General features: G+C 41.9%; 1 long non-coding RNA gene across 2 annotated transcripts; it reads right to left on the minus strand.

Annotated features, from left to right (window-relative positions):
- Positions 1-5,692: 5,692 nt before the first annotated feature.
- Positions 5,693-112,395, minus strand: LOC116595445. Of its 2 annotated transcripts, XR_004287684.1 has the most exons (5): positions 112,162-112,395; positions 38,456-38,598; positions 30,533-30,766; positions 19,349-19,477; positions 5,693-5,981 (listed from the first exon to the last, which is right to left on the minus strand). It is a non-coding gene; the product is annotated as an uncharacterized LOC116595445 (long non-coding RNA). The 2 variants fall into 2 exon arrangements; XR_004287683.1 differs by lacking the exon at positions 38,456-38,598.
- Between the last annotated feature and the right edge of the window lie 31,784 nt (positions 112,396-144,179).

The raw sequence follows: 144,179 nt of genomic DNA on the forward strand, positions 1-144,179 counted from the left end.
ATCTTCTGCGGGAGGGGCCTGGTGTAGTGATTCTCAAGTGTCTTTGCCCCAGGCGGAATTGCACCGCCCTTACCAGGGGCCGGGGTGAGTAATCTGCTCGGGTTTGCTTTCAGGAGCTTTTGTTCCCTGAGCGCTTTCCATAGAGTCTGGAGGACGGGAATACAAATGGCGGCCTCCCGGTCTCCAGCCCGGAGGAGCCGAGAGCCCAGGGCCCAACTCCTCAGTGCGCCCTCAGAGAACAGTGCCCAGTAACTCCCGTCTGCCTGACCTCAGGCTGCGCTCCGAGCTCACCGAGCCTGCGGCTGGTTCAAGGTCACCCCTAGCTGTGATCTTACTGTCGGCTCTGTCTCTGTAGACAGCTTTCCCGTTCTAATACCCGCAAGCTCTGCAACACTCAGACACCACGGATCCTTCTGTGACCCTGCGGGACCTGAGGCCACGCTGCCCCCGCGTGGGCTTGGCCCCGGTTTAGCCTCTGGAGCGATGTCCCTCAGCGGAACAGACTTTTAAAAGTCCTGATTTTGTGATCCGTTGCTCCGCCATTTGCCGGGAGCCGGCCCCTCCCCCCGGGGTCTATCTTCCCGTCGCTTTGGATTCACTTCTCCACCAGTCCTACCTTTCAGAAAGTGGTTGTTTTTCTGTTTCTAGAATTGATGTTCTTCTTCTCTTCAATCTATCGATGGATTTGCAGGTGTTTGCAATCTTTAGATAAGCTATCTAGCTGATCTCCTGTTAGCTGACGTAGTCTCAGCCTGCTACTTCTCCGCCATCTTGACTCCTCTCCTGCCCATTCATTTTTAAGAGATCTTGAAATTTTTTCTCTATGACCATATTTTGCAAGTTTAATTACAACATGTCTGAGTGTGGGTCTGCTTTTGTTGATTTTGTTGGGAGTTCTCTGTGCCTCCTGGGTATGGTTATCTGTTTTCTTCCCCAGATTGGAAAGTTTTCAGCTATTATTTCTTCAAATAAATTTTCTGTCCAAGTGTCCATCAATTGATGAATGGATAAAGAAGATGTGAGACACACACACACACACACACACACTGTAATATTATTTAGACAGAAAAAAAGAATGAAATCTTACCATTTACAATGACATGGATGAGTTAGAGAGTGTTATGCTAAATGAAATGTCAGTCAGAGAAAGACAAATATATTTCACTCATATATGTGAAATTTAAGAAACAAGACAAATAAAGGAAATAGAGAGAGAGAGAGACAAATCAAGTAAAAGACTCTTAATTCAAGAACAAACTGATGGTTACCAGAGGGGAGGTAATGTGGGGTTGGGTGAAATAGGTGATGGGGATTAAGGAGTATACCTGTGATGAGCACTGGGTGATGTGTGGTAGTGTTGAAGTAATATATTGTACACCTGAAACTAATATAATACTATATGTTAACTAATTGGAATTAAAATTAAAACTTAAAAAAATAAAATTAACATAAATAGGAAAAAATAAATACATATTAAATTTGCATAAAAATTTTGTTTACATTTCATTTACCAATATTTAATCACATAGCTACTTGTAGTTTCAAGGGAGTCTGGGGAAATAGATAGGGGGTAATGTGCCTTAGTGAAAATCAAGGTTCTATTACTAAAGAAGAAGAAGATGAAGTTTTTCAGAAAGCAGCTAGCTGTTTCTGCTACAAGGTCCTCCTTGGCATCCTTTAAAAATCACTGCACGGGTGGCCGGCTGCCTCAGTCTGTTGGGTGTCCTACACTTGGTTTTGGCTCAGGTCATGTTGTGAGCTGTGAAATTAAACCCTTCCTCTGGCTCCATGCTCAGTGAGGAGTTTGCTTGAAGATTCTCTCCCTCTTTCTCTCCCCCACTCACACTCTCTCTATCAAATGGATATATATATATATTTTAAATCACTGCATTATATTTAGATATAAGGCCACCTAAGGCAGGCCAGGAGACACTTTTTCTGAAAGTTACCAACCTTGAATTCTAATGCACTGGGGAAAACTAACACCAGAGACACAGAGACTAATAGCAGCACGTATTTATTGAAGGTCACTGTGCAATCAATAAACTGTACTAGGCATATGTCCACTCAATGCAAGCCAACCAGCAGACACTCAGAAATTTTGAAATGCATGAAAAAAATGGATGCTAAATAGATGATTTTCCCTCTCCCTTACAAAGATGATACTTGACTAAAGAGACATACAAGCAATAATGACAATCCAGTAGTCTGAATGTTAGAACAGAAGTAAGAATAAAGGGCTCTTGGTTGGGGGGAGGCAGTCACAGAAGAAGGGATTACCAATCCCTAAACCTGAAATGTGGAAAGAAGCTCAGTCCAGCTATTCTTAATCAGGGCTAAAGCTTGTCAAGGGTGATGAGTAGCCTGCCCAGACAGAACTAAACTGGGGAGATGGTTTTCTTAACTCAGTTTAAGCCACTTCTGACATCACCCTTCGATCACAGTTGTCCATCAAAGTGAACTTGACACAGAAACATATCTGCAGACAACTGGGTCAGAGTGGAATGCATCATCTTCAGTGGAGAATTTTATGAAGACCACATCATAACCTGGTTCAGACTGTCTGACCTCACTCAATGGCAGAAGAACTTCGTACAGCTTCAATTAAATCCATAAAATTTTATAAAAATTTGTATTTTTATTCCATAAATATCTGCTCTGGGCCAGTCACTGTATTAAGCCAACCAAAGAGAACCCTGAGCTTAGAGAGCTTATGTAATAGACCAGAAGACCCACAACTAAACAATCCATGACACAAACATGTGAAAAGTGCTGTGGAGAAGGAAACCCAGGTCCCAGAGTTGCACAGCCAAGGCACACCTACCCAGTCTAGAGTCAGGAGTAGATATAGCTTGGACAAAAGGCCCATTGAAGACCTATTTTTTTTTTAAATTGTGGTAAGAACAATTAATGTACATTCCACCCTCTTAGAAAGTTTTTGAGGGTACAACACAGTTTTGTTAACTATAGGAATGATGTACAGCAGACCTCTAGAATTTATTTATATTGCATAACTGAAACTTTGAAGCTGTTGATAATCGACTCCCCATTTCCCTCTCCTACCTAAGCCCCAGGCACCCACCATGTTATTTTCTGCTTCTATGAGTGGGACTATTTTAGATACCTCACATAAGTGGAATCATACAATATCTTAACCTTCTGTGACTACCTTATTTCAGTTAGCATAATATCCTCCAGGTTATCCATTTTGTATCAGATGATCAGATTTTCTTTTCTTTTACCTTAAATGAAATATGTTTTACTTGTCCATTCACCCATCTATCTTGTGCATATTTGTTTCCACATCTTGGCTATTGTGAATAAGGCAGCAATGAACATAGAAGTGCAAATATATCTTCAAGATTCCCGATTTCAGTTCTTTTAGGTAAACACTCAGATGTGGAACTGCTGGATCCTATGACATTTCTATTCTAATTTGGGGGGAAAGCTTTATATTGTTTTCCATAGTGGCTGCACCGTCTTACATCCTTACCAACAGCACACAAGGGTTCCAATTTCTCCATGTTCTCATGAACACTTATCTTTTGTTGTTGTTTTTAAAGGTTTTTTAAAAAATTATTTGAGAGGGGTGCCTGGGTGGTTCAATGGGTTAAAGCCTCTGCCTTTTGCTCAGGTCATGGTTCCAGCGTCCTGGGATTGAGCCGCATGTTGGGCTCTCTCCTCAGCCAGGAGCCTGCTTCCACCTCTCTCTCTCTGCCTGTCTCTGTGCCTACTTGTGATCTCTGCCTGTCAAATAAATGAATAAATAAAATATTTTTAAAAAGATTATTTGAGAGAGAGAGAGAGAGTCAACAAGCATGGAGGGAGGGGCAGAGGGAGAGGGAGAAGCAGACTCCCCACTGAGCACAGAGCTTGATGTGGGACTCAATCCCAGGATCCTGGGATTGTGACCTGAACTGAAGGCAGATGCTTAACTGACTGAGCCACCCAAGCGCCCTGTTGCTGTTTTTTATATTAGCCATCCTAAATGGTGTTTGAAGATTAATGGTGTTGAGCATCTTTTCATACACTGTTGGCCATTTGTAGGTCTTCTTTGGAGAAATGTCTGTTAAATCCTCTGTTCACTTAAACTTTTATTTGGTTGTTTTGCATTAATTTATAGGAGTTCCTTATTCTGGGTATTAACCCTTTATCAGATACATGGTTCACACGTATTTTCTCCCATCCTGTAGGTTCCTTTTTCACCGTTAATTATTCATTTTGCTGTACAGAAACTTTTCAGTCTGATGTAGTCTAACTTGTCTATTTTTGCTCTTTTTGCCAGTACTTTTGGTGTCATATCTAAGAAATCATTGCCAAGACCAATGTCATGAAGTTTTGCTTCTCTTCTAGGAGTTTTACAGTTTCAGGTCTGATGTATAAGCCTTTAATTCATTTTGAGTTCTATTTTTAAAAACTCAATTTCATCAAGGAATAATATATATAAAAATAATTTGCCCCCAGCAACCCTCAGTTTGTTTTGTGAGCTGGGGGGAGGGGGTTTGGGAGAAGGAGGTGTGATTATGGACATTGGGGAGGGTATGTGCTTTGGTGAGTGCTGTGAAGTGTGTAAACCTGGTGATTCACAGACCTGTACCCCTGGGGATAGAGTATTATGCCTCCATCAGAAAGGATGAATACCCAACTTTTGTAGCAACATGGACGGGACTGGAAGAGATTATGCTGAGTGAAATAAGTCAAGCAGAGAGAGTCAATTATCATATGGTTTCACTTATTTGTGGAGCATAACAAATAGCATGGAGGACATGGGGACTTAGAGTGGAGAAGGGAGTTGGGGGAAATTGGAAGGGGAGGTGAACCATGAGAGACTATGGACTCTGAAAAACAATCTGAGGGTTTTGAAGGGACGGGGGGGTGGGAGGTTGGGGTACCAGGTGGTGGGTATTATAGAGGGCACGGATTGCATGGAGCACGGGTTGTGGTGCAAAAATAATGAATACTGTTATGCTGGAAATAAAAAAAAAATAGAATAATTGAGTAATAAAATGTATGCAAATATGAAAAAAAAATAATTTGCCAATTTTAAGTGAACATCTCAATGAATTCTGACAACTCATTGTAACTACCGTCATCCCAAGATGTAGAACATGGCAATCACACCTAAAAGTCAGCCTTGTGAGCATTTTCTGTCCTAACTGAACACTCCCAGTTGTAGATAACCATTGATCTGTTTCTATTACCATAAATTAGGTTTATGTTTTCTGGAATCAATATAAATGGAATCATATATAATATATTCTTTTATGTCTAGCCTCTTTCTCCCAACATGATGTTTTGAGATTCATCAATGTTGTTACATGTATTAGTTCATTCCACTCTATGGCTGGCTAGTATTCCATTGTATGGATATTTCACATTTTATTCATTCATCTGTGGATGGGCATTTGGGTTATTTCAAGTTGTGGGCTCTTGTGTGTAAAGTTTCTATGAGTGTTCATGTACATTCCTTTGTTTGATCACATATTTTTATTCTTCATTGGTAAATACTTACAGTGCAATCGCTGGGTCTTAGGGTAAGTGCAGTGTTTATTTATCTTTATAAGAAATTGTCAAACTATTTTACAAGATGGTTATATCTTTTATACTCCTATCATAAATGTGTCACAGTTCCAATTGTTCCACCTACTAGTTATCTATTGAGGCATAAAAAGTTGCTACAAATGTAGAGGGTTAAAACAACACATATATATTATCACATAGTTGATGCAAGTCAGGAATTTTGGCAACATTACCTTGGTCCTTTGTTTCAAGGTCTCTTGTGAGGCTGCAATCGTAGTGTTGCCAGGGCTCTGGTTCATTGGAAGCTCAACTGGGTAAGATCCATTTCCAAGTTCATGTGTTGTTGGCAGGATTCATTTCCTTGTGGACTGTCAGGCTTCAGCAACTGTTGGATGCTGGCTAGTGGCCACACTCAGTTCTTTGACCCATGGGTCTCTTCATGTGGCAGCTTACTTCAACAACTATAGCAAGGGAGATAGCCATTAGAGATGGTGGGCCAGCAGGAGAGAAGCTGTAAGCTTATGTACTGCAAACACACGAGTGACATTCCATCACTTTTTAAAATTTTTTTATTTTTTTTAATTTCTTTTCAGTGTTCCAGAATTCATTGTTTATGCACCACACCCAGTGCACCATGCAATACGTGCCCTCCATAATACCCACCACCAGGCTCACCCACCTTCCCAGTCCCGCCCCTTCAAAACCCTCAGATTGTTTTTCAGAGTCCATAGTCTCTCATGGTTCATCTCCCCCTCCAATTTCCATCACCTCCCTTCTCTCCATCTCCCCGTGTCTTCCGTGTTATTTCTTATGCTCCACAAATAAGTGAAACCATATGATAATTGACTCTCTCTGTTTGACTTATTTCACTCAACATAATTTCTTCCAGTCCAGTCCATGTTGATACAAAAGTTGGGTATTCATCCTTTCTGATGGAGGCATAATACTCCATAGTGTATATGAACCACATCTTCCTTATCCATTTGTCCATTGAAGGGCATCTTGGTTCTTTCCACAGTTTGGCAACCATGGCCATTGCTGCTATGAACATTGGGGTACAGATGGCCCTTCTTTTCACTATGTCTGTATCTTTGGGGTAAATACCCAGTAGTGCAATGGCAGGGTCATAGGGAAGCTCTATTTTTAATTTCTTAAGGAATCTCCACACTCTTTTCCAAAGTGGCTGCACCAACTTGCATTCCCACCAACAGTGTAAGAGGGTTCCCCTTTCTCCACATCCTCTCCAACACACGTTGTTTACTGTCCTGTTAATACTGGCCATTCTAACTGGTGTAAGGTGATATCTCAATGTGGTTTTAATTTGAATCTCCCTGATGGCTAGTGACGATGAACATTTTTTCATGTGTCTGATAGCCATTTGCATGTCTTCATTAGAGAAGTGTCTGTTCATGTCTTCTGCCCATTTTTTGACATGATAATCTGTTTTGTGTGTGTTGAGTTTGAGAAGTTCTTTATAGATCCTGGATATCAGCCTTTTGTCTGTACTGTCGTTTGCAAATATCTTCTCCCATTCAGTGGGTTGTCTCTTTGTTTTGTTGACTGTTTCCTTTGCTGTGTAGGAGGTTTTGATCTTGATGAAGTCCCAAAAATTCATTTTTGCTTCTGTTTCCTTTGCCTTTGGAGACATATCTTGAAAGAAGTTTCTGTGGCTGATATCAAAGAGGTTACTGCCTATGTTCTCCTCTATGATTTTGATGGATTCCTGCCTCACGTTGATGAAATGGATGACTATAAACTTCCAGAATTGAACTAGTAAAAAATTGACAACCTGAATAGACTGATATCTAGTAACGAGATTGAAGCAGTGACCAAAAACCTCCCCCAAAACAAGAGTCCAGGACCTGATGGATTCCCTGGAAATTCTACGAAACTTTCAAAGAAGAAATAACACTTATTCTCCTGGAGCTGTTTCAAAAAATTGAAGCAGAAGGAAAACTTCCAGACTCTTTTTATGAAGCCAGCATTACCCTGATCCCCAAACCAGGCAAAGACCCCATCAAAAAGGAGAATTTCAGACCAATATCCCTGATGAATATGGATGCTAAGATTCTCAACAAGATCCTAGCAAATAGGATCCAACAGCACATTAAAAATATTATCCACCATGACCAGGTGGGATTCATCCTTGGGCTACAAGGATGGTTCAACATTTGCAAATCAATCAATGTGATAGAATAAATCAATAAGAGAAGAGAGAAGAACTACATGGTCCTCTCAATTGATGCAGAAAAAACATTTGACAAAATCCAGCATCTATTCCTGGTTAAAACACTTCAAAGTATAGGGATAGAGGGAACATTCCTCAGCTTCATAAAATCTGTCTATGAAAAACCCACAGCAAATATCATCCTCAATGGGAAAAAGCTTACAGCCTTCCCATTGAGACCAGGAACATAGCAAGGATGCCCACTCTCACCACACTTGTTCAACATAGTATTAGAAGTCTTAGCAACAGCAATCAGACAACAAAGAGAAATAAAAGGTATTCAAATTGGCAATGAAGAAGTCAAACTCTCTCTCTTCGCAGATGATATGATACTTTATATGGAAAACCCAAAAGACTCCACCCCCAAACTACTAGAACTCAAACAGCAATTCAGTAATGTGGCAGGATATAAAGTCAATGTACAGAAAACAGTTGCTTTCTTATACACTAACAATGAAAATACAGAAAGGGAAATTAGAGAATCGATTTCATTTACTATAGTACCAAGAACCAATAAAAACCTGGGAATAAACCTAACCAAAGAGGTAAAGGATCTGTACTCCAAGAATTACAGAACCCTCATGAAAGAAATCAAAGAAGACACAAAAAGATGGAAGGCCATTCCATGCTCATGGATCGGAAAAATAAATATTGCTAAAATGTCTATACTGCCTAGAGCAATCTATACCTTCAATGCCATTCTGATAAAAATTCCACCAGCATTTTTCAAAGAGCTGGAGCAAACAATCCTAAAATTTGTATGGAATCAGAAGAGACCCCAAATTACTAAGGAAATGTTGAAAAAGAAAAACAAAACTGGCGGCATCATGTTGCCTTATTTCAAGCTTTACTACAAAGCTGTGATCACCAAGACAGCGTGGTGCTGGCATAAAAACAGACACACAGATTATTTGACCACAGAGTAGAGAGCCCAGATATGGACCCTCAACTCTATGGTCAAATAATCTTCAACAAAGCAGGAAAAAATATACAGTGGAAAGAAAGACATTCTTTTCAATAAATAGTGCTGGGAAAACTGGATAGCTATACATAGAAGAATGAAATTCGACCTTTCTCTTACACCATACACAAAGATAAATGCAAAATGGACATTCCTTCACTTTTGCCATGTTCTGTTGGCTCATACACATAGGTCTCACCCACATTCAAAGGGGTGGATTACATAGGGCATGAACATCAGAAAGTAGGAATCATGGGGGTCCATGTTAGAGTCTGTCTGCCACACTCCATCTCCTCATCAACATTTGGTATTATCAACCTTTTTTATTTTAGCCTTTCTAGTGGATGTGTACTGCTATATCATTGTGATATTAATTTACATTTCCCTGATTATTGATGTATTAAACATCTTTTCATAAGCTTACTTGTCATTTGTATATCTTTTATTAAGATTTATTTATTTATTTGAGGGGGAGGGGCAAAGGGAGAGGGATAGAGAGTCTTTTAAGCAGACTCCACACTGAGCACAGAGCCCAATTGTGGGGACTCACAACCCTGAGTTCACAACCTGAGCTGAAACGGAGAGTCAGGTGCTTAAACAATTGTGCTACCCAGGCACTCCTGTATATCTTTTTTGATAAAATGTATATTCGTAATTTTGCTCTCACCCTTTAAAATTGAGTTCTTTTTATTTTATTTCTGAACTGCAGGGGTTTTTATTTATTTTGGATATAAGTCCTTTGTCAGATAAGATTCTATCATTATTTATGGTTTGTCTATTTATTTACTTTTTTACTGGTGACTTTTGGTGAAAAATTTCAGACTTTGATCAAGTATAATGTATAATTTTCCCCTTTTATGGTTATTGACCTCTGTGTCCTGTCTATGAAATCACTGTCTTCTCCCTAATGAGTAAGATATGCTCCAATATTTTCTCCTCAAAGCTCTAAGGTTTTAGTTTTTATATTTATGTCTGAGCTACATCATGAGTTTTATTTTGAGTTTATATGTTTACGCTAGGAGGAAGGTAATGAGTTCCTTTTCACACATACTCCCAATATGAATATCCAGTTGCTCTAATATTTTATGTTGGAAACACTCTTTTTCTTATTGCCTTACCTCATGTCCTTTGTTAAATATGCATTGATATGTGGGTCTATATCTACTCATTTTTTGGCTATATTGGCCTATTTAGCTATTCTTGTACCAATACCAAATGTCTTGGTCACTGTAAATTACACAGTAAGTCTTTAAATTGGGTAATATAAGTACTCTGGTATTCTTTTTCAAAGTTCTTGAGATAATCTAGATTCTTTGCATTTCCATATACATTTCAGAATTATCTAAGTTTTACAAAAGAAGTCTGTTGAGAATTTGATTGGGATTGTGTTGAGTCTATAGATCAATTTGAGAATTGCCATCTGAATTATATTGAGTCTTTTCTCCCATGGATATGGTACAACTATCCATTTATTTAGGTGTTCTTTAATTTCTGTCAGCAAATTTTTATAGGGTATACTGTATATATATTTGAAATATTTGCTTAAATTTATCCCTAACTGTCTCTGTTTTCTGGTGATACTCTAAATAGTCCTGTTTTAAAATTTCAATTTCCAATTGTTTGTTGCTACTATATGGAAATACAATTTACTTTGCTTATTGACCTGTAAATTTCATCCTGTGCCTTTGCTAAAATCAGTTATTTGGTTCTAATATCTTTTGTTTTTGTTTTTTTTTTCAGAGTCTAGTGATTTTCTTTGTATACAAATATATTATTTCCAAAAAATGAGTTATATTTCTTCCTTTCCAATCTATATATCTTTTGTATTTTTTTTTTGCTTTGTCTTATTACATTAACTATGATTTCTAGTACAATGTTGAATAAAAGCAGTGAACGAGGATACACTATCCAGTTCCTGAACTTAGGAAGGAAGCATACTCTTTATCCATCAGTAATCTCAAGATAGTATTAGTTGTCTTAAGTTTTTCATAGATGCATTTTATAAGGTTTAGGAAATTCTGTTCTATTTCTAGTTTGCTGAGAGATTTTTCATAACTGTGCTTTCAATTTTTTCAAGTGATTTTCCTAAATCTATTTGGTTTTTATTAATTTTTAGTTTGTTGATACAGTGAGTTACATTAATGGGTTTTCCAATGTTAAATGAAAATTGCATTCCTGTGATAAACCAAATTGGTCACGATGTGTTATTATTTTTATATATTGTTGGAATTGATTTTCTAAGATTCCTTAAGGATTTTTGAATCCATGTTCATGAATGATATTGGTCTGCAATTTTCTTTTCTGGCAATGCCTTTGTTTGGTTTTGGTATCAGGGTAATGCTGGCGCCATGAATAAGTTGAGAAGTGTTTTGTCCTCTAATTTCCAAAAAAAGAAAGAGGGGGTAGAATTGGGGTATTTCTTCCTTAAGTGTTTCAGAATACTTGCCAGTGAAGTCATCTGTGCCTATGATTTTCTTTGTGCAAACACTGCAATTATGCAATTGCAATTTCTTAAATACATATACAATTCTTCAGTTGTCTGTTTCTTTTGAAGACAGTTTTGACATATGTATTTTCAAGAAATTTGTCCATTTTATTTACCTTGTTTGAATTTATTGACATAAAATTGCTCATATATGTCCTTATCTTTTTTTTAAAGAGGCTTTATTGAGCTATAATTAATGTGCAATAATTGTGCACATTTTAAGTGTACAGTTTTTAAAGTTTTGACATCTGTATAGCCCTATGATCTCTGGAGTTCTCTCTTAATACAAGTCTCTCTTCTCTGGCATTCTGTCCTATGATCTCCAGCTGCTTTCATCATCCTGGACCATCAGCTCTGGGTTCTCCATTCAGTGAGTCACCAGGCTCCACCTGTGCTCCCCATCTCTGCACCAGAGCTTGTAGATGAAGCAGTTATTGGGTTCACCCCATTTGTTTCCTGTCTCTCAGGGAACCACAGTCTTTTGTTGCCTGCTGTCTAATGCCTTGAAGACCTCTGTTTCACATATTTTATCCAATTTTTCATGTTGTTTCATGCAGGAAGATATGTCTAGTGCAGTTCTGAATCTCTTACTGAGTACTAACATGTCTAGTATTTTTAAATCTTCTTTAATATTAAAGGTTGTTAAGTAAAATGAGTCCTTTACCCTTCTGAAATGTTCCCTTTCATCCTTGGTTGTGTGCCTTATTCAGAAGTCTGCTTTGTCTGACATTAATAGAACAACTCCAAATTTCTTATAATTCGTCTTTGCATGTTATATCTTTTTCCATCCTTGAACTTCTGACCCTCTTCATCACCACACATGTGCGCACACGCATGTGTGTCTGTGTTTTGTTTTGGAAAATAGCTCTTACTTTTCTATTCAGTTTCATAATTGCTTTTAATTGGAATATTTACATGAGTCTTTTCCAATAGACCTTTCTCTGATGATGCAAACATTATAAATTATCTGTTTGATACACTAGCCACTAACTAGCTGGTTACTGAGCACTTGAAACATTGCTAGTGTGACTGAAGAGCTAAATAGCTTATTTTAGTAAATTTTAAACTAACTTAAAGGACTGCATTTGGCCAGTGGTTAGGTGTTTGACAGCAAGGATTAGGCCACTTACATTTAAAGTAATTACTGATATATTTGGGTTGTTTACCACCTCATTATTTGTTTTCTATATTTTGTATGTTTAATTTCTCCTTTGTTCTTTTTTTCTTTTCCTCCTTATTTTATATTGAATGTATTTTATTATTCTTTGTTATCTCCATCATTAGCTTATTAGCTATACCTTTTTAGTGTGTAAGTTTGTTCTGAAGCTTATCATATTCATATCTAATGATCAAAATCTACATTTAGATAATGTCATATTTCCTCACACATAAGAAAAATACAGTTACACTTCCATTTCTTCATCCCATCTTTTGTACTACTGTTATGTATTTTACTCCTACTCAGATTATGAACTCTGGCTATATATATATTATCATTATGTTCACCTTAAATAGGTAACTATCTTTTAAGGAGTTTGTTTTTTAGAATAAGAAAAAGTATTTCATAGTTACCCAGATATTTAAAATTTCTGTTGTTTCTCATTTCTTTGTGAAGATCCAAGTTCCTATCTGCGATCGTGTCCCTTTACCACTTCTCATGGTACAGGTCTGTGAAGAATTATCTTAGCTTTTATTTGTCTGAAAAGTCTTCAATTTTTCTTCCTCTTAATGGGTATATAATTCTATGATGACCCTTTTTTATATTATTATGTTAAACATTTTGTTCCATTCTCTTATTTTTTTTTATAATCTCTTACTAGAAATCTATAGCCACTCTTTGTTTCTTTGTACTTAACACATCTTTTTTGTCTGGCTCTTAAGAGGCTCTTTTTATGACTTGGGCTCAGGAATTTATTTTTATATTTTGTCTGTTTTTCTTTAATCACACTTTCATTGAGATCTAATTCATTAACCGTAAAATTCATATGCTATAGTTTATAGTATATCCAGAGTGCACATCAGTCACCACTGTTGGATTCCAGAACATTTTCAACACACTGAAAAGAAATCCTATTCCGATTAGCAGTCATTCGCACTCTCTCACCCTCTAGTTCCTGGAAACCACTCATCAACTGTTTGTCTGTATTAATTTGCCTATCTGGACATTGTATGTAAAAGCAATCGGACAATCTGAACTTTATTTCTTTTTGTGGCCAAGTATTTCATTGTATAACTACACTACGTATTATTTATCCAGTCATCAGTTGATGGACACTTAGGTTGTTTTTACATTTTGGTTATTATGAATCCTGCCACAATGAACATTTGTGTATGAATTTTTGTGTGGATCTGTATTTTCAATTCTCTTGGATATGTACTTAGGAATGGAATTGCTGGATCATATGGTAAATCTATTTTATCTTTTTGAGAAATTGCTAAACTGTTCTCCATAGCAGCCACATTATTTCACTTTCCCACCAGCAATGTATGAGGGTTCCAATTTCTCCACATGCTTGTTATCGTCTATCTCTTCTATTAGGGCTCAGGAATTTAAATATGGTGTGATCCAGTGTGGTTTACTTTGTGTTTATCTTTTTTAGGCTTTCTGATCTTCACGGATCTCTGGGTTTATAAAGTCTTTATAGAATTTGGAAAAAAATTATTCCTTTATATATTTTCCCACTCTTCCTCCTCCCCCTTTTCTGAGAGTTCAAAGTGCATGTAAGTTGAACTGCCTGATTTGTCCTACAAATCATTGTTGTCTGGTTTCACTTTTTAAAGTTCTCCCCTCTCTGTTCTACATTTGGGTGGTTTATTTTGCTATGCCTTCATCTTCCAGGGCACACATCTTTTCTTTTGCAATGCCTACTCCATGGTTATTCCTACCTGGTGTAAGGTAGAGACCCAGCAAAGGCATAGTGACACAGCCAAGGGGAAATGTAGGAGTCCAGTGTGGTCTTGCCATGCTCAGCATCAACTGAGCATGCAGAAAGGAAGGCCTATGTTCTGGTCCACTGCATGGATCCCTTGCAGGAAACTGAGTGAGGATGTAGCTATTTCCCAACTGTGAAATCTTTCCTCAGAGGGTCAAATTCTCTTCCCTTTCATAGCGCAAAGGAAGTAGTCATCTTTCCATCTCTTTGGAGGCAGCCTGCTACTCTTGTCTAATTGAAAATATCTCCAGATCCACACAATGCTGCAGCTGGCAGCCCACCAGTTCCCTCTATGCATCAGAGCTGCTAAACTTGACTGCTGTGAATGATGAAGACATCTGAGCTGTGTGAGAGGAAAATCGGAAATGTCCCTTGCCAAATCTATTGTGCTGGAGTCTTTGGGATTTGAATGAAGTTGACTGAGTTCTGACAATTTCGATCAGTGCAGTTTAAAGTGATGGGATTCAAGAATGCGGCAAAAGGCAATGTTTTTTTATTCAATGTGCAAATCATCTGAATGTATCTTCCAGATGACTCTACCTCTAATTAATCATTTGTAATTTTCCTTCAAGAAAATGTGAAATTGATGGAGCTGAAGACCTTCCAGAAAAAGTGCCATGCTTCTATCCTGAGACCTTCCAGTACCCATACTAAATGAATGCCCATGCACAGGCTTGTGTGGGTAAAGGTGTGACCCCATGAAGGGTGTTGTTAAAGATGCAACAGCACCAAAACCCTCATGATTCCTGAATCTTCTGTGCTCACAGCAAATTATAGGGAAAGAGCAACTCAGCCCAGCCCACGTCCACATTGGCTCTCTAAATTAGAACTTAGCACTAAAGCTAGAAAAGTGTGCTTATTTTATGCAACCAATTGTCTCCAGAAAATGAATTTCAATTTGTTTTTGTAAATAGTGTAATTTAAAAATAGGTGCTAGGTGAACAATATATATTTAATAAATTCATTCAAATTGGGACTATAATGAATGAAACATTTTAACACAACAGAGAGGAAAACAAAATGTAATTTTTATGATCAAACACTTGGGAAGAATAAACCAACCACACTGACACCTACAGAAATAAAATGGACAGGTGTAACAGTACTGCCAATGGGAACCTGCTGTGTAGGGTAGGAATTGAGGGCACTTTGGAGGAAGGAGAACTGGGCTCCAGACCTGTTGGTTACAGGTTCAGGGGTTTTTGCACATCATTCAACATCTTAAATTTGTGGCTTCTCCCTTTGTAATATAGTTATTATAATATCTGCCTTATTGAGTGCTAAAAATGTTAAATGACATAATATATGCAATAGTACTCTATAAATTGTAAAGCCCTATTACTACTCATGGGCCAGATTTCAAAAAAAGTAGAGGCTGTTATGGGCTGCTGTCAACAGAGAGGAAGATTGGAAGCAAAAGGTCTGAAGGTTGGTCAGACTTAGAGAAGCCATGAAGAGTAGAAGAGCGAGTGTTGCAGGCTAGAGGGATAGCATGCCCAATGAAACCTGCACCACTGGGAAGCAGCCTGGTTCTGTGGGAGTGTTTCGAGTCCCTCCACCATCATGCCCATCCTTCTCTAACCTCCAGGGGCAGAAGTGGCAGGCTGGCTCAGAACCATTCCTGCCTGGGGGCAAGAAGTGGTTGGTGATTTTGTTTGAGGATGGGAGCTGGATCTTCAACCAGTGGTTCTGAATACTGAGGGCACATCTAGGTCATCAGGGAAAAAGAATTCCTGGTGGCCTTGGTGTTAGTTGTGATCTCTCCCTTTCATTCATAATTTTATTAATTTGGGCTTTCTCTCTTTTCTTTTGGATTAGTGTGGCCAATAGTTTATCAATCTTATTGATTCTTTCAAAAAACCAGCTTCTAGTTTCATTGATACGTTCTACTTTATCTCTGGTTTCTACCTCATTGATCTCAGCTCTAATCTTGATTATTTCCCTTCTTATGTGTGGAATTGGTTTGATTTGTTGTTGATTCTCCAGTTCTTTAAGGTGTAAAGACAGCTGGTGTGTTCTGGATTTTTCAATTTTTTTTGAGGGAGGCTTGGATGGCTATGTATTTCCCCCTTAGGACCACTTTTGCTGTATCCCATAGGTTTTGGACCGAAGTGTCTTCATTCTCATTGGTTTCCATGAATTGTTTCAGTTCTTCTTTGATCTCCTGGTTGATCCAAGCATTCTTAAGCAAGGTGGTTTTTAGCTTCCAGACATCTGAGTTCCTTCTGAACTTTTCCTTGTGATTGAGCTCCAGTTTCAAAGTATTGTGATCTGAGAATATGCAGGGAATAATCTCAGTCTTTTGGTATTGGTTAAGTTCTGATTGTGACCCAGTATGTGGAATATTCTTGAGAAGGTCTCCTTCCATGTGCACTTGGGAAGAATGAGTATTCTGTTGTTTTAGGGTGGAATGTTCTGTATATATCTATGAGGTCCATCTGGTCCAATGTGTCATTCAATGCTCTTGTTTCTTTATTGATTTTCTGCTTTGATGATCTATTTCTGAGAGAGGTGTGTTAAGATCTCCTACTATTAATGTATTCATATCAATATGACTCTTTATCTTGATTAACAGTTTTTTTAAGTAATTGGCTGCTCCCATATTGGGGGCATAGATATTTATAATTGTTAGATCATCTTGGTGGATAGTCCCTTTAAGAATTATGTAGTGTCCTTCTGTATCTCTGACTACAGTCTTTAGTTTAAAATCTAATTTATCTGATATGAGAATCACTACCCCAGCCTTCTTTTGAGGCCCATTGGCATGAAAGATGCTTCTCCATCCCTTCACTTTCAGTCTGGGTGTATCTTTAGGTTCAAAATGGGTCTCTTGTAGAAAACATATGGATGGGTCCTGTCATTTTATTCAATCTGCAACTCTGTGCCATTTTATGGGCGCATTTAGGCCATTCATCATCACTAGCCATCAGGGAGTTTCAAATTAAAGCCACATTGAGATATTACCTTACACCAGTTAGAATGGCCAAAATTAGCAAGACAGGAAACAACATGTGTTGGAGGGGATGTGGAGAAAGGGGAACCCTCTTACACTGTTGGTGGGAATGCAAGTTGGTGCAGCCTCTTTGGAGAACAGTGTGGAGATTCCTCAAGAAATTAAAAATAGAGCTTCCCTCTGACCCTGCCATTGCACTACTGGGTATTTACTCCAAAGATACAGATGTCGTGAAAAGAAGGGCCATCTGTACCCCAATGTTTATAGCAGCAATGGCCACGGTTGCCAAACTGTGGAAAGAACCAAGATGCCCTTCAACAGACGAATGGATAAGGAAGATGTGGTCCATATACACTATGGAGTATTATGCCTCCGTCAGAAAGGATGAATACCCAACTTTTGTAGCAACATGGACAGGACTGGAGGAGATTATGCTGAGTGAAACCAGTCAAGCAGAGAGAGTAAATTAACATATGGTTTCATTTATTTGGAGCATAACAAATAGCATGGAGGACATGGGGAGTTAGAGAGGAGAAGGGAGTTAGGGGAAATTGGAAGGGGAGGTGAACCATGAGAGACTATGGACTCTGAAAAACAATCTGAGGGGTCTGAAGTGGTGGGGGGTGGGAGGTTGGGGGAACAAGGTGGTGGATATTAGGGAGGGCACAGATTGCATGGAGCACTGGGTGTGGTGCAAAAATAATGAATACTGTTATGCTGAAAATAAATTAAAAAAAAAAAAAAAAAGAATCCCTGGTGGCCATCCCTGAGTTGTGCTGAAACAGACTTTCTGGGAATACAGTGGCTTCAGTGCTCTTTTGTTGTTGTTGTTGTTGTTGTTGTTGTTTTCTCTAATCTAGATGGGATTCTGATAAATAACAGAGTTCTGAGAACTGCTGTTTAGTTTTTGGTTCACAGATAGAGAAATTCTTTCTAAGTAGAAATAACCTGCCATCCATTCAGCTGGAAAAGTTAACTCTATTCTCTAGTGGCTCCCAAAGGGGGCTATCTGCGTTCTCAAGAGAGGGTCAGAAGATCTGAAACCTTGCTGGTGTACCAGAAACTTCTGCCTCTTGCCCCTGTCCTTAGAACACTAGGCTCATCCTCCTGCCCTGTAACTGAAGGACTCTGACAGTTGAAGGCTTCAGCTATTCTCAGCAATGGAGAACACTTCACACAGAGAGCAGGGCACCTACCATTGCCCACAAAGATATTCATTGCATGAGCTCTCCTGTTTAAGTCCTTTAATGTCCTCAGTGTCCATACCCACCCTGCCCAGTTCTGCGCAGACCCTGTGGAACTGAGGGAGGAAACTGGAGCCAAGCATCTTCACGTATGCCTGAGCTATTAGTGTTATTAACAATAAGCTGCTTTCCATCTTAATTTCATCAGATTTACTATCATTTTAAAATTTTGTTTATGGCCTGTCTCCTCCACTGGAAGGTAAGATCTAAGAAAGCAAAGAATTTGTGTGTATGTGTGTCACTCACTGCTATCTCCCCAGTGCCTAGAGATGTGCTTGGCATATTGTAGGTCCTCAACATATGGTGTATGAATAATGGAATAGCCCCCCATCTCTGAGAAGTTATTATGTGATAGGCCCAGTGCTATACCTTTATGTCTATCATATTTTATTCACACAATGGTAGGTGGTATTATTCATTCCCATTTTAGAGCAGAGTAAACTGAAATTCTGAGAAGTTAAGACACATATTTATGTTTACACACATAAATAAGAAGTGGAACTAAGCCTTGAACCCATGACTTTACAGCTCCAAAGACCAAGCTCTTAATGATTTGGAACTAATTTCTCTCATTCAGGCTACTACAGGAATATGTCTTCCACAAGAACTGGTTATAAATCTGGTTTCACTCTCACCCTGAGTAGTAATATGTTAATGGCACAATGTCCAGACAGTGGTATTTCCTGGGAAGGGGGGGTGGGTATTGAAATCTAAGGAGGAATTCTATCCCTATATCCCACCTCCCAAATCCAGGATTCCTCAAGAAATCTACACAATACCAGATGAGCTCATTCTCTTTGGAAGATTTCTTTTTTTAGTGTTACCCTGCCATATAGGAAGGGCCAACGTGAGATCGAAGTGTGTCTGTCTTGGAGAGTAAGACTCTGGATGACTTTTATTTTACCCTTTATATTTTTCTACAATGAATAATCTGTATTAACTATGGTAGGGAGTAAGCTGGTTCAACAAAGAGGCACCAAAATGCAACAGCCTACCTAACTTCAAAGTTTCTTTCTCTTACCTACCAGACCAGGACAGAAAGTTGGGTTCCACTTCATGCCATCACCCAGATTCCCAGCTGGCCCCACATGGGTCTAAGGTGCCTGCTCCAGTTGTCCTTGTCTTTGTGGTTGAGAGTAGCTCATCAGCACCACCTCCAGGAAAAGAGGAAGAAGTAAAGGGAGGGCATAAATAGTCTTTTTTTTTTTTTTTTTTTTTTCCCAAGGAGGTACTCCTACCTCACTTGGCAAAACCCAGTTACAGGGCTACATCTAGCTGCAAGGGAGGCTGGGAAACCAGTCTCTGGGCAGCCATGTGCACTCCCAACACTCACACGCAGAGAGAAGTCCATTATTAAAAGGAAGAAAGGGAGGATGGATATTAGGAGACAATAATAATTTCTGCCATCATGTGTGTTTATTTCTTCCAATTAAAAAAATCTGTCCCCCCAAGAAATTGACTTCTTAAAATTAACATACATCAAAATTGGCTTTTTTTTTTTTTTTTTTTTTTTTTTTGTATGGAAAGGTCCATGAGTTTAAGCACACCAACCGCAATCAAGGTACAGAACAGTTCCGTCACCCAAAAAGCTGTCTTATACTGCGTTGCCTTAGTCACACCCTCTTCACTCTTAACTCCCAATGAACACTTATTTGCTCTCTCTCACTATACTTCTTTTTGAGAATTTCAAATCTCATATAAATGGAATTATATAGCATGTAACCTTTCCAGAGTGGTTCCTTTCACTCAGCATAATGCCTTTGAGATTTATTCCACTGTTCTATGTATTAATAGTTTCTTGCCTCTTAATGTATAGATGTCCCACTTTGTTTATCCATCTACCCACTGAAGGACATTTAGAATGTTTCCAGCGTTTGGTAATTACTCATAGAACAGCCTTAAACATTTGTGGACAGGGTTCTGAATGAACATAAATTTTCATTTCTCCAGGGCAAACACCTAAAAATGGGATCACTGGGTGAGATGACACGTGTATATTTATTTTTATAAGAAACTACCAAACCATTCTAGACTAGCTGCACCAATTTACATTTCAGCTAGCAACGTACAAAGGAATTCTATACTGCTGAATCTTCACCAGTTGTGGCATGGTTCGTATTTCTTTTTCTACCATTCTAATAGGTATATGGTGATATTTCATTATAGTTTGAATTTACATTTCTCTACTGGCTGATAATGTTGGACATCCTTCATGTGCTTATTTGCCATCCATATCCTCTTTCTGGTGAAGGGTCTGTTTAAGTCTTTTGACAATTTTTCCACTGGGTTGTTTGTTGAGTAAGACAGTTTTTCTTTTTAACATATTTTGGATACAGGCCTTTTGTTAGATACTTGATTTGAAAATGTTTTCTCCAAGTTTTTAGCTTGTGTTTTCATTCTTTAACAATCTTTCACAGAACAAGCTTTCAGTTTTGATTAAGTCCAAATTATCAATTTTTTCTTTGATGAATTGGGCTTTTGCTGTCATGTCTAAGAACTCTTGGCCTAACCTCAGGTCACATAGATATTCTACATTTTCCTTGAAAAGTTTTAGAGCTGTATATTTTCTATTAGGATCTATGATCCATTTTGGGTTAATTTTTGTGTAAAGTATAAGGTTAAATTGAAGTTCTTTTTTTGTTTGTTTGTTTGTATGAATCCCAGTATCATTTGTTAAACATACTATCATATCTCCACTGAATTGCCTTTGCATGTTTGGTAAAAATCAGCCATTCATATTTATTTGTGTCTACATCTCTATTGTTTTCTGTTGATCTATGTATCTCTCCCTCTGCCAATACCACACTGTCTTGGTTATTTTAAAGTAAATCTTAAAACTGAATAACGGGACTCTTTCAAGGCCAATATTCTTTTGGCTGTTCTAGTTTCTTTGCCTTTCATATTGACTTTAGAATCAGCTTGTCAAATATCTATAAAAATTCTGCTAGGAGTTTGGGTGAAATTGTATCCAATCCATAGGTCAGTTTGGGGGGAAACTGGCATTTTTCCTATGTTGTATCTTCTAATCTATGAACATGGTACGGTTCTGCATATATTTAGGTCTTTGATTTATTTCATCAGCTTTTCAGAGTTTCAGCACATAGATTCTATGTATATTTTGTTAGAATTATACCTACATATTCCTTCTGAGAGGAGTTATTTTACATAGTACCTTTTTTTTGTTCTAATTACTCACTATTAGTATTTAGAAATATGATAGAGTTTTGTGTTTTGACTTTGTGTCCTAGGATGTGACTAAATTCATTCTTCTTTTTTAAAAAAATTATTTTTATTAACACATAATGCATTATTTGCCCCAGGGGTACAGGTCTGTGAATCATCAGGCTTACACATTTCACAGCACTCACCATAGCACATACCCTCCCCAATGTCCATAACCCAGCCACCCGCTCCCTACCTCCCTACCCCCGCCAGCAACCCTCAGCTTGTTTTGTAAGATTAATAGACTGAATTCTCTCCCTTCAAAATTCATATGTTGAAGCCAGTGTGAGTGTATTTGGAGAGAGGACCTTTTAGGAGGTAATTAAAACAAAATGAGATCATAAGAGCGGAGCCCTAATACATAAGAATGGTATCCTTATAAGAAGAGGAAGAGAAATACACACAGGAACCTGCACACAGAGGAAACGCCATGTGAGGACACAGTGAGAAGAATGACAGTCTGCAAGCCAGCAATCAATCTTGTTGATCTTAATCTTGGACTTCTAGCCTCCAGAACTTTGAGAAAGTAAATTCTCTTGTTTAAGCCACCCAGTCTGATATTTTCTTATGGCAGCACTAGTAGACTAATCCACTCACTTACCATTTATAGGAGTTTTTGGTAGATTACTTGGGATTTTCTATATAGATAATTGTGTTATCTGCAAATAGGGAAAATTTTATGTCTTTCTGTCTAATGTATATGCTTTTTATTTTAAATTTTTATCTTATTGCAGCACCTAGAACTTCCAGTAGTATATTGAATAAGTGTGGGGAAAGTAGACATCGTTGGCTTGAGTTGTTTCTGATTTTAGGGGGAAAGCATTCAGTCTTTCCCCATTAACTATGATGTCAGCTGAAGGGTTTTGGAGAGAGGACCTTTTAGGTGGAAGTGGTTCCCTTCTAGTCTTAATCTGCTGAGATTTTTTATCATGAGTTGGTTTGGGAGATTGTGAAATGTTTTTTCTATTTCAATTTACATGACCATATATTTCTTCTTAGCTTTTTGATATAGTAGATAAGTTTAAATTATTTTTTTTGAATGATGAACCAGCTTTTATGCCTAGAATAAATCCTACTTGGTCATGGTGTGTAATTCTTTTTATATATTCCTAGATCCAACTTGGTAATATTTTGTTGAGTATTTCTGCTTCTAAGTTCATGAGAGATGTTCATCTATATTTTTAATTTTTTGTACTTTGTCTGATTTTGGTATCAGGGTAAAATTGACCTCATAAAACTAGTTGGGACATTTTCCTTCTTCTGTGTCCTGAAAAAGATTGCGTATATTCAATTTTATTATCTGCTTGGTACAATTTGCCAGTGAAACTATCTTGGCCTAGAGATTTCTTTTGTGGAAAGTTTTTAATTGTACATTTAGTTGGTTTTTATAATTCTAAGACTATTCAGGTTAACTATTTGATCTTGGGTGAGGTTAGATTCTTTGTGGATTTCAAGGAATTGGAACATTCCAACTAAGTTGTTGAACTTGTGTATGTGGAGCTGTCCATAGTATTTCTTTATTATCCTTTCAATGGCTATGGGGTCTGTGGTTGGTTCTTTTTTAAACACGTTCCACAAGGAAGCATGTTCTATTGATTCTTACACTTCTCAATGTGTTAATAACATTCTTTTATAGTCTTTGGATTTTGCATGTCTTTAGGGATTATAAAATGGATTTGCAACAGGAATGGCATCTCCAGTCTAGATATAAAATAAAAGGTGATGATTGATTTCCCTGGTATGCGGGCTCTATTTCCCAGCCTTCCACTGGCTAGCTCCCAGGAAAAGATTGATACAAGCTCAACCACCAATTTATATTTCTCCCTCCACCCTCTGTTTTGAATCTCCCCCTCCCACCACAGGGAAGAGATGAAAGTACGATACTTCTTAGAAAATGTTCAATCCTGCCTTAATATTGTTTTCAAGTCCTCATTTACTAATTTGGAAGGAAGCTTGGAAGAAATTAAAAACTTGATTATCTGCTATTATTCCCCCTCTGGAGTTGATTACCAGAACAGTTAAGCCCACTTCCTACAGTGAGGGAAGACCTCAGGGATTGCCTTCCTGTTTCAGATCAAGAAGCTCTGTTCCTTTAAAGTAGGTGTCTTTTACAGAAAGTGTACAATATACCTGGCTACTATACATATTACCTTTATCAGTAATAATATCAGGGTGGGGTTTTATTTTCATTTCATAGGCAAGAACAATAAAGGTAAGAGATATTCAGTTCAAGAATGTTTCATGTTTCTCGCTGACCATATGACCCTGAGAAAAATAATTATTAGTAATTAGGCTTCAGTTTCTTTATTTGTAAGATTGGGATACCAATATAGCTTAACTCATAAGATTGGTTGAGGGTTGAATGTGTCTGGCACATTCTAAGCATTCAATAGATTTTGTCATCACTCTTGCTGCTATTACTATACCAAAAACCATGTACTGAATTTGTACTAAATATTATTCAAAATTTATAATCATTAAGTTAAAAAATTAATTTGTATTTAATTAGGGAGATCTTGACTAACCAGACCACACAAATTATTCCCTAAGTTGACTGTTTTCTTGGTTTTTGCTGCCTTCAGATTAGGTTCATAAGAAATGAGAGGGTATATTTAAAATAACAGCCTCCGCATTCTATGGAGAAGCAGCCGTCTCTGTGCCTGCTTACATTCTTGGTCCTAGAGAGCCGCTGACTGGTCAGAGACTTCATCAACCCAGACAGCCTTATGTAGGTTCATTAGGTTTACCAAGGCAGGAAAATGGGTTAAAGTGTTATGCAAAATTGGATTTCTGTTCCCATTTCTCCCTCTCCGACTTCTTCCGCCATGTGACCTTGCACTGCTTCTCAATAAAGTAGGTGGAACATACATCCACACCTAGCTGGACGTGGCCATGTGACTTGCTTCAGCCAATAAAATGTGAGCATATGTGATGCTAAGCCGAGGCTTTAAATGCCTGTGTAGTTTGGCTTGGATGCTTTGCTTCTGCCATCTGCCATCTGCAATGAGAGGGATGTGCCTTGGGGAGCTGCTGGTACTGTAATGAGGAGACACGTGGAAGAGACGTAAGCTCAAACTGTGGCTTGGGGTCAAGTCCAACTGATTCCTGCAGAGCCAGAGAGAGCCCGAGGTCCATGAACAAAGAAAAGCAGCATTTGTTGTTACAAGACACTAAGATCTTGAGTTTGTTATGCAGCAAAAAGCCGACTAATTGCAGATGTTTTGGTGAATTTTCAACAATAAATATTAAAATCTATTGAGTGTGGTGATGATAGGGAGTAGGTATTTCACACACGGTTTGTCAGGAAATCCATTTAATCAAGTAAAGACTATAAATTTCCTCCACAGTACTCAGGTTAAAGATATATCAGATTTCCTTACACTTTGTAAATCCACCAACTCTGCTTCAAGCCGTCACCTTTAGGGATGGGAAATTCCATTTCAGTGGTATTTTGGAGGTCCTCTCCCTCCCTTGGGTTGTTTGGAAACACTGACGCTTACAACATCCAGAAAATTGGGGAAAGGCTTGTGACTGCTGTGCCTGAAGTATCTTGTCCAAGGCCAGTGGGGAGTGTTCCAGGGTTGAAAGCCCACTCTCTTCCTTTGTGCTGAGTTTGTCTGGGCATCCCTGCTGAGGTTCCCAAGCAGAGCCTAGAGAAGTACTTCTTAAACTCCAGTATGCACACAAGTCACTCGGCAATCTTGCAAAACTGTAATTTTGGATCCAGTGGGTCTGTATTTCTGATGAGCTCCCAGGATGCTGACATTGCTGGCCACGTACCACATGTTGAGTCAGAAGACCCCAGACTGCAGCCTCTGCTGGCATTCTAAGAAGCCATCCTTCTTCATGAGCACTCTGAATACCTGGAGCTCTGGTTCCCCGCACATGTGGGCCACCTGTCCTCCCCGCTTCCCAACACCCTACTTAATCCCACCCTCCAAGGATGAGCCATTGCCTACCCTCTGCCCTTCATTCACTGGAAACATTCCCTTTTCAGATCATGAGCCTCACAGCTCTGAGTTAAATCTAAACTAGGATTTAGAAATTAAAGTCTGGATCCTTTTCTCCTTTGCCAAGTGCATCAGAGACCTCCAGGACTCAAAGGCCTGGCTGTTTGTCCAAAAAGGGAGTCAAAGGAGAAAATTAACTCGATTGGCACTAACAGTAATAAAACTGAATGAATATCTCAAGAAATCAGCTAGCCACGTTGGAACAGGACAGTTCCCTGGATTGCCAATGAGAGAATATTGTCCTGGAGACAGGTCTTTGGCTCAACGGGGTAACTGCACATGCCTTCTGTCAGCTCAGAATTCTTGGTCGTTTCACATTCAGGGCCTTGGAAATGCTGATTTTTAGACCAGGCAGTCAAAATAATTAGCATGTAAATGACACCTAAGGGTTGGAAGCAGGGCTGATAGGAACCCAGCCTTCAGGGCAGCCTTCCCAATTCTGCAAGTTTATGGCCAGAAATCTGTTCTGATTGGTTGCTTTATTTGCTAAATGCTTTCAGTATAACAGGTTACTTGGGGAATAACTTTGCAAACATGTATTTGCCGTGCCTATTCTTACATATCTCATTTTTTCCCTTACAATGAAAGTATTACAACACTTTTCAAATATGGGTTTAAGCACCCAACTCATGCATAAGGTAAAATATCCTACTATCAAGTCAGTCTGTGACTGGTTTGCCTGAGAATCCCAGGAAGCCAGCAGCCTTATTTTACCAAAACATTAGGGACACTCTATCCTGGTGGGATGGTGAGGCTGCTGAGTCCAGGCCCGTGGAGGAGAACAAATGATGGTTTCTCAAAGAGGATAGGACATGTTATAGAGATGTCAGGTACTACGTCAGGCTAGAGTAAGACCCTCAAATAGCTAAGGGTGCCTTTATCTCTTTTCTGGCTCTTTCTTTTTCTTTCCTCTCCTCTTGCCTTTTCTTTTTCCTCCTCCTCCTCCTCATTCTTTTTTCTTGGATTTCTGTTGGTTCCCCTTGAGAGGCAGATTTCAAAGACTGGGGCTGCTCACTGGGGCTCCAGATGGGGGCTAGTAACCTGAGTGCTGCAAATCATCCGAGTATAAAAAGGCTATTCCAGCAAGATGGCCTCCTTAGTCTGGAAAGGGTAGGAGGTGAGGAGTGCAAAGGGGGCTTGGAGATTATAGGCCTCTGGGGACATTATGGGAACTCCATGGGCTTTGTGTAACCCCCAGTCTCAGATTGCCTGTGGTGAACCCCCCAAAAGATGTTCTTATGCCTGACGGAATAGGTGGCAGAGAAGTGAGGTGCTGGGGAGACTGTCTTATACATATCCAGGCTTAGGGAGAGGAAGGAAGAAGCCAGGGAGTCTAGGATGTGGTGGAGAAGCTGAAAGAAGCTATGGAGACCTGGAACAAGGAGGAGAGGGTCACAGGAAGCTACCTGGGCCTGACCAAAGTTTCTGGGGCTGAGCAGTAGAAAGGCCAGTGTCCCTAACCCACAGCTTCCCACCTTAGCATCTGTACTCACAAGAAGTTTTCATGGGCAGAAGTTTTATTTTCACCCTTCCTGCTAGCTTTCTGCTAACCCACTTGTCTCATGTTAGTTAAGCCAGAACATGAGTCCGTGTATTGTGGTCACATGGGTGTGAGGCCTGGAAGCCATTCTTTAGTACACCTTCAGTTGTGAGGGAGGAAACCAAAGCCCACTGGTAATTCTCTTCCTTAGCATTTACTGAGCTCCTACACTTTCTAGGTACCAGGGTTCAGAGGTGAATTAGACATGAACTTGGCCACAGTGTTCGGTCTAATGGCCTCATTCATGTGACCTACTCCAAGTCACATAATAGTGACAAGGGTTAACCCAGAGGGTCTGGCTTCAGGCTCATTTCCTTTCCACCCATTACACTTCCACCTCTAAAGAGTGTTCCACTACTCTAAGCATAGTCTCTCTGTGTTAGCTGGGGAAGAAACCCCATTCTTCTCAAAGCTCAGTGTGCACGTGGATTGCCTAGAAACGTATCAAAGGGCAGATTCTGATTTGGTAGCTCTGGCCTGAGGCTGATGTTATGCATCACTAAGTGGCTCCAGGATGAGGCCACTGCTGCAGGTCCACAGATCACACTTTGATTATCAATGCCTTAATCGATTGTAATCCACTGGTACAAGCTCTTGGTTGAAAAGGATTCAGAACTGGTCCCTTCTCAGCAGTGATGGGGATGAGGAAAGAGGAGTAAAGGATCTGGGCGAGATCAGTCTGTCTTGCGAGGTGTGGGAGGGAGATGCATGGCAGAGTGCCCTGTGCTTGCCAGTCCATAATGAGACGGTCTCCAAGTACCCTTCCACATCAAGGATTACAAGAGGGTATCATTCCAGCCAGACCCTAAGGTGGTATGGTGGGTGAATTATTATGCAATTCAAGTCTATTAAGTAAACAGCTGAGCTGACAGCCTATGTAGTATGAACTGAGGAGAACCCAGAATGTTTTTCTTTAATCCTAATTTTAACCTCCTTTAACTCACCCTCTTGTGCCCTACTTGGCTAGTGGTTGACAATTTCCTTTTTCAGTAAAACTTGAGATACTCCAGGATGGCAGGATTAAGCCATTATTAGTCACTAACACCACAGTGTAAATGGATAAGCTCTTCTCAGCAAGGAGGAATCTTAGTGAAAGTAGGAGTGAAGTCATCTGGGTTCCAATCCTGACCCTGCTACTAACAAGCTGTGCAACTTTACATAGTTTTTATAGTCTCCTTGGGCCTCAGTTTCCTCTCTTATGCAATGAAGGGGGTAGACAAGGTCAGCACTAAAGTCCTCTGAGTTTTACCAGCTCAGTATTTTGTCAGAAACTGCAAAAAGGGAGCTATCATGGGCTATCATGGGCCACTGCGTTAGAGGCCGGTTGGAATCACTAGCTTGCCTGTCATACCTCCAGGCCTGGAGGGTGCGACTCTTAATTCCCAAGTGAGATGAGAGGTATTAAACCCTCCTGAGAGCGCAAGGCAAAGCACAATGACTGTGAGATAGCCTCATCATTTTGTAGGACTGTGTGAGGCTTCATTGGCCTGTCTGCCATAGGTCCTCAATGAGGAGGGTTCAGGGACACCAAGTGGGAAGGTCAGCTGCAGACAGGGCCTCTGAGCACAGGGGTTTGGGGGAAGGCCAGAGAATGACACCTGAGACCAGCTGCCAACTTCGGATGTTGCCCAGCCCAGCCCTGCTGTCCAGAGTTCCCACTCCAGGTGTTTACTTTTCTCTTTTCCAATCCAATTTTACCTCAGGTTAGAGCTACCCAAACAAGTTATTCAGATAATCAAGGCTAAAAAAACATGACTTTCACCAGGAATATCCAGCGAATGACGTCTAGTGCCTCTGTGTTGGTCCCAGGTAAGCGGCACCTTCACACTGCCCCGATCACCAGGGCTCTGAATGACATATCTCCAGCTCATTCTTTCTCCTGTTCTGGAGATCAGGACCAGAGTTTTCTGCTGCTCTGGGTCAGTAGCTCCCCTTCTCCTCTACAGCTCTCCCTCCCTCTTCACCTACCCCCTCTCTCCCTCTCCCCAGACTTGCTGGTAACAAGCCTCTTCCCAAACCCCCGCTTCCTCTACAGTTCCCCAAACGCCTTTGAACCTTTGTGATGGAAGCCCATCAGAGAGAACCGCTTTCCTATTTTATGCAGTGGTCTAGTATTTCCCATGGTTTCAAAGTGCTTGTCTTGCCTGTTGGACTTGCCACGGCTCTTCTGTCACACTGCTAGGATGATGGCTCAGGGAGATCAAGTTGACTGAGGGCAAAACCCTCAGAGTGTGTGGGTACAGATTAATCCAGAACTCTGGTCACTCTAAGGCTCTTTGTGGGTCTCCCTGGAAGATGGTGTGTGTGCTCCTACCTGTGTGCTAATGATGTTTTTGAGAGGATGGGGGTGTGTGGCATACACAAGTGGGGCCTGGGGCAGGATGTGTTTCATGGAGTAATACAACTCTCAAAAGTGCCACCTCTTCTCATACCTGTAGCAACAAGCGAGTTTGCTCAAACGCAGCTGGAAAGAATCAGCTCTCTCCCCAGAAGGCCACACTGACTCTTGACCCTGACTCTGACTGAGGTCAGAAGCAGGAATACTGTGGCTGCACCTCCGTCCTGTTTACCTCCCATCAAGTCTAGCTCAGCAACAAGCCTGTTTGTAAACACAGATACCCACCCCCATTTCTGGGTACTTCCCTGCCCAGCTGTGATTGTTAATTTTATGTGTCAACTTGGCTAGGCCATGGTATCTAGTTTTTGGACAAAGAGGAAGCTAGATATTGCTGTGAAGGCATTTTTAGATGAGATTATCATTCACATGTGTAGACTCTGAGTAAAGCAGATTACCTTCCATAATGGGTGTGGACCTCATCCAGTCCTGGATGTCCTGGAGGTCCTCCAGGAAGAGGGAATTCTGCCAGATGACAGCTTTCAAATTTAAACAGCAACACCAGCTCTTCCCCTAGGTCTCCAGCTAGCCAGGCTGCCCTGCAGAATTTGGACTTGGCCAGGCCCCACAATCGTGTGAGCCAATTTCTGAAATCTCTCTTTCCCCTACTATCCATCCATCTATCCATTCATCCATCCATCATCTACAGAGAGATAATAGTACACACACACACACACACACACACACACACACACACACACACACACACACCCTATTGGTTCTGTTTCTCTTGGGAACCTAACAGATATGCCATCTGAGGTGACCACAGAGTCCTGAGGGATAACCCAGAGGCAGAACCAATGGCAAACTGATGAGCATTACTCTCTTCATCTGTCTGAGGTGTGACTGGACACTGGTGGTTAAAATTCTGGACAGACTGGCACAGGGTACATCCCTAGTGTCCTAATAACATTTTGCTGCATCTAAGGGCTATTGGGGTGGGACTGTACTCTCATAAATTCCCAACTGGTGTATATCCTAGGTGTCATTTTTCACATCAAGATTAAAGACTTAATTTATCTTAAAAGGGGTAATTTATTACTTTACTTTTCCTTCAGAGGAGACCATCAGTATCTCTCCCAGGGTTCTGAAGAATCACACCAAGTCAGTGCAATATGGGCATTGCTCTTTGTTAAACAAGGTCTCCAGGTCTGCACGAGGAGGTGAGGGTAAGCATCTGTAAGTCCTTGTTTCTCCATTTGTAAAATGGACACAGTGATGACCGCCATCGTCGTCATCGTCATCATCATCACCCACTGGACTACTAGGAAGCCATCTATGGAGAGAGAGAAATTGATCACAGAAATGGTCTCCCTCCTCCTCATTCTTTATTCCTTCTTCCTCCCTTTTCGTTGTTTGCTTCTCAAGGGATGAATAAAGCTCCCCCAGGACTAAGCCAGGAGTTAAAAACCAATAGAGTACATCAGTTTAAGTAAAAGTGTGACACTTGTAGGCCAGTAGGTTTGAATACGCTTGTATCCATTCCCCTCCCCTCCAACTTCGCCAATGCCCCTTACAGGCTTTAGAAGAGACAGAGTGATTGTGCTAATACTGCAGCAGAGACCAAGGGAGACAAACAGGAGGTTTGGGCACTGCAGCAAGCCCAAGGTGGGGGTGGCTCTAAGGGGAATGGGGGCTCTTTGCATTTCTCAGATCACATCTTATAGGTCAAGGGTCAAGAGACTTGAATACCTACCCCAGCTCTGAAATTAAACTTCTGTGTGAACTTGCACATGCCAGTAAACAGATCTAAGGCTTAGAGCCTTAGTTTCCTTTTTGTACAACAGAGGTAATGTTACTGTTCTACACACACACACACACACACACACACACACGATTTTTTGATACCAACACTAAAATATCTTTTCCAGTTTTATTGATAAATAATTGACATATATCTCTGTATAAACTTAAGGCCGATAGCAGGATGGTTTGATTGACATATATTGTGAAATGATTATCACAACAGGTTTAGCTAACATCTGTCTTCTCCTATAGATTCAATGAAAAGAAAAGGAAGAAGAATAAAGGAAAACATTTTTCTATTATGATGAGAACTCTGAGGATCTACTCCCTTAACAGCTTTCTTATATATCATACAGCAGTGTTTGCTACAGTCATCTTGTCCTACATTGAATCCCTAGTACTTATGTATCCTATACCTAGAAGTTTGTACCTTTGACCACCTTCTTGCAATTCCCCCTCCTCCTGGTCCTCACCTCCAGTAACCACAAGTCTGATATTGTTTTCTATGTGTTTGATTTTTTTGTGATTTTTTTGTTTTGTTGTTGTTGTTGTTGTTGTTTTTTAACATTCCACATAAAAGTGAGATCATACCGTATTTGTCTCTCTGACATATGTCACTTAGCACAATGCCCTCTAGGTCCAACCATATTATCAGAATTGGTAGGATTTCCTTGTGGGTTTTTTTTTTTTTTAATGGCTGAAGATTATTCCATTGTACATATATACCACATCTTCTCTATCTATCTATTGAGGGACACTTAGGTTGTTTCCATGTCTCGGCTGTTGCAAATAATGCTGCTATGAACGTGGGACACCAACATTTTTCAAAGTGAGGTTATTAGAATCACCTGCACCAAGTCCCCTGAGGAAACTGCTAACATGCAGACTCTTGGACCTTATTCTGGGCTTTGCTGAATTAGATTTTCTGGGGCCAGGAATCTACATTTTAACAAGGGACCAAGTGTCATATTTTGTTCCCATTATTCACGTTTATGTTATTCTGCTGAGAGACTGGAATTCCATCAAATTCTAGTTTCACTAGTATAGTGAACTATCGACACAGGCCACCTTTTTTTTTTTAATTTAAAAAATATATATCTTTATTATGTCCATGTGGGAAAAACACGTTTTAGATAATTTACTCTTTTGAGCAGAAGAATGTTGTGGTAGAGGGGCTAGGCAATGTCTCTATTTCTCCACTGTTCTTTGTATCCACATCACTTGCAATGTGACATTGCTGTACTTTCCATCAAAATGTAGTCTATTTCTTTCTCCCACAAACCTGGGCTGCTCTGTGACTTGTTTTAGCCAATAGAGGGCGGGGAAAGTGATGTGTGTTCCTTCCATTGGAGGCTGGAAGAGGTCCCGCCCCTTTCTACTCTAATAGATCCTGCCACTGCCCTGTGACCCTCCCAGGCCCACCTGAAGGGGAATGAGAGTGCACAGGAGGGAGAGTCCAGCTGCCCAGTCGTGGACATATGACAAGTTCATAGTTATAAAGCAGACTGCCCCCAAACAAATGAGGCAGCACAGTGAAGACCAACAGAGCTGCCTGCTGGATCCATAGGTGACCACAGAATCTCTAAGTCCAGAAGAGCTGCCTGGCTGACTTGTAGACTGTAGCTTTAAAATATGGGTCTTGGGGTGCCTGGGTGGCTCAGTGGGTTGAAGCCTCTGCCTTCGGCTCAGGTCATGATCCCAGGGTCCTGGGATCGAGCCCGGCTTCCGGCTTTCTGCGCAGCGGGGAGACTGCTTTTCCCTCTCTCTGCCTACCTCTCTGACTACTTGTGATCTCTGTCTGTCAAATAAATAAATAAAATCTTTTTTAAAAATGTGGTAATTTTAGCAGGCTCTGGGGCATAAAGACTGTCCCTAGTTGTCTAATCCTGGTTCTGGCATGATTGGGGTGGTGGAAAGGGGTCCAAGTGTGAAAGCCAGGGAGGTGAAGGAGGAGGTTAAGGTGTGGGCTCTGGACTAGTCAGTTTGCATGTGAAAGTTGTAATCCTAGCTGAGACATTTTCTCTGTCTAGGAAATAGCTAACCTGGGAACGAGCAGTCCCTCCAGACTCAGCAAGGTCCCAAGATGTCCAAGCATCGGAAAAGACATGATTAGTTCAAATGTGAGTAATAGTTAAATAGACATTGTTTTAAGCCACTGAGTCTGGAGTGAGTTAGTGATGCAGCAACAGCTGATTCCTACGAATGTCCATGAGGAACAATGACAATGAGAAGGTTGCCATGAACACATTTAATAAGGACATATTTTCCAAAATTGAAACTCAGACAGGAGGAAGCAGTAGGACAGGCTGCAGTGACCACTGGCCATGGGTAACTTACTCTTGTTCTGATACAACAATTTGCTGAAGATTTTCCCAATTTGATTTTTCCAGGCAATTCTGGATGGAGCTGTCTTGGCTACTTCCCCATGTGGAGCCTGACTGTCTCCTAGCCCTTTTTTCTCCCTGCAGAAAGTGGAGGTAGCTTAGACTTAAGGTTTTGTAAAACCAGTAATAAAAACACTAAGCAGTTTGCTTTCAGGAAGTTATTTCTTAGAACAATGATTGTCTAGAAGGTGGGATCTACTAACATATGTCACCTCCAATCAGGGAGTCACATGCAATAGGAAAAAAAAAAAAGAAGCATATTTAACAATACAGAACATTTAGCACTTTATAGTGAGAAAAAGATACTAGTTTTTGTTTTGCAGTACAACTACCCAAAGTAAAGTTCAAAAGTAATTTTTTGGCCAAAGGAAACATGCAAAAGATACAGTGATTTTTAGATGGGACCTTTCAGGACTTGAGAGTGAGGTGGGAACAGTGTGAGATTTGTGCTTTCACAAGAAGGGTTCTGGTTAATAAAAGTTTAGATGCTTCATCTTAGAGGGCTAAATGGTGCCCAGTGTCCCCATCATGGTAAGGCTTGAGTGGCCTTCCAGTGAGAACATCGGAAGTAATGGAAATACACTTAGTAATGGAAATAACCGCTTTATATGCAGCATGTGGTTTCTGTGAACCCCAGCTCTTGCCTTAGTAATATCACTGAAATGCACTGAAATCCATTGAAAATCCCTTCTGCAGATTCCTAACTAAGAACATTTCTTTCAAGGCAGGAGATTTAATGGAACATAAAGCAAATACCAAACTTGGTCAAAATTAATCAAGTCCTTTGAACATCACTGGCAGAGCTCTCTGAAATGAATACATCATGATGCAAATGACAAATACGTCTCTAAAGGCAAAACTCAGTTCAGTCCCTAAGTAGGGAAAAACCCAGTCCTCCACCTCCTTCTGTGTTTCTCTTTCCTGTGTGTCTCCTTTTCTACTCACACAGAACACTCACAATACCGCTAATGCCAGATGTGTAGGGGTTTTCCTGCACATCAAGCAATTCTCTGGGACACCAGCAGGGGATCCTACAATGTGACTGGCACAATTCTGACACCATTTACATGGAGGTAGCATCACATCCTGCAGATTAAGAGCTCAATCCCATAAGACTGCTCCCACTGTGTTTCAGATGCCAATTGCAAGTAATATGTCCCCAGGTTACCCACAACTTCCATCATATTTGGTTATAAATCGGGGGTTCCCATGCATGGCCCTTCCTCAGACTTGATTAATTTGCTCACAGAGCTCAGGAAAACACTCACTTGTATCTGCCAGTTTATTAAAGGATGTAGTAAAGTATATAGCTGTACAGCCAGATGAAGAGGTACATAGAGTCAGTTCTGGAAGTGTCCCACGCATACTGCTGCTATCCCCATGGATATGGGTGTGTCATCCTCCTGGTGTGGGTATGTCCATTCACCTGGAGGCTCTCTGAACCTCCTAATATTAGGATTTTATAGAGGCTTCCTCATGTGGGCATGATCAATATTAGCTGTATTTACAGCCCTTCTCCCCTCTCTGAAAGTTTGAGGGTGGGGCTGAAAAGTCCAAGCTTCTAATCAGATCTTTCTGGTGACCAGCCCCCATCCAGGAGCCCACCCAGAGTCATCTCAGTAGAACAAAACACACTCCTAGTGTTCCTATCACTTAGACATTTACAAGGGTTTGGGGAGCTCTGTCTGGGGAACAGAGTGGCAGGACAAGCATACGTTTAGTGTTATCCAATAGCATCTCACTCAGCTCCTAACTACTACTCTGGGACAAGAGTTAACACTGCTTCCCAACTTTTCTGCACTAGGGACTGCAGTGGCTCAGGCAGTAAAAAGTTTGTCTCTAGTTTTCTGCAACCAGCTGGGAAAGCAACTCCTAGTAGCTGCAGAGCTTCCCATTATTTACCAAAGGTTGCAGTTGAAATCCATCCCATGAACCACTGCTGAACAAGTGGCAAGGAGGTGATGAAGAGGGTATCAGGAGAAGGAAAAATAATTGCTGGAGCACAGAAGGAAAGTGTAAATGAGCTAAACTACTCTCTTGAGAGGGCAAGAGCTGGGAAGGCAGCTATCCTGTGCCTATGATTCCTGGTAGGTGTTTCCACTGACAAAAATGCCACATGCCCAAGGATGCAGCCACTGTGCTGGGTGGGGGAGGGTTGTGGGGACAGGGATGGGGCTGCTGAAACACAGAAGATATGCATATGGCACTGAGAGTCCTTGCGTCAATCAGCTGATCCTAGGGTAGCATGGTTCTTTGGGGCCTGACTGTGCTGCTATGGAAAAATCCAATTCCATGGCAATGCCTAGGGACAAAGTAGCTATGTTCCATACCAGCAGCCCTGGGGCCCCTCCCTTCTTCCTCAGCACAGCACCTCCCTTCCCTCGGCTCAGTCAGTCCAGACCCAACAGTGACGTTCAAGTGGTGTGTTTGGAGAAGCAGTGAATGAGCATCTGGTCATGAGAAAGTGAGTGTGTAAAAGTAAAAAACACATGGTGTGGCCCACTCTCCATGTCTTGCTACAGGTCAGGAGCCGACAGTCTCCCTCTTCAGCACTTTCTAAACAGTTTGCCCTCTATGTTGAGTCCATTGTAAAAGTGACATCTTCCTAAACCCACATTGGTCGGGCTGTTTCTAATATCTGCCAATGTCCCTTGAGTAAACTTGATACAGTTGTTTTTCTGATAGAGGGAAGAGTTGGGAGTGTTTTCCAGTCACTCCCATGAGGCCTCCTTAAGGTTGCTGACAGCCTTCTTCGAGGTGGCAAAAATGGGGGAGGGGGAAGTGTATGGAAACTACATGAAAAAAATCTGACCTTTTGGGGCAGGCTTTTCAAAGAGTCAGTTACAGTTGAAATTAGGAGATGGAAGGAAGTTAAAAGACTAGAAGCAATAGCAAGGCATGACATTCATCCAGCCTCGAGATATATATTGAGCACCACCTCGAGCCAAGCACTATTCTAGGTCTTGAGATTACAGAATCTAAATTGGAATTTGAAACTGGATTCAAATGTACATAAAAACGGGCCAACGTAGATAATTGGTGTAGGGACCTAAGATATTTCCGCGGACTTTGAAGACCTCACGGGGTGGGGGGCAGGGGTGGTGGTAACTGTGGAGGTGGGGCTGGCAGTCTTTAATATGGATTTTGCCTTTGTCACTAGGGACACCCCCTGTGCCCTTGTCCTGAAGTGCCCAGAGAAAGACCTGTGCCATCTATTTTCAGAACACGAGGACATTTGGTGGGCTGCTCTGACGAATTTCCTCTGCTGTAGAAGGAGAGGGGCTGTTTATGGATTTCTGGAGGAGGGACTGTTGCCTGATTCTCTTTGCTTGCCCTACTCAGAAAAATGTTCAGATTTCTTTTTAAGGCGATACATGCAGGATCATTCTATTGCAAGCTATGCATATGTATCTGTTTAATTTTAACTCAAGCTCTTTACCAAAAAGCAAGTTCATTTACTCAGAGCCTAGACAGAAGGCTTTCCCAGTCCTGACACCTTGCTTATTTGCTACTTAAAGTCTTTTGGAAGAAAAGAACAGATTTTTGCATTTTGTTCCCTTTCTTACTTCAGAATTTTTTTTTTTTTAAACCCACACAACTGTCCTAATTGGAAAGGATTCTTGATCTATTTCATTGCAGTCTGTTTATTTCTGGTAAGTGTCCAGAACACTTGGCCCCTACCCCTGCCAAGGCTGCTCTCCAACAACATTTCAACTTTGTTCCAGAGCAGTTGGAGTTTCACAGCAGCCCAGAACTCTCAACAGAGAGCCCCAGGTGATATGCTGGGGCATAGGTCTCCCCTCTGGGTCCTATCCTCAGCTTCCCTTTAGGCCCACCCAAGTTGCTTGTCACAATGGCATTCCTGTCTTCTCCCTTCTGCTCCCCTTTCCACATAGGGCTGCCCCACCCAGCTGCTGCCACACTCCGGATGCAAGCATGGAAACTGGGGGGGTTGTGGAGATCAAAATCTAAATCCGAAATCAACTAGAGTCCTTGGCATATTGCACAAGCCTAGGACAATTCCAGCCTGCACAGATCTGCATTGGGTTAAGGCTGTACATGGTAAGGAGGTATTTATTAAAGGCAAGAGATCAGATTGGAACAGGGCAAAAGGTGGGGTTGTAGGAAACAGGCAAAAAAACAAGTCGTCTCCATAAACACATGTGACACAAATGAAGTCATCATCAGGAATAGCCTTAGGGATTGGTGGAGGGCTGGAAAATCCACCAAGATAATAAGCAGTTGTGATGGGGATCCTTACTATAAAGCACCAGAGAAGGACCGTAGAGCTGATTTAGAGTGGAGGTGGTGCACCAGGAGCCTGCAGATATGCTCTATTTGGTCCACAAAGTGTGTGTGTACATGTACATTTTGCACGTGTGTGTGCGTGTTTTCCCCTTAGTTAATGTAGCATGTTTTTGGTTGACATGTACTCTCTACTTCTCTTCACTAATGTCTATTACCATATTTCCTGCTGGAATAGTCACACAGGGGCCAGAGAAGGGGATGGAAATTGATTCAGGAAGAATGTACCTCCATCATGCCTCAAACTGCACCCTGCTGAAAGTCTCTCGGAGGACAGCACAGAAGCTTAGTATTAATTCCTCCAAATTATCCGACTTGGCAATGAGCGTAGTGGTAGTGCTTCCTTCTCCTCATGGGGATCATAGCTTCAAGGAGTTTCATATGCTATAGACTCCAAAACATATGTATGAGTTGTCAGGAGGATAACCCTCACAGGAAGAAATACAGGTGTGTCTAGGGGCCAGTGGCAGCAGGGCTTAGAAAATGCAAAAAAAAAAAAAAATTGCACTTCTTGAAGGTGATCTGCTCACCTGCCCCTTGTTGCACTGGCTGGTGAAGGAACTAGAGGTTCAAGGGTTGGCCACAGAAGCCCTGTGAACCCAGCTTGATTCAGAGAAGTCGAGGAGGCAGAGTTCTATAAAGAATCACACTATTTTCAGGAAGCAGTCCGTCTCTGTGGAAACAGAGAAAGAGAAAGGTCCTTTGGGATCAAGAATTTTAGAAAGCTGCTCCTGCCCCACTCTTATTTAGAGCCTCCTGCAGAAAGCTTTTTTTGGGAAAGTCCCACCCATATACTCTATAAGTAACAAAAAAGAGAATAGAATACCTTCCACGCAAGTGTGCTGTAAGATGCAAAGAACAGTAAATTCTGTCAACAGAAGAACATGTACCAGAAAACTGCCTGGAAGAGATGAAATTATGAACAAACATTCCTCCGTGAATTAGAAACAAAGCACAACCAAAAAAACCTTAGCAAAACAATGTGATCTCTAAAGGGAAATCACAAAGCACAAATGTCAGAACTCAAATACAAGAAGACAAAGCACGGAGAGGTGATGAGATAGGAGCAGAAGAATCAGGAAAGATAGAAAAAATAAAGCTATCTTCACATGACTGAAGACAAAATTGGTTGGGGCTCAGAAGGAGTGACGTCCCGGCAGCAGATGCTGTACAGGAATCAAAGGGTAGAAATATGAAATGCAACTACATGAAATAGAGACAGAAGTTTAAGACAATTAAAGGGGGCATGGCAGTGATAGCAGAAAGTCAAAAGAAAGCCAACATATGCAAAACTGGGGTCCCTGAAGAAACCAAATGATACAAGGTAACAAATATTTTAAAATATAATTCAAAGCAGTTCTTAAAATGAAACAAGACTTCAATCTACTTATTGGGTGTCCACACCACTTCCCAGGGAAGCCTGATCCAGGATAGTCACTGTATGAGACATAGCCTAGTCTAATTATTGAATTAGGGAGAGTATCGTTTGTAAAGCATAAAAAAATCAAGTTATTTACAAAGAGAAAAAAAAAAAAAAACAGATGGAACTCAGACTTCACCCAATAGTATTTAACATTAGAAGAGAATGGAGAGGGGTGCCTGGGGGTCTCAGGTGGTTAAGCATCTGACTCTCGGTTTCAGCTTAAGTCATGATCTCAGGGTCCTCAGATTGAGCCCCACAAGGCTCTACACTGGGCCTGAGCCTGCTGGAGATTATCTCCCTCTGCTCCCCCTTTTGTTTGTGTGCGCTCTCTCTCTCTCTCTCTCTCAAATAAATAAATAAATAAAATCTCTATACAAAATAGAGAGAATGGAGCAACACTCAGAAGATATTTAAGGAAAGTGCAAACCAAGAATTTTCTATCATCCAAGCTGTTCGAGAATTATAAAGCCTATTGCAAACCATTTAAATATGCAGAAACTCCGAAAGTATTGTTTCCACGAACCTTTCTTGAGGAAACAACCAGAAAATGAACTTCATCCAACTGAGACTCAACTGCAGAAACTTTAGCCAAGAGTGTGACTGTAAGCCTTAATTATATTTAGGTTGGATCTAAAAGTAAATGTGAAGTGGGGATTGGAGTAACAAAATAGAATGCAAGTGTCGTATGCTCTGACAATGTAGAAATAATACAACTGGCAAACACCGGGAATAGGAAAGGGTAAAGATGTCATTTGGAAGCTCAGCGATGGCTTTATCAATAGAATCAAGAACACAGGGAAAAGAATTTAAAGACTCAAATAATAGAACATACATTTTTAAGAGCCCAAAATAAAAACTAATCAAGATAATATTACTTAGTAAAGTAGGAAGTGGAGAAGAGACAGAAGGGAAGAAAATACATATGAATTTAATTATTGTTCAAAACAGTTTAAAAAGCAAATGACAGGATTTTGTCTGATAATTATAATCATTAAAACAATATTATAATTCCTCTTACGTCTCACAACTTGTTTCTCTTCCCTTCTCTTGAAATCTTCTCTTCTCTTCCCCTTCCCTCCTTTCCTCTCACCTCTATTTCTCACCCTGTTCTCCCAACCCAAGGAGAAAACAAACGGACCTTATACTGAAAGATTTTAAAATACTGTATGCAGAGAGCAAAATATAGACCTTCTAACACATATTGTTAGAATATCTATTCCACTCAAGGCAACCTACACATTTAATGCAATCCCTATCAAAATACCAACAGCATTTTTCACAGAGCTAGAACAATCCTAAAATTTGTATGGAACCATAAAAGACCCCAAATAGGCAAAGCAATCTTAAAAAAGAAAAACAAAGCTGGAGGCATCACAATTTCAGACTTCAAGTTATATTACAAAGCTGTAGTGATCAAAACAGTTCAGTACTGACGCAAAATAGACACAAAGATTAATGGAACAACAGAAAACCCAGAAATGAACACACAATTATATGGTCAATTAATCTTCAAAAAAGCAGTAATGAATATCATGGGAAAAGGAATGTCTCTTCAACAAATGGTATTGAGAAAACTGGACAGCAACATGCCTAAGAATGAAACTAAACCACTTTCTTATACCATACACAAAAATAAATGAAAAATTAAAGACTTAAATGTGAGACTTGAAAACATAAAAGTCCTAGAAAAGAACACAGTAGTAATTTCTTGGACATTGGCAATAGCAATTTATTTCTTGATATGTCTCCTGAGACAAGGGAAACAAAATCACAAAAATTCCCTACTTGAACTATATCAAAATACAAAGTTTCTGCAGAACAAAGAAACAATCAATGAAACTAAAAACCAATCTACAGAAGATATTTGCAAATGACATATCTGATAAAGGGTTAGTATCCAAAATACATAAAGAATGTATAAAACTCAATACCCCCAAAATGAATAATCCAATTAAAAATGGGCAAAAGATGTGAAAAGGCAAATGAAGACATGCCAATGGCCAACAGACACATGAAAAGTTGTTCAGAATCACTGATCATCAGGGAAATGCAAATCAAGCTTAACAATGGGCTATCACCTCACACCTGTCAGAATGGCTAAAATCAACAGCTGTTGGCCAGGATGTGGAGAAAGTGGAACAATCTTTCTTTGTTGGTGAGAATGCAAATTGAGGCAGCCACTCTGGAAAACAGTATGGAGTTTCCTCAAAAAGTTAAAAATAGAACTACCTACAATCCAGCAATCACACTACTAGGTATTTACCCCAAAATACAAAAATGTTGATTCAAAGGGATACATGCACCTTGATGTTTACAGCAGCATTTCTAGACAAAAATCCATAATAGTCAAATTATGGAAACAGTCCATATGTCCACTAGCTAATGAATTGATAAAGAAGAGGTGGAGTGTGTGTGTGTGTGTGTGTATGTATGTACCATATCTCCACTGGCTGATGAATTGATAAAGAAGAGGAGGTGTGTATGTATGTGTGTGTATATGTATGTATATTTATGCATGTATATGTATATGTATATAAATGCATGTGATACACAGATACATTCCACATATGTGTGGAATATTACTCAGCCATAAAAAGAATGAAATCTTGCCATTTGCAACAGCATGGATGGAACTAGACAGTATTATGCTAAACAAAATAAATCAGCTGGAGAAAGACAAATACCATATGATTTTAGTCATATGTGGAATTTAAGAAATAAAACAAACAAGTGAAGGGGGGGAAGAGAAAGAGGCAAACCAAGATACAGACTCTTAATCACAGGGAATGGACAGATGGTTACCAGAAGGGAGGTGGGTGGGGGAAGGGCCAGATAGGTGATGGGGATTAAGGAGGGCACTTGTTTGATGAGCTTGTTATGGAAGTGTTGAATCACTACATTGTGTACCTAAAACTAATATTACACTGTATGTTAACTAGCTGGAATTTAAATAAAAACTTTAAAAAAATACAGACCTTCTACAACTTACTATAGTGCTACATCCCAATAAACCCATCATAAATTGAAAGTAATGTAAGTTGAAAATGTACTCAATGCACCTAACCTCCCAAAAATCACAGTTTAGCCCAACCTTAACATGTTTAGAAAAATTCCATCAACATAAAACTGGGCAAAATCATCTTTTACAAAGCCTATTTTATAAGAAAGTATTGAATATCCATTGATAGAATACTATACTGAAAGTGAAAAACAAAATGGTTGTAAGGGTACAGAGCAGTTGTAAGGATGTTGGTTGTTGATCTTTATGATCATGCGGCTGACGCAGATCTGTGGCTCATGCCTCTGTCCAGCTTTATGAGAGGATCGGACCACAAATCACCAGCCCAGACAAGAAAATCTGAAGTATGATTGCTACTGAATGTGTATCACTTTTGCAGCATCTTTAATTTAAAAAACCATTAGGCCTAACCATTGTAAGTCAAAGACCATCTGTAATGTGACAGATCTGAGATCAAACTCATATCAAAAAACATAAATGGGATAAATTCAATTATTAAAATAAAGGATTTTCACCTTGTATCACAAAGCACAACAAAATCTTTTGCTGTTTAAAAACAATATTTCTCGGGGCACCTGGGTGGCTCAGTGGGTTAAAGCCTCTGCCTTCGGCTCAGGTCATGATCCTGGAGTCCTGGGATGGAGCCTCGCATGAGGCTTTCTGCTCGGTGGGGAGCCTGCTTCCCCCTCTCTCTCTGCCTGCTTCTCTGCCTACTTGTGATCTCTGAGTCTCAAATAAATAAATAAAATCTTTAAAAACAACAACAACAACAATATTTCTCAAAAAAAAAAAAAACAATAAAAGGAGGAATTTAAAAGGAAGGAAAAAACAACAACAATATTTCTCAAAAAAATAAAAAATAAAAGGAGAAATTTAAAAGAAGTCATATCTTGGGCAGTAAATAAATCATAAGGTTTGAAAATGAAAATGATGGTCATCATGTACCAGACAAGCATAACCAAAAGAAAGCAAGTGCTGTCAGTTTACCTTCAAAGAAGAGGAAATTCAGGACAAAAACCATTAAATGAGACAAAGAATAGGATGTTATAAAGCTAGAGAATGGATTGCACAAAGAAGACAGAATAGTGAATGAATATCTGTGCATAAAACCACATGACAGCAACATTCACAAGGCAGAAATTACAGAAGATATAAGGAGAAATAGAAACACACTTGTCATAGGAAAATTTTCAGTCCTATTAATTCATGTCAGAATTAATGTCAAACAACAAAAAGAAGTCAAAACTAAGAAAGTTGATCTGATTAATATATGTCAAGATCTATATACTGAAAATGCAGAATTTACCTTCTTTTCAAAGGTCAAGGGAACACAGATGAAAACCAACCACATGACAGATGGTAACAAACATCTCAATGAACTCCCAAAAGGAGAAATAGTATAGGCAAAATCCTCTGATCATAAAATAGTTAACCTAGACACTGACAACTAAATAGAGAAATAGAAGAAGATTCTTTTATTTGAAATTTTTAAAGAGGTAAACAACTCTCTCCTAAACATCTCTTAGGTCAAAGGAGAAATGCATACCAAATTGCAGAGATTTTTAGGAAATGACAATTGATAAAATGATACAACATAACCTGTGAGTTATTGCCAAAGCAGTACATATCCTTAAATGCTTGGGTCAATAAAAATAGAAAGAACAAAACAAATTATTTAAATATCTAATTCAATTTTTAAAACACTCACTCTTTTTAAACCCAATCTTCAACCTCAATTAATTATGTTAAAGTAGACTTAACTGATGTACAATCAACTGTACACATATTTAAACTGTGTAATTTGGTGAGTTGTGACATACTTAGCCACTTGTGAAACTATCGCCACAATCAAGTTAACGAGCATATACATCACACCCCAAATATCCCATGCTCTCTCATAATTCCCCCTTCTTTCCTCTCCCACACTATCCTCAACCACTGATTTAATTTCTGTCAATATAGATTTGTTTGCACCTTCTAGAATTTTTTTAAAAGATAGAATTATAAGCATTATGTAGCTCCTATCACTGAGCATAATTATTTTTAGATTCACTAAAATATTTCCATGTAATGGGTTATGCCTCAAAACTACCGAGCAGTGGGGAGGGGCAATGGGGAGAGGTGGGATGAACCAAGATTGGCTATAAATGGATAATTACTGAAGCTGAATCATGGACACCAGAGAGTTCATTTTACTATTCTGGCTTCTTATATAAATGTTTCAAAATCAAATCTTCAGAAGTTAGTAAAATGAAAATGGCAAAAGGAAACAGACTAAAACAGTGCTCCAACTTCCTCTGGTGTTAATGAGAATTTGCCTGTTAAGGAGAGCTGGCCACTCTTCCACTTATACTGAATGGTTCTTCATCTGCTCCACTTTCTTGTCTGAGAAAAGCAGACACCACATTTTGCTTATGGTGTTTAATGTGTGTCAGAGTCCATTATCCCTAAGGGAGTTGCATTTGTGGAATGTTTGGTATGGTAGACTGTTATATTTGTAGTTTCCAGGGAACCCTGCCTTCCAGTATTGTCACAGTGTCTCTAGGCTTGGCCATATGATGGCTTTGGGCAAATGGTCATTAGCAAGAGGGTTGCAAGCAGAGGTCTGATCCATGCTTGTAAAGTAGGGCTTGTCCTCTTGGTAGGCTCAATCTTGGAGCCAGCTGCAACACTGTCAAGAAACTCAAGCTAGCCATATGGAAAGACATTGACCGAGAAGGCCCAGCCTTTTGAACAAACCCAGCCAAGCACCCGTTGTATGAGGAAAGAGCCATCTTGGATGTCCAGTCAACCCAAGGAATCATGAGAAATAATAAAATTGTTATTTTAAGCCAGTATATCTGAATGGTTTCTAACACAGCACTAGATAACCAAAAAAGTCAGTACATACATGATTGTGCTTCCAGAAAGTTGGTGAAAATTTGCACAAGTGAGCCACAGGATAAGAAAATTAGTCATGAAGACAAAACTTCTACAACTACTGAGATAATTATTTGCTTTCAGCAGGAAGTGAAGTTTAGAAAATCCCTCGCATGCATAACTTTCCTGGAATACATCTCCTGGGTGGTGGGTAGCTGCCCATGAGAAAGCACGCCCAGAGAAGGGGATGCTGGAAAGATCTGTGTGTAAAGGGCATTAACCCAGGTGAACACGACTGACCACAGCTCCTTGGCATAATAAAACACCATAGTGGAGTCAGCCTTGTCCTGCTCAGCCCATTTCCCAGAGCCACTGTGAGCTGTTCAGGGCAGTGCTGCAGAGAAGAAAACCAGGTCCAGATCCAGGAAGGCCTCAGAGGAGTCGCAACCCCCAGCTCTGGCTTCCAGACACTAGGCTCCCAGACACACTGGCTCCCAGACACTAGGTTAGGGAATTGAGCCACAGGCTGATGAGGGTGCTTCACATCAGTGGAGGCCAGAAACCCCTAACCCATGGGCCTGTACCACTGTACTGGCAACCATCACAGTAAGGCCCCCATCACAGAAGAAAGAGCCAAAGAGAATGAAATCATTCCATGAGAGCCTTGCCCTTGCCTGCATTGCATTCACTTCTCCTATATATTCTTTTACAAAGTGAGTGAAATTGTTCTAGCTCACAGCAGTGGGTGAAAACAGACTCCACCCACCATTTCCTGGGTGTGGGTGCTGTGGGCAGATGCCAGGAGGAATTTAAAAGAAGTCATGCTATTTTGGGTGTTATAATTTGCCAGAAAGCCAAGGCAGCAATACGTCTGCCTGTGTGAGATTCCCACCCTTTAGATAAGGAGCTTTGTCCCGCAGTTCATATTGTTCCAGCATGTTCCTTCGTGAAGTCATTCTGCGGCCTTTTCCCTTACAATTCCTGGTTCAGCACAGGGTCTTGTGCTCTGACCCTGGGCAGCCTCCTGCCTGGCCAGTCTACATGCAGATCTCCAAGTGCTTTTACCTAGTGGCTCATGTGAGGGGTGGGCAGGACCAGGGTGGTGTCATCACAGTGGCAGGCAAATCTGAAGTTTGCCAAGAAAGTTCCAGATTGATCGGCTCCATCCCCAGTGGTGACTGGACCATGAATCAAAAGAGAAAACCCAAGAAGAGTGGCTGAAGGGGTAAGGCCAGGCCAGCACTGCCCTGACCAGTGCAAATCAGGAAAAGGAGGTCATTCAGAAAAGAAGGGAAGGCTATTTTGGGGAAATAAAAGGCAAATGGATGTCACTAGACAACAGGCCAGACCTCCAGTAATAGGTATATATATATATACATACATTTCATTTTGGAGAATTCTGCGGAGCTCGGAGGCAGAGCCCTATTTTTAGTGTCTATTGTGTGAGGCTTTGGCAGAGATGTGCATAGCTGCAGTTTTCTTCTGACAATGATTACATTTTAAATAGAGAAAGAAGGTAATGAGGGCAAAAATAATAACTATTTTCAGGCCTCAAAATTCAGGGTGTTTGAAACAGGGTTTTCTAAAATGCCAGCCTTGGTAGAAGAACCATTTTTCCTTCTTGCCTTTCATTCAAGGCCTCTTAATAGGCAGTGTGCGGGCGGGGGGTGGGGGTGGGTAGGCAAGGCGGTGTTCTTGTTTTCCTCCCTGTGTCCCGCTCAGGCCCAGTTGTCTGATTTCCACTATTTAACAAGGGAGGAGGAGAGAGGAGCCAGGGGCCTACCCAGCATGGAGATTCTTCAACTTTGTGCCTCAGAATGCCTGGGGACTGCCAGAAGTGCAGATTCCTGATCCCAGCTCCTCCAGGGTCTGATTTCTTGGTCTGGGAGAGGACTAGGAAGTAGAATCTGCACCCCTCCTGGCACCTCCCACCCAACTGAGTGTCTCCAGTCACTCAGCGTGTGGACAGTCCTGGACCCCATTTTGAGAAACCTCCCCCTGCAGCCAGTGCCCTATAAATTGGACTTACGAGTTCATGAACTTGAAGGAGTTTGAGATGTTCAGAAGAGAGCATTGACCATAGAATTAGATGAGGATGAGAGATGGTGTGGGACAGACTGTGATATTGTGATTTATAATAAGATATAGGGCGGGGGGCGCCTGGGTGGCTCAGTGGGTTAAAGCTTCTGCCTTTGGCTCAGGTCATGATCCCAGGGTCCTGGGATGGAGCCTCGCGTTGGGCTCTCTGCTCAGCAGGGAGCCTGCTTAACCCCCCTCCCCCAACTGCCTGCCTCTCTGCCTACTTGTGATCTCTGTCTGTCAAATAAATAAATAAAATCTTAAAAAAAAAAAAAAGATATAGGTACTTGCTCTTTGCCCCATTTCTCTGAATCAAGCTCCTAAGACACTTGGAATTTCCTAAGCGAGAAGAGCCATCAACATGTCTTTCGTTACATTAATAAGGTGACTTTTGGAGACACCTAAGGATGAGGGCTGGTTGTTAGTGGAACTAAACCTGAGATTAGGGGTCGGAATTTTCATTCCTAGCCCTGGACCTCCCAGGAGGAGAAAGGGTCTGGAGACTGAGTTTAATCATCAGTGGCTAATGATTTAACCGATCATGCCTCTGTGATAAAGCCTCTGTAAAAACCCAAAAGGACCAGTTGGGAGAGCTTCCAGATTAGTGAGCATGGAGACTCACGGAGAGTGGTGCACTCAGACAGCATAGAATCTCCATGCCCCTTCCCACAGAGCTTGACCTATGTATCTCTTCTATGTGTCTGTTCCTAAATTATGTCCTTTGTAACAAACTGGTAATCCAGTTAGTAAAATGTTTCTTTTGAGCTCTGTGAGCTGGTCAAGCAAATTAATTGAACCCAAGGAGGGAATCTTGGAACCTCCAATCTATAGCTGGTCTGTCAGAAGCACAGGTAACAACCTTAACTTTCAGTAGGCATCTTGAGTGGGGTAGGGAGGCAGTCTTGAGAGACTGAGTCCTTTAATCTGTGGTATCTGATGCTATGTCCAGGTAGTGTTAAAACTGAGTGAAACTGTAGACACCCCACTGGTGTGAGAGAATCCCTTGATGTGTGTCAGGAGGAAAATCCACATGCTGGAATTCAGTGCTGAGTTATAAACATGGAACCCAAAGTCTAGCTGAGCTGATTAGAAGCTGGATAGCTGAGACCACTATTCAGAGCACATCTAATCAAAACAGGTCTGAACTGAAACAGGTCACTTTCCCCTACCTCAGCCTATACCAAATCATAGCAAAGAGGACTTCCCATCTTTTTCATTCAAACATGGAAAGGCCTTGGGCTAAACAAAGATGTTGTTGGAGTGCCCTTTGAAGAAGAGAGAAGGGGTTGGGGAAAGTCTCCACTGGATGGAGAAAGGCAATACCTGTTGGTTCAGTATGGGTTGGCCAGTCTCTTCCACGAGCTGAGTGTGCCTACAGTTCCTGATACTTGTGTGTGGTGGCCACATCAGGGGGCACACACTCAGAATGAACGTGAACTAAGGGTTGATGGAAATGGCTTTGTAGTCCTACAATGCTATAATAAGATATCTCTGGTTGCATCAAACAGACGATCATGATTATTACCAAAAGAGCCCAATTCTTAGCAAGTAAAACAAAGGTAATCCCTGACTACTTTACAGGACTCTGGGGGACGTCCCTTATTCTGATGTCAGACTGACAGCACCAAGCTTCCTTCTTCTCACTGTGACTGAGATACCCTAGATCTTCCCTCAGGTACCCAGTTCCTCATTCTTTCTTTACTACAACAGAAGGATGCCCAGACCCCTTCCAGCTGTATTGAATCAGAATCTCTGGGGATGACGGGATCTAGACTGTGTAGTGTTTTAAAAGATTGACAGTGGATTTGGGTGCATAATTGGCAACCACTAATGGCATTGTCAGGTGTCCTTCTTCACATTCTCCACCCTGAGTAGGAGGATGGTATGCATTTAGCCAGGTTAGTGGCAAGAGAGAGAAAAACAATTTGAAGTAGGCTATACCAAAAGGAGGGTCTTGTGGCTGCCGTAATTGGAGTGTTTCAGTGGGCGGTGCTGGTGACCAGCCTGGCTGGATCCCAAGTTCTAAACATGCCTTCCAGATTCTCTCCCTCCATCTTTCAGCACTGATTTCTCCCTATTATCTTTAACCTCAGACCAACTGTTTTTAGGAAGAGGCAGGGATGACCCCTCAACATCATGCTACAGAGGATAATTGCAGAGACATAACCACTAAATAGGTCTCTCAATGGCCCACCTGACCCACGCCTGTGTTACAGGGTAAGGAATGGATTGATTGGCTGAGGTGGTCAGGTGTCAGATCTGGGTGGGTCATTTACTTGAAAGGAAAGATCTGCAAAGGAAAAGAAGCAGAGACTCAGAAGTGGTAGTATCTACTGGAGACCGGAAAGACCATGCTAATAGCTAATGGTTTTCTGAGTACCCTGTATGTCTATCAGCCCACTGAGATAAGCACTTTACACAGAAATTCTACCTCACAAGATGCATCCCTTGTATACTTTCATTTCCTAGAGAAGAGGAGAAAGGCCTAGAGAGGTTGTATACTCACAAATCTCACAAGATGCATCCCTTGTATACTTTCATTTCCTAGAGAAGAGGAGAAAGGCCTAGAGAGGTTGTGTGCCTACACAGGCTTGCCAACTATTGCTGGCAGAGCTAGAAATTCAGCGCGGGACTGTTTGATGCCAGAATCAAGCAGTAACCAGAATGGCTCTCAGCCTCCACAACCGCATGAGCACATGGCTTCCCTCCTCCTCTGGCTCCCCCATGGGAATGTGGCTGATCATTACTCCTTTCTTATTCTTTTGACTTAAATGACGCCTTCTTCCTCATTTTGAAGCATCCTGAAGGGCAATTATTATGCTACTGACACCTGCCAGCAGTGTATAAATTTGACAAATCATCCTCGGTTCTGCTCAGAAGTGTGCTCTGGCTCCTCACTAGCAGGTCCTCGGGGTTACCAGCTGTGGCCCCAGTGCTGGATCTGCTCGCAGACTTGAAGGTAGCGGGGGGCTGGAGGAACTACCATGTTCACGTGCAGTTGAAGTGTCCCTGGAAAAATTGTTATGGGGGGGCTTAAAACCGTTTTGTTTATTACAAACCCTGTTTCACATAAAAGGAAAGAGAGGCAGTAGATCAAGTGAGAAATTCCAGAGGACTGCAGATTTAGAGAGACCTCCTCTCTGCCCCAATCCTCAGTTCTCCCCTTCGCCACCCCCTGCCAGCCCCAGCATCTTTCTGTCCCCCTCCCCCAAGAATCCCTCCTTCTTTCCCTCTGCGGCACCTCTATTATTTCTAAAGTACATTATATACTTTTATGACTTGGTCTTCCTGCTGTGACATCAAGAATAAACTTTAATAGGAGTATAAACACCATTTGAAAATCCTTTTGCAGGCTTTCACTTTTTATATTATACTGTGTGCTTGTCTCTCCATGAATAAACAAATCACGCACCAACAAGTAGGGTGAGAAAATACATTTCCTTTGTTGTTACAGCAGTTCTTGCTGGAGGCTTGTAACACAGATATATTCCTACCTTCCTTCCCTCTCTGACATCAACAAGAAGCCAAGAGCCAAATCCCAACAATTCCTTTCTCCGCAAGGATGCAGAACAGTAATGTCACCCAGGCTGAAGGCTCCCCAGACTCTGGCTGTGACTGACACTCTGTCCGTAAACTCCAAATTGAGTAACTGGGTTCTCCTCTGTGCTGTCTATCACCAGTATCAGCCAAGGAGAGGCAATGTGCCGGAAGGGTTTAGATGGGCAAGCTGTTGATGAACATGGAAGAAGAGGGCTGCACGACACAGAGCTGGCATGCAATAGGGGTGACATGTCCCCTGACAAATCCTATCCGTTTTTATGATTGGGATGATATTTAGTGGTAATATAGCATGTAATTACCTAGAGAAAAGAACATCCATCCAGGGATGGAGTAGTTTGAAAGCCTGTAGCAGTGGTAAGTTTCTTTTCCGTAACAGTTGCAGAGGGAATTCTCGTCTCATTTTGATTGATCTGCACTGGGGCTCAACTCATCTGCGATTAGGAAGCAGGACTAGTGACGCTCTCACTGAATGTACCAACAGCCCCACACTGCGCACTCATTTTAGAGACAGGAGAGAGGGCATGAGGTTCCTTCTTCTATACTGCAATATTTTAGCAGAGGGACATAAAAAGAAGTTCTATTTCGAATGCGTGGAGTTTAAGGTGCTTGAAAGATTCCCAGTCTCCAGAAAGACATGTCCAGTGGGTAGTTGGAAATCTAGTGTCCAGAGCTCAGAGCTGCATTTGAGAATAATACTCTGATTGTACTTCAAGCTGGAAGAGGGAGGGAATACTCTCTCAAGTAGAGGTTGTAGAGAAAGGGGATGAGAAATTTTATCTGGAATTTGGGGAGGGTAGTCCCATTTACAGACCCGTCAGAGAAAGAAAGAACAAAAAACTGAAAGAAAGAGAACCAGAATGAGGTGCCCTGGGGGAACAAAGGAGAGGTGAGTTACCAGGAGTAGCCAGTCAAACGCTGCTGAGGATCTGATGATGATAAAATCCCTGGACAGAACTGTGTATCCAAGAGTTTGGAGCTGGCTGTGATTTTGCTGAGGGTGTGTTGCAGTGGCTGTGGTGTGGTCTAAGGCCAAAATTCAGACTGCACTGGTTAAAGATAAGGAGAGATGAAGTGCAGAAAACTCTTACAAGAAATGTATTGGTGAAGAGAAGGCGAAGGATGGTCAATAGTCTGTTGGAAAGAAAATATTGCCAGGTGATTGCCCCTGGACGGGAGTGCCAGGGCTATGTATGCAAGAGAAGCAATGTAGCAAGGGGTACCTTTTGTACCTCTGAAGGTACAAGAGGAGGTTAATAACTAAGGGCACAAGGCATGTGTGAGGTGTGGTGTGTATGCATATATGCTAGTGAATGTGTGTGTGTGTGTGTATGTGTGTGTGTGTGTAAGGCTTAAGCATGGGTGAAAGTAAAGTGAGCTGGCTGGAAGTGAAGTGATGAAGGCTCAGTAGGGCTGGCAGCAGCTGTCTCTCTCTCTTGGACTCTAGTTCCTGTGGGTGTGTTTGCATCTCCTCAGCTGCCTGGGGGAGCCTGGTCAATGCTAAGCCTGCCATGCCCCACATGAGAATGCAGTGTCAGGGATGACAGTAATGTCCCCTGATGCTCCCATTGCCTCTCATCCCCAAGTGCCAGGAGGACCTGGGGCCTCAGCATCAGGGCAAAGGGGTGCGGGAATGGTCCCCTCTCCATATGCATACCACAGTTTTTCTGCTAGCTTGGACCTCTTTGAAAACAATTCTGGTACTTGCTCTGAGCAATGCTCACAGAGTGCCCAGGCATTTCCTCCTCCTGATAGCAGGAGCCCATCTGTCACATCCAAATTCCTCCTTGAGAAACTGTGGTCCTCAGAGATGCCTGTTGCTGGCCTCTGAGCCTACCTTTTACCTCTTCACCAGGCTTTACTGTTTCTGTTCTCCTCATGAAGGTTTAAATTCTTACGCCCAAGTCCTAAGTCCAAGTTTATACTCAAGGCTTCTGTGCCCCCATCCCCATATAGCAGGGACTATGAATGTGAAGTCCCCCTCCCACCCGACAGTCTTCCTGGGAATGGAAACCCCTGCTGCAAATGAGCATCAGAGGGTCTAGTCTCTTCCATAGCAATGGCTTTTACCTGCTCAGAAGTTTCTGTCACACAGACACAAATGGTTTTGTAGCTGTGAGGAAGGGGAAAGTAAGACAATTAAGGAGGATGTGGGAAGTAATAGAATGAGAACTTGCTAAGAGAGTTGATAGATGGAAGGTTAAGGGATTGGGATCTGTGGGACACAGAAGAGTGATTTTGCTTGATTCCACCCTACAGGTGAGGTCAGCTGTGCAGACCCACAGGGCTAAATGGGAAGGCTGGCTAATGAGTGGGATGTCGGTGTGAATAGAGCCCGAGGTTGCATGCAAAAACCCTACATAGCAAAGGATCAAGATCAAGCCAAAAAAAGAGAAAATCTGTGGTCTTATTTGATGGTAAGGGGCAACCAAGACTGAGGTCAGGGGCCAAGTGGACATTAGGATGAAGTGGTAGATAAGAAGTAACATCTGGACAGGAAAGTAGAATGCAGATTTGTAAAGAGGACCTTAGCGTCTCAGAGCTCTTTCTCCTGAGATGGTTTACTAGTATCTAGGAGCACTAAAGGTGGTGAGGTAGACAGGTTCAGTGGGACTGGGAGGAAGAAGGCCAAGGGGTTGTAAGAGAGGACATTCCAGAAGAGCAGTAGCTCTGAATGATGAGAAGTCCAGTGTGTGACCATTCTTGTCAGAGCTGAAGCAGGGGGAGTGAACCTTGGAGTTGAAGGTCTCAAGGCACAATCAGCCTGGGTGTTGGAGGGGCCAGCAGTTTGGACATTAATTGTATAAAGAGGAAGACTTGGAACCAGGGGCCAAAAACCTTAAGGAATATGACATAGTGACTTAAAGATTGCTCAGTGATGAGAATGAAACTGGGAAGGGACTGGATGTCAAAATGGGACTGGTTTGAAGAAGATGTAGTTGAAGAAAAGACAACAGAAGAGAGACTGCCTGAATGGAGTTACAAGGTACCTGGCCGTTATGAACTCATACTGTATTTTTTTTTAAAGATTTTATTTATTTATTTGACAGATAGATCACAAGTAGGCAGAGAGGCAGGCAGAGAGAGGAAGGGAAGCAGGCTCCCTGCTGAGCAGAGAGCCCGATGCGGGGCTCGATCCCAGGACCCTGGGACCATGACCTGAGCCGAAAGCAGAGGCTTTAACCCACTGAGCCACCCAGGTGCCCCTCATACTGTATTTTATCATTACCTGCATAATTACCTTTACTGGCATTCTTTGTTGTGTGTGTGTGTGTGTGTGCGAGAGAGAGAGGGGGACAGAGAGAATTTGAATTACTATATGGCATCATTTGCTTTCAGACTAAGGAAATACCTTTAGTATTTCTTGTTGCATAGATTTGCTAGAAATGAATTTTCTGTTTTTATCTGGAAAAGTCTTAATTTGCCTTCATTTTTAATATTTTTTATACTTTATTAATTATTTTTATTAACATATAATGTATTATTTGCCCCAGGGGTACAGGTCTGTGAATCTTCAGGCTTACTCATTTCACAGCACTCACCATATCACATACCCTCCCCAATGTCCATAACCCAACCACCCTCTCCATACACCCCTACCCCTGGCAATCCTCAGTTTGTTTTGTGAGATTAAGAGTCTCTTATGGTTTCTCTCCCTCCCGATCCCATCTTGTTTCATTTTTTCTTTCCCTATCCCCCAAACCCCTTGCACTGCCTCTCAAATTCTTTTATCAGAGAGATCATATGATAATTATCTTTCTCTGATTGACTTATTTCGTTCAGCATAATACCCTTTCATTCCATCCATGCCATTGCAAATGGCAAGATTTCATTTCTTTTTATGGCTGCATAGTATTCCATTGTATATATGTACCACATCTCCTTTATCCATTCATCTGTTGATGGACATCTAGGTTCTTCCATAGTTTGGCTATTGTGGACATTGCTGCTATAAACATCTGGGTGCACGTGCCCCACAAAGATATATTTGTATCTTTGGGGTAAATTCCTGGTAGTGTCATTGCTGGGTCATAGGGTAGCTCTATTTTCAACTTTTTGAGGAACATCAATCCTGTTTTCCTGAATGGCTGCACCAGTTTGCTTTCCTACCAACACTGTAGGAGGGTGCCCTTTTTTCCACATCCATGCCAACATCTGTCATTTCCTGACTTAATTTTAGCTATTCTGACTGGTATGAGGTGGCATCTCACTGTGGTTTTTTGATTTGTATTTCCTTGATGCTGAGTGATGCAGAGCACTTTTCATGTGTCTGTTGGCCATCTGGATGTCTTCTTTGCAGAAATGTCTGTTCATGTCCTCTGCCCATTTCTTGATCGGATTACTTGTTCTTTGGGTGTTGAGTTTGATAAGCTCTTTACAGATTTTGGATACTAGCCCTTTATCTGATATGTCATTTGCAAATATCTTCTCCCATTCTGCCAGTCGTCTTTTGGTTTTATTGACTGTTTCCTTTGCTGTGCAAAAGCTTTTGATCTTGATGAAGTCCCAATAGTTCATTTTTGCCCTTGCTTCCATTGCCTTTGGCAATGTTTTGAGGAAGAAGTTGCTGTGGCTGAGGTCGAAGAGGTTGCTGCCTGTGTTCTCCTCAAGGATTTTGATGGATTCTTTTCTCACATTGAGGTCTTTCATCCATTTTGAATCTATTTTTGGGTGTGGTATAAGAAAATGGTACAGCTTCATTCTTCTGCAGGTGACAGTCCAATTTTCCCAACACCATTTGTTTAAGAGACTGTCTTTTTTCCATTGAATATTCTTTCCTGCTTTGTCAAAGATTAGTTGACCATTGAGTTGAGGGTCTATTTCTGGGCTCTCTACTCTGTTCCATCGATCTATGTGTCTGTTTTTGTGCCAGTACCATACTGTATTGATGATTACAGCTTTGTAATAGGGCTTGAAGTCTGGAATTGTGATCCCACCAACTCTGGCTTTCTTTTTCAATGTTCCTCTGGCTATTCAGGGTCTTTTCTGATTCCATATAAATTTTAGAATCATTTGTTCCATTTCTTTGAAAAAATTTGATGGTATTTTGATAGGGATTGCATTAAACATGTAGATTTCTTTACGTAGCATAGACATTTTCACAATATTTGTTCTTCCAATCCATGAGTATGGAACATTTTTCCATTTCTTTGTGTCTTCCTCAATTTCTTTCATGAGTACTTTATAGTTTTCTGAGTAAAGATTCTTTGCCTCTTTGGTTAGGTTTATTCCTAGTTATCTTGTGGTTTTGGGCAAATTTGCCTTCAGTTTTGAAAGACAGTTTTGCTGGTTATAAAACTCTTGGTTGACAGTTTTTTTTTTTTCCTTTTGTATACTACCCTCCTGGCCTCAACAGTTTCTGTTAAGAAGTCAGATGTCAAGCTTACTAAAGATCCCTTACATGTGATGAGTCATTTTTCTCTTGCTGTTTTGAATACTCTTTATCTTTGGCTTTCAATATATTGACTATGTGTCTGAGTGTGAATTTGTGATAATTTTACTTGGGGTCTATGAGATTTGTGCAGGCATAGATTAATAGTCTTAATAAAATTTGAGATGTTTTTACTATCTGTTGTTCACATTGCATAATCTCCATTACTCTGTTTTGTATTTGTTGATTATTTCTTCTTTCAGCTCAAAATACTACTGAACTCCTCCTACAGAATTTTTCATTTCACTTATTGTACTTCTCAACTCCAGAATTTCCATAAAAAATAATTTCCATCTCTTTATGATAATCTCTTTTTGGTGAGACATTGTTGTCAAATTCTCCTTTAATATCTTAAACATGATTTTCTTTCTTTCTTAGAACATGTTTATAATAGCTCATTTAAAATCTTTGTCTAGGGGTGCCTAGGTAGCTCAGTAAGTTCAGTGTTTGCCTTCAGCTAAGGTCATGATCCCAGGGTCCTGGGTTTGAGCCCCATGTTGGGCTCCTTGCTCAGCAGGGAGTCTGCTTCTCCCTCTCCCTCTACCCATTACCCCTGCTTATGCTTGCTCTCTCTGTCTCTCAAAAACAAATAAATAAAAGCTTTTAAAAAATAAAAATAAAATAAAATTTGTGTTTTGTTAAGTTCAAATCTGGGTCCCCTTCAGTTTTACTGACTTGTAACTTTTCACAAGCCTCATAAGTTTTTGTTAATATTAAGGAGGGCACAGATTTCATGGAGCATTGGGTGTTATATGCAAACAATAAATCATGGAACACTACATTTTAAAAACTTGATATTTTAGATAATATATTATAGTGACTCTGGATACCAACTCCCTGTCACCTCCCCCTCCACAGGGCTGATGTTGTCATTATTATTTGCTTGGTCATTTTTTTATTTTTTTGAGGGACTTGGCTAAATTAATTCTGTGACATCTATTTTCTATGCACTGAGCAGCCCCTAATGTCCCTGTTCCAAATTTTTGCCTTGTTTTTATCTTTTAGCTTATCTATCTAGGGGTTGCACTGGGTCTTCACAAAACAGTTTTGGTCAAAATTTGTGCTTAAGTTCTCTTTATCTGTTATATATTTTAATCCTTTACTATATGTGTGGCTTGGAGACTGCTATCACAGTTCAAGGGGTTTGTGGTTTTTTGCCCCTTATTCAACCAAAAATTAGCAGCTTGGATAGTGCTTTCCCAATCATAGCAGAGAGGGCAGAGCATTGGGCATGCATAAAGTCTTCCAGACTGCCAGGGCTGTATATGGTGTTTTTTAATGTCTAGCTTTATAAAAGTTGCCCCTGGATCACAGAAGCTTGCTCTTCAGTCAATGTTTAGTCAAAGACTGTGATTAAGCTTGTGATGGTTTCAGTACTGGTTAGTCTCTTGATCACAGCTATCAGGAACACAGCTATTACAACACGGGACTGGAGGAGATGAGAAACGAGAATGACTTGCCCTCTTCCCTGCCCAGGGTGATACTGAAGCTCCAGGGTGGGGCTCTAAGGAGACAGAGAACCTCTATCTTTTTGGCTGTGCTGGCCTGGGTAGAGCATCTAAGTAACTGGAAAGAGGTTGGAGGAACAGCAGATCATGGCTCAAATGTTACAGACACTTACTTATTCTTGGGATTTAGCAGATTTTTCAAATGAATATTTTTTCATTTTCTATATGTTCTTATGACAGTTTTCAGAGAATTTTAAGTATGTTATTATTATTTTTAAATCTCCAGTTAAATGATGGTTTTTTGGGGAAGGGGACCCACTGAGCTCCTCATTCTGTCATTTTAGAAGTTCCCAGCTCATGGCTTTTGCATTATTGTCTTAATCAGACAATTCCCTTCCAATTGGAACCTAACCCTGTTCCAATGTAAAGGGCCCTCTCTAGTGTCTGGGCTGGGATGAATCAACTAACTCCTCTACAAGGGACATATTAAGTCTTATTCTGGACCTGGCACATTTACTGTCCTGCGTCCTTATACTTGTTTTTTTAATAAGACAAAAGAAAGGTCTCTGTGGCTCAGATTTTGTATACAGGTTTTTTTTTTAAGATTTTATTTATTTATCTAAGAGAGAAAGTGAGTGATAAAGAGAGAGAGCATGAGAGGTGAGAAGGTCTGAGGGAGAAGAAGACTCCCCATGGAGCTGGGAGCCTGATGCGGGACTTAATCCAGGGACTCTAGACCATGACCTGAGCTGAAGGCAGCTGCTCAACCAACTGAGCCACCCAGACACCCCTATAGACAGGTTTCTTATTTGTTTTTAAATTTCTCAGCATACATAGTGCGGTGGCTAAGAGCAGCTACTCAAGCCAGTTTAACAGGGTCCAACTCTGGCTCTACCATAGGCTCTGTAGGTCTTCATTGTCTTTGCTATAAACATGTGAGAAGGGCAGAATTGGATAGAAAATCATATCCATTTAATTCCCAAATATCCCATGTTCAAAGTCCTTCCACAAAGAAGGTTATTTCACAACTTCTCTCCATAATTTCCTTTAATGGCTACAGTTCTCTCTTTCCAGGAACCTGGGGGTAATTATTAGTCAAAGAAAACAAATCAAGTGTTATTTTTTAATCAGAAACTATGTTTTTTTCCTATGCTTATGTTTTAGCTACACTTCCTAACAGCATTTCTCATGATATAGGCTTTTTAAGAATCAATGGGTTTGGAAACAAAGTAGTTTTACAAGATTTCCTTCCATTGGTCGTAAGCAGTTGGATATCTATAAAGGACCAAATTCTGCTGAAGATCTCCCCTCCCCAACTTAAAATAATGAGCAAAGGATAGAAATGAAAGGGATAGTTGGTTGATTTTAGTAGGCATGTATAAGCAAAAAGAGATGCTAATGAAATGAATGCTAAGGCTTAAAACAAAGTGTTTGCCAGATTGGGAAACTGGCTTTTGACAAAACTGAAAGCCTAACAAAGAGAATCCTTGTGGGCTGAGACAGGCTACACCCTTCAGCCTTTGGGTAGCCAGCTCCACTCCTCTAAGATGAGCTGCTCCCACAGTGGACTCTCCCATGGTAGTGCCTATCAGTAAGTAGCCTCTAGCATTCACACTACCCACACCACTAACCCACACCCACCCCTTTCCTCAGCAAGCACTCTTACCTAGCACTTCCTTAATTGTAGAACAGAGAATTAGGGAACTGGTAATTCATAACATCATTGCTGACTTACATTTTAGTGAGATAAGGGGGAAAAATAACATAGCTAGAAGAAGAAAAGTTATTTATAGAACTGCATAGTGATTCAGAGATATTAATAACACCTGGGACTCACCAAGGGCTGTTGCCTCAAAATGCTTTCATAAACAAAACAACTCCAGCTTGCCATGTGCGTGGAAAGAGATAGAACAGCATTTGTTAGTTGCCAACCCCCAGTTTACAGACTCTAATTGGGGTTGGCTCTCATTTATGGAGCATGTCTCCATGCCAGACACAATGCTGAGCTCTGAACATTTGATTACTGTGCATCTCTCACAAAGGTGAGTGTTTTTATCCTCTTTATATAGATAAGGAAATAAGAGGATGGTCGTGAAGACCCTTGGCTAAGGTCAGTCAGTTTATACACAGAAGATCTGATTCCAGCCCAGGCCTACATGACCTAAAGCCTTCCTGGTACACTTAGCCATCCAGTTTCCAAAAGACTGAAGCACTAGTACGGTACATACCAGGCACAATAACAGGAGGCTCCCACTACCTGAACCGCTATGCTCTGATATAAGGTGAAATGCAGTACAGGGAGATCTAAAAATAAAGGTAGAGTCAGGGCTCTGGTCAGGATTCTGACACTTACAGCTTGAGTGAACTCCACTGGGTAAAACATATGAAGCTTATAAGTCCCTGTGAACCTATCTGTAAAATCAGGATTATTGGAGGCTTCTAGTTCAGGCCATGGGTATCGGACTTATTTTCCTACCACAAGCTCTATGAAACCTGGGAAAAAAATTGAAACAACTGCTTACAGTCATTGGACAACAGATACAGCATGGTTGCAGAGAATAAAACATGAAATAACTTCATATTTATGCCAGAGAACACTTTCTAAATCATGGCATGGAAGTGGAACTAAAATGGAGACTACTGTTGTCATTGGGTGGAGAAAGAAGGTAAGAGTTTGGTATTGATGAGACAGATGGAATTTGAGAGGCAGGACACCAAGAAGAGGAAGCTATGGAGGGGGAAAAAAATCCCAGAAATATGCACAATAGACCTCTTGAGTCTTGAACAAATGCTACATATGCACAGGTCACACACCACAAGATCTGGCAGAGAGAAACTGCTGGGAGGTAGGAACTTGTGAAGATAATAGAGATGGCACAGTGTTGGTAAATGCTGGAACTCCAACTTGACAGAAGGGAGAAACTGCGCTGAATGTCCTAGGCATTCAGTTAAGACCCCAGAAAAGCCATGCCCTAAATTAAGAGCTACTCTTTCCTATCCTACCAATTCTTAGTTTCCCACACCAAAGCTTCAAACTGAGCTGTGCTGTCAAAAGATTAACTATTTATTTCATAAATAAATGAACTATTTCAAAAGAAATGCAACACTCTTTAAAGAAACAAAATATAATTTGGGCTTCTATCAATATTGTATGCACTTAACTGAACACCGTACAAACAAAAATCACTAGACAATAAAGAGAAAAGAGATGTGTCCTAATACTAGGAGAATAGCAGTCATTAGAAGCAGACACAGAGATGATTCAGATAATTGGATTAGCAGAAAGGAAATTTAACTGTTATTGGGACACTTGGGTGGCTCAGTCAGTCAAGCATCTGCCTTCAGCTCAGGTCATGATCCCAGGGTCATGGGATTGAGTCCTGCATTGGGCTTCTTGTTCAGTGGGGAGCCTGCCTCTCCCTCTGCCTGCTGCTCTCCCTGCTTGTGCTCTCTCTCTCTTTCCCTATGGGGCTTTCATCAGAGGAATGACAGACATTTCCAAAAAGTCATACATTTCCATAACTGTAGACTGAGAAAGAGAGGCAAGAGATCTTAGAGTCCTCAAAATGGAGAACATGATGTCATAAAACATTTCAAATTTGATGAAATATATCAACCTGATAAGTTCAAATTCAACAACCTCAACAATTCCTAAGTCTTATAAATTAAAAAGAAGACTACACCTTGATGTAAATTAGTAAAATTTCCCAACACCAATGATAGAAAATTTTAAAACCAAGCAGATGAAAAATACTTCTTTATACAGAACAATAAGAATAATTACAAATGAAATGGCATCTTTATTTTTTTAAAGGTTTTATTTATTTGACAGAGAGAGAGAGAGATCAGAAGTAGGCAGAGAGGCAGGTGGGGGTGGGGGGGAAGCTGGTTCCCTGTTGAGCGGAAAGCCTAATGTGGGGCTCGATCCCAGGACCCTGAGATCACGACCTGAGCTGAAGGCAGAGGCTTAACGCACTGAGCTACCCAAGCGCCCAAAATGGTATCTTTAAAATTCTGAAGAAAAAACCACCAACCTAGAATTCTATTTCTAGTAAATATATTCTTTTAAGAAAAATGAAACTATAAAATTTTTAAACTAAACAGAGACTGAAAGAATTCATTAATATAATGCACTACCAGAAATGTTAAATAAAGTTCATCTGACTAAAGGCAAATGAAAGCACATGAGAATCCAAAATCTATGGAAAAGAATAAAAAGAAAAGAAATGGTAAATATACTTGTTTGTTTCTTAATTTCTTTGAAGATAATTGACTTTTTTTAACAAAAATACTAAGAACACATTATTGGCCCTATAACATATTTAGTATTAAAATGTAGTAAAAATAGCACAAGGATGTAACAGAAATAAGGGAATATTATTGTAGGATTTTTACCTTTTATGCAAAGTCATATAATACTAATAAAATAGACTATGATAAATAAATAATGCATATTTTAACCTCTAGAATAAACATCACAAAACCCAAAATCAATGAAGGAGATATATCGGTGTACTAACAATTGTTCAATTAATTCAAAAGGAGAGAATAATGAACAAATGACCATGGGAATGGATGGGACAAACAGAAACCAAGTAGCAAAGTTGGTTAAACACATCAGTTAATAAGTAGAGCTTGTCAGACTAGATAAAAATACAAGATTCAGCTATACACTATTTATAAGATGCATACTTTAAAAAGAAAAGACCCAGAGAAGTTAAAAGAAAGGGAAAGATACGCAAACACTAACTCTAAGAAAGCTTGAGTAGCTATATATTAATATGTCAAGGTAGGTTTTAAGGAATATTACCACAGAGAAGGAGGAACATTTTGTAAAGATTAAAGGGTCCATTCAATAAGAAAATATAACAATATGTGTGCTTTTAATTAAAGAACTTCAAAATACATCAAAATATATTCAGAGAAAAAGTGATGGACCTAAAGACAGAAATAGATGAATCCATAATTATAGTTAGATATGTTAATACTCTTGGCATTGAAAGAATAATATCAAACAATTTAATTGGCATTTGTAGAACACAATATCCAATTCCAATACACATTCATTTCAGGCACAAATGGAACATTTACCAAGATAAACAATAAAGTACAGAAATCGTAAGGAATATCATCTTTGACCACAATGGACTTAAAATAGTCATCATTAATAATTTTCAGAAATCTCTAAATATTTAGAATTGTAGCTACGTATTTCTGAATATGCTAAAACCCAAAAAGAAATCATAAAAGAAATGAGAAATACTTTTAACTGAAGGACAATTAAAATACTACATATAAAAATTGTCGAATGCAGTCAAAGGAGTGGTTAGAGGGAAATATGTAGCTTTAAGTGATTATATAAGAAAAGAAGAAAGATTTAAAACTAATGATATGATAACACCCTAAGGAGTCAGGAGAGAAAAGAGCAAATTGGCAGAGACAAAATAGAAGAAAAAAAAAGATAAGATAGATGAAAGAAAATAAAAAGAGAAAACAAATAGAGGAAATCAGTGGAATAAAAAATAATTATTTTTAAAAAATATTAATAAAAGTGATAACTCTATTACCATACTAATAAAGACGGGGTTGCAAATCTCAGAAATAGAAATGAAATCATCACTAAAACCAACACAACAAACATTACAGTCAAATGTTTATAATATAGGAATGTTATAAAAATTTTATACCAATAAATTCAACATCTTGTATAAAATGAATAAATTCCTTGAAAGACAGATATATTAAACTGAACTTAGAAGAAATAGAAAAATCTAAATTTTCCTTTACTTGCCAAAGAAATTAAACTTGTAACTAAAATCTTTCCCCCAAAGAAGACACTGGTGAACTATATCAAGAATCTGAGAATGCAATAATATCAATACTTTTTTTTTTTTTTTCAGAAAATAAAGGAGTAAACACTTCCTGGCTCAAATTATGTAGATATTGAAGCCTGGCAAGCATGCCACATAAAAGAAAAATCTCAGATAATATTACTTATCCATGTAGAAACAAAAATCCTGACAAAAATATGAGCAAATAGAACTCAGCAATATGCAAAATGGTAACACATCATGACCAAGTGGGTTTTATCTCAGAAATTCAAGGTTAATTTAGAATTCTCAAGAACATACTTCACCACATTAACAGAATAACACTTATATATATAGTGAGAATATGTAGAAAATATGGTAGAATGTGGAGCAAATGGAACTTTCATTCATAACTGGTGGGAGTATAAATGATGAAGCCACTTTGGAAAACTCTTTGGCAGTTTCTTATAAAAATTAAACATGTATTTCTCTTATAGCCCAGCATATTTCCATCCTAGGTATTATGCCAAGAGAAATAAAAAATATATGTCCACAAAAATACCTGCATAGAATGTTTATAATAGTTTTATTCATTGTAGCTAAAAACTAGAAACAATTGAGATATCCATTTAATGGGTAAATAAATTATAGAATATCCACACAAAGAAGATGACTCAACAACAAAAAGAACAACTAGTACCCTTAGCAACAGGCATGAATCTCAAAAACATTATCCTGAACAAAAGAAGCCAGGCACAAAAGAATTCATCTTGTACGATTTCATTTATATGAAGTTCTGGAACTTGTAGTGAATAATGATGATCCTCGTGGGTGGGGAAATGCATGCTTGACTACAAAGAGATATGCAAGGTTATTTTCAGAGTGGTGTAAGTGCTCACCAACTTGATAGGAGTGTGAGTTACACCATTATATGCTTCAAGTCATCTGACTGGGCACTTCAGATCTATACATTTCATAAGAGGTGAAATTAAAGTAACACAAATTGAATAAATAAGAGAAAAAAATGTAATTCCTTCCCTACCTCACGTGAGAATGCATGTGAATACACTTTGTCGTCATTAAGTATGGTATAAATGCACCTCGCTGCATAGCAATTTTGGTGTCTAGGTGTTTTCAGAGGACTTTGGAGCAACTCACAGCAATATAGCATTTAGAGCTATTGAAAATTTTTGAGACTCTTTAACCAACTACTCTGGAAGAAGATGGAACAGATAAAGAGCGCTGAGGTCTCAAAGTGATTAACACGCAGAGGTGGCCATTTTGATGGTGCTTTTAGAAGCAACCCTCATCGTACCCTTCCAGGTTGGTGACCCTGGCTCCCCACATTACCACCTAACCCCCATCCGATCTTGTCTGGCAAGCCTGGGGAGATGAACACAAGAGCCCTCTAATCTTGGGGGAAAATCACTTCATTTTATTGGGACTTTGTAAAGGAAGTGAACCAGATGGTGCCTGGATTGTGCAGCTCTTGCCCTCCAATATTAGAAAGCTGATATATCCTGCTTGAGTTTCCCTCTGGAAAGGACTGACCCAATCACCTAAAATAAATATCCAATGACATCCTCTTTCTAAGAACTTGCCCCAAATAAATATAGTTATAATGGAGTAATCTCATGTTCCCCTCTATCTTCATACGTTGTCACTGGGCAGTGGTGAAATAGAAGGAGCAGAAACACATAAATGACTGTGACTTAGGGTGAGAATGAGCCTAACAGATGTTAATGTTAAAGCATTTTGGACATGTATTCCTAAATGTACCCATTGTTCCTCTCTCCCAAACAGCCTACCCCTAAACTCCACTTAGACATACTTGTACAGAAAGTGTGTATGGAGCACTAAATAAAATTCAGTTCTTTTTTGGGGACGGGGTCTAGGTTGACCAGCTGTTGTTGGTAATGAGAATAATGTAATCTTCAAGGAGACATCATGCCTGAAAGCCCACCATTTGTTATTTAGTATTTGAGGTGAGCATGCTCTTTTCCCAGAACTCTCTTTTAAAATGCGCAGGTTTCTTGCCAGCTCTTTATGACCCACTGCAAAAATCAACCAATGTCAAGGTCGGGGGTCTAAGGGAGGCTGCCCATGAGCCCACTCCCCTGGACCCAAAGCAAACTATTAAACTCCTTTTGAGTCCCTTTCATAGTTAAGTCCAAGTCCATTGAGCTGTGCCTCAAGTGACAGATTTCCTGATTCCAGGGCCAAAGGGCACTAGCTTGCTGAGCCATCTTGGCCACTGGCAACTCCATCTACTTTGGGAGAAGGTGCATAGCACCTTCGTCACATGTCAGTACAAGACCAAAGGCCTGTTCAGTTCCAATTAAGCTCTTAAAAGTGCAAATATGGGAAAGTTCTGCATTCAGTTCCCAGCTTTACCAGTTACTATATAGGCAAGCTACGTAAGCTCTGAGTTGTACTTTTCTGATGCATAAAATTCTGTGTAATAAAACATGTTTCAAAGAATTTGTTGTAATGATGAAAAGACAGAAGCTCAGCCTAATACAAGTTTTTTCAAACTTTTTTGACCACAACCCATATGTTTCTAAATACGCATAGAAAGCATTGTAAATTGAAGCAAATGTACTATGTATTACACTGGGATTTTCTTTCTTTGCTATGTAATTCTATTTTATTTTATTTTATTCTGTAAAATGAAGGTCTATATTCATCTTATAACCCACCAATGGATTAAGACCCACCATCTAAGAAAACCTAGTGTAGTCAACTGCCAGCTTGTTCAATAGCCCCAGGGGCTCCCTGACAAAGAAAGAGTTTTTGCGTTCAGGTCTGCAGTGAAAAGTCTCAGCCACCCTTGCTGATGCTCATCTTCTCACTCATCCCAAAATGGGAGTGCATTTATTTCCCAGGGCTGCCATAACAAGGTGCCAGAATCTGATCACTTGAGCCAACAGAAATCTACTCTCTCACAGTTCAGGTGGCTAGAAGTCCACAATAAAGGTGCCCACTGGCCTGCTTCTTCTTGGACTCCAGAGGGAGAATGTGCTCCATGCTTTTCTCCTAGTGTCTGGTGGTTGCAAACAATTCCTAGTGCACCTTGGTTTTCATCTTCTTCACTCCAATCCCTGCGTCCAGTCCCATGGTATTTTCCCTGTAAGCCCTCATATCTTCTTCCTGTGAATGCGTCCGTCTCTGTGTCTCTCTCCTCTTCAATAAGGACACCAATCATATTGCATTAAGGGTTCACCCTACTCATCTTATGATGACCTCATCTTAACTAATTACATCAATGATGACATCATTAACAATGAGGTTCTGGGAAGGACAAAAATTCTTGAGAGACATCATTCAATCCAGTATAGCCAGTATTTTTGTTTTCCCATCCTGAGCCCATGGTCCACCAACTTCCCTAATAACGCAACCAGTGACAGTGGGCTAATGGAGATTTTTGTCAGGACTGACTGAGATGTGCATTTCAAGGTCATCTTCTGAGGCTCCCTCCATCCCTAGCTGAATTGAGACTTAAAGTTATAAATGTTGGAAAGCTCAGGTCTTGGGAGTTATTTGGAAATAGGAATTCTGTGTGCATTCAGGCGGACACCCACTGAACCTGCTCATTTCAAAGGCGGAGGCAAAGCCCCTTTAGGCCGGAATTCACTCCCAGGAAATGCTGCAAAGCAGGCTTCTGCTGGAGCAGCAAGCACAGCAGGTAATCAGCTGCCACAGGATGAAAGACAAGCTGGAAGGACTCGGACTCGTAGGGGACAAGATGCAGACCGGTCAGGAGGAAGGCACTCAGAATTCTGGAAAAGGAGGGATTCCAACAAGAAAATCTGACCTACCTAACAGACTACACACTCCTCCACTAATTCTAACAAAATGTACAAGCTCATATCTTCAGGAGAGACAAATGGGCTGAATGTATCTGCAGGACGGGAGTTCTATAAAATGGGATTTACTCACCTATAACTCACAGAGCAGCCAAATGCAAGGGTAGTGGCTAAGAGCTGAAAGCCACTGATGAAGAATTTATTGGAGTGGTTGTAAGACTATCTCAGGATGCAAACCCATTTATTTTCCAATTTGTAAATCAGAAATGTCCTGGGTCAGGTAGGAGAGCTAAATCTGGTGCTAAGAGCAGCAGTGTGTAAATCAAAACAAAATTTGCTGTCAGAAATTTAGAAACTTGAGGATAAATTCAGTTGATTTCCTATTTCCTCCATTATCAAGGAGCCTCCCTCATGGTTTTCATGGCTCTGTTGCTCTGGGGATGGCCCCTGTGGTACTACAAACACCCCGACCAAGACCCAGCAGGGCCCCTGAGCTCTGGGTTCTGGGTTGTTTCAAGTGCAAGTGTCCGGTCTTCTGTTCTGGGTTTGGTGATAGAGACTCCATGCTGTTGTTATTACAGACTCAGAGAAGCTTGGATCTATAGGGTTTTTCCTACCCAGGGCTGCTAGTGCTGGACCTGCTCAGATGAAGTCCACTGACCACCCCCCAACAGGCTTCAGCTCAAGGGGGTTAACAGCAAGAAGAGGAAAAAGGGAAGGTTGGCCGCAACAACTACAACAAAACCATAATAACATGGATGCCTGGGTGGCTCAGTGGGTTAAGCCTCTGCCTTCAGCTCAGGTCATGGTCTCAGGGTCCTAGGATTGAGTCCCGCATCAGGCTCTCTGCTCAGAGAGAAGCTTGCCTCCTTTCTCTGCCTGCCTCTCTGCCTAGTTGTGATCTCTGTCAAGTAAATAAATAAAATCTAAAAACAAAAACAATAACAATGACAGTAGTGGCAATAGTTAACAGTAGCACTTATCAGACCCTTACTAGGTATCTGGCCCTCTTCTAAGCACTCCACATATAATAACTCATTTATTCTTCAAAGCAACTCTTTGCAAATGGTACTACTAGTCTTTTTTTGCAGATGAGGAAACTGAAGCACGGAGAGGAGAAGCCCAAAAGAGTCTTCTCATTTATTCTGAGTCCCTCTCAAAGCTTGGTTTTAGGGTGTTCCTTCTTTTTCATCAGACCCCAGTCTTGAGTCATTAGGCAACCTCAGAGCCAGGCCTAGGGAGGAAATGGGCTGCATTCAGTTGGCTGTCTTGTAAATAATTGCAGGAGGTGTGCCCCTGCCAGATCCCAGGGTTTCTTTGATGTTCAGCTATAACAACCATTTGAGAGCCATTTGCCACTGGTATCCCCTCTGGTTGCAGACTCAGCAATAATTAAAGTAAGCCAGGTTACCGGGACCTATGACATCAGCTATGCTCTCTCTCTCTCTCTTTCTCTCTCTCTCTCTCTCTCTCTCACACACACACACACACACACACACACACACCCCTGGTCTCCCTGAGAGCTTCCTGAATGGATGCCTACAAGCCTCTCCTCTTAGACAGTAAGCTCGCTGAAGATGCTTTTTGAAGATAAAAATGCAGACAAGCTGCCTGCAAGAAATGCACAAGTGAGGGAAATCCTGACCTATAGACCCCACTCAGGAAAGTGCTAGCTGGGTTTGCTACATCACATGGAACATCATTTATCCATAATAAATAAAAATCCTTTGCTTTGTGGGCAACAGAAAACCTATACACTTGAGAGCCTCGCCTGCAGTGGAATGTAAACCTCCCTGCTGGGGGCTGTTGAGAGACTGCTCTGGATGAGTTCTGTACTTTTCTGAAAATGAGAAACCCCAGCTGGGCCCAGAACTGCTGTTGAGGACCTAGTCCTCCCCGCCCTCTGCTGAATATATACCCAGCGCCTTGTTCTGCCTGGTCTGACACCAGAGCCCAAGTGCTAGACCAACATTATATATTCTCCTGGACCTCCTTGGCTAATACCCTACTCACTAGACTCTAGGCCTTCCATTCCACACAAAAGAATGGTGTGCTCCCTGCACTCCTTCCTCCAAGGACAGTGCAACTCATCCTTCCAGCCTCCCCTCAAACATCCCTGTTTCAGGGAGGCCTGCCCTAGCCTCCAGCCTCAGAAGAGGGTTCCCTGGCATCCAACTTTCCCCCTCTCATAACACTCAGCATGTTTGTGTCTTATTTCATGTCAGTGTTCCACACCTGCTTTTCTAGCTGCTTTCCATGAGAGCAGAGTCTGTGTCTGTCCTGACACTTTCTGAATCTCCTGTACCTTGACACAGGCCAAGACACATAGCAGGTACACCATAAATGATCACTGGATTGACTTCAACTAATCAGACAAGCTTACTTTCATTAGGCACATCCTATATGCCAAACACTGTATTAAATATTATCTTCATGTCATAGGTGGCTGGTGTTGATGCCTCTTGATCCTGGGGGATAGAGAGGGGTGCCCCAGGACTAGCCAAGATGGTCCTTGGATTCATGTAGGATGGAAATCAAATGTGAGCCAGCAGGTAAGAGTTTACTGAACATGTAGAGAGAGCAGATAGAGACAGAGTGTGTGGGAGACTTGAAAAGGGAAGAAGAATGAGTCTCGAGTTTGTTCAGAGTCTGAGATTTTTATTGAGGATATGTATGTTTCCCCTCAGGCATCCAGGAACCAGTTAGACTGTAGCCGAGGACCCAGGTATTATTCCTTGGAGCCAGAGGGACTTGGCTTTGAGATATCTAGCACCCGTGGTCTGGAATATGCATATGATGGCTTCTTTTGGTCATTCTCACCTGGTCTTTCCTTCAATGTTATGTATTCTAGAGAAATCTTTAACTTCTTGTCCCTTACAAGGAGGACATATGCTATTTGCATAGACATGAGTTAAAGTAGGGCGAGGGTGTAGATCTTAACTAGGATAGAAGCAGGGAAAGGAGCAAAAAGCAGATTCTTATGGAGTCTTTTAGGTTTCCCATCTCAGTGTTAGGCACAGAAAGGTCCAGTAATTTGTTCAAAATCACACAACTGGAAAGGAGAAGAGATGCAAGGAGGATGTGAACTCAACTGGTCTGACACCAGAGCCCAAGTGCTAGACCGACATTATATATTCTCCTGGACCTCCTTGGCTAATACCCTACTCACTAGACTCCTAGGCCTTCCAGTCCACACAAAAGAAGACCTGTCCTAAGAGGGACCACACATTCCAGCAGCCTGTCCAGACTCAGAGCCCCTTGGGCCTGGGAGACAATGCCTATTTATTTTATTTATTTATTTGTTTGTTTGAGAGAGCACAAACAGGGGGAGAATCAGAGGGAGAGAAACTTTAAGCAGACTCCCCACTGAGCATGGAGCCCCACATGGGGCTCAATCCCATGACTCATGAAATCATGACCTGAGCCAAAACCTAGAGTCAGATGTTTCACCACCTGAGCCACCAAGGTACTCCAACAATGTCCTTTAAATAAAGAACACCACACTCTTTCTTCACAGGACCTGACTGCCACCATCTGCCTCAGCCCAACTACTTAAACCTCTCAGGCCTCAGAATCTTCCACACAGGATCAACACCTTCTCAGGGCATCCTTCAGAAGATCCAGCTAGACTGATTCAGGCTCCACATTACTGGACTGAAACTCTCCCAACACCACATACTAGCTCTGTGACCCTGAGGACAGGCAAATGACATTTTGAGCCTCCACTCAATTAATGATTGAAAACTAAAGTATCTAGTGAAGCCCAGTTCAAAGTTTCCCTGAATTAAAAATGCTGCCTTTAAAATTTATATTTTTTAAACTAGAATTGACCAGTTTTGTCCTTGGTATCTGTGTAAGTTTCCGGAGAGAAAGTAAATGCTTCTGAACGAAAGAAACATTACTATAATAGGAACACTAGCAACAATGACAGAAAACCGGCAACACCAGCAAATACAGACCTTGCACGAAAAGGACAGATGTGAAATCCCCCCTCTGCCCTCCACCCTTTAGCCCAGTTCCTCACCCTGTAGGAAGAGCTTTCTGGCATCTCTTTTTAAAAGACGGGGTAACTGACAGTGTCAATGCATTCTACCTCTAATGCTGGAATTTCTTTAAGATAGCTCACACATTTGCTAATTTTCTAACTGAGATTTGATTTTTCTGATTCTTACTGACTGAACTTATGGGACCAACTTCTATTTCCTGAGGCAAGGTTCACTCTGTTATACATTTACATCTGAATTCTCATCAGGTCTTAGATCCATATTTTAGTTTTATGTTTAGAACCAGGGGAAGGAAGCTAACGTTCATTGCAGACCTACCCTTTGCCCACACCTCATGTAATTCCCCTTATTTAATTAGTTACGTGGCTGTGTGAGCTAAACAGTGTTGTTCTCATCAGATGGGTGAGAAAGGTGAGGGCCAGAGATATTTAACAGCTAACACAAAGCAATGATGGGATGAATATCTGTATTAGAACGTTTTCAGTTCTATCTGTCAGAAACTCAATTCAGACTGGCTTAGCAAGAAAGTGCTTCATTGATTCCCCCCACTTAGCGACACAGGGTAGACTCAAACACAGTGGGATCCCAAAACGCTGTGCTTAGGACTCAGTCCTGGCTCTGATCAGGAGCCAACAGTCCGGCCCTCACCTTGTGGAGCCAAGATGGCTGTCAGCATTCCCAGTTTCCACCTGATGTTCTCCGAGACCCCAGCAGGAAGAACACTTCTAATTAATCCATCAAAGGTCCAGAACTGAATCTCACCGGCCTGGCTTGGACGTCGTGCTTACCCCTGGACAAGTCCTGTTGCCATGTCTTGGTGAAGTTCTCACTTCAGAAAGGATAGTGGGCAACACATCTAAGCCACATGGCCTGAATAGTGGAGGGGTGTGTTTTCAAAGTAAAGCTTTGGGGTTATTTTCAATTCAAGGAGAATAAATGCTGGGAAGGCAGCAACACATGGTAATGGTGCTCATTACCTGTCTGCCCCCAGGCCTCCTCTAAGGGGGATGCATGATGCTAGTCTGGGCAGTCACTCCTTCCAGGAGGCAGGAAATATCGGGTTTTCAACTGAACAGCTCTTCCTCTGCCACAAATCCTTAAGCTTTCCCAACTATCAGGTGGGATAAATGGGAAGCTGACCTGTTTTCCCTCTATGCCTGTTCCAATATTAGAACTACAGCTCCGGAACTTCTCCCCTTTCCAGAATCCAGAATCCAGAATCTCCCCAATCCAGAAGCCCTTGTCAAACCGCTGACCCAGAGGCTTGGAGTCCATATCAAGCTCCTCCTATGAGGAAATGAATTACATGGCACACGGTCAGATCTCACTGTCAGCACTGGGGGCCTTTCCTCTAGTCCCTTACATACCCCAGCTCACCCATATTTCACCCAGGCTGCTGGAGGCAAAGCCCTCAGGTTTTGGAGCAGGGTTACCTGGAGGAGTGGCCCCAGTCCTTCTCCTTGATCCCAGGCAAATTACTTAACCTCTCTGTGCCTCAATTTGCCTCTTCTATAAATAAATTAATGTAGATAAAATGTTTAGCACAGTGCCTAGACCATACCCAGTGCTAATTAAGCATTAGCTCTTATTATAATTACTACCTCATTTATGTGTTGTAAAAATTAAAGGAGTTAACACATGTGAACAGTGATAGGCACATTATAAAGGCTTAACAGATATTTGTTGTTATTGTTACTTATAGACCAGTGAGACATAGGGACCCTTACTTTGTGGTCTGTCTCACAACCTCAGCTGCCTGTTAAATTTGGGAAGATTGTTTTTTCTTCTAAGATTGTATTTATTTATTTATTTGACAGAGAGAGACAGTGAGAGAGAGAACACAAGCAGGGGAGTGTGAGTGGAGGAAGCGGGCTTCCGTCGAGCAGGGAGCCGGATGTGGGGTTCCATCCCAGGACCCTGGGATCATAACCTGAGCCGAAGGCAGATGCTTAACGACTGAGCCACCCAGGTGCCCCAGGAAGCTTTTAAAATGCTCATGTTTGAGATCTGAAAGCCCTCAGACTTTCTGACTGGGCCTCAGCCTTGGCTGCTCTGAAACCACCCAGAGGAGTTTTAATAATTTCGGATGACAGATGCCCTGGCCCAGGGACTCTGAAGTAAACAGTCTGTAGTAGTCTGGGCATAGGGACAGTTCACATCTTCCCAGGAGCTTCCAATGGGTGGCCAGAGCTGAGAACCACTGCCTCTGAGGGAACTGATAGGGACAGAGGACATCTTCGGTAACACAGTAGAGACAGAATAGGTGAGAGGAAATGCCTGGTGATTCAGAGACTAAATGGGTGCAATAAACTCTGAGAGCCCTGAATATGGCCCCTCGAGGACCTCCACTGGAGGTCAAGCTAAGAAGCAACCAGTCAGTGGTAATCAGACTCCAAAGGCTCGGGGGGCCCCCTCAGGGCAAGACCATGCTCAGCTGCTTTGCCAACAACAGCATTCCAGGGGAGGAAGAAGGTACTCTTCCAACCAGCTGGCCTGCCTGATTTGGGAATCTAGAAACCCTAGGTCTGACTCTGGCCATAATAAAAGACTTCAAGTTTACTAGATTTAATTTCCTCGATGAGAACTGTGTCCCTCACTCATTAATATGTGGGCTGCCCAGTCTAGAGAGGGACGTGGCGATGGAAACGAGAAGGCCCTGTAGAGGTGCCTTGTTTACATGGTGTCAATGCTGTTTGCTGAGACAGGGAGCAAAGCCAAATCACAGGTTTGGAGCAGGGTGTGCTTGGGGGTGGGAATGTGAAGTACGGAGTCATTCATATTTGCATCTAACATAATAGCTGTCATCCTTGACTACACATGCAAAGCCTCCGGGGGACTTTACAAATGTCTGCAGTCCTATCCCTGCCCCTGGACTTGCTGCTTTACAACTGACCCTGGAACAACATGAGTTGGAGCTGCATGGGGGTCCACTTACATGCAGATTTTTTTCAATTCCGTACCGTACTGTGTGTTTCCTCATCCTAAAGATTTTCTGAATGACATTTTCTTTTCTCTAGCTTTCTTTATCATAAGAATACAGTATATAATACATGTAACATGCAACATATGTGTTCATTGACTGTTTATGTTATCAATAAGGTTTCCAATAAAAAATAATGCTATTAGTAATTGCGTTTTAGGAAAGTCAGAAGTTATACGCTGATTTTTGACCTCATGCATGGGGGAGGGAGAGTGTCAATGTCCCTGACCCCCAGGTTGTTCAAGGGTCCGAGGGTGAGGCCTGGTGCTGGGAATTTAACCTCCTCCAGGTGCATCCTGCATTCAGCCAAGCTCATGGTAACTGTTCAAATTTCTTAGTATAGAACCTGAACAATGGAAGGACAGGGTGTGGCAAGTGGCCTGAAAAGAGGTCCTTGTTATAGGGAAATCCAGGGGCATGGGCTTGAGCCCCTCTAGCCTTCTGGGATGGCTTCCTGAGGGGCGCTGCTGTGGGGAGGAGGACAGGACACCTAAGGACTGAGTGTGTGGTAGGAGGAAGGGCTCCTATTTTTGTGGGCTTGTCCATTTTCAACATATTTGCTCTGAACTCTTAGGTGAGATAAGAGGAGAAGGACTAGATTCAGATGACACCATTTTACTCAGAGTTCAGCTGGTGCTGGAGTTGTTGACCTAAGTATCCTGCACCATAATGACCCACCTCTATAAACTACCCAAGGATGCCCAAAGTGTACTGACCCTTAGAAATAGCAGGCTGGTCTTGAGACCCAGGGGAAATTCTGGATGAATGATTTTTATAAATGGGCTCAGTCCTTGGGGGGAAGGCAGGACTGGGCAGAAGCTACAGGCTGCAGATGCCTTTTTCCTGAAGCACCTCTCTGAAGACGCAGGCTGTTCCCATGGTAATTTGAGTCAAACCATGGGAGAAGTAGCTCGTCACTGCGTGGTCAGTTAGACATAATATGTGATTTTAGATAATTTTCTTTGACTGCCTCTGTTATCAAAAATCACTTCTACCTCTGGAGTTTACACTGCTATTTTTTAAAGGGAAAACTGTGGAAAGTGCATCCTTATCAAAATATCCCCCACTTTCTATTCTCTCTGTTTCTTCCCCCCTCTCCCTCGCTCTCTCTTCTCTCTGCTTTGAAGCCATCAAATTGATTCAGCTCAAGGCTAAATATAGGGATGACTAACAATGATTTCCACAAGAGCCTTAGAAATCGCTTGTAAGCGAGCAAACGGAAAATAGATTATCCAGCAACCACATCAACCAACGTTTGAGACAACAGCCTAAATCCAGCCACTGAAGTGAAATGAAAAGTAATGCTCTTTCCTCAGACGGCCTGTCAGCTGCATCGCCTGAGCAGGAAGAAGGGAGTATACGGACGCTGTGCCCTCAAGGCTGGGTCTGGCTGTGGTGATAATTCCTGGTTGGAGCTGTCCCTGGGAGGGGCTGAGGGGGTTGGGGTGAGTGTCCATTTTCACTGCTCGCATCACAATGAGTTTTGTAGAAATTAGTTTATGAAATGTGGCTATATTTATCAGAAAGAAAGAAACCCTCCATACATTTCACATCCCTGAAGAGGCCTGGAATACTGGAAACAGGCAGGTCAGAGGGGGCGAAGGTAAGTGGGTGAGTGATGGTATAAGGCTCCAGAAGATGCCACTGAAGAGGCTAGTCCAGAATTGGGATCAAAACAGCTCTTGTTGACTGTGGAAGCTTCTCTTAATCAACTCCCCTCATTAAGCTGTGCAAAACACCATGACTGCTCATGCCTGGCAGGCTGTTTTCGTCCCAGCCTGATACCTGGGCAAGCAGGGCTCCTGCCCTCAGCCCTATGCCCTTGAGGGCCCTACTCTGTACCCAAGTTAAGAGGTCTGAGGCTCAATAGGACAGGTCAACCTGGAGGGCCCATCTCATCTTCTCTAAGAAACAGTGTTCTCTACAAGACTCTTTAAAAACAATGGTTTGGGGGTGCCTTGGTGGCTCAGTGGGTTAAGCCTCTTCCTTCAGCCCAGGTCATGATCTCAGGGTCTGGGATCGAATTTGAATCTTTGCACCATAAGTCCCAGGCTGCCTTGGCGTGTAAGAAGTTGGGGTGGGAAGATAAAACTGGCAGGTGGGGCATGGGGGTCTCAAACTGGCCCTGTCTGGGTACAGTGTTTTAGGATTCAATATCAAAACTTGTCTTCCTAGGTTCATCAGGACAGAAAGACTACATTGTGTGTTAGGATTAGCTTGATTGGTAAACTTTAAATGGGGGCCTCCATTTGTGCTCACACCCTAGGATTCAATGTTACTCATGCAATGGTGCGGGTGGGGGTCTCTAGATTACTCCTTTCTGTTCCCACCAGTGGGGGTGTTCTTTACCACCCAGAGCCACAAGGATTCTTCCCAGTCCCATTCTGGCTGGATGTACTTGCTATCACATTTACATAATTCCTTTCAGTACTTACAAATTAATGAAACATGAGTATGAAAATCAAGAGCTTTGTTGTTGATGCAAAAAAGGGCAAATTTCTAAAAAACAATGGTATTGAAATAAATGCAGGCAAGACAAGCATACATGATTGGGAAAAAACTTAAGTACTGGAAGGATTCTGCACTTGTTTGCTTCTTATATGAGTATAAATCTTTGCTCCATTTTTAGAACCCAAACTGAAATTACAGCCCATTTGTTACACTTGCAATTCATATAAGGAAGAGAATATGAAGTTCGAACCAAAGGACAAGACACCAGGCTAGAGCCTTGACCCCACATCAAAAGACAAGCAAATCAGTGTGCACTGGTGTGCTTTACATGAAAGGGTTTAATATCGTTATCATTGCCTACAATTTCCCACTTAGCATTTTTGATGAACACTTCAGGGAATGATTCTACATAAGATGCCATCTTATACTGTTATATGGGACACCATAGTGAAAGGTATTAAAGCTTCACAGGCTTCATTTCCGTTAACTCTCATAAAAGTCCAGTAGGATAGATGTGAATGTATAGTCACAGATAATGCAATGAATCTCAGAGAGGAGTCACTTGCCCAAAGTCATACAACTAGTGAGAAGAGATTTGAACTCAAGTCCACCTGACTCAGAGTTCAAGAGCTTAACTTCTATGCTCCACAGTATGTGCAGTACGTGCAAACAGATGAATGAGGACCACTAGACTCAAAGCTCCCACTAACTGGGTGCTGGTGCTATGGGGGAGTCAGGGTGCCAGGCAAAAACACAAAAAAAGCCACAGGTAGTACATGGCACAATGTCTGGAGCATTGTTTCTACTTGATGGCAAACAACAGAAAACTTTAAAAAAAAACCTGAAGTGAATTTGTAAATACCATGGAATGAGATGCAAAATACTGAATAACTTCCAAATATAAAACAGAGACTTCCCAGAACTGTGGGAAGCTTTAGCCTATATCCCCACATCCTGTAAGGTCCACTGTCTTTATGGGCCTTTGGGTGGAAATTTGGGGAAGCCCAGTCCTATGGAGTATTCTAGAGAATTGCCTCAGGGTCAGGGAGGCTGATGCAGTTGAGAAGGCTAGGGAGAGCCTTGTCTAATGTGGCCAGGTGTTATTTGAAAGGGATAGCAAGGGTTTGTGGAAGGGCACACTGAGCTGTGCCATGCCGGACTCCAGCATGGGCTCACAGTGAGAGCTGGGGGAGTCATGGCGCTTAGGAAGCTAAGAGGGCTGGGATGGCCAACAGCCATCCATGAGGAGCTAGAGAGAGAGGAGAAGACTGCCAAGGTAGAGACCCTCTAGAGGCTGCTTCATGATTCTGCTGAATGTGAAGTGTTCTCCAGCAAAGCTATCAACACCCACCAAAAGAAGTGAAAGTAGGGGAGGGATGACTTTGAGATAGGCATGCCCAGAGTGAATCTCATTCTGCAATTGCAGACCATCAAATCCAGGAGGCCTAGGGCAGCCTTTCCCTAAGCCCTGGTCAGGGGTCAGAGTCTCCATGCTTCTGTCTAAAATCCCACACCATCCTGAGCTCTGGTGAAGCTTTAGAGCAACTGGAAGTCCCGACATCGTGTGTAAGGATGTGTTGTTCTGGGGAACCAATGCATGGGGGCTCAGGATTCCCCAACAGGTGAAGAGTCATTGCCAGAAAGAACCATTGCCAGAGAGGCCAGGCATGGGGGTTTTAGGTAAGCCAGACCAGCAGCCAGGGCCCACTATGCCCTGAACCTGCTGGGCCTACAGAAGTCTTTCTAGCAAATTCTCTGATCTTCACATAGCATTGGCTCCAGCTTCTCCCATTGACAGAAACTTTTGGATTTATGTCTTATGTAAGTGTCCTGACCTCCGCCTCATTTAGTACAGGCCTTGGCAGTGCATGTCTGATGAATTGATCAAGGCACAGGGCACAGAGGAATGAATGCTGAGCTGTTCCTGGAAGGGAGCCAGGAATAGTGATGTCTACTTCTGTGCAGCTGTGGAATACATTCAATTATTCAGTGCACATGACAACGTTGTGAAGTCTGCCTGAAGAGCCTGGGGCTCGAAGAACTTAACCTGTCCTCCTCAAAGTCATGGAACTGAGGACTTCAGACTCAAGGCACTTACTAGCTCAGCTACCTTGGACAAGTCAGGCTGTCTCCAGGACTCAGTTTCTTCATTGATGGAGTGGGATTAATAGGGCTGTTAGGAAGATCCATGACACAGTGTGAAGATTAAATGGTACAAGGTGAATAAAATGCCTCCAGCATGAACGGGGGCATCACCGCCTAGCAGCTGTTCGCTATCATAACACAACAAATAACTGCTCTCTTTATTAAATGCTTCTGAGGGAGGTGGCTGAGGTAAGGATGAGATGTACAGTACTGTTAGATATAATCCCACAAGTGGTTTATAGCCTGGATCTGACCATACTGAGCAGAGTTACTGACCAAAAGAATAACAATAATGTTTCTACACAGAACTGCTTCTGTGCCCCCCAACCCCGCAAGCATTCATGGAATTATTCCTCTTAATAGCCCATTCTGTAAGAAAAAGCTAGGACTCATGGAAATGAAATGACTTTCTTAAAACTCCTCAACTTGAAAGAGTAGAGGCAGGACTGCAACTGCCTCTATAAACCTCTGGGCTCTATTGTGGAGATGAGCTGGGCTTAGAAGGGCAGTGAGGGCCCTGGGGCCACCAAGGACAAACCAGCACCTGCCTGCCACCCCTAACAACTAGAGTTGTGTCAGGTGAGGGACTCCAGATAGGGCAGGGATAGAGCCCATGTTACCAGACTCAACTGCTGAGTCCCCCCACCTCCCTCATCACCCTAGTAGAAGCTTCCTCTAAAACCACATATGTTACCTTGCCAGGATGCAGAACTAAAAAGTTCATAAATCAGAGAATTGCTGAGTGGCAAACAAGCTCATTTCTGAACTGCAAGAAAGGAAGTGACACTTCCCCAAGGGCTGCAAAGATGCTGTTTATAAGAGAGGCGTGAGAGGGACCTGGCACCATGCCCATGAAGAGACAGGTATGTCTGCAGAAAGGCCTGAGTCCCAGTCCAGCTCCGCAAGCACCGTCATTATCCACAGCTCCATGAGCCTCTGCGGTGACCCCCTCGACCACTCCTTACCCACCACCTGGCTGCATCATATCCTGCTTGTGCCCACTCCAGGCCTCCTATCACACACAGGATCAATTCACACTTTATGCTCACGCTGCCCACTTCTCCCTTCCCTTCTCCTGCTACCTTTACTAGTAGCACTGGCTTTCACACTTGCCTGAGAAACCCCAGGCTTTCTCCTGCCCCAAGGCTCTGCACAGGGGGTTCCCTCTGTCGATATCCCTCTTACGCTAGCTCTTCAAATAGCTGATTCCTCCTGTTGTTCAGGTTTCTGTTCGACTGTTACCTCTTCAGAGAGTTCTTCCCTGACCTCCCAATTTAAATTATACTCTGAGGCTATTTGCCATTTTAAATCTTCATGAAGCCTTCAAAATCACCACCTAAAATGATTTTGCTATTTCTTTCTCTCTCTGAGGCAAAGGCCTTGCTCTAGGGTTAGAACAGTGCCTGCTACAGAGTAAGCACTCAGTGAATCCTTGCTGAATTAGCAAACAAATCAGCACAGGGATGAAGGGTTCTGGTGCCAACCATGGGTGCACCTTGCTGGTTGGTGTTCTATGGCTCTGGGTAGCTCTTATGGCTCTGGTCCATACTTAAGGCATCCCCTAGGCTTGCTGCTGGGGGCTATCGGAAGATGGAATAAGGTGGATAGGTGGGAGAGGGCATCCATGTTCCTCGAGCTTTGATGTAGTTTTAATTCTGAGGGACTAGTTATCCTCATCTTGGATTAACTGTGTATGTCTGTGTATGTATTAACAGTATGTACACTGTGTACATAATACATAACTGTGTATGTATTAACAGTAGCCCAAATCCTAACCTATTAGTCATATGAGATGGAAAGTGATGCAGAATGGAAGGACAGCTGGTTTAAGAGCTGGTAGACCTGAATCTGGGTTCTAGCTCTATCTTTATAACCTGGGTGATCCTTGTAACCATAAAGCATCTGGCTCTCCTCTCTGGAAAATGGTTGAATGTATGAATTTGGGAGTCAGGCAGCCTTAGATCTGAATTTGAATTAGGTCACTGACTAAATGAGTTTGGCAGGTTACTTAACCTCTTTTTGTTCCAGTTTCCTTATCTATGACATGGAAATCTTAAAACTATCTCAGAGTGGGGACATCAAGATTAAATAAGTTGATGCTTGCCAAGTTGATGCTTGTCTGTGACTGGCACGTACCATCTTCACTTGCTGTGACCTCTGGATACCAAGAGGAGGATGTGGCTGTCATCTTCTGAACTGACAAGCAAACCCTCACCATTTACATAATTCTTTAGCTGGGTTAGTTCTCAAAGTGTAGTCTCCAGGCCAACTATCAGTATCACCTGGGAACTTGGTAGGTTAGCAAATTCTCAGGCCCCATCTTGACCTAATGAACCAGAAACTCTGGGGGTGGCACCCAGCAATCTAGGTTTTAACAAGCCCTTGCACATGATTCTGATACCCAAGCAAGCTGAAAACCACATTTACAGCCCCAATCATCATCATCTTCTCCTTCTCCTCCTTCTCCTCCTTCTCCTCCTTCTCCTCCTTCTCCTTCTTCTTCTTCTTCTTCTTCTTCTTCTTCTTCAGATTTTATTTATTTATTTTACAGAGAGAGACACAGTAAGAGAGGGAACACAAGCAGGGAGAGAGGCAGGCAGAGGGAGAAGCAAGCTTCCCACCGAGCAGGTAGCCTCATGTGGGGCTTGATCTCGGGACACCAGGATCATGACCTGAGCCACCTAGACACCCCTAGCCCCAATCTTCTGAACACTAACTTCATATTAAAAACGTCTGATGTACTTTAAGATTGTGCCTGCCCCCTCATGCAGTGATTCCCATTTAGTTGGTCTGGGAAAGGGACCCAGGCATTGGTATTTCTCAAAGCTCCCCGAGTGATTCACAGGCAGTTGGGCCTGAACAACCCAAGTACCCCCTCCCTGGGGGAGAAATGGAGCTTGTTTCCAGCCCTGGAGGCAGATCACTCTGTGACCACTTGACATGTCTTATGATGACAGATATCCAAATCTTATAGCAGGAACTGGTTAATTCATACTATGAAAAATTATATACTAACAAATTAGACAATATAGAAGAAATGGATAAATTCCTGGAAACATAAACTTCCAAAACTGAACCGGGAAGAAATAGAAAATTTGAACAGACCAATTACCAGCAATGAAATTGAATCAGTCATTTAAAAACTCCCAAAAAACAAAAGTCCAGAACCACAGAGCTTCACAGGTGAATTCTAAAAAATATTTAAGAAGACTTAATACCTATTCTTCTGAAACTGCTCCAAAAAACAGAAGGAAAGCTTCCAAATTCATTCTACAAGTCCAGCCTTACCCAAATACCAAAGCTAGCCAAAGACACTACACAAAAAAACTAGAGGCCACCTATTTCTGATGAACATAAATGCAAAAATCTTCAATATTAGCAAACGAAATTCTCTGTACATTAAAAAACATCATTCAGGGGGAGGAGTCAAGATGGCGGAGAAGTAGCAGGCTGAGACTGCTTCAGCTAGCCGGAGATCAGCTAGATAGCTTATCTAAAGATTGCAAACACCTGAAAATCCATCGGCAGATCGAAGAGAAGAAGAACAGCAATTCTGGAAACAGAAAAACAACCACTTTCTGAAAGGTAGGACCGGCGGAGAAGTGAATCCAAAGCGACGGGAAGATAGACCCCGGGGGGAGGGGCCGGCTCCCGGCAAGCGGCGGAGCAACGGTGCACAAAATCAGGACTTTTAAAAGTCTGTTCCGCTGAGGGACATCGCTCCAGAGGCTAAACCGGGGCGAAGCCCACGCGGGTTCAGCGTGGCCTCAGGTCCCGCAGGGTCACAGAAGGATCAGGGGTGTCTGAGTGTCGCAGACCTTGCGGGTATTGGAACGGGAAAGCCGGCTACAGAGACAGAGCCGACAGTAAGCTTACAGCTCAGTGTTACCTTGAACTGGTCGCAGGCTCGGAGAGCTCGGAGCGCGGCCGGAGGTCAGGCAGACGGGAGTAACTGGGCGCTGTTCTCTGAGGGCGCACTGAGGAGTGCGGCCCTGGGCTCTCGGCTCCTCCGGGCCGGAGACCAGGAGGCCGCCATTTGTATTCCCGTCCTCCAGAACTCTACGGAAAGCGCTCAGGGAACAAAAGCTCCTGAAAGCAAACCCTAGCGGATTACTCACCCCGGCCCCGGGTAAGGGCGGTGTAATTCCGCCTGGGGCAAAGACACTTGAGAATCACTACAACAGGCCCCTCCCCCAGAAGATCAACAAGAAATCCAGCCGAGACCAAGTTCACCTACCAAGGAGTGCGGTTTCAATACCAAGGAGAGCAGCAGAATTCCAGAGGAGGAGAAAGCCAAGCACGGAACTCATGGCTTTTTCCCTGTGATTTTTTTTAGTCTTGCAGTTAATTTAATTTTTTTCTTTTTCATTTTTTTTTTCTTTTTTTTCTCGCCTTCAGGTAAAATTTTTTTTTTTTTTAACTGTTAACTTTTTCTTTTTTAACGATTTTTTACTAGTTTATCTAATATATATATTTTTTCTTTTTTACATTTTTCTTAGGTGTTTTCCTTTTTTTCTTTTTTTAATTCTTTTCTTTTCTTTTTTCTTTTTTTTTTTTTCTTTTTTCTTTTTTTTTCTTTCTTCCTTTTTGAACCTCTTTTTATCCCCTTTCTCCCCCCTCACGATTTTGGATCTCTTCTAATTTGGTTAAAGCATTTTTTCCTGGGGTTGTTGCCACCCTTTTAGTATTTTACTTGCCCCTTCATATACTCTTATCTGGACAAAATGACAAGACGGAAAAATTCAACACAAAAAAAAGAACAAGAGGCAGTACCGAAGGCTAGGGACCTAATCAATACAGACATTGGTAATATGTCAGATCTAGAGTTCAGAATGACAATTCTCAAGGTTCTAGCCGGGCTCCAAAAAGGCATGGAAGATATTAGAGAAACCCTCTCGAGAGATATAAAAGCCCTTTCTGGAGAAATAAAAGAACTAAAATCTAACCAAGTTGAAATAAAAAAAGCTATTAATGAAGTGCAATCAAAAATGGAGGCTCTCACTGCTAGGATAAATGAGGCAGAAGAAAGAATTAGTGATATAGAAGACCAAATGACAGAGAATAAAGAAGCTGAGCAAAAGAGGGACAAACAGCTACTGGACCACGAGGGGAGAATTCGAGAGATAAGTGACACCATAAGACGAAACAACATTAGAATAATTGGGATTCCAGAAGAAGAAGAAAGAGAGAGGGGAGCAGAAGGTATACTGGAGAGAATTATTGGGGAGAATTTCCCCAATATGGCAAAGGGAACGAGCATCAAAATTCAGGAGGTTCAGAGAATGCCCCTCAAAATCAATAGGAATAGGCCCACACCCCGTCACCTAATAGTAAAATTTACAAGTCTCAGTGACAAAGAGAAAATCCTGAAAGCAGCCCGGGAAAAGAAGTCTGTAACATACAATGGTAAAAATATTAGATTGGCAGCTGACTTATCCACAGAGACCTGGCAGGCCAGAAAGAGCTGGCATGATATTTTCAGAGCACTAAACGAGAAAAACATGCAGCCAAGAATACTATATCCAGCTAGGCTATCATTGAAAATAGAAGGAGAGATTAAAAGCTTCCAGGACAAACAAAAACTGAAAGAATTTGCAAATACCAAACCAGCTCTACAGGAAATATTGAAAGGGGTCCTCTAAGCAAAGAGAGAGCCTACAAGTGGTAGATCAGAAAGGAACAGAGACCATATACAGTAACAGTCAACTTACAGGCAATACAATGGCACTAAATTCATATCTCTCAATAGTTACCCTGAATGTTAATGGGCTAAATGCCCCTGTCAAAAGACACAGGGTATCAGAATGGATAAAAAAACAAAACCCATCTATATGTTGCCTCCAAGAAACTCATTTTAAGCCCGAAGACACCTCCAGATTTAAAGTGAGGGGGTGGAAAAGAATTTACCATGCTAATGGACATCAGAAGAAAGCAGGAGTGGCAATCCTTATATCAGATCAATTAGATTTTAAGCCAAAGACTATAATAAGAGATGAGGAAGGACACTATATCATACTCAAAGGGTCTGTCCAACAAGAAGATTTAACAATTTTAAATATCTATGCCCCCAACGTGGGAGCAGCCAACTATATAAACCAATTAATAACAAAATCAAAGAAACACATCAACAATAATACCATAATAGTAGGGGACTTTAACACTCCCCTCACTGAAATGGACAGATCATCCAAGCAAAAGATCAGCAAGGAAATAAAGGCCTTAAACGACACACTGGACCAGATGGACATCACAGATATATTCAGAATATTTCATCCCAAAGCAACAGAATACACATTCTTCTCTAGTGCACATGGAACATTCTCCAGAATAGATCACATCCTCGGTCCTAAATCAGGACTCAACCGGTATCAAAAGATTGGGATCATTCCCTGCATATTTTCAGACCACAATGCTCTAAAGCTAGAACTCAACCACAAAAGGAAGTTTGGAAAGAACCCAAATACATGGAGACTAAACAGCATCCTTCTAAAGAATGAATGGGTCAACCAGGAAATTAAAGAAGAATTGAAAAAAATCATGGAAACAAATGATAATGAAAATACAACGGTTCAAAATCTGTGGGACACAACAAAGGCAATCCTGAGAGGAAAATATATAGCGGTACAAGCCTTTCTCAAGAAACAAGAAAGGTCTCAGGTACACAACCTAACCCTACACCTAAAGGAGCTGGAGAAAGAACAAGAAAGAAACCCTAAGCCCAGCAGGAGAAGAGAAATCATAAAGATCAGAGCAGAAATCAATGAAATAGAAACCAAAAAAACAATAGAACAAATCAACGAAACTAGGAGCTGGTTCTTTGAAAGAATTAATAAAATTGATAAACCCCTGGCCCGACTTATCAAAAAGAAAAGAGAAAGGACCCAAATAAATAAAATCATGAATGAAAGAGGAGAGATCACAACTAACACCAAAGAAATACAAACTATTATAAGAACATACTATGAGCAACTCTACGCCAATAAATTTGACAATCTGGAAGAAATGGATGCCTTCCTAGAAACATATAAACTACCACAACTGAACCAGGAAGAAATAGAAAGCCTGAACAGACCCATAACCAGTAAGGAGATTGAAACAGTCATTAAAAATCTCCAAACAAACAAAAGCCCAGGGCCAGACGGCTTCCCGGGGGAATTCTACCAAACATTTAAAGAAGAACTAATTCCTATTCTCCTGAAACTGTTCCAAAAAATAGAAATGGAAGGAAAACTTCCAAACTCATTTTATGAGGCCAGCATCACCTTGATCCTAAAACCAGACAAGGATCCCACCAAAAAAGAGAGCTATAGACCAATATCCTTGATGAACACAGATGCGAAAATACTCAACAAAATACTAGCCAATAGGATTCAACAGTACATTAAAAAGATTATTCACCACGACCAAGTGGGATTTATTCCAGGGCTGCAAGGTTGGTTCAACATCCGCAAATCAGTCAATGTGATACAACACATCAATAAAAGAAAGAACAAGAACCATATGATACTCTCAATAGATGCTGAAAAAGCATTTGACAAAGTACAGCATCCCTTCCTGATCAAAACTCTTCAAAGTGTAGGGATAGAGGGCACATACCTCAATATCATCAAAGCCATCTATGAAAAACCCACCGCAAATATCATTCTCAATGGAGAAAAACTGAAAGCTTTTCCGCTAAGGTCAGGAACACGGCAGGGATGTCCATTATCACCACTGCTATTCAACATAGTACTAGAGGTCCTAGCCTCAGCAATCAGACAACAAAAGGAAATTAAAGGCATCCAAATCGGCAAAGAAGAAGTCAAATTATCACTCTTCGCAGATGATATGATACTATATGTGGAAAACCCAAAAGACTCCACTCCAAAACTGCTAGAACTTATACAGGAATTCAGTAAAGTGTCAGGATATAAAATCAATGCACAGAAATCAGTTGCATTTCTCTACACCAACAGCAAGACAGAAGAAAGAGAAATTAAGGAGTCAATCCCATTTACAATTGCACCCAAAACCATAAGATACCTAGGAATAAACCTAACCAAAGAGACACAGAATCTATACTCAGAAAACTATAAAGTACTCATGAAAGAAATTGAGGAAGACACAAAGAAATGGAAAAATGTTCCATGCTCCTGGATTGGAAGAATAAATATTGTGAAAATGTCTATGCTACCTAAAGCAATCTACACATTTAATGCAATTCCTATCAAAGTACCATCCATCTTTTTCAAAGAAATGGAACAAATAATGCTAAAATTTATATGGAACCAGAAAAGACCTCGAATAGCCAAAGGGATATTGAAAAAGAAAGCCAACGTTGGTGGCATCACAATTCCGGACTTCAAGCTCTATTACAAAGCTGTCGTCATCAAGACAGCATGGTACTGGCACAAAAACAGACACATAGATCAATGGAACAGAATAGAGAGCCCAGAAATAGACCCTCAACTCTATGGTCAACTAATCTTCGACAAAGCAGGAAAGAATGTCCAATGGCAAAAAGACAGCCTCTTCAATAAATGGTGCTGGGAAAATTGGACAGCCACATGCAGAAAAATGAAATTGGACCATTTCCTTACACCACACACAAAAATAGACTCAAAATCGATGAAGGACCTCAATGTGCGAAAGGAATCCATCAAAATCCTTGAGGAGAACACAGGCAGCAACCTCTTTGACCTCAACCGCAGCAACATCTTCCTAGGAACAACGCAAAAGGCAAGGGAAGCAAGGGCAAAAATGAACTATTGGGATTTCATCAAGATCAAAAGCTTTTGCACAGCAAAGGAAACAGTTAACAAAATCAAAAGACAACTGACAGAATGGGAGAAGATATTTGCAAACGACATATCAGATAAAGGACTAGTGTCCAGAATCTATAAAGAACTTAGCAAACTCAACACCCAAAGAACAAATAATCCAATCAAGAAATGGGCAGAGGACATGAACAGACATTTCTGCAAAGAAGACATCCAGATGGCCAACAGACACATGAAAAAGTGCTCCATATCACTCGGCATCAGGGAAATACAAATCAAAACCACAATGAGATATCACCTCACACCAGTCAGAATGGCTAAAATCAACAAGTCAGGAAATGACAGATGCTGGCGAGGATGCGGAGAAAGGGGAACCCTCCTACACTGTTGGTGGGAATGCAAGCTGGTGCAGCCACTCTGGAAAACAGCATGGAGGTTCCTCAAAATGTTGAAAATAGAACTGCCCTATGACCCAGCAATTGCACTATTGGGTATTTACCCTAAGGATACAAACGTAGTGATCCAAAGGGGCACATGGACCCGAATGTTTATAGCAGCAATGTCCACAATAGCCAAACTATGGAAAGAACCTAGATGTCCATCAACAGATGAATGGATCAAGAAGATGTGGTATATATGCAGAATGGAATACTATGCAGCCATCAAAAGAAATGAAATCTTGCCATTTACGACAACATGGATGGAACTAGAGCGTATCATGCTTAGCGAAATAAGTCAAGCAGAGAAAGACAACTATCATATGATCTCCCTGATATGAGGAAGTGGTGATGCAACATGGGGGCTTAAGTGGGTAGGAGAAGAATAAATGAAACAAGATGGGATTGGGAGGGAGACAAACCATAAGTGACTTTTAATCTCACAAAACAAACTGAGGGTTGCTGGGGGGAGGGGGTTTGGGAGAAGGGGGTGGGATTACGGACATTGGGGAGGGTATGTGCTTTGGTGAGTGCTGTGAAGTGTGTAAACCTGGTGATTCACAGACCTGTACCCCTGGGGATAGAGTATTATGCCTCCATCAGAAAGGATGAATACCCAACTTTTGTAGCAACATGGACGGGACTGGAAGAGATTATGCTGAGTGAAATAAGTCAAGCAGAGAGAGTCAATTATCATATGGTTTCACTTATTTGTGGAGCATAACAAATAGCATGGAGGACATGGGGACTTAGAGTGGAGAAGGGAGTTGGGGGAAATTGGAAGGGGAGGTGAACCATGAGAGACTATGGACTCTGAAAAACAATCTGAGGGTTTTGAAGGGACGGGGGGGTGGGAGGCTGGGGTACCAGGTGGTGGGTATTATAGAGGGCACGGATTGCATGGAGCACGGCGTGTGGTGCAAAAATAATGAATACTGTTATGCTGGAAATAAAAAAAATAAATAAATAAATAAATAAATAAAAAACATCATTCACCATGATCAAAAAAGATTTATTCCAGAGATGCCAGGATGGTTCCATATTCACCAATCAATCAATATGATACATCCATTAACGAGAGGAAAGATAGGGTGCCTGGGTGGCTCAGTGGGTTAAGCCTCTGCCTTCAGTTCAGGTCATGATCTCAGGGTCCTGGGATCAAACCCCACATCAGGCTCTCTGCTCAGTGGGGAGCCTGCTTCTTCCTCTCTCTCTCTTCCTGCCTCTCTGCCTACTTGTCATCTCTCTCTCTCTCTCTCTGTGTCAAATAAATAAATAAATATCTTTTTTAAAAAAAGAGGAATGATAAAAACCACATGATCATCTCAACAGATGGAGAAAAAGCATATGACAAAATACAACATCCATTCATGATAAAAACTCTCTACAAAGTAGGTTTAGAGGGAACATACTTCAACATGACAAAGGCCATATATGAAAAACTCACAGCTAATATCATACTCAGTGGGGAAAACTGACGATTTTTCCTCTAATATAAGGAACAACATAAGGATGTCTACTCTTACCACTTTCATTCGAGACAGTATAGGAAGTCCTAGCCAAGAGGCATCCACATTGATAAGGAAGAAGTACAACTTTCATGATTTGCAGATGACATGATACTATATAGAGAAAATTCTAAAGACTCTACCAAAAAACTACTAGAATTGATAAATGAACTCAGTAAAGTCACAGGATAAAAAATTAATATATAGAAATCTGTTGCACTTCTATGCACTAATAATGATGTAGCAGAAAGAGAAATTAGAAAAACAATCCAACTTATAATTGCACCAAAAAGAATAAAATACCTAGGAATAAACTTAACCAAGGAGGCTTAAAACTTGTACTCTAAAAACTATAGAACACCAATGAAAACAATTGAAGTAACACAAACAAATGGAAAGATACTCCATGCTCATGGACTGGAAGAGCAAGTATTATTAAGATATCCATACTACCCAAACCAATCTACAGATTTAATACAATCCTTATCAAGATACCAATAATATTTTTCACAAAATTAGAATAAATAATCCTAAAATGTGTATGGAACTACAAAAGACCCCAAATAGCCAAAGCAATCTTTTTTTTTTTAAGCCAAAGCAATCTTAAGAATGAAGAACAGAGCCAGAGATATCACAATCCCAGATTTTAAAATAGACTACAAAGTTGTAGTGATCAAAACAGTATGGCCCTGACAGAAAAACAGACACATAGATCAATAGAACAGAACAGAAAATCCAGAAATAAGCCCACCATTATATGGTTAATCTATGACAAAGGAAGGAAACATATACAATGGGGAAAAGACTTTCTCTTCAACAAATTGTACTGGAAAACTTGGATGCTACATGCAAAAGAATAAAATGGAGCCACTTGCTTATACTATTCACAAAAATAAATTCAAAATGGATTAAAGTCCCAAATGTGAGACCTGAAACCATAAAACTCCTGGACGGACACATAGGCAATAATTTCTTTGACATTGGCAGTAGAAACATTTTTCTAGATATCTCTCTCCCCAGGTAAGGGAAACAATAGCAAAATAGTAGGACTACACCAAACTAACAAGCTTTTGCATAACAAAGGAAACCATCAACAAAACAAAAAGGCAATCCACTGATCAACAAAACAAAAAGGCAACCTGATGGGAGAAGAGATCTGATACCTTAATCTCCAAAATACATAAAGAATTTATGCAACTCAACAATGAAAAAACAAATAATCCAATTAAAAATAGGCGGAAGACATGAATAGACCTTTTTCCAAAGAAGACACACAGCCAACAGACACATGAAAAGATGATCAACATCACTAATCATCAGGGAAATGTAAATCAAACCCATAATGAGATAACATATTATACTTCTCAGAATGGCTAAAATAAAAAATGCAAGAAACTAAAGTATTGGCAAGGATGTGGAGAAAAAGGAACCCTTGTGGATTGTTGGTAGGAATGAAAACTATACAATTACTGTGGAAAACAGTATGGAAGTTTCTCAAAAAATTAAAAAATAGAATTACCATATGATCCAGTAATTTCACTACTGAGTGTTTGCCAAGAAAACCTGAAACAAAAACGAGAATTTGAAAAGATACACAAACAACTATATTTATTGCAACATTATTTATGATAGTCAAGATATGGAGTCAAGTGTCCATCCATAGATGAATGGATAAAGAAGATGTGATACACACACACACACACACACACACACACACACAGTATGAAATATTACTTAGCCATAAAAAAGAACGATATCTTGCCATCTGTAACAAAATGGATGAACCTAGAAGGTATGATGTTAAGTGAAACAAGTCAGATAGAGAAAAGACATATACCATATGATTTCATTTATTTTTAGAATTTAAGAAACAAAACAAATGAACAGACAAAAAACAGTCTTAAATACAGAGAATAAACTGATGGTTGCCAGAAGGGAAGTGAGTTGGGGGAGAGGAAAAAAAAAATGGTTATTTAAACTAATATTTATGGAGGGCCCATGACCCCAGCATGCTCCTGGATCTTGGAGGCATAGAAGATACTCCCAGTTCTTTTAAGAAGTATGTGATTTTAGGTGTTCAATCAGAAAACAAAGAACAAACAATAAAGAGTGAGTATGTTGCACTTTCTGTTGTGCCCACAATAAACTGGGTGACCTGAAGGAAGTCACATGAGCTCCCTGGATCTGCACTGAGAACAATCACATTGTACCTACTTCTTAGGGAAGGTGAGAGTATAAAATGGGAAAATGTTTGTGAAAAATATAAAGAATGACATACATCTAAGATGATATTTTTATTTATTGGCTTTATTTTTCTCTTCATAATCCTGAGTACAGACTGCAGACAGCCAGTTAGAAACTCATGGCATTAGCTGGGGATTCATCTATATTCCAATCACTTTCTTCTACTGATGAGGAAATGGAGGTTCAGAGAGAGCATTTGCTTTGCCCAAGGAAACATACAGTAGGTAGGTCACACGGCCAAGACATGAATGTCTGGCCAGAAGTTCTGAGCCTCTAAATACATCACTCCCAAGAGAGACCTATGAGTAGGATATTGACAGACTGAAGCCTACCAGGGCCTGAATCCATGTGCCATCTGGGGAACTGCTGCAGGGAGAAGGCTCTGGATGCACAGTGTTTTAACATTTGAGGAATTGGCCTGAAGAAGAACAGAGATTGTTCTGCAGACTGCCAGAGGGTAGGAGAGTAGAACAGAAGGTTGTAGGGACACAGAGTACATCACAACATACAGAACACAACCAAAAATAGAATGGAGCTACCTTGGGGGCTATGAGTTTCCTGGGACAGGAGGCATTCCTATATGGTAGGCAACAAACTCAGAAAGTCTGTGACCTGAATCCTTTAAGCCACATTGTAGTATGGCGGAGAGGTTGGACTCCATCGGTGCTTTTCAATACACTAAAGTCACTTGGGAAGCTTTAAACATACAGATGCCAGGCTCCAATAAAAATTTCTGGGGTGGGAAGCAGGCGTTGATATTTTTCACAGGTTCCTCCAGATGATTCTAATGTCCAGCCAGAGTGTGGAACCACTGAGATTATATGATTCTAAGAAATTCCCTTTAGACAGGAAGGAACCCCTCTCCCCCAACCAATATGTCATTTCCTTCAGTGGCTGTTAGCTGGTGCTAATTCTTTTTTTCAGGGGACCAAAAAGGGGACGAATGCGGACAACCTGAGCTGGAAAAGATGGTTTTCACTTCCTAGCATGACTGTGATCAATCTATTTTTAAAATAGAATATTATGGAAATCCAGGGTCTTTGTTTTTCAGCTTAAACAAAAGTCTGACTTTTCTGAAAGTTTTATGTGAGGGCTCACTGGGATTTCCCAAGGAAACATTTTTGCAGACAAGCTTTCATCAAACCTAATCCACAACTCCATCAAGAATGCGTGTTAAGAGAGGTCTGATGCTAAGCACAGTTAGCCTTAGGCCTTTACTCTCCACACCCAGCCCAATAACATCAAGACCTACATTCTCACTCATTCCAGGTAACCTCCCCATCATATTCTGTAGCATCAGGCCAACACATTTCCCCTAAGTGTTTCATAAGATCTTTGGTCTTTCTGACATTCTCAACTTAGAGAATGAAGTTTCCAGGTTATTATTTGCCTGTCTTTGGTGCTTTTTAGAGTGAGAAAACCATAAGGGCCATGCCAATCTCTTTCATAACTGAAGAGAAAGTACCTTTCCTTTTAAAAAGAAAGCTGCCTCATTTCCTAGGGAGAAAATGCCTGCAAAATAAGAGGTCTGCGGATAATGCTGCTGAAGGAGGGAAGGCTTTTCTTCAGGGGAACAAGTATGAGGCTGTGCCGGAAGAGGCCTGGGTTTCAAAAAAGGGTGCTCACTCTGATCCTAAAACCCTTCTCATGGTGCTTTGGAGTCTAGGGGTAAAGAGAGACCTCTGCGGTTCATAGACTGTTAGGAGATTAAACAGATGTAAGCTGGTATGTTACTGGTATGTTAGAGTTCTCCAGAGCAACAGAACCAATAGGATATGTATGTATATATCATGTATTGCAGTGTATCCCATGGCCATATGGGATTTATTCTACTTGTGCAAGTAGTAAATACTGGTTCATTATCTGATAACAGAAGAATCAATGTAATACATCGTATCAGCAGGCCAAAGAATAAAAACTTGATCATATGATCATAACAACTGACACAGGGAAACATTTGACAAACTTCAAACAAAACTCTCAGTGTATTAAGAATAAAGGGAACTTCCTCAACCTCTAAAAGCATCTACCAAAAACCTAGAGTTTACATCAGACTTAATGGTCAAAGACTGAATGCTTTCTCTCCACAGTTGGGAATTAAGCAAGAATGTCTTATCTCATCACTTACTCAAAATTCAAAACAGTACTGGAAGGTCTACTCAGGCAATAAAGCAAGAAAAGAAAAGAAAATGCATTCTGAGTGGAAAAGAAGAAAGACAAGTGTCTTTATTGCAGAAAACATGATTATCTACTGAGAAAATCCTAAGGAATCTGCAAAAAAGATCTTCTTTAACTAGTAAGTGAGTTCAGTAAAGATAAAGAGGATATAAAGAGGATACTTCAGTAAGTGAAGAGGATGTAAGATCAACATAAAATGTCAAGTGCATTTCTATATGCTGATAATGAAGTGGAAACCAAAATAAAAAATAAAAAATGCAATACAACTCTTAGTCTGAATAGTTATAAATCTAACAAAATATGTGTAGGATCATTACATTGAAAATTATGAAGTGCTAAAAAAAAGAAAGAAAATTATAAAGTGCTGATGAAAGGAATCAAAGAAGACCTAGATACCTGGAGAGATACACTGTGTTCATTGGCAGTAACACTCAACATAGTGTTCTATAGGTTTCATGCAATTATTATCAAAATCCAAGCAAGGTTTTCGAGGAAGGTAGATGAGATATCATTGAGACAATCTTATTCTAAAATTTACATAGTAAAGCACAGGACTTAGAATAGCTAAAACAATCCTGACAAAGAAAAATAAAGTGGGAGGAGCCATTCTACCCATAATTAAGGCTTGTGTATAACTACAGAAGTCATGATAGCATGGTAGTGACAGAGGGCTAGACATATGGATCAATGGAACAATAGCAAACTCAGAAATAGACCCTCATAAATATGCCAACTAATTTTTGACAAGATGCAAAGGCAATTCAATAGCCTTTTCAACAAATTATGTTGGAGCAATTGGACATATGTAAGTAAAAAAAAAAAAAAAGAAAGAAAGAGAAAAAAGAACCATGAGATAAACCTCACACCTTATATAAAATTAATTCAAATGGCTCATGGATATAAAAATAAAACCCAAAACTATAAACTTTTAAAAAAAAATGATAGGAAAAAATCTTCACGAACCAGAGCTATGCAAAGACTTCTTAGACTTGACACCAAAAGTGTGATGCAGAGAAAGAAAAATCGACTAGTTGGATCTTATCAAAATCAAAAACTTTTGCTCTGTGAAAGCTCGTGTTCAAAGCATGAAAAAACAAGCTACAGACTGGGAGAAAATATTTGCAAATCACAAACTTGACTAAGGATGAGAATCTGGAATATATAACAACTCTCAAAACTCAACAATCCCATTATAAAATGGGCAAAAGACATGCACAGACATTTTACTAAAGAGAATATACAGATGGCAAATAAGCACATGAAAAAAAAATTTACTTTTAAATACATCACCTGGAGAAGGCAATTAAAGTGAAAACCGCTAATGAGTGGTACTCCTGGAAACAGACAAAAGCACAAAACAAAACAAAACAAAAACCGCTCCTGAGAACAGACAAAAGGAAATGGGATGGGTCTCTAGTAGCTCCTCCCATAAACACAGCGGTCCTCTCTAGCTCTGGAAGGAAACCAGGCTCCAGAGGGCCACCAAGCAGGGGCACCATGATTCTCCCATCTGACTCCTCTGTTCAAATAAGTAAAGAAGAACCTGAGCCAAAAGAAAACACACCGTAATAGACCCCACAGGACTCCCGGGTTAATTGGAAGTCTTCCTACGGAGGGTTTGGATAAAGAGGCAGTAGTACAATAGCGCAGTGTCATTGGACCTTGTCCCCCTCTCCTGATTACACTCCCTCCCCACACCTTTCTTGCCACTTCTGCAGGGTCTGAAGGCTCTCTCTGAGCCACACAGCATTCTGAGGTTGATACTAATTTTTGGCAAGATGCAAAGGCAATTCAACAACCTCTTCGACAAAGTGAACTTCTAAGCTGGTCTAGAAAACCAAACAGCATTCCTTTCCTGAACACACCACAGCCTTGCCTGCTTTAAAGGGTAGTGAGAAGACAGATGAGTTAATAAAGGCAAACAGCTTTGCAACTTGTCCATAGACAATCATATGTAATCACTAAGTGGCTCATGTTTCCCTTACTGTTATCTATGCCTCCTGAGACCACTTAGGTGATGCCAAGAGCCTGCAGTATTTCATCTTCAGTTCCTGCTTCATCAGAGCAAAGTCCTAATCACTGTGTAGTAACTGTCAGTTGACAAGGTAGCATCCGACCCTGTCCTGCAAGGGAGAATCATGGTGCCCCTGCTCCATGGTCCTCCAGAGCCTACTTTCCTTGCAGAGGGCAGCTCTGTTAATGCAGAGGAACTACTAGGGACCTATCCCATTTCCTATTAGGTGCTTTTTTCTTTTCCAGGAATACCACTCATTAGTGCTTCTTACTTTAATCACCTTCTCCAGGTGACATATTTAAGATTAATGAGGAATTTGTTCTCATCCAACTAGTTAGGGCAACAGACCTATTTTTTCCCCTTCAGATGAATCTTGTAGGTAAAATAATGAAAAAACGTGTTTCCCTCTCCCGCCTTGGCCCTACTCTGAATGTTTCTGGCAGCTCTGAGCAGAGCTGATATGTAAAAATCAGATCCTTTATTGCTCATTAATTAGCCCACACTAGCCCAGGCAGACGGAGTCTGCTGGTGAAGAAAAGGGATGGTCACGGGAAGGGCGCCTGTGGATGTGGTAGATGCTTGTGTGTAATGAGCATTTGAACAAAGAGCTTCTTGTGTTGGGTTTCTATGGACAAGAGGCACCCCTGGGTAGGCTGGGCTAAGTTATTGGCTGAAAATGTGGGCTTTTGAAAAAAAAAAAAAGAAGAAGAAGAAGAAGAAAAAGGCTTTTTCCTCAGTTTCATGGTTTGAAATGACACGTATTGACTGCTTGTTGGGGTCTGTGTCAGGGGAGATCTCACTCTCTGAGACAGACAGGAAAGTCTAGGTATGTGTTCCTAACCCACTGGCTGAGGCTTCCATGTGCCCTGCACCTTTCCCTCTGGTAGCATCCACCTCACAGGCCAGAAATGCCTTCTTCACGTGTCTCTGGCCCACAAGAGAGTGTAGGGTACTTGAAGGTAGAAGTTGCATCTTCTCAAATGGAGGACCTTGCACCCTCTTTCTCTGGAGCAGATGCATCTTGGCCTGGTTTGGGAGGACTCTGGACACTTTTGCACTTCTGGTAAACCATGATAGGTTATCAAGTGGGCCTCACAGTCCTCTCTCCTCCCTTCCTCATGTATGCTAACTCCTCCATGCTTTAAGGTTTGGTGTTCCATTGGTAAAGAGCCCATTTTCAAAAGGACTGTGCAATCTGGCTGATCTTGATGCAGTAGGATGTGCGGCTCTCAAGCCCCCAGATGGAATACACAGGGGCAGAGAGTTAGTGTGTCTCACCTTGTCCAACTTACGCTGACCTGGGAGCTAGATGTACCCAGACAGCTCAATGAACAAACCTCTGATGGAAGCAAACACTAGCTTCCCACCTGGAAAGGTCAGAGAACCACCAATCTGGGCCCACAGTTGGGACTGAGTATGAGGGGGAGGGAGGGAATAGTAGTAATTCTGACGCTGAAGAAGACCAGTGTGGGAAAGACGCAAGCGATGAATCCTTTTAATTCTTGAAATGCATCAGTCCCCACTGCCCTACTTTCAGCACAGGGAAAGCCAATCACATCCTGCTTTTCATGAAAATGAAGTAAAGAGCTCCATTCGTTGAAACAGCAGAGAGAAGCCCTCTGAGATGGAGTTGCCAAAGTGAGCAAATAAAACACAAGACACCCACTTAAATTTGAATTTTAGATAAATGAGGAAATTTTTTAGTATATGTATATCCTGTGCAATATTTGGGATACACTTGTACTAAAAATCATTCCTTGTTTATCTGAAATTCACATTTGCCTTGGTGTCCTGGGAACTCTGAGAGGTAAAGGCCACTATCGAATGGCCACAGTGTGTTCTGTTCGTACGTAGGGGGTGGCCACGTGGAGGAGGGTGCAGAGGTGGTGGACCCACCCCAGGGTGACCTAGAAAGGCTATGGAGAGTTAAGAGAGAAGGCCACCTCCATCATAGGAATGATCGGGGCATCAACCATTATGTGAGAGGGATTAGCAGAACATGATGGAAGCACAGATGTGCTCCTGTCCAAAGTCCTGAAAGCCCAGGAACGACATCAATGTTTCACATTAGGGAAATGGTATTTAAATGATTATGGCTTAGGGAGGGTATGAGAGAGACACTAGAGCACACGTTTAGAAGCAGATTTTTACAAGTGTGAAAAAAGGCCCATCCTCTTTCATTCCGAGGAGCCCTCAGTTCCCCCATGCGGGCCTCCTGACAGGCCCGGGAGCCACACAGCTGAATGAGAAGGGTTTCTGCCCTGCAGTTATGCTTGAACTCCTCAGGCCCAAACCTCAATCTCTGCTGCTTCCTATAATAATATAACTGGTGCCCATAGCAATTATATTCAAACGTAACACCTCACTAAAGATGTCACCAAGAGCCTCTTCTAGCATAGCAAGTGGGGACTAAACCTGCAATGCCCAGCACATACTTCTAAAGCTCAGCCAGAGCTGTCTCCTCATGGTGCCTGCTCTCCGTCCACTCCCCACTTCTCCACCCCTCCTACCCTCCCCCTACCTTTAAGAATATTGCCTTCTTCCTGAGATCTCTGTGCCCTTTGCTCTGCAGATTAATGCAACCTGATATTCAGGCTTTCCTGGGTCTCCACCCCACCCTCTCTCTCTGTGTGGCACATTAGTGGGGTGAGGTGGGTTGGCAGGATTACACATCATAATAACATTGTTTTCCTGATAAACAGCTATGCCATAGGTTGATGTGATGATTAAAGAAACCACAGATGTAAAACCGCTAACAATAAGCCTAAAGCATGGAGCACACTCAATAAATGTTAGTTTCCTTCCCCCACCCCCAGATGCAAAGATCAAATGGGTCTAAAAGCATTTTCAAAGTAGAGCACACAATAGGAATGTCTTCTGATGAAATCACTGTTCTGATGCTGAGATAAAAGGAGGCAAAGAAATGGTCTAACCCAGCTGGGTATGGGGGTCAGCGTCCTTATATGGGCTGATTCCCATAATGGGATGAGTACCCCTCACCCCGAAGAGGAGGTCCCCAAAAGGTGGAGATGGTGGGGGGAGCAGGGATGCTTTAAGGCTAAAAGGGAGAAAAATAGGAACTGTGTCTTGGGTGGGGGTAGGGATTGAGACACTGATCTGTGAGCCAAAGAAACCCTCTAGAAGAGTGGGTTCGCAGGGCATGATCCTTACCTGTAGCTGGAAAACAGCATGGTTGGGGCTATTTATTTCTTTGAAGTCTATTAAACATATACATATATGATTCACTCCTTCTTTTTCTAGTTTTGCCTTAATGTTACAATGGGACACAAAAAGAATGAAAAATGCAGTGCTCCGCAGTGCTTTCTAGAAGCCTCAATTTTTTTCTCCACTAAGAAAATGAAATCATGGACCCCCATGGGGTTTCAATCAGTGTTCTTGTTATGGGCTGGGTTGTGTCTCTCCAAAATTCACATGGCCATGGTGATATCTTGCTCTGCATGGATGAGGCCTGCTGTGCTTGGTGGGCCAGAAGAGAGGAAACAACTTCATTGGGTTTTCAGACAGTTGAAGCCCGGAAAGCAGTCATTTTCCTTGAACCAGCTGTGACAAGCTGAGGACCGCATAAGCCTCACTACAGTGTGCGAGGCAGGAGCGCCAGGTCAGGAAGAGACCATAGGACCTCAAAGAGGCTCAGGCCTACAGGACACATGTGGGGATGTGGGGAGGCTCTACTTTAGTGCTTCTAAAGCAAGTGAAATCTGGCTCAGAGCAGATTTTTCCTGAGCAGGCCTAAAATCTGCCTTCATTGGGACATCCCGCCCCCCACCCTGCAGGGTTCCACAAGAACCAGGAACCTTGTGGAGTACCAGGGAACAGGGGGGAGCCCTTGTCCTTTCAGGCCCCAGGACTGCCCCACTGTGCACACTATCCCATACATGGTCCTTTGGAGGGGGCTCTGCTGCTTAATGATCACAAAGGGTGAGTTAATGCTGGGAGCTACGGGATCTGTAGTCAAGGCCCACAATCTTTCTCACAAGAGAAAGGACACCTTTGTCCTTTCCCACAAGGACACCACAATCTTTCTCCTCAGCGGTCCTGCCCTCTTGCCAGAGCATGTCCAGGGAGGAGGGTCTTGTCACCACTGATGAGAACCTTGAACTTTTTCCTTCCTAGACTTGGGAGTTAGTTCATGTGCTTCCTCTCTCTCTCTCTCTCTCTCTGTCCTCTCTCTCTCTCTCTATCTGATTGTTCTCTTCTTCCCTCCCTCCATCCTCCTCTCCCCCTAGAATAAGCTCAGGATTGCAGAAAAACAAAAGCCAGGAGGGTAAGAAAAATTCAAGCAGGAAGGTGGGGTGCGGGTGGGTAGTGGGTAAGAAAGTGGGGACAAAATGCAAATACACATCTTGACAGTCATCCCCTCATACCCTTTCCACAGAGCTTTGCTTCTTGGCCCTGGTCTGGGGTCAAGAGATCCTCAGGGTCCAATTAAGGCCCAGATGCCTTGCAGCTGCACTTAAGGCCACTGAATGGCATTTCCCTCTCTGCGTGGACTATGTCTTGCTCATTGTGATAGCTGCTGTTTACTGAGAGCATTCCATGCACTCAGTAGTTTTGCATCAATTATCTTTAACCCTCATGGTATTTGAAAGTAGGTGTTATATTATCACCTTCTAACAGAAGGTGATGTTGAGTCACAGGCAGGTGACACCCCAAAGACCTCAGAGCAGATGGTTGCCCAAGTGGCTATGAACGTGGGTCTGAGTGGTTCTAAAGCTGCCCCTCTCAGCACTCAGTCCAGTGCCTCCTTCTGCAAGGTGCTCAGCAAATGCATGGGGGCATTTTCCTCCATGGGGGAAATGCCGGGAAAGCAGGAGTCAAGACCAATCCCATATACCTCCCTTGGGCGGCTTAGCTGAAGAAATCCTGCTAAGAAAGGGGATAAATGGTGTGGGGAAAACAGAAGCTTATTCAACATAAATTTCAAGACCCTTGTTCAATGGAAGCCTCCTTCCATTTCCCTGTCAGAAGCAGAGGCACATGCTCAGGGCCCGAAGCAGCGGCTGCTTTCCCTGCACACAGGCTGGAGAGCACTGTGTAAGTAAAGTGAATTCCATGGGTGCTTCTCTCCTACTCCAAACTTTCTGGGGTTCAGCTTTATGGCTCCAGACATGGGCAAGTGTCCCTATTCTCTTTCTGGACAGGTCACATTAGGAATAGAATATGTTTTAGAAAAACATTTCTAGACAACAGGTCATGCTTCAAAAGACTTTGAAGCCTACTCTTTATAGCGCCATATATAGCTTGGGTGAGTGGGGGCCGGGGTTGTAACTGTGGACCTGTGGGAGTATGTGTGTGAGTTTATGCATTCGTGTATTAGCCCCTCTGCCTGGCTCTACCATGAGCCCCCTCTGCGATATCCAGACTATTTAAGAGGGGCACAGGACAGCCATAGGAATCTTCAGCAAACCTGCCATTCACACAAACAGCTTTAAACTTTATCTCTGCCCTAACAACAAAGCCCGTCGAGTTGGAGGGCTCCAGAGCCACTCTCTTCAGGCATTCTTCAACTTTGTTTCCTCTGTTGCTACCTTCTCTGAAGTCATTATTACTCATTAGGTATATTGCACAGAAAGAAAAAGTAGGTCAAGGATTAAAAAAAAAAAAAAAAAAGAAAGAAAGAAAGAAAAAATCACCTTCAGGAGAAGCAGTCATATTGTGTAAAGCTATTTTGAACTTGCATGAGATTTTTTTGAAGGGGGAAATACTTTGTGTAGGGCTGGCTGCTGTCACAGCTGTCTGAAGAATAAGTGCCCATCCCAGAGCCTTTCATATGTTAAACACATGATCTCCGAATTCCATTTTTAAAAGATAATTCTGCCCAGTGGGATAAGCAACCTCTATGCCTAGGTTCTACACAATATAGGCCACCTTGAGGATCCCCAGCTGAATAGGAACAAGGGAATCCTGAGAACTCCCCGTAAATGGACAGAAAGAATGAGAAAAACGTGAGCCCAGCCCTCTGGACAACACGTGCCTCTCAGGGTCAGAGCAAGGCCAGTGGGCACGCTGTGCCCAAGGGAGTCTTAGAAAGTCAGAAGCTTTGGAAAGAAACATCCCAGGTCATTCCACTCTGACATACACCAGCGCTCCATGCTGAAGTCTCTGCTGCTAAAATGAGTATATTTAGGAAGCATAAAATGTACAGTAGGATCAGTACAGGTGACAGGTTGCAAGGTGTCTAGAATTAAGGCTTCCTGGCTATGATGGTTAATTTCATTAATTTTGTTAATTTGTTAAATTGATAGTTAATTTGGCTGGGCCATGGTGCTTAGGAACGTAAAAAACATTCCGGTTGTTTCTGTGAGGGTAGTTTTAGATGCGATTAGTGAACTCTGAATAGAGCAGATTGCCCTCCATAATGTAGAGGAGGCTCATCCGATCAGTGGAAGGCCTACCTGAAACAGAAACCTGACTTACCCTGAAGAGAACAAAATTCTGTAGACAGATGGCCTTTAGACAGATGGCCTTCAGACCTGAACTGCAGCACTGGCTTTTCCTGGTCCTCCAGTCTGCCAGCCCACCCTGCAGATTTGGGACTTGACAGTCTCTAAAACCACAAAGAAAATTTATAGTGGATATAAATAATCTCTCTCTGTAAGACAGATGATAGATAGACAGACAGACAGACAGACAAAGATATATAGATCTCTGGAGAGAGAAAGAGAAAAAGAAACAGACATACAGACATCCTGTCAGTTCCATTTTCTGGAGCATCCTGACTAATACACTGGAGGAAGAAGGCCCTGACCTAGGACTTAATGGAAGGAGGAATGCAGTAGGAGGTACGGCCCGGCCGTAGTATCTGCACTTGAGTGTGAGACCTGGTCCTAGCCTGCCATGGATGGGGTGTGCTCCACATGCCCAGACTGCTGTGGCTGCTTGCTACACGTGCTTTCCAGGGCATAACCAACTGGTCTGCCTTTGATGCTGGGCTATTAAGATGGTTTCCAGAGGTCCAGAGGCATTCGTTCATGCAATCTTGTTTGTCTCTCTTTCACAAAGTAAGGGAGTGGGAGGGAGGAAGAAAGCTGGACTAGAATTTAACTTTGCTAAATGGTTCTTGCTTAGTTACGCTTCCCTGGGTCCCATGGTGTCCTGCACACCCTTCGCTCTACCATGGGATCACATCACTGTAGTAGGCCATCACTGAGCTGGTTGGCTAAGGAAGAAGCATTCCTGCTTTTCTAGAAACTTCCATACAATTCCCTATGGAAAGCATTTAACAATTGTGGGTTGTGCTTCTGATCAAGAAGAAGGCATCGGATAAAACAACAGCATGTGGTTAAAGGCAAAGACACCCCCAAATCTTAATTATTTTAAATGGTGAAAGTATGTGAAAAGTCTTATTATAATATTAGAGTTAAAATGTACCATTAGGAAGGATTTAATCTATTTTTTCAAATGAAGTACAAAATCTAGATAATTATGTAGAATATTTATAGTACTTATAACCCATCTTATTGAGCAGATCTGAGAATAGAACCTACATTTCCAAATAAACATTCCATTTACCTCACTTTAAGAAGGTCTTTGAGAAGTGGTATTTGTGCAGTGTCTACAAGTTTGTGGTAATGGCTGTAACATTTACTGACTGCATAAAATAAAAGTCTACTCTATTCATGTTCTTATTAAAATTAATGTGTTCACTGTGAAAGCTGCTAATTAATTGTAAAAACAATGATTGTTGTTCCTTCTTAGAGTTTACCTGAGCTTTGGGGAGTCAGTTTGGATAGCCAACAACTCTTAAAATTGTTATCCAGGGGATACCTAATTGGTGATTTTTTTTCTCTCAAAAACAGTTTCTATAAAAGGAAGTGAACTTTAAAGTCATTCTGGGGAGGATTCCTTTCTAAAAGTAGCTATTATATTCTCTAAACACTGCATTAACTGATTGGCAAGATGAAAACTTGACTGTTCAGTGGGGGAAGGCAAGTCAGAGCATGGAGCAATATGTAATCAAGTGGTAAATCCATAGACAGGGGTGTAAGGGCTGCAGGAATGCTACAAATATGAAGACAACAGCAGGAGGGATTGACTCAGAACTGGAGGATGGAGTCAGGCCAGGGCCTGCAAATATGACTGTAGAAGACATTGGGACTGGAGAGCACACAGAGGTTGATTTTAATGCAAATGGTTGCAGTCTCTTACTGCTCCTTTTTTTTTTTTTTTTTTTTTTCTCCTACAGTTGCATTATCTCTTCTTCCTATCTTCAGGCAACGATTTCCAGGCATCATTCTCTTCTCACTTGCCATGCCGAAAGCCTTGCAGTGCTACTGTGGCAGCCTTAACTAGATAGAATATCAAAATCTTCAAACTGCTTTATTCAAGCCATCACCACATCACCCCATCAAAATTGCCTCAGCCAATGACCACCATAGAACTATACAGCCCAATCCAGTGAAAACTTTTCAGTGTTCATACTTGCATACTTTTCAAGAGCTTTTGGTACAGCTTGGCCCCTCTCTCCTGGAAACACTTTTCTCTCTTATTTCTGGGATATTATACTCCCAGCACCTCTACTACTGTGTTCCTTCTTCTGGATCACCAGAAACTCCTCCAGTACACAATGTTTACATGTTGGGGTTCCCTTGGGGCTTGGTCCTGGGTCATCTTCCCTTTTTCTCCACTCTTTTGCTCTCAAAGAGAATTGCATGCCCTGCCCAGAAATACCAAGGTATCTAGGAAGTAGCAGTATGTAGAACACTCCTCACTAAAAGAAACCCAACATCCAGGCCTGGCAAAAGCCTTTCTATCTCCTCAGGCAGCAGCAGCAGCAGGAGTAGCAGCAGGAACCAGCTGGAGCTCAACAGCACCAGATAAGACAGGCAGATCAAAGACTGAAGACCCTACAAAAGATCCTACAAAAGCAAGGCAAGACACACATACTAAACCTAAACAGGGTATATAACTAATATGAAAAAAAATAGGACCCAGTCTCCTAATAGAATAGACAAAGTTTCCAAGATAGAATTAAATTTTAAAAAATCACCTGTCAGACCAAGAACAAACAAACAAACAAACAAAAAATCACATCTTCAGTGAGGAAAGACAAAGCAACTCGCACCCACACTGAGATGAATCAGGTATTGGAATTATTGATAAGATTTCTAAAGTAGCCATTATAAAAATGCTTTAATAATTGATAACAAATTCTCTTGAAATAGATGAAAAAAATCTGAGCAAAGAAACAGAAGCTATTAAAAAAAGAAGAAGAAGAACCAAATAAAAATTACAGACCTAAAAACACAATGTCAAAAATCAGAAAAACCTTATTGGATGTGCTCAATATTGAATGGAGATGAAAAAGGATAGAATCAGTGGACTTACAGACCACAGAAGTCACCCAATTTGAAAAAAAGAGAAAACAGACTGAAAAAAATGATCAGAGATTCAGAGCACTGGGAAATGGTAAGAAAAGACCCAACCTTTATAACCTTAAGAGTCCCAGTGGGAGAGGGAAAAGAGGGCAATGAAAGAGTAGTTGAAGGAACAATGACTAAAATAGTCTTGAATTTTGCAAAAGACAAAACCTACAGATTCAAGAAACTACATAAACCCCCAACAAGCAATCCACATCAAAACACACCATAATTTAACTTCTAAAACTAAAACCAAAGAAAAGTCTTGAAATCACTCAAACAGAAAAAATACCTTATTCATAGGGGAACAGCAATTTGAATTTGATTTCTCATATGAAATCACGGAAGCCAGAAGGAAGTGGCATACTTTTCAAGTGCTGAGAGAGAAGTGCCAACTGTAAATTCTGTATCTGGTAAAACTCTCCTTCAGGAATGAAGAGGAAATAAAAAAGATTCTCAAACAAAGGAAAATTAAAAGAGTTTATTGTTAGCAGACCTACACTGAAAGATTGGCTAAAGAATGTTCTGCAAACAGAAAGGAAATGATTTTTTTTAAAAAAAGGAATCTTAGAGTACTGGAAAGAAAAAGGGAATAATGAAAAGAGCAGAAATAAGGACACTGTAGACTATCTTTTCCTTCATAAGCTTTAGAAATCATATTTGATTATTGAAATAAAAATTATAACACCATCTGATGTGCAAGAAAACGATATTTAAAAGTGAGGAAGATAAAAGGACCAAATGGAACTGAGATTTCCATACCTCAATTGAAGGCAAAATATGGATAGCAAAATTTGGATAGACTGTAATAATGTATAATCACATGTATATACTGTGATACTCAGAGTAATCACTATAAAACTTATACAAAGAGATATTCTCAAAAACACCATAAATAGGGGCACATGGGTTGTGCAGTCAGTTAAGTGTCCAACTCTTGGTTTCTGCTCAGCTGATGATCTCGGGATTTGTAAGATGGAGTCCTGAGTCAGGCTCTGTGCTCCACAGGGAATCTGCTTGGGTTTCTCTCTTTCTCCTCTCCTTTTGCCTCTCTTTCTCTCAAACAAATGAATAAAATCTTTAAAAAAGACACTATAAATAAATTAATCACTATGGAATCTTAAAATTATTCAAGTAGGGGCACCTGGTTGGCTTAGTGGTAAAGCCTCTGCCTTCAGCTCAGGTCATGATCCCAGGGTCCTAGGATCGAGTCCTACATTGGGCTCTCGGCTCAGCAAGGAGCCTGCTTCCCTTCCTCTCTCTCTGCCTGCCTATCTGCCTACTTGTGATCTCTGTCTGTCAAATAAATAAATAAAATCTTTAAAAAAAAATTATACAAGTAACCTTCAACAAGTCAAGAAATGTGAAACAGAGGAATGAAAAGCAAAAGAAACAAATAGAAACTAAATAAAATGGAAGACTTATGTACTAACATATAATAATTAAATATAAATGGTCCAAATACTCCAAATGGCAGATTAGATTTTAAAAATAACCCAACAGGGGCACCTGGATGGTTCAGTGGGTTAAACCACTGCCTTCGGCTCAGGTCATGATCTCAGCGTCCTGGGATCGAGTCCCGCATCGGGCTCTCTGCTCGGCAGGGAGCCTGCTTCCTTCTCTCTCTCTCTCTGCTTGTCTCTCCATCTACTTGTGATTTCTCTCTGTCAAATAAATAAATAAAATCTTTTTTAAAAAAATAATAAATAAATAAAAATAAAAATAAAAATAACCCAACAGTTTACATAAAAACTCATCTCAAATTCAGTGACACAGATAGGTTAAAAGTAAAAGATGGGGAAAATAAACCATAAAAACAATTTTTTTTAAAAAATCAGGACTGATTTTATTTTAATATCCAATAAAGAAGACTCCAGAGCAAAGAAAATCACAAAAACTAAAGAGGAACATTACATAAAGGTAAAGGAGTCAATCCATAAAGACGATATAACAGTTCTAAATGTGAATGCACCAAACAACCGAGTCTCAAAATACATGAAGCAAAAACTGATAGAGCTGATAGGGAAAATAGAAAAATCCATGATTAGAGCTAAAGACTTCAACACTTCCCTCTCAGAAATTGAACTAACTACTGGATGGAAAATCAGCAATGATACAGAAGATCTAACACAATCAAACAACAGGATCTATTTGGCATATACAGTAAACTCCACCAAGCTGCACTGAACTAAACATTTTTTTTCCAGTGCCCATGGAACACTCACCAAGGTAGACTATGTCACAGGTCATACAACAAACCTCAACAAAATCATATTGTGGTCTCTGGCCACAAAGAAATAAGAAATCAACAACAGAAAAATAATTAAGTAAGTGGAAAATTAACAACACAATTACAAAAAACTCATGGGTCAAAGGACTCTAAAGGGAAATTTTTAAAAAATACATAGAACTGAATGAAAACAAAAATACAGCATATCAAAATTCATGGGATGCAACTAAAGGAATAATGTGAAGAAATTTATGGCCCTAAATGCTCACATTAGAGAAGAGGAAGGTCTAAAAATCAATAATCTAAGTTCCTACTTCAAGAAACTAAAAGAGAAAAGCAAAATAAACCCAAAGAAAACAAAAGAAATAAAGGAGTAGAGATTAATGAAATTTAGATTGTTTTTAACCAATAAAATTAATAAATCTCTAACAAGACTGGAAAAAATAAAATGAAAGACATACCGTCAATATTAAAAATGAAATGGGGTATACCACTCCAAATCCTGCATCCATTAAAAAGGTAATAAGGGAATATTTGGAATAACATTAAATCCATATATTTGATAACTTCAAAGAAATAGACTAATTCTTCAAAAACCACAAACTATCACATCAACCAAGATAAAGTAGATAATCACAATAACTCTCTATTACAGAAATCAAGTTAATAACTGAAAAGTGTCCACAAAAGAAATCTCTAAGCCACTACAGAATTCTTCCAAACACTTAAAGAATTAACACCAGTTTTAAACAATCTCCTCCAGTAAGCAGAATAAGAAGGAACATGTCTCAACTCATTTTACAAGGCCAATGTTACCCGAATACTTAAACCAGAAAAAACAATACAAAGAAAATAACAGACCAAAACTCTTGTGAAATTAGATGTTAAAACCTCAACAAAATATTCACAAACCTTATCCAATAAATTTTGAAAAGAATTATACAACATAAATAAGTGGGATTTCTTTCAGGTATGCAAGTCTGATTGAACATTCAAAAAATCATTCAATGTTAGGTTTCATTTCAATAAGCTAATATAGAAATACCATATAATCATATCGGTTGGCACACACAAAAAACATTTGATACAATCCAAAATGATTCATAATAAAAATCTCAGCAAGTTAGGAATTAAAAGAAATAACCTCAACTTGACAAAGAATTTCAACAACAGAAAAATTACAACCAATCTTATACTTAATAAGGAAAGACTGAATACTTTCCCCAGGAACCTATGAAAAACCTTCTAGAACTACTAAGTGAGCTCAGTAAGCTCACAAAATACAAAATCAACAAAGAAAATGAATTGTATTTCTATATATAATGAACATGTAGAAATCAAAATAAAAACATAATACTATTTATAGTCATGCCAAAGAAAATGAAAGTCTTATGCATACATTTAACAAAACATGTACTGGATCTCTATGCTGAAAATTATAAAATGTGATGAAAGAAATAAAGACCTGAATATATGGCAAGCCATACTGTGTTTATGGATTGGAACACTCAACATAGTAAAGATGTCAATTCTCCCTAAATTGATCTATAGGTTTAATGCAATTGCGAACAAAATCCAAGCAAGATTTTCTATAGAAATAGACAACCTTATTCTAAAACTACATGGTAAAGCACAGGCCCTAGAATAGCTAAAAAAAAAATCCTGACAAAGAACAATAAAGTGGGAGGAATCATTCTACCCACTATAAAATCCTGTGTAGAACTACCGTAGTCAAATTAGCATGGTAGTGACAGAGGGCTAAATGCATAGATCAAAGGAAAAATAACAAACTCAGAAATAGACCCACACAAATATGGCCAATTAATTTTTGACAAGATGTGACAGCAACCCAATAGAGGAAGGACAGCCTTTTCAATAAATGGTATTGGAGCAACTGAACATTTGTAGGTCAAAAAAATGGACCATGAGATAAACCTCACGCCTTATACAAAATTAATTCAAAATGGATTATGGATTTAGGAGGTAAAATGCACAACTATAAACTTAAAAAATACTGTATGAAAAAGTCTTCAGGAACGGGAACTATGCAAAGTGTTCTTAGAGTCGATACCAAAAGCATGATGCACAAAGAGAAAAATTGGCAAGCTGGTCCTTATCAAAATTAAATACCTTTGCTCTGTGGCAACTCATGTTCACAAGGTGAAAAACCAAGCTACAGACTGGAAGAAAATATTACAGACCATATATTTGACAAAGGACTAGTATCTACGCTTCATAAAGAAGGCACAAAACTCAATATCAAACACCAAAAAATCCAATTACAAAATGGGCAAAATACATGTACAGACATTTCACCAAAGAGGATCTACAGATAGTAAATAGGCACATGAAAAGATGTGCAATGTCATTAGCCATGAGGAAAATGCCAATTAAAAACAATAAGATACTAGGGGTGCCTGGGTGTCTCAGTGGGTTCTGCTTTTGGCTCAGGTCATGATCTCAGGGTCCTGGGATGGAACCCCGCATTGGGCTCTCTGTTCAGCAGGGAGCCTGCTTTCCCCTCTCTCTCTGCCTGCCTCACTGCCTACTTGTGATCTCTATCTCTGTCAAATAAGTAAATAAATAAAATCTTAAAAAAAAAAAACACAAACAAACAGTAAGATACCACTTTACATATATCCTAATGACTGTAATAAAAAATAGTTAATAAGGGGTTCCTGGGTGGCTCAGTCAGTTAAGCATCAGACTCTTGATTTTGGCTCAGGTCATTTTCTCGGGAACATGATCTCAGGGTGTCATAAGATCGAGTTCTGCGTTGGGCTCTCCACTTGGCGGGGAGTTCACTGAGTTTCTTTCCTCTGCCCCTCCCAAACTCCCTGCACATGCTCTCTCACTTTCTCTCTCTAAAGTAAATAACTAAATCTTAAAAACAAATAGTGACAATACCAAAAGCAGGAAAGGGAGAGGAAAAAATGGATCTCTCATGCCTTGCTTGTCAAATAGTATAACCACTCTGAAAACCAGTTTGACTATTTCTTTTAAAACTAAACATGCAACTTCATGGGACTCAGCAATCATTCTTGTCTTTCATCCCTGAGAAATGAAAACTTACATTTACACAGAAACCTGCATATGAATGTTCACAGCAGCTTTATTTGTTATAGCCCAAACTGGAATTCACCCCAATATCCTTTGATAGGTGAATGGTTAAACCAACTGGTCCATCCATACCACACGATACTACTCGGCAATACACAGGAATGAATTATTCACACACTCAGTAACTTTGAATCTCCGGTGATTTATGATGAAGGAAAAGAAGCCAATCTCAAAAGGTTACATGCTGTATGATTTCGCTTATATAATATTTTTGAATTGACTAGTGGCTGCCAAGGATTAAGAATGGGATTGGGGGTAGATAGAAGTGGGTATGATTATGAAAGAGCAACAAGCAGGATCCTTATGATGTTGAAACTATTCAACATCTTGACTGTGTTGTGGATATGTGAACCCACTTAGGTGACAACACACACACACACACACATATACAAGGAAAACTGGGGAAATATGAATAAGCCAGTGAATTGGAGCAGTGTCCATTTCCTAGCTGTGTTTTTACACTATAGTTTTACAAATTATTACTATTGGGGAAACTGAGGAAAGTATGCAAAGGATCTGTTTCTTGGATGGGGGTTCTCAACAGGACTAAAATTTTCTCAATGTCAAGGATAGCTGCTCTGGCTCTTTTTTTTTTTTTTTTTAAGATTTTATTTACATATTTGAGAGAGAGAGAGCACAAGCAGGTGGAGAGGAAGACAGAGGGAGAAGCAGGCTCCCGATTCGGGGCTCAATCCTAGGACCCCAGGATCATGACCGGAGCTGAAGGCAGATGCTCAACTGACTGAGCCATCCAGGCGCCCCTGCTCTGGATTTTTATTTATATTCTCTCACACAACACTTAGCACTGAGCCCACCACATAGTAGCTTCTCAGTGAAGCCTGAGAATTCCCTTATAATTGATGGTATCATCTGATGAGGTGGGCATGGAAGACTGTCAGGACATTTACCAACAGATACTTGGAAGAGTCTCAGTCATGGGTATTTCCCTTTTCCAAGGGCAATCGCACCTGTTATTTACTGACATTTACTTTCAGTACATGCTCTGCGCTGTCACACATACACATGACACGCACTACTGCGGAGACTGTGGTTGGACAGGAATTCGAGCACTGGTTCTCATAGCAACCAGCAAAGAGCCACTTCACATGTGTACTTGTAAAATCACCAAACGCGACTCAGACTTGCAATCTAGCTTCTGCTGGGAGGACGTTTCTTTCTTGGGTTCGTATTTTATTAGGCTTATTACGAAGCCCAACGTGGTTACAAATTCAACCCTCAATGTTGTTTAGTCTCAAAGGACCCTATATTGAGCCTGTCTATAACCTTAGACGAGAAAAGAGTACACTGAATTCAGTTGAACACTTGAACATTTTCTACACACAAGGCACTGACCTGGGATCTCTAAACAGTGGTTCCTGTTCCCAGGCAGCTGACAGGTCATGTGGAGGGTCTCTACAAGTGCTGTCAGAAAAGACAGACTTTGGTATGAGCCGTCAGTCGGTGCTGCTATGAGGCCCTGGGACCTTGGAAGTGATGATTTCCTGGTTAGTGGTGGGTGCCCTGGAGAGAGGCCCACGTTTACTGAAATAACTGTGGGCTACAATGGTTGGGAGCCTGCTTGCCACCTCGGCCTGTCTCATCGGAATCCTCACTTCATCACTTAACAGTGGGTAATATGAAGCCCATGTTCTGTCTTTAGAATCAGGAAAACATTATCAACCACCCAGAATTGGTGTGAGAAACAAAAGGTAATGCATGTGACCTATTTAGCACAGAGCCTAGCATACAGTAAGTGCTTTCTAAATGCTGGCTATTATTGTTTAGCTGGGGGGAAAAAGATGAACAAGACCTAAGTCCTCTTGAGCTGCTTCTATCCAATGGTGTGCTAGACATGCATGAAGATGGGTGACAGAGGAATGGGATCCATGTTATTACAGACTGCATGAGACAAGTGTGGATCTCACTCAGGAGGCCAACAGATGCTTCCTGGTCACCCCAGTGCCATTCACAGCTGCCTAAAGCAGGATTTACTCACACTAACATCAGCTTTGGGCTCACCAATTAGTAGGACAGTGTGGCCTGAGCTCACTGATCCCCTGCCTGCTCTCCATGTTTATTTCCTTGTTGCTGGCTCACCATGGCACTTGGCTGTCTGCAAAGCTGTGGAAGAAGTGTTTTGTGTGGGTTCCCCAGTATCGATGTGGCCCCAGAGAGAGGCCTGCTGAGGACCTATCATTACCACACCCCCTTCAAGCACAAGCACATCCAGCTTTCCTCTAGCTCACCACTTTTGGTGTAAGAACCATATCAATGCAGTTGTTGTTTCTTATCTCGAGGAAGGGTCCCCATTTCCTGGGGGGCGGGGGAGAAGCTCAGGGTGGCAGAGAGATTGTATCTTGCAGCTCAAAGCATCTTTTTCCTCCCCGCTCTGAGCCAGCTTTGTGGGGTGCTGTGATACAGACAATGCCTTCCAGGGGCTCACTGTCTTGTAATCTGAACCACGTCAAAGTACAAATCCTCGCTGTGCCCAGTAGCCCCACGTCAGACCTTGTATCTTGGCAGAGCTCGGTGTGTTCCCTTCTAGCATCCACCAGACCCTGAGTTGTCATCCTCTGCACAGAGAACTACATAGAGGATCAGTCCCAGCTTACAATCCGAGGTAGGAACTCTCAGAAATGTCAGTTTGAAGTCCAAGTAAATTTTGCCTCAACATGGTAATATAGAGTTATATTTTAGAAGGAGTAATAACAGAGTGGAGAGGTGTGCCATTTATTTGCTTTCTTGACTGATATCAGTGTACAGGGAGCATGGTGGGGTCTGAGGCCCTCACACAGCCCACCTGTCCCCCAGGTGTGGGCAGTAACCATAGGTGAAATAGTTGTGGGGACACGGCAGCTTAAGGTTTGCCAGGTGAAATCTAGAAAAAGGGCAGAAGCCATTTAATCAAGTGTAGAGAAAAGGATCCTTATGAAGGGGGGTCTGTCAGATAACCTGCCACAGAAACACTTAGGTCAGAGTTTGACCTGTGAATGGGCTTGTGACTGAGTGCGGGGAACCCTGAGTCCTCAGAGAAGACTCCAGCCTGCGTCGGTGGGATCAAGTGGGCTTACAGCAGGAACTGTGGAGTTCTCTTCTCCGAGCTGGGAGCATAAGGAGGTAAGCCCAGGGTCTCATCCAGCCCCATGCCACTAACATGGAGACTAACATGTCTCGCAGGATTCGAGACCCAGATTTTCTCCAGGTGTGAAGGAAGACTCCTGGTTTAGAGAGAACAGCTCCATTTTTCCCCTTAGCCAAAGTCCCAGGTCTAGAGACTCTGCTGTTGATCAAAAGGTGGCTCTGAGATGCATCAAAGTAGAGGTCAAGGCTATAGCCTGCACACAGGGAAGGTCTCCCTGCCCCTGAACAGCCTCTGAGGCCCAGGGCAGTTCCGGCCCTCCTATGTCCCTCTGCTGGCCTTGGTGCCTGGAGACCATCCCCTTCCTCAGAGCCACAACTCTCTAGCTGCTGGGACTCTGCCAGTCTTTCTCAACCTGTGCTGAAGAATCATCAAAACTGCTAACATTGTTTTGATCCAAACCCCATTCTGGAGTTTTAATGTTCCCAGTTTGTTTTGTAAAATAAAAATCCATGCTCCTAGTGTTGGAATAGTACTAACTAGATAGGAAAATCCTTCTGGGTCCTTTGGATGTACAAGGCACACTTGGGAAACAGAAAAGAGGCACAGTCAGAACAGAAAGTCACCAGGATGATGAAGGTACCAGAAGCCATGTCCAGAAGAAGCCACCAGTGTGGCTGAGCAATGGGAAGACCAAGGGACATGCGGCACCAGACTCGGGGTTTGTTGGGTCGGAGGGGAAGGACACCAGCTCTTGTAGCTCCACTGTTCTGGGCACCAAACATCCATGGCACTCCTTTTCTGTGCCATAGGCCTCTGGATTCTTTCTGTCCCATCTTTCACTCTTCCTGTGTCTCCACTGAATACTAACTTTCCTCTGGTTTTCCTAGGGTCTTCCTGCTCCCTGCAATGCAGCTCCCTTGCATGTACCGCCCTTGATCCAGGGTTTCCACCAGCTGCTGCCCGGGCTCTGGGAGCCCTAGGCCTCACAGGGGTCACGCTTTCCTTCTGTTCAGACTGGCACAGGTGACCCACTGACCTACTTTTCTGTACTGCTTGGTGTAACTTAGCATCCTTGCAGTCAAGGTGCCCCTCCTCCAAGGAGTTGTGATGTTTAGATTCTGTGACAGGAAACAGGAGGGTAACGGCCCTGCAGATAAAAATGCGATGCCCCGAGGTGTTCACGGCCTCCAGGCGGGCTCTGTTTAATTGTACAAATATCATTTATCATGAGGCATGTGACAAATTCATCTGCATTTTCTTTCCCAGCTTACAGCTCTGCATTCTCTCATGCATGTCCATTAGACTTGCCTCTCCTACTTACATATTTAAATGAAAACAAATTGGCTCATTTACTCTGAGATACTCAGCTTGACAGAGATTGAAAGTGTGTGTGTGTGTGTGTGAGAGAGAGAGAGAGAGAGAGAGAGTGTGTGTGTGTGTGTGTGTGTGTGTGTGTGTGTGTTTTATTTGTTTTTTCTCAAAGGGTTGGGATGTCTGGGTGGAATGGATCATTCAAAAAAAAAAAGAAATTTCCAGAATGTCTTCAATCATCTGCACAAAACAGAGTCTGAAATTGCTCAGGAAAAAGCTCATTGATAAAACCACCGCCACAGACAAAACCAAATCAATGTGGCAGTCTGTTGCAAATGTCACAGCGTCACGTATTATTTATAAATTCACAAAGAGCTGCAACCAATTGAGGAATTACTTTTCCCTGCCTGTCTGAACTGGTTTGGAAGAAGACAGCTGCCAGGGGAGTAAGGCCCCATGCAATGCAAAATGGGGACAGGCTGAAAGGGCTGGACAACCAAGTAACCCCATGTTGGGGGGGCAGGGGGGTTTGCCGGCCTGATGATGGAGGGCAAGCCCTCCCACAGCAAGGGCAGAAGGTGAGACTGGGCACAGTGAGCCCTCCTTACAGAAGGGATGTACAAGACAGGAAGCCCAAGCAGGGAGAGACCCTCTCCATGGGAGGTATTCTCCTCCTTTTAAACTTACTGTTCTTTTCGAATGATGCAAGTAACTGATAGACACCTAATATAGGAGCATAAAAAAGTTTCCTTTACTTCCTCCTCCAATCCCAATCCTTAATCCTGTAGTATGTATTCTTCTGGAACTCTCCATGAATTTACACATACATAAGATAATATGGCTATAATCTTACATAAATGGCATCAGCAGAATTTGTTAGAATTGGTCACTCCCTCTTCTTGAAGCCCTTTCTCCCCTTGGTTTCCAGCACCTGACCACTTTGAGCTCTCCTTCTACCTCACTGCTCACTGGTCCTTTTCCACCTCACATGCTGGGTTCTCCTTAATGAGTGACCTCGGAATGAGGGAGGGTCCCTGGCTCCATCTGGGACCACTTATCTACCTCTTTGATCTCTCCCGGTCCTACAGCACTTCATAGCACTTAGAAGATGAAGGTTCTCAGTATGTTTCTCAAGCCCGAAGCTGGACCACCACTGCCCACCTGACATCTCAGCCGGGACCTCTGACAGTCACTGCAAACTCGTCCAAGGCAGAACCCTTGATTTTGCCCCTCCTGAAACTGCGACTCTCCCAGTCTATCTACCACTTACTAGTCACAGACTGGGATTCCTCCTTGGTTCCTCTTTTCCTTCCATAATCCGAACTGTCAACAAATCCCAGGGTCACTGCTCTCCAGAACCTCTCACTTCTCACCCCGCCCCCACCCCCATGGTGGGGCCACAACAAAGCCTTGCCTCAACTATTACAGAGGCCTCCTAACCTGCTCACCCTGCTTCAGCCACCTCCAGAAGCAAGGCTTTTCACACTAGACTGAGCTTTTAAAAAGTAAAAGCAATCATGTCATGTCCCAGCTCAAAATCCTCCCTGCCATTCTCAGAACTGATCCAAATGGCCCTGTGTGGCTCACCTACTGCACCTCTTGGTCCCACTTCCAATCATGGCACAAGGGGCATAGACTCCCAGGAGGGGGACTTCGGTTTGGTTCCTTACGACAGCACCAGCATGTAGGAGATTCTCAATATATGTATTTCAATTAAATGAACTTATTTTTTATTTTCCTTTTTGAACTTTACTGTCTGGGAGATTTTTTCCATATTGTTATATATAATAACTATCTCTTACTTCTGTATTACATTCCATGGATTTTCCCAGATTTACTTAACTGTTCTCTTACTGATAAAAATTTGAGTTGATCCACTTTCATAGGTGTGATTAACAAATAAATTAAGTGGAGAAATTTAGGAGAGAAATCCCAGTCCTTACATAGGAAACACCCTGGATGGGTTTCAGCATGTCTGGGAACTTCCAAAAGTGTATGTGGGACTGCCTAGGTGTATGAACATGGAAGTCCTTGACTCGGCTGGAATACTGGTTTCTTAACCTCTTAAAAGTTACAAATCACTGGATCAGGATGTTTGCTTAAAACTAATCCAGCCCATCTACTCTGGTGGCCCTGCCAGCCCCTAACAGGAAAAACTAACCAATTTAGAAGAACACTGTCATCAATCCAGAGACTTTGAGGTAGTGTGTTTTGGGTGAAGGGGCCAGAATTGGGAAGGGCAAACCCACCACTACTCCCAGTGATCTATGGCTGACTCTGAACTTCAAATGGCCTCCTCTCCCCTGCTGACCATGGGCCTAAATGAAATCTGCCTACCTCCAGGGGGCACATAGGAAATGCCTTTATAACTGTAAATTACTATTTTGCTTTTCTGACTTCCCAGTTTCTCCATCTCCTAATCCCATACAAATGGTGGTATACAAAGGTAAAAAAGAGAAACACAAAACAAGACCGCGATGAGATGAAGTTGATGAGAGCACTATGAGTTCTTTAAGATGCAAAGAATCTCTGAAAATTCTGCCAAGGAAAGCAGATGCCCCCCAGAGCAGGGACCTTGCTGAAGGATGTGTTAACCGTGCAACTTCGAGACGCTGTCGTTTCTTTCATGACTCTCAGCAGTTCCTGCTGCAGCAATAAAGTCACTTAAAGCATCAGGAAGGAGTGCTGCTGGCCAGAGCTGAGGGAGAAGGAGATGATGTTCTATAGCAAGCTTTGAGCAGCAGGTCCCCTCCCAGTCCTTGGGGAGCAAGCCTTGCCCACTGGCGAGTCTCTCAGGAGACCCTTGTCTGTCTGCTCCCTAGAAGCCCATCAGGGCTCTGAATGTCAAGTCCTGGCTCTTACTCTGGACTGAAGAGTCTGGGTGCTATGTAGTTCTCCAATCTGTTGTCAGATATCCCAAGGTACCTTACTGACAAATGAGTGGCTTTGATGAACTGGGGTAGAAGAATTTTGAGTGGTCAAATTTGAAGATCTGTATTGTTAAAACTAATATTATAATAGAAGTTTAATACAGCATAATGATTAAAAGCACAGACTAAAAGCCAGACAACCCAAATATGAATCCCAGCTTCACACTGATTATCCGTGCTCTCGGAGGAGTTTCTTCATTGTTCTGTCCCTCAGTTTCCTCTTCTGTAAAAGGTCAAGATAGCGGCTCTCTGTGGCGGAAGTCCCTGGCTGCTCCCCCTTTTCTGTAATGGCAGAATTGTGGAGTGGCAGGTGCTGGTGGGCTCTACCACGTTTCCCAGCCTCCCTGGCATCATGGTCGTGTGACTTCATCTCCCACTGAGTAAGTGGGAATGATTGGTGCTGCTTCTAGATTGGGCCTTGGAAGAGCAGGTATCTGCCTTGACCCTCTTGTCCTTTGCCTCTGATAGATCAAGTAGCCAGGATCAGAGCAACTTTTACAAGGCACCTGGAGACAGTGGTAGAGGAGCCATCAGCCTGACCATGTTGCCTTCCAACTTGGAACACAGGCGGTCACAAGAGAGAGAAATAATCTTCCATCTGGCTAGAGCCGTTCTGTTTTTGTTTCTCTTTCTTAAAGCAGCTATTGTTATCCTCACTAAAGCCCTACCTCACAGAGGTGTTAGGAGTATTCAGTATGTTAGCAAATACAAAGGAATTAGGACAGGGACTGGCACAAAATCAGTGTTGTATACGTGTTGGTTAATATTACTGGTGATGAAACTCCTAATAAAAATCATCAGGCAATTAGGAAGGAGGGGCGTATGTAAAAATCACATGGTGTGTTTTGATGCTCTGTATCAATGAGTCATGATTGATGCTGAGGTTTCTACTGTCCAGCCCATAGCTCAGCACCATTGCCCAGACTACCCACAACTGGCTGGGAATACAAAATAGTAAAGCACATGACATTTTGGACTGTGTCTTTGATTATAAAAGTTCCTTATGATGACTAAAATTGTGTACCCTTCTTAGAAAGTTTCCAAGAAGAGTGATTAGAAACTTGTGCCAGGAAGACAGGAATGGAGTAATAATTATCATGCTGGGTGACTTTCAGTTACTTAGAAACATGAATGTGAAGAAAACTGATATGCCACCCCTTTTCTAAATGGGACTGCATTAGGTTATTTGTGTCTTCTTTCCTGCTTGTCCACCCTGACACTGACACTTTGGTGGGTAAGTGCATTTCCAGAAAATGCAAGGTTCTCATGACCAGTGCAGAGCTCACAGCCCTTACAGCAGTCACCTTGGTTGCCTGGTTACTGGAGGAGAGGAGAGCTGCAAATGAGAGGAGCTGGGAGAAGGCTGTCCAGAGGAATAGCAGGTAGACTACAGCACTGCAAGGTGGCCAGTAGCTTTTTGTTCTGATGAGTACACAGATCACACAGGCTTCACTGTGTGATGGCCTAGGCAGAAACAGCTGCCCACACTGTCAATCCATGATAACATACACCCAGCACCTACGGGGGGCCACCATGTCAACTGTACAGATCCCTGCTTTGGACAAGAATGAGAAATGCCTGAACTATTTCCAGCTCCCCTGGATGACAGTACTGACAAGGACCTCCTACTCCCCAGCTCTGAATCTGAGCCAGAGATGGACAGCTCCCAGACTGAACCCGCGGTGGCTAGACAGCTGCCATGCCACAATCACATCCTGCAGCCCAAGAGCACTGTAATCCTCGAATCACACTGGCATTTTTGAATTAGCTCAGGAGGTCCACGCAGAGCTAGATAAACAAAGGACACTGAACACTGTCTGACTCCCTGCCTGTCAAGGGATTCCAGAGTTTTCCATTACCTGTGTAGCCTCTATAACTAATCAAGTGCCTGTATAATGTGGCTACTCCGCACATTTGGTATGCTTGAGTGCAGGACAAAGTGCAGGGCCACATGTGGTCACAGACCAAGGCTCTGGTTGCAGACAGCCTGCTTCTGCCACTCTCAGGTGATCCAGCTCTTGGCTGAGGTCCTTTCTTCTCTGAAGCCTCAGTATTCTGATCCATACAATGGGAACAGACAGAATTACCTAACAGAGTGTTGAATGGATTCAACATGAGGAAGGCAAAGTGCTCACCATAGAGTCTTCCAAATAGTATTTGATCAATAAATAGGGTGACAGTCTCAGTCGGATGCACCTTTTGTCCTCGAGTCATTACCAACAGCACCTGATTTCACATTTAAAAGTGTCCCAGTTTGAATGATAAATGATAGATCCTATCAAAAGATGATGATGATGATGATGATGATGATGATGACAAGTACTAATTGGGTCACGAGGCTAGTCAAGGACTGGGAGGGATCCCTGAATGCAAGCTTGAGCCACATGGCTTTGAGCCAACAACCAAGGCATCCTCCCTCTTGGCACCATTCATCTGTACCACGAATAAACAAAGTGATGTAGATCATCACACATAGCGCAGATCAAGTCAGATACTACATATACGACGTTCTTTTTGAAAGGGATCCTGTCCTCATGGAGCTTCTAGCCCCAGCAGACGAGGACAGTGAGCAATAAATAAGGCAGCCAAGAGCAGATGTGAGCAGGAGAGTGAGCAGAACAGTGCGGCAAGTCCCCAGGGTGGGGAAGCTAGTGTGCTGATGCAGAAAGGCTCTGAAGAGTTCAGGGGGAGGCTGGGTTATGGAAAACCTTCTGAAGATAATCCCATGACTTTCTTTCTGATCTTGGTTTCTCTCAAGGACTTCCTTTTGTTTTCTTCTCAGCAAGGAGCCTTGCAGAGTTATCACAGCTGATGACAATGACAAGCATATGTCGGGTAAAGCCACTTAAGAATCCCCAAGCAGCAGCCATTGGTTGTGGAGCTGGAATTAAGCACTGCATGTGCCACCAGTCATTCCTTTGCCTCAGCAATCAGTGAGGCTAGTGCTGTTGTCACCCTGTAAGGAGGGGGAAGTGGAACTTGGGAGATGAAGCCATTCCTCTAAGCTCTCCCTACTGGAAGGGGTGGGACTGGGATTTGAACTGGGTCTCTCCAGCTCCAGGGACACCAAGAGTTGTGTCCCATGGCACAGTCAGAATGGGAAGTCTCCCTGCAACCCAGGCTGGCTGCTGCCCCAAAAAGTCCCCACTGCCAGGGAATAAGCCAGAGAGGCAGGTATGAAAAGACCACAAATGCCCCATGGAGGGAAGTCCAGCCTTCAAAGCACAGTCCACAGGGAGACATAGAAAACATGGAGTGTCAGTTTTGTGGGAGTGCCAATCTGAGTCTCGCCCATACCCCCTCTGGGCAGTGGGCATCTGCCTTACGGATAATAGTAATACTCAACATCGCCTGAGCACATATTGTGTGCCAAGCTCTAGGTTTGATGCCACACTTGAGTTATTTCTTTTAATGTTCACAGGAACCCCATGAGGTGGGTGAATGTACAAACCCCCACCACCAGTCCTGGCTAGCTCCATCTCACAGGCAGAGATCCAGTGCCCAAAGCTTCTGGAAGTTAGAGCCCAGAAGTTCAAACTCAAGGAAACAATTATAACTCCCTCTGAGTATGAAGTGGGAGAAATTCCTACCTAAGAGCCAGTGGGCCATGAGTGGTGGCAGGTGTGAGTCCTGAGCAAGTATGAACCTTTCTGGTCAGTTGGTTTCCTGGCAACATCTCAAATTGTGTGTGTGTGTGTGTGTGTGTGTGTGTGTGTGTGTGTGTTATAAACATTCAATTCTATCAAAGAAAATCACAAAATGTGAAAATTAATTTTTCTCTCCAGCAGAGAAACATCAGGGATTACAAAGTACATTAATGGTATAATACACAGGAAGGGGGTCAGGTTGCTGGCTTTGGCCTTTGAACATAGGAAGGAGCTATAAGAATAAAGATATGCTCCAATAAAGATAGGCATCCAAGGAAAGACTGTGTCGGAGCTTCAATGTGTTCCCAGGGTGAAAGGCAAGGCTCCAGATGCAGAGGTACAGGAATGGGCCTCCAGTTTCTAGGGCCTAGGGCAAGAGGTATAGACAAAAGCGGGGCCAGGAAAGTCCAGGGGAACAGAGATTGTCTGGGCAGGGATTCAAGCACAAAGACCCAGTTACCTACTTGGCTACAAGTGGAAACTTAGCGGGAGAAAGGCAGGAGCCCAGTTGCTAGGACAGCTCCAATAGAAGAGCAAGAGGAATCAGACCCTGAATCCTGTTTCCGTATGAGGAGCTCCTTCAGTGTCCCCAGACTCAGGCTGGAAGAGCTAAAGGCTGCACTGTAGGTACAGGTCATGGAGAGATGAGGAAGCAGGGCTGGGAAAAGAGAGACCTGGCAGGTCCCTCAGAAGATCCCCAGTGTTGGCCTGGACATTGTGCAGGTAAAATCCAGCAAACCGTAGGCCTGAACATGACTGCCAATGCACTGATTTTCAGACAGGCCCCCACAGTGCCCACCTTCTAGCATGCTTCTGACAGCACACTGTGTGAAATCGTCGAAAGTAGTTCCCTTGTTTGTACTGCCAACAAGAACTGGTTTCCCCAAAAGTAGGTCAGGAGCTCTTGGGAAACTTATGGATTCTGACTTTGATTTTTCCATCTTGAAGTTCAAAGAGCATGAATAAGTTCACTGGAAGAAAAAAAAAATGCTGACTTTCTTGCAATCTAAAAGATGTTTGGCATGAAGTGAACTAAAAACTGAAGGAGTTGGGGAAGCCCTTGTTGTGGCCTAGCAAATACTCACCCACTGCTTGACTACTCTAAGGCATGGCTGTTTCCCTCTTGGGAACAGGTGGGACAGGTGCAGCCCTGAATACAGAGACCATGACACTGGATGACCAAGCATGTTCTTGTGCTGCCGCCCTCTGTCCATTCCCACTTATGGAAACTGCCTTTCTGCATGACTCACAGGAACAATTTATTATCTCAGTGAATATCTGAAGCCTCCTATATAATGGACAGGTTTCTTTATCTCTCTTTGCTAGAAAGAGGAAATGAGGGGATTCCAGCAAGGCGATAGGCATAGTATGACTGTGAGCCATGCAAAGAAGCCAGGTCTTTAAGAACTAGGACCACATGTTGTTTATTTGGCAACCACAGGAGTATTTAGCTCAGGACCTTGTTTTCTAAAGTCAGTTCTTAATGAATAAATGAGCAAGGAACAAAGCTTGTGTCCTTAGAGTCTGGCAGAACAGTATCTGCCTATTGGAGGACAGGGTTCAGAATAAGGCACAGGCAATGAAGGCCACTCTGCTTCTTGCCAACTTCAGTGGGCTTCTGTAGTTTTGGCCTGACCAGCATCCCCTCCACCTTCTTCAGGCAACAGCATCCTGGATTTTCCAGTGATCTACCATCTCTTCTCCATTCCGGATTTAATTCATCGGATTTGGGAGTGGACATGACTACACTGTCTTCCGGCAGCAATGTGACCTAACCCAGAAAAATCACAGAATCAAGTGAATGACTTATAATTTCAATTTTTGGAGGCAAAGAACTCCTACATTAAAAAATGATTTCTTTCAAGTAAGTCCAGATGGCAATATTCATAATAAACTGCTTTCAATGGCACTGGCCTCTTGCCTTGAAAATGTTAGCTGATTACAGCAGTAGACACAGGTTACCATGTCCTCAGACATCAGAGAACATTTATACAAATGAATAAGTGGGAACAAATTAGGTTCCATCTCATGTTGATAGAACTTCAACAGGAACCAGCACCCCTTGATCTGATTGTTGGAGCCAGCTCAGCTACAAGGAGATGTGTTTCAGAGTTCGTACAGGAATCAGGGTGGAATTTAGAATGCATCTTGAAGATCTTATTCTTCAAACATGTATATTAATGCAAAACAAAGAAAAGCAGCCTTATCCACAGCTTGCTCAACTTGCTGACTTTGGAATGAGGACTCAGAAAGTTTGTGATTTCGTCACCTGTGATCTTCTCATTTCTGGCCAGGCCCTAAGCTTTTGGTTGGGGTGCTGACAATAGTTCAGTTCAATTCTCTCCCAGCTGGACATGGTCTCTATTGGCTCCATGGTTGGGAAGACACTGATCACTGACAATGAGGCTGTGTCATCATCTGCAATTGTCAATGGGACTTGCCAAGGTTGGCCACTCCTAGGTGGTGAGCCAGACACCAAACCCAGGGCCAACAGATTCTCAGTTAGGTCTGTTAAGAGTCACTTTTGTTCTAGGACAAGTGGCATTTGAGTAGCTCCTCCACTAAGCTGAGTGAGGGGGCAATGGGGTCATCTTCTGAAACAACCCTTGGTTTCAACAATAGCTTACGTGATTCATTAGGCCAACACAAGTATCACATGGGCTTTTTACAGTCAGGGCTGCCTGACTCTGGGGTGGGACCCAATTTCTTGGCTGTGCAGTGTCGGGCTATAGGCACCTCAATTGGGAGGAGTTTCCCAAAATGTCTGCCAATGTGAAGCCTCCACAGAGAAGATTCCAACCAAAGGGACTTCTGATGGCAGAACACATAATAAAAGTCATTCTCATTCCTTGGAAATGTTTCAGAAATGGATATAGAAGCAGAATTAGTTTCTGTCCTTCTTATTGGAGAACCAGGCCTTTGGATCGGCCAAACTTAGTTTCCAGGTAAAAAGTTGCCAGCTTGGGACTCATTACTATTTATTGAAACCAAAAGATGACATAATTGGAAATTTGTCCCAGTACATTGTTTTCTTTTTTTTAATCACTCCAGTATATTTTTCTAGTACTAATATTAGTCATCTCTAAATTGAAAACAGTGGATGAGGGTGCCAAAGTCACATTACTTAATTATCAACAAAGCATTGACTGATTTGTGAATGTTGAACCACCCTTGCATCCCAAGGATAAATCTCACCTGGTCATGGTAGATAATCTTTTCAATGTACTGTTAGATCCTATTAGCTAAGATCTTGTTGAGATTCTTGGTGTCCATATTCATCAGGGATATTGGTCTAAAATTCTCCTTTTTGGTGGGGTCTTTGCCTGGTTTGGGGGTCAGGGTAATGTTGGCTTCATAAAAAGAGTCTGGAAGTTTCCCTTCTGTTTCTATCTTTTGAAACAGCTTTAGGAGAATAGGCATTATTTCTTCTTTGAATGTTTGGTAGAATTCTCCAGGGAATCCATCAGGTCCTGGGCTCTTGTTTTTTGGGAGGTTTTTGATCACTGCTTCAATCTCGTTACTAGATATTGGTCTATTCAGGTTGTCAATTTCCTCCTGATTCAGTTTGGGAAGTTTATAGGTTTCCAGGAATGCATCCATTTCATGTAGGTTGCTTAAATTATTGGCATATAACTGTTGATAATAATGTCTGATGATTGTTTCTATTTCCTTGGTGTTAGTTGTGATCTCTCCCTTTTCATTTATAATTTTACTAATTTGGGTCCTCTCTCTTTTCTTTTGGATTAGTTTGGCCAATGGTTTATCAGTCTTATTGATTCTTTCAAAAAACCGGCTCTAGTTTCATTGATGTGTTCTACAGTATCCCTAGTTTCTATCCCATTGATCTCTGCTCTAATCTTGATTATTTCCCTTCTTGTGTGTGGAGTTGGCTTTTTGTTGTTGATTCTCCAGTTCTTTAAGGTCTAAAGAAAGCTGACCTATTCTAGGTTTCTCAATTTTTTTGAGGGAGCCTTGGATGGCTAAGTATCTCTCCCTTAAGACCACCTTTGCCATATCCCACAGGTTTTGGACCGAAGTAAATTTATGTTCATCGGTTTCCATGAATTGTTTAAGTTCTTCTTTGATTTCCTGGTTAGTCAAAGCAAAGAACCAGAACTCACAGGAATTCTGACTTCTGGACCCTCTGGACACACCAGGGAACAGACCCACCTCCTGAACACACCGGATGTGCTCAGCAGAGATTTGAGTGGCTGGATGATGACAGGACTCTCCCCTTCACAGAGAGAAAGGTCTGCATGCTGCATGACTATGGCTAGAGCTCTGGAGTTACATCCTCTCTCCACTCATCCAAAATATCCTTTCCAAAAGGAATTCCTCCTATGAGGCCTTTTGAACAAGTCCAAGGCTCAGAGACCCTACCAGAATTTACTGACTTGAAACTCCAATTTTATTTTATTTTATTTTATTTTTTATTTTCAGCATAACAGTATTCATTATTTTTTCACCACACCCCGTGCTCCATGCAATCCATGCCCTCTATAATACCCACCACCTGGTACCCCGACCTCCCACCCCCCGCCACTTCAAACCCCTCAGATTGTTTTTCAGAGTTCATAGTCTCTCATGGTTCACCTCCCCTTCCAATTTCCCCCAACTCCCTTCTCCTCTCTAACTCCCCATGTCCTCCATGCTATTTGTTATGCTCCACAAATAAGTGAAACCATATGATAATTGACTCTCTCTGCTTGACTGATTTCACTCAGCACAATCTCTTCCAGTCCCGTCCATTTCGCTACAAAAGTTGGGTATTCATCCTTTCTGATGGAGGCATAATACTCCATAATGTATATGGACCACATTTTCCTTATCCATTCGTCTGTTGAAGGGCATCTCGGTTCTTTCCATAGTTTGGCGACCGTGGTCATTGCTGCTATAAACATTGAGGTACAGATGGCCCTTCTTTTCACGACATCTGTATCTTTGGGGTAAATAACCAGGAGTGCAATTGCAGGGTCATAGGGAAGCTCTATTTTTAATTTCTTGAGGAATCTCCACACTGTTCTCCAAAGAGGCTGCACCAACTTGCATTCCCACCAACAGTGGAAGAGGGTTCCCCTTTCTCCACATTCCCTTCAACACATGTTGTTTCCTGTCTTGTTAATTTTGGCCATTCTAGCTGGTGTAAGGTGATATCTCGATGTGGTTTTAATTTGAATCTCCCTGATGGCTAGTGATGATGAACATTTTTTCATGTGTCTGATAGCCATTTGTATGTCTTCATTGGAGAAGTTTCTGTTCATATCTTCTGCCCACTTTTTGATATGATTGTCTGTTTTGTGTGTGTTGAGTGTCAGGAGTTCATTATAGATCCTGGATATCAACCTTTTGTCTGTATTGCCATTTGCAAATATCTTCTCCCATTCCGTGTGTTGCCTCTTTGTTTTTTTGACTATTTCCTTTGCTGTGCAGAAGCTTTTGATTTTGATGAAGTCCCAAAAGTTTATTTTCGCTTTTGTGAAACTCCAATTTTAGTCAAGGGAATCATAAGAACTAACCGATGCCAGTGTGTGTGTACCCTTCACTATAATCTCGTTTCTCCAAGCTTTATTCTCAGAAGGCATTGATTTTTTTTTATTTTTAAAGATTTTATTTATTTATTTTAAAGAGAGAGAGAGAGAGCTTATGCAGGAGATGGGAGGGGAAGAGGGGGAAGGACAAGGAGAGGGAATGAGAATCTCAAGCAAACTCCATGCTAAGTGCGGAGCCCAAAGCAGGGCTTGACCTCACAACCCTGAGATTGTGACCTGAGCTGAAACCAACAGTCAGACACCTAACAGACTGAGTCACATAGGCACCCCTCGAAAGGTATTAAAGCAGCTTCCATCATTAGTTCCTTTATATCTTGTGCTCAAATTTACACAGTTTGTGCTCTGCAGTGACTGGTAAAGTGCTTGTGAGAGCAGTTTGTGCCTACAAACACTGTAGGTATGGATGACCTGCCTGGAGAACAGCAGAGACCGACCTGGGTGACCAGTCTCCAAGCAGAGGCCGAGAGTATGGACACATGGTGGGAGGGGGGAGGGTGGCACAAAGCGCTAGCTGGTCTCATGGCATGTGCCTGCTTCCATGCTTCTGGATTTAGCAGTTACGTGCACACATCCCACCTTGCTTGCTCTGACTCTGAGAGAGTCAGGACTGTGTGAGGGCTCCTCCCTGTCCTCCCCCATCCAGGGATCATGAACCCGCTCAGTGAAGAGGCATGTCACACTCTGAAGGTACTCAGTCACTACCCCACACCAAGACCAACAGGGTAGTGAAACATGCATCAGCACAGGAAGCACAGAGCCTGGGGCCTACAGTCCTGTGAGGAGCTTACAGAACTGGTTTAATTCCAATTTATTTTAAAGTCAGAAGAAAACATGACTATAAAAATAATGATTATAAGATAATGAATCCAGCCTGGATTATATTCACCTTTATACAAAGCAGTCATTAATTATAATTCTTAATATTTCTTTTATAGAGGAAGCAGCGCACAAAGGCAAAGGTGCCCAGGTATGTGAAAGCCCAATATAGCCTAAAGACCTGAAGTCTTCTGACTAGAGGAAATTCTAAGAAACTGGAAAGCCAGAGCACAGAAATGCCTTTCTTCTTCCTTCTTTCATTCAATCCTTTCTTTTTCTTTCTTTTTTCCTCTCTCCTTCCTGCCTTCCATGTGCCGAAGGGGATGGGGGAAATGTGTGCCTGAAATAGGGGCCAGACAGCTTGCTCTGTCAGGGAAGAAATTGAGAGGGAAACACCTTACCCACCTCCACCAACAAAGAAGCCTGTGGGACACAGTGGAAGATGCCTGGCCTTCCACAGTGGAAGATGCCAGGTCCTCGCCCTGACTCCATCACTCCTCTGGTTGATACTGTTGAGCAACAACTCTGTGCGAGGAGCAAGGATGAGAAGGACCCGCCTTTGCCTTCTAGGCCCTCTCTCTTGGGAAGGGACAGGGAACAAAGAGGCCATGACAACACACAACAGTGTGACACACTGTGAGTGATGCTGTGTTCAGGTGGGCCTGGCTAAAGAGCAGGGCTGTTTTCCAGAGAACAGCCCCTGGAGCCCAGTGATGGAAGGTGTGGGAAGGCCAGAGTGTGAGAGCAACATGGTCGGGTTTGTGTGTCAGAATACTCACTGTGTGTCAGAATACTCACTCGCCTGTGGAGAAATCAACTGCAAAGAGACAAACCGGAAGCAGGAAGGCAATTAGGGAAAAGGAGGCACGCCAGGAAGGAAGGATGTGGATCTGAATGAATCTGGAGGTGTCGGAATCTCCCAATTTGTAGAGGAACCAAGCAAACCTGAGAGACAATGACATGAGATCTCTGAACTCAGATGTGTGGGGTGGCTCAAACCTGGGGTCATCAGGAGGAGGCGGCCTGTCCTGGAAAAGGCACAGAGAAGGCATTGGTGGCTGGGTCTGGAGAGTGTTGATTTTGAGAAGCACCTAGATAGGCTTCAGTGGGTACGTGGGAACATGGCAGACAGTCTAAGTCAGAGAGGAGCAGGTTCCTCAAGTGCAGGAAGGCTCAGGTTTGGATGAGTCTACCTGTTCTGTGGTTGCCTGAGGCAGGAATTGCTGGTTTTTTACCATGTGAAGAGGGAGTTGATGCAAAATGCCCTCCTGGGTCCCATGACAGAGAGTCTGTGACTCTGAGGACCACTGGGAAATAGCAATGGCCACTGCTCACAGGACGGCAGTCCCTCCATCTCCCTGGCTGTGTCTGGCCATAGGACCTCAGGCCTCAGCCCCCACACCCACTGCTGGCTCTCTGCAGCCATCTGTTCCCAGGCTGAGAGGTACTGGGCTCTGAGCTCGGTACCCACAGAGGCAAAGGAGCATGAGAAGGGTGGGTGAGAAAGGAGGCAGGGTGGGGTGAAGCGAGGCATAGCAAAGGGAGTGGATGGGAGTCAAGGAGACTTGATTCCTGGCTAACAGTGTGTGAACTTGGGAAAGTCGCTGCTTCTTTCGGAATCTCTGCCCTCAAACATTAGAGTTTAGATTGATCTCCTGATTTCCTCAGTGGCCTGCACTGTTCATATACTGTAATTCCAGGAACTCGTGGATCTGCAGAGCCTGGGTGGTGGGTGCTCACTGGCTCTCACACCTATGTCTGAGTCCTCCCGTATGGGGCTTGGTGTAAGCAGAGCTTCCTGGCTGTGGGGTGAAAGTTCCCTCCCCTGACTCCCCTTACACTTTTCCCAGCCAGCTCCAGACAGAGCCTTCTCAACTACTCTCAGCTTCAGCCAGACCCTCCCTTTGCCTGGTGGGACGTCCCGGCTCCTCCCCCAGCGCTCCTCCCCTGTGGCTCCCCTGCCGGCCCAGGGAGGCAGTGGGGCCCTGTAGCTCAGCGCCCTCTAAATGCCTGTAGAGTGGGCAAAACTCTCCCCTTTGCCACCTTTCCTAGCCCACCACGGGTTTCCATCCTCTGGGAGCCTCTGTGAACTGAAAGGAGCAAGCCCAGACCATTTGTCCAGAACCCTTGAGCCTGTGTCCAAGCAAGACCACAAGACTTGGTGGGAGGAGCCCCCAGCCTGAGTCCTTGGAGTGCAGGAGTGCCACACACAGGGGTGGGCCACCCAGCTCGTTCCACATGCAGAGGGAACAAGGCTGAGAGTGCATAATGGCAGTCAAGAGTAACAAGTCCTTCCATGCCAGCGATGGGCACTGAGATGTTGCCATGGTGAAAGGGAATCAGCAGACCAGCTGGTGCTGGAAAGAACTGTCAGCGTTTAGACAGATGTGACACTAAGGCCGGTAGAGCGCACAGGACAGAGCTTTGTTCTGCTCCAACAGCATAGGGGAAGAAAGGCGCTTTGATGCTTGAATATGTTTTACTGTGGCCTCGGCTCCAAGTTCAGTTCTAAGGACTCTGAGAGTTTGCTGCTTATTTGTGAACTTAGGGAAGAGGATGAGAAACAAACAAAACCTAATGTTTAACAACCATACTCTACTTCGGGAAGCCACTTTCCCAAGCTCCAAGGGAGCAGAGGGAAAAGGCAGAGCCCCTCACATTCAGGCATTTATTTCCTGCTGGAGAGACAGTAACTTAGACATTTCAACACCAAGTGGCAGAGGAAGACCTGAGCAGTAAAGAGAGGGACAAAGAGTCCCTGACCCTCCTCGTGTCCACGTTGTAGTTTAGTTCCCTCCCCCTGCTCTGTGCAGAGACAGGGTTGGGCAGATATTGATTCCCCAAGCCTCCCAGCAGGTTCTGATGGGAAGGAGCCAGACAGCACACTGGCTGACCAGTCTGTCAAGCATAAGCCCCTTCCGGGTTGGCTCACCATTCCCATTCTCCATCAGGGAAGATGGAAACTTGGAGAAATCAGGGAACGCACACACTTAAGAGGCAGAACCCACATTCACAAGCTGGTTCATCAGATTCCTAAACCCATGAGGGATGAGGGAGAAGAGACCAGCCTAAAACAGTTGGGCTCTGAACAGGCAGAATTTAGTAGGCAAATGGAAGAGGAATATTCCAAGCAAGAGAACAGAGCAAAGAAAAGATTTAAAGGATTAAATTCAACACGAGAAATTCAAAACGAGAAACGTTTTGCCATTTGTTTGAGTCGAGTAATTTATGCTCTAGACTTGCTTTTGCTTAACTCCATGGAATGCTTAATCTTTCTGGAATTTAATTCCCTCTCTTGCAAAACAGGGTATACTCACAGGGTCACAGGGATGCTGTGTTAAAAATAGTGCAAGCCATGAAGGTGCTTTCGGATGGTTAAGGCACTGTGTAAGTGTAGGACCCTGTTGGTAAATAGATTACATTTACAGGTACCAAGTCAAGCACGGTCTGCATGAAAAAAGACACAGCATATGAAGAACGGCCAGGAAAGGATGCAAGAAGAAGCCTCTCGTGACGCCACTCCCTGCTCCTGCCGTATCCCCAGTTTCTCTGAAGCTCTCCACTGCCCCCTTCTTCCACAGGGTGAGTGACTACAAGAGGAAACATTCCACAGAAGGGGCAGGCACAGTTCCCCAGTGGACCGCACCCTCACTGGTCACTTGCCCACGTGACAGCTCCACCTGGGTCTTGGCTGTGAGTGCAGAAAACACACTTCAGACCTGGTCCAGGGAAACACGTGGCGGGCAATGCAAAGACCTGGTGATCCTGAGGCCCTCTGAGCTACTGCCCAGTGTCCCTGCTGCCTGTGGCCATGTCCAAAGGGTGACTACCCTAGAATCCCCTGGCCATGGACCCCTGGCCATGGCCTCTCAAATTTTGCTGCCCCAGCTGCCTGGGCCTCCACAAGGAAAAGGCTTTTTTATTTCTATTTCTCCCTGTGCGTTTACTAAATTTCACCTATTTCTGGAAACTATTCAAAAAAATAGAAGAAAAAAATAGAAAGTTGCAATTAGCCCACAGCCCACCACTTAAAAATAACTTAAAAATTTTCTGTGTATGTGAATGCCATTCCAGAGGTTCCCCAAACCTATATGCAGAAGAGCAGATTCCTGGAAATAATTATGTAAAATTGCATTTTAATAGACAGCTCTTTTAAAAGTAAAAGCATTAAACTCAGTTTTCACTGGATTTATCAAGAAAAAAATGAAAAGGACTAGCAAATTTCAGATGCATTTTTCTTTTGTTTTAGGCAGATAACTTTGTATTCTATTATTATGAAATATTGCAAACACATGGAAAAGCAGAGTGAACAATAAAGGACCTGACTGCCCACTTTTTAACAAATCTGGGCATGCACCTGGTTTGAGAAGTTTTTCTTTCTTTCTTTTTTTCCAAAGAAAATGTTAATGTAGAAAGGATTTTTTAACAGAACTATACCTGTAGGCCTGAGTTCCTGACTAGTCAAAGTCCCTTCCTGGATGCTGGACACTGGGCTCTCAACACCTACCCTCCCTCTCCATACCTCCACAGTCAAACGGTGCTTAAGTCAGACACCAGGCTCCTAAAGAGTTTTACATTCACTGTCTTGAATGCTTACCCTTCTCTAGAAAGTCTGCCCTGTCATTGCCTCTGCTCTGGAGAAATGAGGGCTTGGAGAGCAAAGCAACCAGTTCAATGTAAATGGCAGAGCGGAGATTCAAATTCAGGTCTGTCAGACATCAGAGCCTTGGTGCTGGAGCTAATTTCTAAAAGATTTTTGAGCTAAATGCAAGCTGTTCAGGTACTTAAGCTGACAAGGAACAAAAACCCTGTACAAAAGAAGGTCTTAAGAGCAGCTGGTGACATCAGAGCTCCACTACCCCAAGCAAAGTGAGAGGAAATTTCTGTCCAGAACATCATCTCACTGGGTTTCCTGCAAATAAAGTTTGTTTGGGAATCCTCTCCTTTCGCTATGGCAGGCAGTGAGACTGAGTACAGCATTGTTCAAAAGATGATGGAACCTGAGCACAGCGGGGCCACCCTCACTGATGCCTCCAGAAATCTGGTGAATTGCAGCTATTTACTACAAATGAGGGTGTTTTTAAGAGTTGGACATTCAAAATGATCCCTCTGGGAGATCATTTTGCAGAAAAGACTGTGGTTTGAAACAGCAGTAAGTATGTATTTCTGGAGAGCTTGGAGCTCAAGCTCTCCAGAAATACCACCAACCACCAACTCCAAGGGCACAGAGGGAGTGAGATGAGCCAGTATGACATCATGTGCACTGGGACCACCACACCCACCACCTCCAGCTACAGTCTCCCTCCTTCAGTCCTCAGGCACCAAAGGACACGTGTGCAAATTGCATCAGTCAGGGTGCAAACAAGAGACAGAAATCACATCAGTATTTGAACAGAAAAAGTATAACAGAGAAGTATATTAACTAGTAACAAGAGATTCACTACTGAGAAGAGATAAAAGAACTCTAAAGAACAGAGTAGGGCTAACGGGGAGCTCCAAGAAAGGAACAACTTGGCTGGGACTCAGAGCTCAGGAAGAGGGTGTTCATGGGGTCTTCTTAGCCACTTCTGGTACATAGCCCAGGCCAGGGCTGGTGAGTTGGAAGTCTTCCCAGGGTGTCAGCCAATCTTGGTAGAAGGAAAGAGCCCATAAGTGTCACATATACCGCTGGTAACCATGCCATAGGAACCACAAAAGGGAAAGCACCCACAACCAAGCAAGAATAGAAGCCTTTTCCTTCTACAGTGTCTTTCCAGAACCTTCTATTGACAAATCTAACAACAACAATAAAATGTTACAGGTTCCAACTCCAGCATCACAAAGCAGGGCAGAGAAATGTGGATTTGGAGTGGTGAAGCAATAAAATGGGGTACCTAACAGTAGCCCTGTTTGCACCAGCCCCCAAACTGGAAATAAGCCACATGCTCATCTACCAAGAAGGATAAGTAAGCAAAATGATTAGAATCATACAAAAGAATAGGACATTGCAGTAAAAATTAGTGAATTCTAGCTACACACAATTACATGGCTGAACCACAGAAACATAAAGCTGAGTGGGAAAAGAAGTTGTAATAGACAACATTCTTATAAACCTTAAAAACCAGTAAAACAGCATGATATATTGCTTAGTGATACATACAGACATAAATAAGCTATTTTTAAAGGAGTAGTTAATGAAAAAAAAATATCCAGGAGAGTGGTTATCTCTTGGAGTGAGATGGATATAAGATAGGGGAGAAGCACATGGTAGTTTTAAATATATTGGTTCTAGTTCTTATATTGATGGCAAGTTCACGAGCACTCATTTGATTACTATGCCTCATAATTTACATGAATGTGAAAGTAGTTATATATGTACTTCTGTACATGTCAGATATTGCTTCATAAAGTACAAGAAATCAAATTGTATGAGGTGGGTTGGGAGTTACCTGTTCTCACAACAGTTCCTGTTCAAAAGGCCTGGAGATCTTAATTGACACGGCTCCATATGAGCCAGCCCTGTGCCAAGCTGTTGGCAAAACAAATGCAAAGCTTGCAGAAACATAAGCAAAGTGCCCAGGACGAAGGAAGCTGTGGTCCTCCATTGCTCTGGGCTATCTGGCCCAGTCCTGAGGGACCTTCCAGGAACACAGACCATCTGGAGCACTCTCCAGCAATACACAAATGGCTTTCTTACAGCATAAAGACCAGATTTAGCCCAGGTAGTTCGCAACCTGGAGCAATGGTAGGAGAAGGCAGAAGGTACTGGATCTTGGCTCAATTAAAAGAACCACATGTACAGCTGAAAATAACAAGTGTTGGTGAGGATGTGAAGAAAATGTAATCCTTGTTTCTTGCTGATGGGAATGTAAAATGGTGCAAACATTGTGGAAAACAGTACAGCATTTCTTTAAAAAGCTAAATGCATAATTATGATACAATCTAGCAATTCCACTTTGGGGAGTATATGCAAAAGAATTGAAAACAGAGACTCAAATAGATAACTGTACACAATTGTTCAACCCTAACCCTAACCCTATAGCATTATTCCCAGTATCCAAAAGTGAAAGAAACCCATGTATCTACTGACAAATGAAAATGTGATCTATACATACAAGGAAGTATTATTCAGTCTTAACAAGAAATGGAAATTCTGACCCATGCTACAATATGGCTGAAGCTTGAGGACATGATGCTAGGTGAAACAAGCCAGGCACAAAAGAACAAACTGTTTGATTCTACTTACATGGGATACTAGAACAGCCAAACCCATAGCGACACAAAGCAAAATGGTGGTTGCAGGGTCTAGGGTGATGGGGTAAGGGGAAGGTAGGACTTAATGGACCTAGAGTTCCAATTCGGGAAGACAAAAAAAAAGTTTTGGGTATGGATGGTGGTGATGATTGCCCAACAATGTGAATGCACTTAATTCCACAGAAATGTACACTTAAAAATAGTAGATTTTATGTTATGTATTATCAAAATGTTTAGGAAAGAACCATGTGTACTGACTAGAATGGGTTGTTTTGGCAAGTTCCCTGTTATACTGAGAAGGTTCACACAGAGTCTGGGCAATGATCTTGTTGGGAATAGTCTAGCTTTGGAGCTCTCATGGTTCTGGCCAAAAGCCCTGCTTGTGGGAGTCCAGTGTGGAGTTCAGTTGCAGGGAATGGAATAAAAGCGGGCTCCCTCCATTGCAAAGGGCTTCAGCCTCCACCTAGGAAAGGTGGATGTGGCTCACTGGCAGACTGAGCTATACCCGGTCACAGACACCCAGAGCACCTGGGGAGGAGCTGCCTCAGGAGGCCTGAGATCCACCCAGAGGAAGTGGGATGATCTGGAGACTGCCCTCTCTCATTGACACAGGCCCCCCCAGGAGTGAACTTAACTTCTTTGGGGTTCAGGCCCAAGCCTCCGGCGCTCACTGTTACCCAGCATGCTCCATTTGCATCTGTCATGGTGTCGTTCTCTGGCAGGACCAGGCCCCTAGGTAAGTAGGTCCCACTGCACGTTACCTGGTATTGGTCCCTAACCAGTATTCTGGCCTAGCACAGTACTAGTCACACAACTCTCTCCAACCCATCTGACCTAATAGTGATCAGGGCCCAACAAGGGGAACTTTAATGTAGTCTTATAGATAGGGTGAAAACTTCGAAATCTAAACTCTGAACCACAACATACATCCAGACAGTAAAAAAGAAACTAGAAGCAAACTTCTGCCAAAACATACTGACGGGTTTAAAAGCTCAGGCCTCAACAGAAATAAAACCTAGACCAGCTTTCAGATCACCCTTCCGCCCTGAATTCCCCAAGAGAAAGTGGTTTTGAAATAATGAATTGAACTTCTTACCTGTTCTTATCCTTCAAGACTCATTTTCAAAGCCACCTCTCTCTGAAGCCAGTCACATTCCTCAAGCATAATCAGGTGTCTGTCCTGTGTGTCTTCACAGGGTTTTTGCCTGTCTCAGCATCTACTGTGATTTTCTCGCCAGCCAGGCCCAGGAGCTCAGCGAGGACATGATTTCCAATACCCAGGATGGTGCTTGGCATGCAGCAGACACTCAACACATGGTTGCTGAAAAAGTGAATGTATGCATGCATAAGAATGAATACAGTAAAAGCGCAATTTTTAGCAATGAGCCCAAATTTTGCTTGACTCATTATGACACCTAGTGGTGACTAGTCTTCATTGCAGACCCATCAGAATCTGCATAATTACCCTAAGCGCATTTCCTTTTGTTCCAGCACAGGCCTTCTGAGTGCCAGCTAGGTGCCAGGGATCACGTGAGTGCTGGACACTTAGAGGAGCTGGTCAGTACCTATTCTCAAGGGATTTTAAGCCAGAGGCACCAACCATTGCTCACCACCGCAGACAGTCAGTATTGGCATTAATGTTACACCATCACAGAGACAAATGAAGATGCTGAAGCGCCAGGGTTCACTGGCTCTGTGTAAAGAACAGCTCCTGAGGGAAGTAGAAACCTTCTTACCTGAGCTACCTCACCACGCTGTACATCACTCCCTTTCAAGCTAATTGGGGTTCCAAGTTTCAGGGTATTGTCTCAATATTATTTCTGGTTTCAGCTAACATTCCTGGAAAGTTAGTACCTAAAGCCATCCTGTCTTCCATTATGTCTCCACCCATGTGGAGAAAGGATGCTGGGAAGGAGACTGAGAAAGAAAACCCAGTCTTGCTTTTCAGTCTCTGTTTCCTTCAGCCCTTTTATCCCTCTATTTCTCCAACCAAGTTTTAAAAAAATAAGTCCCAGCATTGGGAGAAGGGGGGTGGGGTTATGGACATTGCGGAGGGTATGTGCTTTGGTGAGTGCTGTGAAGTGTGTAAACCTGGCGATTCACAGACCTGTACCCCTGGGGATAAAAATATATGTTTATAAAAAATTAAAAATTTTTTAAAAAAGGAAAGAAAAAAAAATAAAAAAAAATAAGTCCCAACTGGATAAACACTTGGGAAACTAAAATGGAGGTGGACTTCTTACACTATAACATAAACATAAACATATATATTAATGTATATATTTATATATTATTATTATATATTATATGTTATGTATTGCATATTATATATAAATATAAATATTTTCTATAATTATATATAAATATATATTTATGTTTATATATATATAAAAACTTGATATCCTCTGTCTTTCAATTATGTGAAGGAATAATTTTTAGCTATGAGCCAAAATAATACTTGGCTTATTACGGTACCTAGTGTCATCATTAAATAAATAAGCTATGGTATATTGATCCCATGGAATGCCAGTTAGCCACTAGACATCAAGATGCAATGCTATCTTATTAAAATATGTCCAGAATATATTGCTAAGCTTTAACAGCAACAAAAATGTTAGAACTATCTCCAAATTGACAAAAACACTGTGACTGGAAAGGATGTTCATCAAAATGTGAACAGTACTTTATCTATGTGCATTTAGAACAGTTTATTGTCTTGTATATTTTTATATGACAAGAATGCATTGTTTTAAAATCAGAAAAACATAAGCTATTTTCATGAGCAAACAATTAAGCCCTGCCTTTCAAACTATGTCCAATCCAGCTACTGAACCTGACTGCTGAGGCAGGAGATATATAGAAACACATAGGTATATAGATTGATAGATATATAAAAACATTGCTCGTGAGCACAATGGAAAAGCTACACTCTAAGATTCAAGGTGAACTCTATGTTTTTATTTTTCTTTGGAGTAACATAGTTCTTCTAATACCTCTAACAAGGCTAATGGACAGTAACAACAATCCATAACAATATACACTATAAAAATGCAAAACATAAAAGCAGTTATCAGCAGAGGCCTTGGGTTTCCCACAACCCAGGCTCTGGTAGAGCTTCTCTGACTAGAATAGACTCTTCCCAAAGCTCACATTTACAGTAAATGTAATTACACTTTAATGGCATTCATCTCATTCTGTCACTTTTTCCATAGCTCCTATTTTTAACCAGCACAATGGGAACATTTGTCCTCTGATTCACTGATGAGCTTTCAGGCCAGGAGTCTGGCTTTTAAAATGACAGCACCCTTAATCCTATCACTGATTTTTTTAAATGAAATAACAGCCTGTAATTAAAACAATGGAGCGTAGGCAACCTCAGTGGAGTAAGTATAGCAATTCAGCACCAAATTCAGGTAGTGGGCTATATCAGCCACTGTGCTAGAAGGAAGTAAATGGAGAACAAGATTCTGGTCCTGGCTTTATGGTCTTGCAAGTCGTTTGCAAGTCCTGCACCCCAATCCCGACGGAAAAGGGCACTGATATGTAGATTCCATTTAGTGAGGCCCACCCAGTGGGAGTGAGGAAAGTCAACTCAGGGCTTTTGCTCTTCTGGAAAAATCCTGGGTGACAGTTCTGCCCACTTGAGCAATGCACTGGGGACTACCAAAGCTAAAGGGGCTGTTGAGGCTCTCCTGTCCCATTATATACCATAAAGAGGTGGCATCTATGTCACCTCCCCTTAATTCTGAGCTGGTGAGCCACAGCTTCAACCAGTACAGTGTAATGGGAGTATCTCCCTGTGATGTCTGGGGTGAGGTCACAAAAGGCTACATCACTTCTTTCTGCTGTCTTCGTCTGTTCTTCAGACACTCCCTCCCAGAACCCAGCTATCGGGATGTGCAAAACTGGGCTATGACAAGACATGAGTAAGTTCTCCAGCTGAGCCCAACCTTGGATCCACCCCAGCCTGGCCCCAGACATGTGAGTGAAGAAGCTCCAGCCACCCAAATGCCTCCCAGCATTTTGAATCTTCCTCAGAGACCAACGTTGTGGAATAAAAGCAGGCCGTGACCACCACCGTGGTCTTGATCCACAGAATTTGTGAGCATAATAAAAGGGTGGTTGTTTATGTTACTAGGTTTGTGGTGTGTTGGTGGGAAGTGGTAGCAATTGGAACTCCATATCTGATGTATGAGTTCATGCAATAGACACTCACCTAGTGCTTACTGTATGTGAGGCCCTGTCTTTGCAAGATACAAATATACATTTTATTACATTATGAACCTTTATAACAGCCTTGTGAGGCCTATACTATTATTATCTACATTTTACACAGTTGAGGAAACCAAAGCTCAGAAAAGTTAAGTAACTTTCTCAAAGTTGCACAGCTACCAAGGAGCATTCAGACTGAGGTGATCTATCTCAGAATACATATTCTTAAACCACTTATAAGGTACTTAGGTTCTACCCAAATCTTTGGAGACAAAACTTTATGCATCAGCTCTACCTACACTATAGACCCCAGCATCCACTCAACATCCCTTCTTCCTTTCCATCTTGCCTTGCTAAGATACGATCCAACACTCCAGGGAAACCCATCTATTTTGCACAACTCAAGAAGACACTAATAGAAGAAAGGGTAAGTTCACTATGCACCTTCCAGACCGGCCCCATGGTGACTCCTGGCCCTGACCTGATTTTTTGCAGGCCCCAGGCAGAGGCTAATTTACATTGCTGCAGCCATGCATGCAGCCAGAAATTGCTTCTCTGAGCTACAACCCTTGTTTAGCAGTCATTTTATTTAGGTACACGTTGAGTTCCTCGAGTTCTTGTGTGCTTACTCAGCAGGCCTGCTGTCTCCAAAAGAGGACGCTGCATGACAGTCGCCTTCAGGAGCCTTTGGAGCTCTTAGGCATTGGATTTCTTTGCTTCTGTAAACATTTATATGCACCCATTAGCAAAGCCTGATCAATAAAGGATAATGCTTTGTGGTCTTTTAGCAGAAACTCTTTTTCCTAAACTCTATGCCTGCCATTTAAAAGTTTTCCCTAAAACCATGGGGTCAGACTGATTGTGGTGCCATTAGCTCATGCAAACTCCTGTGCAGATGTCTTCTCTACTATAGGTATCAATCAAAAATGAACAAAACGTTCCCTTTGATCCCTTTGATCCTTTCCAAACAAACAAAAGCCCTGGATGAAAAAGGCATAAATAGCTCCCCTTACCCACATACTGTTCTATGTGCAAACTTAAAAGTAATTGCCAGCCAACTTCACAGGCTCTTCCCTCCTCTCCCCTCCCTCCTTTTCCACCTCTCTTCTTTCCATCTTTCCTTCTCTCCTTCCCTTTTTTCCATTTTACCCCCTTTCTCTTCCTTTTTTCTTTCCCCGAACTCTGTGCCTACTGGGTTTGGGGTAAGAATGACAGGAGGTCACAGATCCCAGTGGACTTTGGGAGAAGGCAGGAATTGTGCCTATTTCTCATAAGCCACAGGCTGCAAACTCATAAGAGGCAGATCCTACAATTCAAAATTCCTTTTGAGGAGACCCCGCCCCTCGCCCTCCACTATTCACTGACAAGTATACACACATGTATCCACTGACACTCAAAGCTCATTCTCCCAAGACTTCTCACTGCCAGAAATATCAATGTAGGAACTTCTGTGACAAAGCCAGGAGAGATAAAACAAGAAGCCTGGGAGGGAGTTCTCAAGTTCACATAGCTTTCATTCTGCTTCATGTCCTGCTCCTGTTTGAATCTATTTTTCTCTCTCACACTCATTCTAACACAATAAAAATGGAAAATGTGCCTTGAACCACAGAAATCATCCTACCATCTCTGAATGTGATCATGAGCTGCTACAAGCTATACATTATTCTAAAAGAATTCACATTTTAAAAACCCTTACAAGAAGAGGAATGGTTCAAATGTTACATAGCCCAGTACTATGGCCCAATGTAACTCAGATCCCCTCTCTTTCCATGTTAATGCCATTCCTGGAGTTCAGAGGGTGCATCCATTCAGAGGACTGATAAACAGTCTGAGATGTCCCCATCAACCAGTATGTAGAGCAGACTTTAGACAGAGAAAAGTCAATGCAAAAACACAGCATTTAATCCACAGGGAGGAGAGCCGTCCTGGAAATGATAAATATCAGACTGTAAGAATATAAAATCCTCCAGTGATTTATACTAAGATTTACTTGCTAGGACCCCAAGAAAATAAAGGATAACTTACAGAGAGATGGGTATTTCTTAACATACTAAGAAAATATAAAAGCACAGGGGAAGAAGGTAGATTATACAAGGATTATGTAATAGTGGAAATGTAAAGGTGGAAGAAAATGCCCCAAAGTTGCCCAGATAAGAAGGTTAAAAGATATAATTTCAGATTCTTCCCAAATTATACTGACAAACTTTACCTTAAGAGTTTCTGGGTCATTTATAATTCCAAGTGTTAGGACCCAGCAATCCATCTCAAATGAGTGAATTTATCAGGATGCCAAAGCATTGAGGAATGCTTTAAAAAATAGGATGCTGGTGAGGATGACTATGGTGATGTCAGTGATGACTACTATTATTGCTACATTGGCAACAAAGAACATCAGCCAACTGTTGATATTATAAATCTCAGCTCATTTAATCCTCATGGTAACCATATTATTTGATGCTTGAGAAAACCCAAGACACCATGAGAAGCCACCAGCTCTGCTGCGGTGATAATAAAGAAAAATCTGTCTGCTCCATGAAGATTGGACCTTTGGGGGTAATTTGGAGTCAGTGTAGGTTTCAAGGTACAATCCTCATCCTGACAGAGTCAAGAATATCCTTTGTTGAGTTGACTCAGGGGTAATCAAATCTCAAAGATGGATCTGAAAGATGGATCTGAATCAACCAACATGATTTCAGATTTAATTACAAACCAGAATACCAATTTACTGACTTAGAGATTCCTAAATTTCCACTGGTTCATGGCTCGGTAATTTTTTCACTGTGCCCCTAAGAAAAAAAGGAAATATCTAACAGTTTCTTTCATTAAGTAGTTAAGGCCAAACAACTTAATAAGCACTTATGTTTTTAAAACTTTCAGCTATTCAGAAAAATGTGATTATTGAATAAAAAATAATATACTTACTTCATTTCTTATTAATGTGATGTGAGTGCCTGTTGGGCTCTGTGCTTTGTCCAACCTTGAAATTTGATCAGACGCTTTCACCCTCATTCCCTGCTCCTTGTTGAGTTTTGGGCTGTACCTGCTTTTATTGCAGCAACTGCCAAAAGCCCTGCTTTGGAAAGATACGACATCATCAAAAGGAATGCAGTACAAGCTAATGTTTCATGTGAGCTATTTCTTTGAGCTAGTATTTCCTGCAGTGTTTGATAAATTGCAGCATTGCTGTACTTCCCTTGAAAACAGAATATCCTATTCCTATAAACCTGCTGTGGGAAACCTCAGTGCAGCTTGGGAACTGCATTAATTTATGCTATGGAAAATAACTGCCAAGTGTACTGTATTTCTCACATTTTCTTCCCAGTAGCTCTGGGAAACCAAAACAGAATTAGAAAGCCTTTGGGACCCTGAGTCAGTATGGGGGACAACCTGAGGCTGCCCGATCTACTCTTTGATTTAGTTACTGCAATTATAGCAGGGTCTGTACAATACAGCGTGTGTGTGTGTGTGTGTGTGTGTGTGTGTTTACAATACTATTTCACTTGGCTATCTCAAATCCCAGAATAGAACAAAAAGCTGAAAGTTATTCTTTTCTATAACATTTACTAAAAAGCAAAGGACTAACTTGTTAACTATTACTAACTACAACTTTTTATGAAATATAAATGTATTTTTTAAAGATTTTATTTACTTATTTGAGAAAGAGCGAAAGCATGAGCAAGGGGAGCAGCAGAGGGAGAGGGAAAAGCAGACTCCGTGCTGAGCACCAAGCAGGATGTGGGGTTCCATCCCATGACCTGAGCCAAAAACAGTCGGATGTTTAACCAGCTGAGCCACCCACGCACCGCAGGAAATATATACGTATTTTTAAATGTTCACTATCTAAGAGAGAGATACTAACAAAAGCAGTATACTTTAATCAGTATATAAGGAAAAGTAGAAGCATTTTTCCCCATTAGGAAGTTTGTATTTTCAGTATTTTAAATGTCAAAAAACAGAAATGAGTTAATGATCTTTTCTCAAACCTAAAAGCTAGAATGTTCAAGTTAAAATAATCCACTGTGAGCTATAACAATGTCATTTCACCAATGCTAAGCACTTGTTCTCCCTCATTTTTAACATCCCTGAGCAGCAAGGGTGCATCTTGCAGTCGCTGTTGGCCAGGCAAGGGGCAGCCGTGATCACGCTGTTACTGCTCGCCACCTTCTGGCTGGATCAAGAAGTGCCAGCTCAAACCTCGCAGAACATAGTGTCAGAGCTGGACTCGGGCCATTTTCGGAACCCCTTACCCAATGCCTTTTGTTTCTATTTCCCTTTTTTTCTATGCACAAGAGCGATAAGTGAGAAGAATCTCTGTTTGAATGTCTAAGAAAGCTCTTTCAAATATATAAAATAAGACTCACTTCCATGCACCTTCAGACTCATCTTGTATTACCAGAGTCCCACCCAAAAGGCACACCACCGTTGTGTGTCTGCCCAGGCTTGCCTCCTAGGCATAGACACTTTCTCATTCTTTGTGCATGCACAGTCCAGAAGTGCAGGGGAATTAACTTCTCTAGAAGCAGCCTTCAAGGGGTGGGCAGGATTGGGAGATAAATAATCCAGACACCTATCAACGGATGAACAACTGGGG

The sequence above is a fragment of the Mustela erminea genome, chromosome 7 (assembly GCF_009829155.1).
Source record: "Mustela erminea isolate mMusErm1 chromosome 7, mMusErm1.Pri, whole genome shotgun sequence".
Lineage (NCBI taxonomy): Eukaryota > Metazoa > Chordata > Mammalia > Carnivora > Mustelidae > Mustela > Mustela erminea.